The sequence below is a fragment of the Amia ocellicauda genome, chromosome 20, assembly GCF_036373705.1.
Source record: "Amia ocellicauda isolate fAmiCal2 chromosome 20, fAmiCal2.hap1, whole genome shotgun sequence".
Lineage (NCBI taxonomy): Eukaryota > Metazoa > Chordata > Actinopteri > Amiiformes > Amiidae > Amia > Amia ocellicauda.
Genome location: NC_089869.1, coordinates 4,558,022 through 4,679,917, shown reverse-complemented (window position 1 = coordinate 4,679,917; position 121,896 = coordinate 4,558,022). Strand labels below are relative to the sequence as shown.

At 39.7% G+C, this 121,896-nt stretch overlaps 8 protein-coding genes across 19 annotated transcripts; 2 read left to right on the top strand and 6 right to left on the bottom strand.

Annotated features, from left to right (window-relative positions):
- Positions 1-466: 466 nt before the first annotated feature.
- On the bottom strand, positions 467-8,132 carry as3mt (arsenite methyltransferase). 2 transcript variants are annotated; one of them, XM_066693301.1, is made up of 11 exons: positions 8,047-8,130; positions 7,214-7,253; positions 6,703-6,830; positions 6,368-6,518; positions 5,881-6,017; positions 5,614-5,683; positions 5,227-5,308; positions 4,948-5,079; positions 4,589-4,731; positions 4,210-4,335; positions 467-1,646 (listed from the first exon to the last, which is right to left on the bottom strand). In XM_066693301.1, the coding sequence occupies exons 1-11, from the start codon at positions 8,067-8,069 to the stop codon at positions 1,542-1,544; spliced, it is 1,137 nt and encodes a 378-aa protein (XP_066549398.1). In that variant the 5' UTR covers positions 8,070-8,130; the 3' UTR covers positions 467-1,541. The 2 variants fall into 2 exon arrangements, with proteins under 2 accessions (XP_066549398.1, XP_066549399.1); XM_066693302.1 differs by lacking the exon at positions 467-1,646 and adding an exon at positions 3,023-3,191 and having other exon boundaries at positions 8,047-8,132.
- Positions 8,133-8,324: 192 nt separating this feature from the next.
- borcs7 (BLOC-1 related complex subunit 7) lies at positions 8,325-13,060 on the bottom strand. Its single transcript, XM_066693306.1, has 5 exons — positions 12,929-13,060; positions 12,333-12,395; positions 11,716-11,759; positions 11,567-11,587; positions 8,325-9,388 (listed from the first exon to the last, which is right to left on the bottom strand). The coding sequence occupies exons 1-5, from the start codon at positions 13,058-13,060 to the stop codon at positions 9,337-9,339; spliced, it is 312 nt and encodes a 103-aa protein (XP_066549403.1). The 3' UTR covers positions 8,325-9,336.
- Positions 13,020-17,548, top strand: cyp17a1 (cytochrome P450, family 17, subfamily A, polypeptide 1). 2 transcript variants are annotated; one of them, XM_066693299.1, is made up of 9 exons: positions 13,020-13,091; positions 13,462-13,985; positions 14,529-14,667; positions 14,870-15,099; positions 15,205-15,291; positions 15,580-15,792; positions 15,911-16,080; positions 16,281-16,384; positions 16,554-17,548. In XM_066693299.1, the coding sequence occupies exons 2-9, from the start codon at positions 13,587-13,589 to the stop codon at positions 16,817-16,819; spliced, it is 1,608 nt and encodes a 535-aa protein (XP_066549396.1). In that variant the 5' UTR covers positions 13,020-13,091; positions 13,462-13,586; the 3' UTR covers positions 16,820-17,548. The 2 variants fall into 2 exon arrangements, with proteins under 2 accessions (XP_066549396.1, XP_066549397.1); XM_066693300.1 differs by having other exon boundaries at positions 13,034-13,146.
- A 955-nt stretch (positions 17,549-18,503) lies between these two features.
- wbp1la (WW domain binding protein 1-like a) lies at positions 18,504-43,702 on the bottom strand. 6 transcript variants are annotated; one of them, XR_010805101.1, is made up of 6 exons: positions 43,468-43,702; positions 26,307-26,409; positions 24,499-24,660; positions 20,215-24,341; positions 19,091-20,033; positions 18,504-18,628 (listed from the first exon to the last, which is right to left on the bottom strand). XR_010805101.1 is itself a non-coding variant. In XM_066693303.1 (4 exons), the coding sequence occupies exons 1-4, from the start codon at positions 43,549-43,551 to the stop codon at positions 23,626-23,628; spliced, it is 1,065 nt and encodes a 354-aa protein (XP_066549400.1). In that variant the 5' UTR covers positions 43,552-43,702; the 3' UTR covers positions 20,077-23,625. The 6 variants fall into 6 exon arrangements, 3 of the variants coding, with proteins under 3 accessions (XP_066549400.1, XP_066549401.1, XP_066549402.1); XR_010805100.1 differs by having other exon boundaries at positions 18,504-19,352; positions 20,004-20,033; XR_010805099.1 differs by having other exon boundaries at positions 18,504-20,033.
- Positions 43,703-46,046: 2,344 nt separating this feature from the next.
- Positions 46,047-53,573, bottom strand: poll (polymerase (DNA directed), lambda). 3 transcript variants are annotated; one of them, XM_066693959.1, is made up of 9 exons: positions 53,522-53,573; positions 52,846-52,994; positions 52,361-52,658; positions 51,243-51,432; positions 50,411-50,716; positions 50,127-50,300; positions 49,871-49,999; positions 47,835-48,003; positions 46,047-47,000 (listed from the first exon to the last, which is right to left on the bottom strand). In XM_066693959.1, the coding sequence occupies exons 2-9, from the start codon at positions 52,952-52,954 to the stop codon at positions 46,639-46,641; spliced, it is 1,737 nt and encodes a 578-aa protein (XP_066550056.1). In that variant the 5' UTR covers positions 52,955-52,994; positions 53,522-53,573; the 3' UTR covers positions 46,047-46,638. The 3 variants fall into 3 exon arrangements, with proteins under 3 accessions (XP_066550056.1, XP_066550058.1, XP_066550057.1); XM_066693961.1 differs by having other exon boundaries at positions 51,300-51,432; XM_066693960.1 differs by lacking the exon at positions 53,522-53,573 and adding an exon at positions 53,303-53,400.
- Positions 53,574-53,750: 177 nt separating this feature from the next.
- On the top strand, positions 53,751-58,172 carry dpcd (deleted in primary ciliary dyskinesia homolog (mouse)). The gene is made up of 6 exons (XM_066693964.1): positions 53,751-53,856; positions 54,206-54,286; positions 54,432-54,556; positions 54,818-54,951; positions 57,101-57,203; positions 57,484-58,172. Exons 1-6 carry the CDS (start codon positions 53,793-53,795, stop codon positions 57,586-57,588), a joined length of 612 nt encoding a protein of 203 aa, XP_066550061.1. The 5' UTR covers positions 53,751-53,792; the 3' UTR covers positions 57,589-58,172.
- Positions 58,173-59,142: 970 nt separating this feature from the next.
- Positions 59,143-96,393, bottom strand: fbxw4 (F-box and WD repeat domain containing 4). 2 transcript variants are annotated; one of them, XM_066693962.1, is made up of 9 exons: positions 96,018-96,393; positions 93,214-93,309; positions 92,520-92,705; positions 91,700-91,832; positions 91,404-91,498; positions 71,898-71,963; positions 62,549-62,689; positions 60,167-60,308; positions 59,143-60,044 (listed from the first exon to the last, which is right to left on the bottom strand). In XM_066693962.1, exons 1-9 carry the CDS (start codon positions 96,203-96,205, stop codon positions 59,910-59,912), a joined length of 1,182 nt encoding a protein of 393 aa, XP_066550059.1. In that variant the 5' UTR covers positions 96,206-96,393; the 3' UTR covers positions 59,143-59,909. The 2 variants fall into 2 exon arrangements, with proteins under 2 accessions (XP_066550059.1, XP_066550060.1); XM_066693963.1 differs by lacking the exon at positions 96,018-96,393 and adding an exon at positions 95,855-95,990.
- Positions 96,394-107,189: 10,796 nt separating this feature from the next.
- Positions 107,190-118,762, bottom strand: fgf8a (fibroblast growth factor 8a). 2 transcript variants are annotated; one of them, XM_066693585.1, is made up of 6 exons: positions 117,862-118,762; positions 117,715-117,751; positions 116,036-116,216; positions 111,491-111,597; positions 109,614-109,661; positions 107,190-107,559 (listed from the first exon to the last, which is right to left on the bottom strand). In XM_066693585.1, the coding sequence occupies exons 1-6, from the start codon at positions 117,891-117,893 to the stop codon at positions 107,281-107,283; spliced, it is 684 nt and encodes a 227-aa protein (XP_066549682.1). In that variant the 5' UTR covers positions 117,894-118,762; the 3' UTR covers positions 107,190-107,280. The 2 variants fall into 2 exon arrangements, with proteins under 2 accessions (XP_066549682.1, XP_066549683.1); XM_066693586.1 differs by lacking the exon at positions 109,614-109,661 and having other exon boundaries at positions 117,862-118,756.
- Positions 118,763-121,896: the final 3,134 nt, after the last annotated feature.

Sequence of the window (121,896 nt, the reverse complement as noted above, 5' to 3'; positions counted from 1 at the left end):
GGGCAGGGGCAAGTGTATGGACACAAATGATCTGTCCTTTAGCAATGCTCCAAATCTAGCTAAGCATCAGTCTTTGGGTTCATAGTATGGAAGAAAAACACTATTACTCTCTTACTCCAGCTTTGCCTTTCCAGAAGATTCCACACTGCTTAGTGCAAAACCCTGGTATGGACCACTGAACCACTGAAATGTTTTGCCTTAGAAGATGCTGCTGCAAGTATTGTGTGCTACTTCCCCCCCCTGCTGACAAATGGCAGTAGTGCAAAGTCATTCTGTAATTTGCATTGACACCACCATTCTTCTGGAAGCTGTGGTGGTTCTTTATTCACACATTTGAACCTTACGTTTTTGTGATTTGCAAGTAATCTGAATTAGATTCCCTGAATTGATGTGGGAAAATTAATTTTTAAAATGTTCAGGTTCCCTTTTTACTGGTTTTGAGACAAATGTGAGCAAAAGGAATGACTCATCTAATAAACACTTTTATTTCTTTTATATTGCTCTAACTCAGCATTGCTGGAATCCTCCTACAGAATTACTGAACCTTTGACATTGGTAAGGAAGTAATAATCCCAAGACCTTAACCGAGGGGCCACTGCTTTCTTATATATACATAAAAAAAACTGGTGTTTATCTGGGCCACAGGAGAATCATCAAACATTATTAATTTGCAATGTTCCCAAAAGGCCCATTGAATTAAAATATTCACATCAGCTGAAAACTAAAACAAAATACTTGTTGTTTTTTGACTGAAATTCTTAATTGGTATTTATTCTGGGTATACAGTTCAGTAGATGGGAATGCATCACCTCAGCCATAAGAGGTCATCCCTACACACAGCCTCAATTGCTCTGTTATATTGCATCTGACACAAAACAACATAACATCCACCAATGTTGGAAAGAATGTGTGAATACAAACCATTAAACAAAATTACTACAGCCAACAGATGGTGCTCCAGAAGTTTGTCCCTTTATAATTATACAAATAATTAATTATTTCCAGATAAGTATGGAGTATATTATTGTATACAACAAACTAGCCACCATTCATTTTCTAGTTATAACCCATAACTAGATTGAAACCATTCATTCTGAAATGTAAAACGATAGTCATTCCTAAGGAAATCAATTGACAATTTGTATTTGCATATAAGTGCTATAAGATCAAAAAATATTCGTAAGGGCATCACAATGTAATGACTGATTAACAATTAACAACAAATTAATAACATATAAATTGATACTCCTTGATCTGTGCTATTTGTATATATTTCTGTATATTTATTTCTGCAAGTGTCAGGAATTAATGCTGAAACAAAAGACTATGAGATCTCCAAGGTTGTGAGGCTCACTGCACTAGGGTTTTTCAGATGAGCCACCAGGGAGTGCTGAACTGTCTGTCTCTGGAAGGTATGTGTGAGTTGCACAGAAAGGTATCTGTGAGCTAGTCAGTATATTGACACCGAAGCACCAGATCAGTACGATCGGTCTGTGGGAATGACCTGCTTCTGCTGCTCCAACCGCTTCATTTGGATTCCCTTATTGGCAGGCCGATCCCTGAGAACCACAGCACCCTCCGGTGGTAAGTTTCATTCTGCCACTTTCCAAACGCTCGGCTACTTCATAAGGGTTCACAATGCCTTCCTGGGAGGAGGAGGACAACAAATAGTGTTAAAATAGATTTGGAACAAGACTAATCAATCATGGTTATATAATAGGCCCCACATTTATTCACACTTGTTTTTTTCTTAATAACTAAATGATGATTTAGCAATTAATGTAAAGGTATATTTCTAGTATTGTTTTTTCATATACTAGAATCAAAATGTAAAATAATGTATGACTATCATTCATATCAATAGCATAATAATAAAGTTTTGCGACATGTGAACTTATTTTCAATACAAACTGATTTGCACAATGTCTATTAGAAAATGTGTTATAAAGGTGAAGAGAGTCTGTATATATTAGGATCAGGGATTCTACAAACTGATGCATCGTGTCTCCATATAACCAAAGAGAGTGGTGGTGGAAGGGATTAATTATTGGCAAGGTAGCTCCAATGACCCTGAATGACACTAGGAGCTGTGTGAAAGCCAACACTTGAAAAGCAGATTTTCTTCCTTTTAATCTTATCTGTATCACGATTAGCTGAGCTTGAACATTCTATATGCCCAGTAAGTTTAAATTCTTTTATGGCCCTGATGAAAAGTACATTGAACTTGAAGCGACAGAAACTAAATAGCAGGCTAGGTATAGCCCTCCTTTAATCACCACAGGGAGATCACTGCCGGGTCCATCTCACATTGCACCCGCGCACATACCTGAAGTGAGTTTCCACTGATGTAATCAAAAACAAACTATGGACATGTATGGGATGCCAGACTGTGCACAAGTAATTAATTATCACACATGTCAATGTTTAACAGCTATTGTACCTTTAAAGTAAAACATTGGCAAAGTGGATTACATTTTATGCCCACACTTACAGCTGCTATAGCCAACTTTACACTTAATTAACATGCCCTTGGGTAGGAACGTGAGGGCTGTGCTATAAAGCTATAACTAAGGTTTTCAGGGGTTAATATTCAGTAACCCGAGATCATCTAGAAGGATCACAATCTGTATGTTTACATGGGAGATCTTTTCGGAATCCTTGAGCATTCCAAGTTTGAAAATTCGAAATTATTACATAACATAGAACATATTCAGAATACCCAAATAATATTAGAATATGAATATGCATGTATACGCACTGATTTTCAATAACACTGCATACACCACAGCCTGAATGAGTAATGTCCAGAGTGAATCAATCATAAATTACAAAACCCAAGTCCTGCTGGCAGCTCTTAATTTGCCAGAGGCTTCTTCTCATTACATAACTGAAAAGGACCTCTAGGGCAAATTACATTTCTGATAAACTCCCTGCACCTACAAGAGGACCATGTGCCATTTATCTAGGTTAACAGGTTAATTATATATATCAATCTAAGTTTAATAAATGAGAGTTCAAATAAAACCTGAAACATGCCTTATCTTCTTATCATCTTCCTCAAGTCCTGGCAAGGCCACATAGTGTGACAAGGTGACATAGCTTCAGTCCCAGCAGGAACATTCTCTGCTTTGGCAGTCCCTATACAAGGTTCCCAGCTCTCTCTCTCAGCTAAGGCCTGAGGGGCCCAGAGTCTGCATTCAAAAAGTAACTTAGATTTAAACATCCATTTCACCAGAGCAAGTCAGGTTATTGTTCATTGTTTTTATGAAGCTGCATTTGGCCTATGTTGGAAAGTATGCTCTACATTTTAATGGTTTGAAGAATATCTATCTAAATAAATCACAAGGTTTTATCTCAAGGACAACCAGCTGCACAGCCTTGATTGTTAGAGTCCTGACACTAAGCGAGGCACTGTCACCTTACACTGGAGTTGGGTTTGCTAAGGACGAACCATTATACTCCTTATTCGACATACTAAAATGATTAATATTTTTGTTTGTAACATTCCTTAATGTGTATTGAAATACAAAGTTGTAGTGGAGCCACTGCATTAATGTGATAAAAAATATAATAGTAGCTTTGACTACTGGTTTCTATAACATCACTCAAGGCTTTAAAGTTTTTACACAACCTTAATTTATTTTGGCTACATGTCCAGCATAATGATAGATATACATGCTTTAACTAGTACACAAGAGTGTTCAGGCTTGTGTAGCTGGGAACACTGATTGGTGTCAGCATAGATGGAAAGCATAGATGACAACTGCTATGGGGTGTCACGGAGGTTGTGAGGAATAATAGGTAATGCAAAACTTGATTTGTTTTATTAAGAACTACTAATTCTTAAAAAATCTAACAATACATATATTTTAAAACTATTGCTTAAGTATTTCATTGAGATCATATACAAAAATCTCAATTAAATATAAATGACGACATTTTATCAAATGTATAATGAACAGAACTTTTACTGACAGATAGTGTTAGTATTCTCCCAATCATTATTTATCATATCCATATTAAAGCATGTTGAGGTTTTGAAAGTTAGCACTAAAATAAAATAGACAAATGTCTGAAAGCCAATTACTCAAATACCTGTCAAACAAATTCCCCTGTCATTATCCTTCATCTTGTGTGATCACACATATACACAGATGGATCCATTAAAGAATTCATCCATTCAGCTAATAGAAACTTGATAGAACGAACCTGTGGTTGTGTGGGACAACATCCAGCAGGGGTGGTACCCATGGGCTGGAAGAGAAACTCATCTGCAAACCTGGAGCTCTTCAAAATGGCCACCATCTCCCCATCAACTACCGTCACCTGACCTTCCTGAGAGACAAACAAACAAACAAAATCAATGCATATATAAATAAATCATCAGAAATAAGAGAATATTAATATCCACTGCTTTGCATATCCTTAAGGGTCATGGAAATACACACTAGTGCAGAAATATACCAAATCGCTACAGTACATTTTGATCAGAATGCCAAGAAATGTCGAACAAGTCCACTATTGTGTCTGGATGAGAATAGTCCTACCCATCATTCAATAAAGGAAGTCACGACTCCTGTTTTCTGACCTTAAACATGTAGTTGACATCAAACTCCAGCACCTCCTCACTGCCAGTGATGTTCCCATTGTAAATGACCTGGCACCCCACTCTCGGGCAGTTCTTAGGGATCTTGAACAGGCGGTACGTTGCGGAAACAAATTTATAGTCACCTGGATTGGACAGAGGAAAGGAAACATGGCTGATATTGAATGATGCAGGCAAATGCTTGTTCAGCCTTTGTAATTATGCTATCACCAATTATGCAAACTAAGACTGTAAAGATATTATTATCATTTTAATCTGCGTAGTCTACCGATTCCCGAACTGATAAGACCCATGGAAACAGAAAGTTGCATTGCATAGCAGAGAGATCCTCTGGCACTGACCAATCAGGCTCTCCAGTTCCTTGTTGTCAACGCTGATGCGGTTGGCAGTGACCAGTCTTGGGATGCTGAAACCAACTTCTTCAGCCAGTCTTGCAAGGTCCTCCCAGCACAGAGCTCCACCCAGACACTCACCTAGCAAACAGAACAAATACAATCTAAACCAATTTAGAATAATCAGTTAATAGTAGCTCATCTTTTTATTAATCTGATTCTATACTATAAATCTTCTATAAAGCCTTTTTAATGCATTAATGTGTTACTTTTTGACACAATACTCACCCCATAATACTTTGCAAGTCTTGATTTCCTCAGGCAGCGTTTTGTTGCAGTAGACATCACTGAAATACAGCTCTCCACCATCCTGAAAACAGAGCAATGTTGAGGGACTCGTCTGATAGGCAGTAGCGGTTTCTACTTCTGATGCTTGACTTGAAAGTTGGTCAAGAGAAATTCTTTCTTTAAGGATTTATTCCTGAAACTTTGTAGACCTTAACAGACAAGCATGTTATCTCACTGCACTTCACACAATACAGCAAACGCAAACCCTCCATCATATACACCAACGCAAGCTGCCACATGCAAAGGGAAGTTACTGAACTTTGTCTGAAGTTTATCTACAACTGTATTAAAATGCGATGTGTATCCTGGTGTGATTGACGGCTCTACCTTCAGCACAGTGTAAGCTTCCCTCAGCACAGCAGCCTTATCAGGAGACAGGTTGATCACACAGTTTGATCTGGAGATCAACCAATCACACAAACAGATTAGTACCTTGCAGGGTTGTCATATCAGAAAACTGACTTCGTTCTACAGTAATTTGAGTTGCCATTATAAAGCTACAGACACAAAGAACGGGCTAAACACATTTCTAAGTCAGAAAACTAGCACACACTGCTCTCACTTTTCAGAAAGAAAGAGATTCAGTGTACTCACATGATGATATCGTAGGTATTCTCCGTCAAACCCGCCTCCCCTAGGGCTTCAATATAGCCCTCCACAAAATCCACGTTTGACTTCTTGAAGCCAAACTTTTCAGTGTGGTAATCTATATACTTTCTGGCCACAGTCAGCTGAAAAGAGACAGATGAAAGTGTATGAATGTACCAGTATCTAGTCTAAAGCGATTCCAGATAAATACCAGGGAGAAAGGCACAGGCAGTGCTGGGACTCAATCCTCTGCACAGCAAGGAAACATGTTAGTATTAACAATAAGAATATGACCCTCTTATGAGTCCTTTGCATTACATTAATCTTCTCATGTAACGAATGTAGACCGCATCTACATCCATGTCACTCTCACTAACCGTATGTCACACCTGTTATATGTTGATCATGCCCTTCAGGGACAGAGTTATCACATCTCTCTCCATAAACAGATTACAGCTCCCTCTGGTGGTTAACTGGAATGGCAGCCCTCTACCTGTTCTTTCGTCATGTCGATACCCGTGATGTGCCCATTCTCTCCCACCAGCTGACTCAACATATAGCAGTCTTGCCCGCTGCCACTGCCCAGATCCAGCACACTGCAGCCCTCCAGGCACTCTGGTACCACTAGGCCACATCCATAATACCTGCATAGGAAAGGGGAAGGTCAGTGAGGTCAGAGAGGAAATGATCCAAATGCAGGAAAGAAGGACAGGCAACAGTCCAGAACAGTGAAGGCCATTAGAGGAGGAAAGGCAGGTTTAACCTTCAGGAAATGACCTTCCCCATCATCTCCAACTAATCTCACACACACACTCACAAATACACTACTTGGCAGTGACTTCAGGGTGCACATTCTGCAAGGCCTTGCGGATGAATGCCGGGCAGGGTTTGGCTGGGGCGACGCAGGCGTTGCTCTTGAGATCCGAGGTTTTCTTCAGCTGCTTCCCGTAGTAATCCTGGGGGAGGACCAGGAGAAGCGCAATCAGGGCTTCAAGGCTGTCATTTCTACACCCCCAATCTCTATGTATTTAGACTACTCCGCCAGATAGCAACACAGCCTAACCTAGCCACACTGGGAACGGCTGACTTCTGTTCAGTGTGCCAAGTGTCCGAGTTTACTCAACCTTTGAAAAGAACCATGTCCTTTCAAAAGAATTCTGAGTGCCTTCCAAATTATTCGTAACCAAATATCTCGTTTTTTGAATGAACAAAGAACATAAGGTGAATATATCCACCCAACATTAAAACAATGCAATTCATTCTGGCACTATAGCACAGGCACATAAGAATGTAATATACATGTATAATACACATTTATCAGCCTTCAATTGTACATTACCTTTATATCCTCGTGTTTCACCCCTTGGGAACCACATTTCCTAAATAAAATAACATCATTACATACAACAAAATATATAAAACATCAATTAAAAATGCATTATATTCATTATGAAATGTTTAGGTTTTTTTAATTATTTTACAAGTAGTTTCAAGCTGTCAGTACTATAGATAACACTTGTTTTGTCCGTCTTTTAACCTGGCATTTCATTTTATAGCCTTCAAAACAGTAGATGATACCAAATGCTGGACTTTGGTAGTCTCAACTAGTCCCAACCCATTCAACCTGCATACACACCAAAGAAAGGTCCAAAGTCTGGACTTATTTAAAAGCGACGCAAGCTAGTCCAAAATATGAGGAAGACATATAAATATTATAAATTACAATAAACGCGGGTCATGTTGAAAAAATTAAGGACAGAACAATTCATTTTACAAATACGTGTCTAAAATGCAGGAAAACATGGTTTATAATGACAATGACCAAAACAGAGCGCAGGAATGTGTTTATTGTTTGTTTGATTGCGTTATTAATATTCTGCATTTTACTTGTGTATAAAACCTTTGCTGTTTAATTGGAGATTCAATTCTGGCTCAAGCTCAGCTACTTGACAGGAGAGAAAAGCATGATAGACAGACTGACTACACTAAGTAAATGGCCACGTTATAAATATAGCCTATTGTTTGAATAGTCGTTTATTAATAGCAATACTTATTGCCTCTATCTTGGTTTTAATTATATTCTAGAACAAGCCACGAAGTCAGAAATGATGCATATTTCAATAAAAATATATGATAAAAGCTGGGAATGCTTCGCTTTATACTGAAACTTACCGCATATTCATGCAATCGCTCATTTTTCTTCTCTAACCGACTTCCGGGAAAGTAACTTACCCAGAATACCTCGCGAACCATACATTCCAAGACTGTGTATTATTGTGCAGTGATTAGCTTGGTGTGTGTGTAGTGTTAAATAGATCATAATCTGTTAATCTGTATATAAATATTGTATTAAATATGGAATTAATACTCATGTAAGTTACAAATACTGGCTACTCAAGTTTAATCTTTTGCGTGTTTTTATAAATATAAAAAGACATCACAGACAAATAAAACAATCAGATTTCCACTTTATTCTTGGCCAGAAATTAACATACATTAACAAGGCTGATGTAATCTATAATCATTGCTTGGCAGATTTAATATGTCCGAAACAAAGAAAATAAATAAAAAATGTTCTGTTATTTACATTCTAAATAGTTGTCCTATTCAAAATAAAAATCAGTGGTTGGTGTCAGGTTACGCACCATTATACTCGGTTTGATTCCAACTGGGCAACTGTTACAATCTGAAATTAATCGGCAGCTACTTGGCGACACATTGTTGTTCATTGCTGATTCAATGTATTAATATTAAACCTCTCATCTTAGTTTTGAGACACAAAGAAGGCATTCTCACATTGGATGGCATCCACACAAAACATATTCTACAGTTTTGTTGGTCTTTATCTTCCAACAAAGTTTATATCCATATCCGAGCCAAGGCAGCATGTTTTTTTTTTTTTTGTTTTTTTTTTAAGACCCATATCAACTCATTGAGCAAGGTTTTAGTTTTTTAGAAATCTTTGGAATGTCCGCACATCAAGGTCTCCTACTGAACCAACCAGGTTGCTCTGCTGGCTCAAGCTACTACTTCTGAACAGCCTTGGCATTTTTCAAAATATTCCTTGTGGTTTCTGAAATATCGTTCTTGCTTTTGTAAACCCTTTGCAGCATTGGGGTGTTGAATGCCTGAACTACCACAGCAACACACATACAGCTACACGTAAAGGGCAAAGAGTTCCGAATTATTTTAGCATCCTAACATGAAACGGAAAAAAGTAACAAAATGCAGAACAGGTCTCACAGGTCATGCATATTGTGTGAAATATGAAACATTTCCGAGCTCCATGGATTAATGACATTTAGTCATAAAATCTGGAACAAAACTCAAGAAAGGTCTAAATCCAGAAACATGGTTTACTGCTCATGACAATGCTGTGTAGTCAAGAGTGGCGATTCCTGGTAGGGGCCTTCTCAAACATCCTGGCAGAACCACTAGACCAATGGCCGCTCCAGTGGATTCTTATTTCAGTAGGTGATTTAACTGGTCCTGAAGATTTCTGGAATGTTCAACACTATATATATATATAAAAAAAAATAATAATAATAAAGTAAGTGTGTGTGTCTGTGTATATATTCACATACAGTGAGGGAAAAATGTATTTGATCCCCTGCTGATTTTGTACGTTTGTCCACTGACAAAAAATGATCATTCTATAATTTTAATGGTAGGTGTATTTTAACAGTGACAAACAGAATAACAACAAAAAAATCCAGAAAAACGCATTTCAAAAAAGTTATACATTGATTTGCATGTTAATGAGGGAAATAAGTATTTGATCCCCTATCAATCGGCAAGATTTCTGGCTCCCAGGTGTCTTTTATACAGGTAACGAGCTGAGATTAGGAGCACTCTCTTAAAGGGAGTGCTCCTAATTTCAGCTCGTTACCTGTATAAAAGACACCTGTCCAAAGAAGCAATCAATCAATCAGATTCCAAACTCTCCACCATGGCCAAGACCAAAGAGCTGTCCAAGGATGTCAGGGACAAGATTGTAGACCTACACAAGGCTGGAATGGGCTACAAGACCATCGCCAAGCAGCTTGGTGAGACCATAGTCACCAAGAAAACAATTGGTAACACACTACGCCGTGAAGGACTGAAATCCTGCAGCGCCCGCAAGGTCCCCTGCTCAAGAAAGCACATGTACAGGCCCGTCTGAAGTTTGCCAATGAACATCTGAATGATTCAGAGGAGAACTGGGTGAAAGTGTTGTGGTCAGATGAGACCAAAATCGAGCTCTTTGGCATAAACTCAACTCGCCATGTTTGGAGGAGGAGGAATGACCCCAAGAACACCATCCCCACCGTCAAACATGGAGGTGGAAACATTATGCTTTGGGGGTGTTTTTCTGCTAAGGGGACAGGACAACTGCACCGCATCAAAGGGACGATGGACGGGGCTATGTACCGTCAAATCTTGGGTGAGAACCTCCTTCCCTCAGCCAGGGCATTGAAAATGGGTCGTGGATGGATATTCCAGCATGACAATGACCCAAAACACACAGCCAAGGCAACAAAGGAGTGGCTCAAGAAGAAGCACATTAAGGTCCTGGAGTGGCCTAGCCAGTCTCCAGACCTTAATCCCATAGAAAATCTGTGGAGGGAGCTGAAGGTTCGAGTTGCCAAACGTCAGCCTCGAAACCTTAATGACTTGGAGAGGATCTGCAAAGAGGAGTGGGACAAAATCCCTCCTGAGATGTGTGCAAACCTGGTGGCCAACTACAAGAAACGTCTGACCTCTGTGATTGCCAACAAGGGTTTTGCCACCAAGTACTAAGTCGAAGGGGTCAAATACTTATTTCCCTCATTAACATGCAAATCAATTTATAACTTTTTTGAAATGCGTTTTTCTGGATTTTTTTGTTGTTTATACTGTCTCTCACTGTTAAAATACACCTTCCATTAAAATGATAGACTGATCATTTCTTTGTCAGTGGGCAAATGTACAAAATCAGCAGGGGATCAAATACTTTTTTCCCTCACTGTACATACATACACACACACACACACACATACATCCTTAACAGCATTTTAGGTTTCATTCATAAAGAGGTAAGGCATTACTTTAAAAATTAATAATGTAGGTAAACATCATTACAATAGTCTTCACACATCCTTAAGAGGGTTCTCTTGTTAAGAGCAGCCCTGGATTCTAAAAGCAAAGAGTTTTTAAATAGTTAACTACCTCGTTTAACTACCAAGTAAATTGGTTTAAATGAACATTATTCTTCCTTAGATTTTTTTCAATGAACTATGTCTGAACAGTTAATCTAAAAGACATTTAAATAGCATACAATGATTCAACTAAAAAATGACATGTATTTCTTAAAACACAGGTGCAAAAAGTGATCATGTTAACAAGTAATCAAGTAACTGGACCATCATTAAGCTAGCTGTAACAAACTCCAATTGTCAGTGTTAGATTGTCTCTAATTTGCACTTTAATTGGCAATTGGTGTTTGTTACTCTTGGCTTAAAGATTTCAACAAATCATTGAGCTTAACTTATACATGAACTTTCTGAGCATAAACTGTTTTGTTTTTCTCTCACATGAGCACTTTTTGCACATTAAGACCTGATTATGTTTTTTAATGAAAGGCAGTAGGTAGTTCACAGTGGTATTGATAAAAGGCTTAATCTATCTAAATGTGATACTTTGTATGGCAAACTAAATTACGGCTTTTACTTACTTTTTCTGTATGGCTTCTTGTCTGTTTGATAGCAAAAAAGGAAAATTGTGAAAAAATAACTTATATTGACAATATCAAGATTAAATATTTAATCAAACAGAAATGCTTGAGCCATTACAAAAGCTTTGCTATGTAAAAGGCTTACTTACTGGTATTGCAAGTGGGTGGTTATAATTGACATTTTTCTTAGGCTCTGTAAAAACACAAAAACAGCAATGAAATGAGCATAGTCCTATAGTGTTGGGGATTTTACAGGTATTAATGTTATTTAATAGTCTCTAAAAATACCATATGCTACTACCACGTGTTCTGCAATTTATTACTTTCTATGAACATTTCGCCTTTTCTTAGGCTGCAAATAAGTACAATCGCTACAGAGAAAGAGGGATACTGTACCATGGACTGCATAAGCATGTCAAAGTAAGTAAGAAAAGCTACACTCAGGGAATAATTAAAGTGAAAAACACCACCAGTTAAAAAAACAAATTAAAACATGCCCAAGCAAGTCTGGTGGTGGTGTAATACACGTTCACACATGTCTGCTGCTATAGTTTTAGGTTTGTATTATTATAATTTGTCCTAGAGTTAATATGCCTCAAGTACATGGGCAAAGAACATTAACATCTGTTCAGCTTATGTGGTCTAATAAATTGACTTTAGCTGACAGATAATAATAATAGTCTTTCTATGTCAGAGTTCTGACATTTGGCACACGCGCATGCGCACACGCCCACAACCGGTAGCTCAGATGCTGCTCCCTGCTTACATCCTCCGAATGCAGTATGGCGTCCTCCTGCATCACCATATTCCGGGCTGCCTGTCCCAGGAGCTGCAAAACAGTCATTGAACCACAATCAAAAGCATATCGAGAGCTCGGGGTAACGGGGAAGAGCTAATCTAACCAGTTATAGGTCGCGATCTTGTAGTGCAGATTTCCGCAATTCTGCGCAGATTTGCAGAATCCCACCGACCCCATCGGTGGAGCAGCGCAGATCCGCGCAGTACTACGGACATCTGCGCAACGGTAGCGATATCGCCAGCATTTAGCAATACTTACATACGATAGCCAAAGACTGATATGTTCTTTGTGGCTTTTCAGTTGAACATGTTGACATGTTCGGTCAATTCTAGCAGAAGAATAAAACAAAGGAAAGACACTCGTTCACCACGATGTCAGAATCCGATGAGATAATTGTACCTTTAATAACCACTAAAACACATGTTGGTACATTGATTTAAGGTGCATTTAACAAAACACCGGTAGTGTACGACTGGAGTGTAATTCATGCTGATCAGACCAACATGGGTTTTCAATACAGTGGCTAATAGGCTATACATTACATTAAACACAAAATATTCTACCTCCTGGCTGCGGGACCCCTTCAACACTTGGCGAGTGAGGGCGATCACGTCCCCGCTGCAGGAGCTCACTTTCTCCGACAGTAAACCCTTCACAGACTGTCCGAAGCGAGGCTGAGGTTCTGGAGAAGCCATCCTGCTAAAATTGAAGAACTGAAAACAACGGGTGCGACCATTAGGACAAACCGTGCCGCTCTCACAAAAACGCGAGAATCCAGATGGTACACAGCCGCATGTCACTTTATGAAGTAGTTCAGAAGCAGTCTTTCATCTAAACTTCGCCAAATGTATTGAACAAGACATTGTATGGGAACATATTTTGTATTTTTGTTTCAAGGGGGGGTGGACACTTTTCATATACCGTTAAATTGCTAATGCATAGATATAACTAAATGCTACAATAGGTTACTTAATTTCTCATTTATAAAGCATGAGAGTTTAACATTTTAATGAACTAGTGTTTTCATGGTTTGCTCATGAATTGTTCAATACTTCGTTATACAATACGTTATCTGTTATTTGTTCTTTTGCTTTAGTTGGGAACATTCAAAGGTTGGCTCTGGTCAAGGCAATGGCATTGAAGAAAACACATAACCCTCCCCCACTTCCTTCACCTTACACGGTAATCAAGCCACACCACCCAAGAGAACTCTAACAGCTGATGAACCTCCCATGCATAAAAAGGCAAATCAACACCCATACCAGTTCAAACTGCACCTCAAATCTGCACCTCACAGCAATCACCATGGAGTTGGCCCTTTCTGCACTGGTGCTTGTGGCAGTAGTCCTCACTGTAGTGTTTGTGAAGGGAAAAATGAAGAGGGCAAGGATGTGCATCAACAGCCCCCCCAGCCTGCCTTCACTGCCCATCATCGGGAGTTTGCTGAGCCTGAGAAGTGACCTGCAGCCGCACATGCTCTTCCAGCAGCTGCAGAAGAAGTATGGCACCATCTACTCTCTGATGATGGGCTCCCACTATGTGGTCATCATCAACAACTACCAGCACGCCAAGGAGGTGCTCCTGAAGAAAGGCAAAACTTTTGCCGGGAGACCCAAAACTGTGAGTTATAAACCTCCCATATGAAGATGATACTTATTATAAAATCTTACAATCATCAAAAAGTATTATGTAAGTCTTATTCACAATAATGCTGCAATACAAATACATCTTTCAATGCATTTTATTTTACTTTTACATTTTGAGGGTTTTTTAATCAAGTCTGATCATATTAGAAAATGGCATCAGTCAGATGTTATTATTACATATGACCGACTTGGTAGTGCATTATTATACTTGTTTTTATTTTATTTAAACTTTATTCTACTGCAAATCAGTATTAATTTTGGGACAGAAGGGAAGAGAAACCAATTAGATAGACAGACATAGATATAACTACTGTACATATCTAAGAGAAAAAATAGGAATTGTTAATCCCACAGGACATGGATTTGAAGATTATTGGTTAGTTGTAGAGCTGTATGCATGTATACACTTTATTCAGTAAATAAATAAAATAAGTGAAGGCAATTAACTTTCTAACAATTACCTACTGACTGCAAGTTGTGCCAGCAATACTTAAGAACAAAGATTTTCCTCCCCAAGGTGACAACAGACATTTTGACGAGGGGAGGGAAAGACATTGCATTTGCAGACTACAGCCCCACTTGGAAGTTTCACAGGAAGATCGTGAACGCCTCGCTGTGCAGGTTCAGAGAGGGATCAGCGTCACTGGAGAAAACCAGTGAGTATATGTATTAGCTACTCCATGCCCCCATTTAAAAACCTTATCTTATTTTAAACCCTGCCTTTACATTCATGTGTCACTGTCCCTTTTCAGACCAGAAAGCATAATTCTCTATGGAACCTTGGTTTCGCCCAACAGTCATGGTGCGGTTAGAGCTGTGTATTACTGCAGACCCTTCTGAACTCCCATCCCATTCCAGTTTCTAGGGAGGCAGATGCCCTGTGCCAGACTCTTGTGGACCTGCAGGGCTGTGCAGTGGATCTGGCCCCGGAGCTGACCCGCGCGGTCACCAACGTGGTGTGCTCTCTCTGCTTCAACTCCTTCTACCAGCGTGGGGATCCCGAGTTCGAGGCCATGCTCAAATACAGCCAGGGCATTGTAGACACTGTGGCCAAGGACAGCCTGGTGGACATTTTCCCCTGGCTACAGGTATGTCTCAAAGCCAAATCAGGCTACTTTCACGTTAAAAGCAGTTGGTGTGCAGTTCTTTACCGAGCCGCGTTGTAATCTTGACCATGTCTTCACCTCCCTCAGATGTTCCCAAATGAAGACCTCAGGATTCTAAAGCAGTGTGTTGCCATCAGAGACAGCCTGCTGCAGATGAAGTTTGATGAGCACAAGGTAGAATCATAAATATTCAGCGTCTAGACAAGATTTGTAGACTAAATTTATTGTTTTTGCTCAATCAAGCAAATGTAAACTCTTCAGGATTTCCCACTCTCTGTAATTAGCACCTAGCACCTTAAAGCCTTGATTATAAATTTTGTCATTAAGTCGGGCTTTCTTTTTCAATTTAGGAGACTATTGAGCAGTGTTAGACTTGCCTTCTGCAAAGACCCTAAGGGCTTGCCATGACTTTGAATGCATGACACAGGACACTGTTTAAAAGGTGCCACGTGTCGCCCCCAGCAGGCTGATTTCCGGAAGGAGGTGCAGCCGGACCTGCTGACCGCTCTGCTGCAGGTGCGGCACAGCGCTGACAACAACAACACTGCACCCCAAGACGTGGAGCTGAGCGACGACCACCTGCTCATGACGGTGGGGGATATCTTCGGGGCAGGGGTGGAGACCACCACCACCGTGCTGAAGTGGGCCATTGCATACCTGCTCCACCACCCGCAGGTCAGTCCTGGGACACCTTTTCCCAAACTCATGTTTCTCTGCAAAAATCACAAAGTCCTCTTCTTTTTGGAAAACTGTGAGGATGTGTATGGTTCAATAGCAGCCTGGTGCTTTTCAGGTGCAGAAGAAGATCCAGGAGGAACTGGCAAGTAAGATTGGGCTAGACAGACACCCAAAGCTGAGCGACAGAGGGAGCCTGCCCTACCTGGAGGCCACCATCAGAGAGGTGCTCCGAATCCGGCCTGTGTCACCCCTTCTCATCCCCCACGTGGCCCTCGCAGACTCCAGGTACCTCCTTCGCCACACACAGGCATTCCACATCCACTGGACAACTTTAAAAACATAACAGTATGCTTCCTCCCCCCCCCCCCGCAAGTTTTATTTCTGCAGCTGGCAGCCATGCAAGAACAAAATTTAGATTGTTTATAGTCTTAAATATCCCCCTCACACCTTAGTGTGGTTGAAAACTATTTTCTTGGTTTAAATAGCATTGGCGACTACACAATTCCCAAAGGCAGTCGAGTGATCATCAATCTTTGGTCTATACATCATGATGAAAAGGAATGGAAAAACCCAGAGCTGTTTGATCCTGGTAAGAAACAAGTTTTTGTTAAGCTGCAGTTGCAGGAGCATTATTTTCATATTTTGCATGTTTTCAAATGAAGGAAACTGACAATTTGGCAGGTGCATAGCTTGTCACCACTTCTGCAGCTGCTCTGAACTTACATCCGTGACCTCCGTCTCTGGTCTTTGGCGAGCAGGGCGCTTCCTGGATGAAGAGGGGAACACCATGTCCTCGCCCAGTCCCAGCTACCTCCCGTTTGGGGCAGGGTTGCGAGTGTGCCTGGGGGAGGCTCTGGCCAGGATGGAGCTGTTCCTGTTCCTGTCCTGGGTACTCCAGCGCTTCACTCTGGAGGTGCCGGCCGGCCAGCCTCTACCCGACCTGCAGGGGAGGTTTGGGGTAGTCCTCCAGCTGAAAAAGTTCACAGTGCACGCCAGGATGAGGGATGCCTGGGTCGAAAACTGAGAGATCACGCCGGCGCTTACAAACACACGTCGGTGAGAGCACAGCAAGCACTCCACAACAATGCCAGTTTGATCCCCAGCACTGCTGCCACCAGGGGGTTTGGTCTTAATAAGCAGGGGAAGATGGGTTGGTTGAAGAGAGCAGGGTGGGGGTGCTGGGGCACAGTCCTTCTGGGCTATTGGTTTCTTTCAGATCTCTCTTGCTTCATGCAATACGTTAGATGGAATGATTCAAACCAAGGGCTTTTTGTAGGTACCAACTACTATACATACGCTTAAATGCTTGAAGTTAGAGTGGTTTTATCAGCTGAGCTTCAACTTCCTGAATTCTGACTGTAAGATAAAGCTCATTTTGGTTTTTCATTAAACTCTTTACAATGTTATTCATAAGCCATCATACATAATAAAGGTTGAAACATCCATTGGTGTACGCATTGTTAGAGGTTTTAAGGTTACCAATTTAACATTAGTAACCGAATGCTATTTTATAAAAAATACCTTTTCTGGATGCCTGAAAAATGTTTGTCTTAAATTATGGTTTAGTGATTCAGTATGCCCCTGTAAGAGAAACTATTGTGATATACCATTAACTGTAAATGAAATGTTTTTAATAATTATACATTTAAAAAACAAAAGTGTGAGTCAATGGCCTTTTAAATGTTTAACATACATTGGGAATATAAAAAATAGAAATCAGGAAATGGAACACTGAGGTGCAATTATACTGGAGGTGAGGAGGGCAGTGTGTGAAATAAGAGGTTTTATATTCAAAGAGCAAATGCAAAATTTCAAACAAATAATGGTATAGGCGAGTATAGGCATGCTTGCGTGCACAGCTCTGCACTGACAAGCGCTGGAGGGAGGACTCAACACCACAAACGGTCTGTGGTCAGTGGTCCACAAGCCACACTCAGGTTATCAGCCGGTCTGTACGTTTGTGGGGAAGGCAGGGTTTTCAGTCAGCTTTTTAAAGAGCACTGCACATTATCTCTATCAGTCCATGAGCAGCGCTATTTTTTTTATTTTTTTTTAGGGCTTGGTTTCAGTTGAGCTCTCCCAGCAGACTGCCTGTACACAGACAATCAATCCATTTGTATTTTTATAGCACCCTTTACAGGGTAGCCACAGAGTGCTTTACAGAGTGATAAACATACAGCAAAATAAAATAAAATTATACCTTGAACAGTTGAAAATTAACTATCAACAGGCACAGAGGAGAGAAAAACAAACTCCTATGGATGGCATATAGGAGAAAATAAATCTCTGAGGGTCCACGGCCAAGGTCAAGGCTTAATGGTTGCCTCCCATTCAGACAGAGTTGTTACAGCAGCAAGGAGATCAGAAAGCTCTTAAACTGTGCTGCCGGCTGTGACAGTACATTCTACCTGCAGCCCAGGATCTCTGCAGAGGAAATGCCAAACAGGCCAGAAACGTGCAGCAATTAATAGAATAGAGGCCGCCAGAAGCAAACATCAGGTAAGGAAAGAGTCAAACTTAGACAGCTCGTCGGTGTTGGCTTTAGCAGGTTGACTGGGATATTCACTTCAGTTTCTGGAACTACATTCAAATGATTTCAAAATATGCATTTTGAAAAACACATACCGAATACCGAAACACATACTAAATGTTTGGAAGGTTTTTTGCCAACAGAATAAACTACCTTAGACAGAATAAACCTCAACATGCACTATTACATTTCATTTCACACCATCTGTGTAAAATATTTATTAAACATACAACACATTTTACATTCTAAACTAACAAGAGGTTGGTTGAAGGATCATAAACCAGTCCATTTGAGCCAATAAGTCTACAAAAGTAGGAAAAAAAACAAAATTAAATCCTCCGATTGATTAAACAGTCAATATTCTATACTAAACTAAGATAGGTATGGTTAAATTTGAAAGACAGATTAAAACATTTTTTTTTACTATCAGACATTGAGCTGCAAGTAATCTTTTGATTATTAATAGTTCCTCTTATAAAAAGGCAATCATAAATATACAGTTGGCCAGAGATGCTTAAAGTAGCTGCAATGCTTTTTAAAACCACAAGATGGGGTGGCGATCTTGTATATAATAACAGATGCCAAGCATATACACAACTCAGATTTCAAACGTCAAGTTATGGACAATTATTTTTTGTGATTGATTTAAAGACATGTTTGGAGGATAACAGAGATTAATGTCAGTCTTCCTGCAAGAATTGGAGCCTAAATCAAATTTTAAATGAAAATGTAACTAATCCAGAACATTTCTACAAAATAACTTACTTTTTGGAGAGAAAGTACAAAGTTGAAGAGTGCAAATTGATTTATTTGTCATTAGAACTACAGGTTAATTCCATTCATCCAATGGTGATGTCATATCCTCAGACCTTTTTTCATAATCCATCATCTGTGAGGGAGTGGAGAGGTAGCAAAAAGGAATCCCAATGTTCCAAAAACATTACTGAAAACTGCATTGTGGTAAACAGGGTGAATGTTTAGCATTTTCCTAAAAACATTCAGAGCGCTGCAATTCTTCTCCTGTGATCTGTGACCAAAAAGTATGCAAAATGCTGTGGCTAAAGCCTTCCATGTAAAACTACTTTCACATATGATTTACTGCTGTTGGAGTTCATATGTTCAACAATATTTTCTACATTATTTTAGAATGGAAAAATACAAGGAATTTACACCATCCGGTTTCAAACATTTACGTATTATTGGGATGAGTTTTGCAAATGCGTCTCATAGTGCTTTCATCAAATGAACAACGGTCACAGCTGGGGGCCTTATGCAATAGGCCTCTGGACTCATGAACCGAGAATCAAGGCGCTGAAGTCTCCAGTGCAGACTGGGCTGTATTATCCTCAAGCTGGGTACTCTGTCCCAGCTGTATAAATTAGTTTTGGCATGTATGGGTAGTGAGGAACTTGCCTAATCTGGCAAAAACAGCTTTTGGCTATTGTGATTTTTTTTTAAAGCAGATGCAAGTTGGAAAAAACTGGCTAAAGCAGAAAATCTAAACATCCTTCATAACCTTTAATGCATCTTAAACTCAATGTTAGTATGGTGCAAAGTGTAATCCTGGTTTAAACATTTAAAAAAACAAGGACAATTATAGAATTAGTAACCCCCACACAAATGACACGTTTGAGCTAAAAACCTTTCACAAAGTCAGACTAAAACTAAAATTACTGACCTTAAGAAAAAAACATCCCCTCAGGTGCTCCTTGGTGTTGATGAATATAGGGACAGAAACAAAAACAGACATGTTGGTTTAAAGTTGTTTTAATTTACTTGACTTCCTCAGTAAATGTACATACTGGCCCTTCTAGAAAATGTTAAGAGAAATACAAAGGCATCATGTTGACATAGGGAAAAAGCTATGATTAGTGCCTGACAGATCATACCTCATTGTCTTGTATCCCTCAAGGATGGCTATCACAATGTCTAGACAGCCTAGCACAACATCAACTGTAGTTCGCCACTTCGAACAGCCATTGAAAAGAGAGAGGAAATGAAAATAATTAAGAAACAGTGCAATGTTACCCTGTCGAGGTAAAACCTAGTCAAGTCCAAAACATGACATGAAGACCATTCACCTTTCGCTTAAAAACACAAGAACATTTTTTTGGTCACAGAACATGATAAAAACAAATTAATGCTAGTTTCTCAAATATAATTGTTTTCTGTAAAGCAAGCAGCTTACTGGGTTGTACTTAAACGGATTAAATGGATGACTTGATCTTTGAACATCTTTTGTACTTTTGGAGACAAAAGCTATGGCTTATGATATTGTAGCTGAGTAATAACTTATTTTTGGTTTACATCATGAAGGTACAATAAAGCAGCTAAGGTTAGGTAAGTACAGCTAAGGTAGTATGGGGGCTGGGGGGTTTACAAAAACATTTTGAATACTATACTAAATGTGTGAAGTCAAATGTGTGATTTTTGCAACTGTAATTAAGTCTTACAGAAGTTCCACCTATAGACAGGATGTGTATAGAAGAAGCCATACTGTCGATTTGGTGTAACACTGATCTACCTCCCCTCAAGTATCCCTTGGATGCTTTTCAAAAGTTATTATTCAGGAATACAGTACCCGATAAATTGTCAAATAATCTAAGCAGAAAATAAGCTTAAAAGATATTACAAAAATGAAAATAGGTGTATAAGTGTATTTTAGGGCATCACCTGTTGAAAATGGGGGATGTTGGGACTTCTTCAGATACTTTACATCAGGTTTCAGAACTCTAGATGGGATAAATTCTATTACGTCCACTCCCCCTCACACACACCTCCTTAATCAAATATTAGTCCTAGAGTCAGAGTGCAGGTAGAGTTCAATGTGGAGTAAAAGCCAATAGGGTTAAACATTTCAACATGGTCTTCTTTAGATATTTTAATTTTTTAGGTTTGACTACATCCAACAATTCAGAAACAAATATCTTGCATTTTATGTAATATTTCTTTTAAGTGACCAACGCTGCTGGGTTGAGAATTTTGAGAATATAATGGATACATTTCAAAAGATTCTTACTTCATTGTCACACCCAGAAGCTAACAGGAAAATCAAATGTGCTTCTGATACACAGCTCAAAGTAGTCCTAGGCAACGCAAAGGAAATTCCACATCATCTCCAAATATCTAAACAGAGAAGCTTTATGATTTGAACACTGTAAGGCTAGACTGGAGAACATGGCTAACATAGCTTGTTTCATTGAGATTAACTGCCACTGTGGCCAAGTGAAGAGCTGTGTGTAAATCTCTTGATCTTTTGAGAAGTTCCAAAGATCAGAAGAGAATGGTGTTGAACAGATTTCCTATTATGACTTGATAAAATACGTTTTTTCTTGACAGGACTACCAAAATAATATATCATTGCTCTTTTTACATGGCGTGTTCATCAAGATATGAACCGACAAAAACGTAAAAATCAAACATGAGGTAGCCACAATTAACGAACAAAACAGTTAGAATAGGAAAAATAAATGATTAAATCGACTGGAATGACAACACACTCTCCATGTCATGTTTGAATTTGGCTTTAGAACAAGATGATTCATACTTTATGTAAAGTAATAGGTTAAGTTTCCATCTGCCACATTACGTACACTCCAAATTATTTTCTACTGCCAGGTGAACAACTTCTCACTATAGATAAAAACATTTTCTGCTGAACTACTGGAACGCGAACAGGTGAGATCTGAACAGTTAAGCCAGATAAAACTCTTGTACACATCTTGTAGCTTGGTTGAGAAATAGCCTCAAAGTCATTCCTCTCACCAATGAATAAAAGAAACCTGTGAAGCAATCTAGGCTTAAACTATTTTGATGCTCATTTAAAAACATCTAGCTGTTGAAGCGCCTTGTTGCTATGGTCCAGTCTAAGGCACACTGAATGGGTAGCACTTGGTCTAATCAGACTGTGGGTTGGTGGTGTTCACTGCCCACTTCTCCATGCAGACAGAGGGCTAGTAAAAAACATGCAGTAGATCAGGTGGCAGGCATACTGAATGATGATTTCAATACCAGAAAGGCTGCAGATGTGTTGACATTCTATGTGAAGTTCGCTTTAAGCAAGACTAAAACCCTTCAAAAAACTGCAATAATCACCCACAACACTTTTGTGCCTCTATTCTAAACCATTTTATAAAGCTTCATTTAAGATAATTCATATCACTGGTGAAAACGATTGAAAATAAAAAATCTATTCAAATTCCCCATTTAAAAATAATGCACCTCCGTCTTATTTTCTTTTACAAGATCAACTAAGAAAATCACATACATTAATACAAGTGTAATGGAGATAACGTTAAAGAACTCATGGGGATGTTTGTAATCCTTCATACTACCACCAATATACGAGTTGTGTAAAGCTGGAACAGCGGGATGTGTATTTATGTACTGCATTACAGTATGCCAACACCCAATATTAAGGTTACGTGTAAAGATTTCTGGCTGTGTGATTTTGTCTTGCGACATAATTAACACCCTGTATAAAACACGTGTATGCGTGAACATGTTGTCTAGATAATTCGCTCTAAATGCTTTTTGGCGTTTGGAAAAATGAATAAAATCAAATACAAACAAACCAAAAATAGTACAATGATCAAAATGATTAGGTCTTAAAAGTACAAGGCCTCACTTGCACTATATTCCACACAGCTGGACAAAGTAGGACTGGCTGCAAAATGGTTAGAAGGTTAACCCTTCTAGATTTTCAGTTACATGAAGTCTTCCAGTCCACTGTGTGCTGCTATCCAAAATATTCTAGAATATCATCTCCTCCATGTAAAGATAAACAAAGGATGTGTCTTTGCAAGAAGGACACAACCTGCTCATGGGATTTTCTCCTGGGATCTCAACTGGCATCCTAAAAAAGGCATCATAAACCCAGCCCCCTTGGCCATGTGTTCCGATACAGCCCCTCTGAGTGATGGGCTTTGCTGCTGGTCTGGGCAAACCTCAGATGGAGGCCACAAAATCCCACACTGGGGAGGTGCTAGAACACTGGGTGAGAAGCAGTCTTCCCCTTTCAGCGAGAGCAGCTTCTGCGCATCATCTCCATCAGTCCCTCAAAGTCTTTAGTTCAATAGATTGGTGGAGGCAGGAGTGGTGTCCTCCTCTTGGCAGGGAAAGCAGGCCAGCACTCCTTCCACTTAAGGCGTCATCGGGACGGAACATGGAAAGTCCAGCACTTAACGCAAACCCCAAATCACCACGCAAGTAGGCAAAACTAACCAAAAACAAATAAAAAATGAAAAGGAATCAAATGCCAGCCAGTCTTGCTTGCTTCTCCCTCAGTGTGCCAGTTGTGCTCAGGTATGGGGCTCCGTGTTGCCGTTCTGTGGGTGGGGGGCCTCCTGCTCGTTGATGGTGTGTAGCAGTAGGCAGACAGGGGGCCGGGCCAGGGGGAGCTCTCCAGGCTCCTGTGCTCTTTCAGGGCCAGCAAGGCCCTGCTCCTCATCCCCGGGAGCCTGCGGGTCGCAGGATGTGCAGCTGTCACAGAAGTCCATGGGCCCGTCCAGGCTGTCGTCCAACAGCCCGTCCAGCTCCTTCAGCTCCTCGCCCTCCCTGACCCGGCTGCACACACAAACCTCTATGCCCGAGTCGCCCGTGAAGCGCCGGTGCCGTCCTGGTGTCTTCTCCTTGTCCTCTGGGCAGCTGTCACAGCCCAAGTCCCTCAGCAGCTCCTTGCTGCAGTCTGCTTCCTTGTCTCGGCATGGAGGGTCCTCTGCAGAAGCCACCTGGTGGCCACCCTGCTCAGGATCCAGGTGGATTTTACGGTCACCTCGCTGGATGTAGCCAGCAGGGGGCTCGGGCTCCTCATGGCAGGGTTGCGGAGAAAGAACAACCGGGGTGGGGCCAGGAGGACCAGTCTGTGTGCAGGAAGGTCGTCCGTCTGGCAGCTCAGGGTTCTGAGGGCTGGCACCAGCTGGAGGGCTGGGCTGCAAGGCACTGTAAGGAGGAGGAGGTGTGGGGGGGCGGTTGACTACCTCTTCATAGGCGGGCAAGAGATAGTTTGGCAAAAACCCTGGGAAAGCGGTAAAAAAAAATAAAAAATAATATAGATATATATATATATCTATATCTATATATATATACAAAATTAGAAGTGTGCTAATGAATCTACATACATACACACACACCATTGGGAGAAACTCCTCTACAAGAGAACCTACAACACCTACTGAAGTAGAAGGGCAGGGAGGTGTAGTTGTGCGCCTCCCGGTATGCGATGAGGTTGATCTCGTGCTGCCGCTGCTGCTGCTGCAATCTGTGTTTGGTGCGTCGGTGGTGGCAGACACAACAGCAGCTCAAGATGATGATAATGGTCCAGACTAGCCAGAACCCTGACAGGAAAGGAGCAATCCACCATCAGTACATCACAACAAAAGCATCATGGCCAGAAATTACTGCAAATTGCACCTGTAATCCAATGCTGTGTGAGCACAAAGATTCCCATCATATAGGTATTATTGGGAGAAGCTTTACTGTGAGGCAGTATCTTAAGCAGCTCTTGCAAACCCGACACAAGCACTTTACATTAATTGTGACTTAAATTAAAATAAAATTGGAAGAAAATCATGGTAAGATAGCATCACTGCAGAATGATCGCTTGACTAATGTTTTTAAATTATGAAAAACAATAAGTGAAAAATAAGTGTCAAAGCAAAGGCACCATATACAAGGAAGAGGGAGGGTAGTCTGCACCTACAAGATAATAGGGCAGAGGGTGGCCGGAAACTGTAAAAATAAATTGCAGGGATGAAAAAACATGTGAGGGGAGTAAATGCACCACAGACCCTCCATCAATTCTTTCAGCAGACAGAATTAAGAGAACCAAAAGGTCACAACATCTTCAATTTGTTTATATTTAGTGCAAAACTTAATCCCAGACATTTCTGGAAGCTTCAGGGGACTGTCTGCTTTGCCTAAACAAGCTATTGGTCCCAGGCAGCTGTTTACAGGGGCTGCAGGGGTAGAGTTACGAGAGGCATATCCATCCGGGGCTAATTTATCCTTCACGATGTGAAAAACTAAATGGAGCCCTTGACTCAGCAGATACTGTACCTTAATAAACAGGGCTGGGAGATTAGACTGAGCACAAAACATGGGGTGGAGGTGGGGGAGGGGGTCAACAGCACCACAATATGCCGAGGGAATTTTGAGAGACCAGGGTGGTAACTGAAAAGAGAACCTTTATGTAGAGGCTATGCAGTTCTCTCATTGTGATGTCATACAATTTTTACAGATGAAGGGGAGCAAGAATCAGAACAAGATGCCTCAACCTAAGACAATGCACTCAGTTCTGCTTTCATATACTTAATCTCCCATTTGGACTTCTCTGAACTATCAAACGGTCTTGGCACTTCTCCAGAAAAGGACCTCGGGCCACAAAGGAAAATACACATCAGTGGTACCTCCACATGGATATACAAGGCTAATGAATTCCACATGTATTGTCTAAAATTATGTACACAATGTTTTCATAACTGAACAATGCAAAGACCAAATGGTAGCTTTTTATTAAAATACTTTTCTGAAGGCTGGCTGTCCATGCAAGACAGTGGGAGAGGGGTTATTTTGCATCTTACACAACCACTGATTTCTTCTGCTCGGTTGTTGTTTGATCTGCTAAATAGTGTGAGGATTTGAGCAAAACTAATTTCAGGAAGACTCAAAGCATCTTCCACAGAAACACTCGGGAGACTAAAACCAGCATCACACCATGTTTGCAGCCTTTTGATAAAGCATTAAGCTTTTAAGCCAGTGCTCACAAGCACAGCCTCTCATTCTGCCTAGAGAAGTCAGGTTCAGATCATTATTTTTTAGATTTCAATTTTCTGCTAGAACAAAAAACAAAAAAACAGTACAGAACACATTTGTGAATGTGACATGGTAAGAAATGTGTCAGGGAAGTGCATATGACAATCTACTTGCTCAGGAATCTGGTTTGGCAGATTGAAATTGTAGCATAAAGTTGGATGGGACTTACACCACAGCTCGTAGTAATAATTACAGCACTGAGACTCCCCACAGCAGTGTCCTGACTCGCAGCTGTAGCTCTGATTGTTCACCCCATAGCAGAGCACTTTGTTCTGAAAGAAAACATCACCACTGTTACTACTTTCCAGGATTTAAAAAAGGGAGGGTGGGAAATCAAAATCAATATCATTAAGAATGATTACACAGGAGATCATAAATGTGTGGCACTTTACTTTGTCCAGTGATGTCTTCGGGTAGATGTTGTGAACTTCATAGTCACAATTAAAACTCAAATAATGGGAATTAAAAATGTGTTGGTTTTGTTTTTTAGATTTTCTCCATCAATATTCCATGTATAATAATTAACACAAATTTACAATACAAGTTAAACCATTACAATATTAATATCCTTACAATACACACACACTATTTCCAGACTATGTCTGGATGGTAACAACCTTAACGAATCATTAGAAAGTCACTTCAGGAATACACATTCAATCTGAAAAGAATCCTCAGTGTCAATCAGGTTAAATACAGGAAGACATCAGTTGCTGAGACTTATTCACTCCAATTTGCTTGACTGTGCACCACGCTATACAAGAAAGGGGCAATCACTTTTCCAATTCCAGGCAGAGGTTGACGACTAGGCCTATTCTTTCAATCCTAGCAGGGCTCAGTAATGGGTCGATAATGTAGGACAGTGTCTCATTGATAGTGTCATGGCTAAATTGATTCTGCAGCTTCCTGCACCCTTCTCTCTTGCAGTTAATTATTCTCAGAATTGGGATCTATGCCAGGCAATGTCCAGAACCCTTCCTGTACAACAGCACAATATGGCTGGCTGCAGTCTTGCTTTCAGCACAGCTTGTCCCTTACCACCTGGACCAGGCCCCTAACACTGACCTTTGTGGGGAATGTGTTTAAGCTCAGGGTAAACTTGAATACATTCAGTTTCCATCCACATTAACATGCTTGTAAGACACTTTGAAGAACCAAGAACTTCAAATAACATTGATCTAGTCTCTGCATGTCAGTTGTTTCAAAGTAAACCTATGCATAGAAGTATTGTGATCAGTATCAAAATGCAAGATCTACTGGGACTGAGTAGTGCCTGTTTTTAAGTTCTTGAAAGTTAAACTTTTAGTAGTTCCTACCATGAGGTCTATTGTACTTTAGACTGCTAACTGCCAGTGGACATTAGTCATTACCCACCAGTGTAAGATAGATTTAATGAGAATCCTGAATCTAGTGCACTGCAGGACCTTATGAATAAACCTGAGGCATGCAGAGCTGCTAGATTACCCAACAGCAGTAAAAGCAAATCCTCAGAACATTGAGTAAATATTAGCACACATCAGGGTGTGAGTTAAGTGAATATCAACATAGGTTCATGGCAAAATAAATTAATTAGTTTGGCTTAATGCATGCCCAGTAGGGCTTTAAAGTGCTTCAGTGCTACTGGAGGTTTGTTTGCTAATGTATACATTAGTTGTAAAAACTGTACACCAACCCAGAAATGCAATCATACTTGTTCTTTTGGAATGTATCCCAGTAAGACTGCAACATTATTTGAGTGATGGAGGCTTTTTTGGAAGAAGAGTTTTTGCATGCACAAGAATATAACTCTGCTGCTAAATAGGTTGTTTTTACTAAAGCTCATTTCAAGTGCTCTGGTAAGGAGGTTTTAAGCATATGGAGTTGCATTTATTGCACAGCTTTATGGCAGGCAATAGGGTCGGGCCAATTGCACTGCAGATGTTTCAATGGTTTAGAGACACTCACTTTCACATGGATATGTATAGTGAAATAAGAAGTTATTCTATACTTTTGTAGCCTGGCTGTGGCACATATCGTTGGGCATTTGACAGATGGGTGGAGAAATATGGCAACAGCACAGTTTCTAGTGCAGCAAGAGCAGCTGGTCTCTGTGGGGCCTTCCAGACTGTTCTTTGGGGAACAACTGAAAAGAGGTTTTAAAATTTTAAACCATGCAATGATGTCCCCTGCCTTTCAAAATTGACACCAATACTTAACCACTAATGCACTACTGCATGCACCTGAATTCAATGGTTACTAACTGACAGCGGATAGAAGTGTGGCTTCTTGTTGGCTAGTTGTTTCAGTCAACCACAGAATGAAGGCATCTCAAACCAGATCCTAGCCAAATGTATATGTGGTTGATGTATTCAAACCTGATAGTTAAGGCCATTTCCTACAACATCTGCCTTTACACTCAAGGGTCCCAAAGTGCTGCCTAAAATATTTCTCCATTTGGACACTGAACCACTGAAGGACAGCCTCAGTCTGGATGGAATAAAGTGCCTGATCTGACATGCCACAACTCTCCAACAACAGGAACAACCATGGAAACCAAGTGAATACAGCAGCAACCACACTGCAAGACAAAGACCTAAGGCTTGGCAGAGAAGGGATTATTTTTCCCCTGTAGTGAACTTGTCTTGATCAATGTGTTTAGTTTATATGCAAAGAAAGGTAAGATAACCTGTTCAACCAGTGACCATGTGAATAGTGAGCAATTAAATCCCTTTCATGAGCTATGAATAAATACTTCAGATAATTTCATGATATTTAAAAAAAAAAAAAAAAAAAAAAAAAAAATGGTATCAGTAACCTTTATCACACCTCTGAAATTGTTTAAATCAGATAGTAGCAACATTCTGAATTCATTACTTAACAACTAGGAGTACAATTTTAAATCTCAGCAACAATAAGGAGAACCACTAAGGGGTATGATTCTTTTATTGACTACATATTAAAATAGGCTTCTGTTTTTTTGAACCCAGAGGGAAATCCCACCACAAAACTAATCTCTTGCTTTGTAGCTTTTTCAGGGCTTAAGTGGTAAAAAATCAAATCTAACAAGTAACAGAAAAGACCAGCACGTAGCCTTACAGAAGCTACAAATACATATTGCTTAAAGCAAATGTATTTTATAGACTGCCAAAATTCTTCTATTGCCAATAAGCCATTCACTTGTTCATGTAAACCGTTTCTTGCAATGATCGGAGTATTAAAATGCTGATACAGAGCTATCCAAATGTTGGCAATAAAAGTACAGTGTCACAAAGGTACATTTAAAATAAACAGCTTTCCGTACCATAGGCTCCTATAATACATAAAACCATACAGAGGCGCTCCCTCACACATCTACTGGTGCTCATGCTCAGTTAGAAGTCCTCTGATATTAATCAGTTAAATAAACACTCTCAGAGAAGCTCTGTTTAAGTGAAGCTGACGGCTAGACTGATGCTTCCCAGACGTCCCCTTCACAGCATGTAGGAAAACACAAAGGCAAGGCATTTATTGTGGTTATGCAATTCACTTATACAGACCACAGGCTGCGGTCTAACACTGGTGTTACCACACTGTACGGTACTTTAATTATTGCTCAAATGACCCTTTACATCCACCTACATTGCATTAAGATAAAAAAAATACATAACATGAATGTTCAACAAAGTAAATGTTTATTGGAGAAAACCTTAAATGTATTGCAAGCTGACATGGAAATGGGAATGAAAAACTGCAGAACTGTAAATCCCACATTCTAAAAAGTTAGTTTCACGTCTACCATGTTTATATTTTAAGAGGGGAAGAGTTGACTAAGCCATTAAAAATATTTTAGGATTGTCTGCTTGAATGACAAAGCATGAAAACAGCTGTGTGAAGTGTGTGCTTTAACAAACTGGAAACATACACAAGCAGGAGTAAAAGAAGCTTGTGCAAGGTTTTCATGTCAAAGTATAACAGTACATGACTGCCAGATAAGAACTGAAGAGTAGAATTAGGTTCATTATCATGCACTGTTCATTATAATTGTTAGCACATAAATGCATTTTGTGGGGAAGCACACCGTGTAATACACAGGCAGAGGACTTTGCTTTTCCTGTAATAATGAGAAGTGGAAAAGGCCTTGGTAGCGGCCATTACTTCTGTGACAGTTTGTCAGCATTCAGCATGGAACCACCTTTATGAACGTCTGCAAATGGCTTTCCCATGCTTACACAATACATTTCTTGAGCCATTGTGCTATGTGTGTATCATGTTTTCCAGGGGATTTAACCATGTTAATTCACATACCAGTTAGTGCCAAAACTAAAAATCACACAGACGAGGTATTAGGTCAACCAAAATATATTCAACAAGTAGGCCTAATATAAAAAGTAATCTGAAAAAAGCCACACTGGGCTAGGGTCCTGTAGTGCAGAGGAAGATGCTTTTACAGGGTTGGCTACAGCTGCTGACAGCTCTGTGTACAGTCATAGTGCGATTCAGGCAGATTCTGGATGTTAAATTCAGATTTCATACAAGACACATACTGAGCTCTTACTGTAGGATTCACAGACCTTGATTAACACTACTCTTGGAGTATTGGGATTGCCAATAAAATACATCAAAACCAAACCCAATATCCAAAACTATGCAAACCGAAATAAAAATTATATGCTTCCACAGAACCCAATTGTAACAAGAACTGGAGAAGAATCAAACTCAAATGGGAAATGGGCTAGGTGTAGGCTATAATTGAGCCTAATATAGCCTCTATATAGTATACAGTGAGGGAAAAAAGTATTTGATCCCCTGCTGATTTTGTACGTTTGCCCACTGACAAAGAAATGATCAGTCTATAATTTAAAGGTAGGTGTATTTTAAAAGTGAGAGACAGAATAACAACAAAAAAATCCAGAAAAACGCATTTCAAAGGGAGTGCTCCTAATATCAGCTCGTTACCTGTATAAAAGACACCTGTCCACAGAAGCAATCAATCAGATTCCAAACTCTCCACCATGGCCAAGACCAAAGAGCTGTCCAAGGATGTCAGGGACAAGATTGTAGACCTACACAAGGCTGGAATGGACTACAAGACCATCGCCAAGCAGCTTGGTGAGAAGGTGTCAACAGTTGGTGCGATTATTCGCAAATGGAAGAAACACAAAATAACTGTCAGTCTCCCTCGGTCTGGGGCTCCATGCAAGATCTCACCTCGTGGAGTTTCAATGATCATGAGAACGGTGAGGAATCAGCCCAGAACTACACGGGAGGATCTTGTTAATGATCTCAAGGCAGCTGGGACCATAGTCACCAAGAAAACAATTGGTAACACTACGCCGTGAAGGACTGAAATCCTGCAGCGCCCGCAAGGTCCCCCTGCTCAAGAAAGCACATGTACAGGCCCGTCTGAAGTTTGCCAATGAACATCTGAATGATTCAGAGGAGAACTGGGTGAAAGTGTTGTGGTCAGATGAGACCACAATCGAGCTCTTTGGCATCAACTCAACTCGCCGTGTTTGGAGGAGGAGGAATGACCCCAAGAACACCATCCCCACCGTCAAACATGGAGGTGGAAACATTATGCTTTGGGGGTGTTTTTCTGCTAAGGGGACAGGACAACTGCACCGCATCAAAGGGACGATGGACGGGGCCATGTACCATCAAATCTTGGGTGAGAACCTCCTTCCCTCAGTCAGGGCATTGAAAATGGGTCGTGGATGGGTATTCCAGCATGACAATGACCCAAAACACACAGCCAAGGCAACAAAGGAGTGGCTCAAGAAGAAGCACATTAATGTCCTGGAGTGGCCTAGCCAGTCTCCAGACCTTAATCCCATAGAAAATCTGTGGAGGGAGCTGAAGGTTCGAGTTGCCAAACGTCAGCCTCGAAACCTTAATGACTTGTGTGCAAACCTGGTGGCCAACTACAAGAAACGTCTGACCTCAGTGATTGCCAACAAGGGTTTTGCCAGCAAATACTAAGTCGAAGGGGTCAAATACTTATTTCCATCATTAACATGCAAATCAATTTATAACTTTTTTGAAATGCGTTTTTCTGGATTTTTTTTGTTTTTATTCTGTCTCTCACTGTTAAAATACACCTACCATTAAAATTATAGACTGATCAAATCTTTGTCAGTGGGCAAACGTACAAAATCAGCAGGGGATCAAATACTTTTTTCCCCCCCTCCCCCTGTACATATACACAGTATGGATTTCCTGTACCATAACAATAACAAGTAATAGTAATCATGCAACACATGAACTGTAAAAGGTATAGATTCAGGTAGATTTAGCACAGCCGGGTTTACACTCACCTAAAGGATTATTAGGAACACCTGTTCAATTTCTCATTAATGCAATTATCTAACCAACCAATCACATGGCAGTTGCTTCAATGCATTTAGGGGTGTGGTCCTGGTCAAGACAATCTCCTGAACTCCAAACTGAATGTCTGAATGGGAAAGAAAGGTGATTTAAGCAATTTTGAGCGTGGCATGGTTGTTGGTGCCAGACGGGCCGGTCTGAGTATTTCACAATCTGCTCAGTTACTGGGATTTTCACGCACAACCATTTCTAGGGTTTACAAAGAATGGTGTGAAAAGGGAAAAACATCCAGTATGCGGCAGTCCTGTGGGCGAAAATGCCTTGTTGATGCTAGAGGTCAGAGGAGAATGGGCCGACTGATTCAAGCTGATAGAACAGCAACTTTGACTGAAATAACCACTCGTTACAACCGAGGTATGCAGCAAAGCATTTGTGAAGCCACAACACGTACAACCTTGAGGCGGATGGGCTACAACAGCAGAAGACCCCACCGGGTACCACTCATCTCCACTACAAATAGGAAAAAGAGGCTACAAATTTGCACAAGCTCACCAAAATTGGACAGTTGAAGACTGGAAAAATGTTGCCTGGTCTGATGAGTCTCGATTTCTGTTGAGACATTCAGATGGTAGAGTCAGAATTTGGCGTAAACAGAATGAGAACATGGATCCATCATGCCTTGTTACCACTGTGCAGGCTGGTGGTGGTGTAATGGTGTGGGGGATGTTTTCTTGGCACACTTTAGGCCCCTTAGTGCCAATTGGGCATCGTTTAAATGCCACGGCGTACCTGAGCATTGTTTCTGACCATGTCCATCCCTTTATGACCACCATGTACCCATCCTCTGATGGCTACTTCCAGCAGGATAATGCACCATGTCACAAAGGTCGAATCATTTCAAATTGGTTTCTTGAACATGACAATGCGTTCACTGTACTAAACTGGCCCCCACAGTCACCAGATCTCAACCCAATAGAGCATCTTTGGGATGTGGTGGAACGGGAGCTTCGTGCCCTGGATGTGCAACCCACAAATCTCCATCAACTGCAAGATGCTATCCTATCAATATGGGCCAACATTTCTAAAGAATGCTTTCAGCACCTTGTTGAATCAATGCCACGTAGAATTAAGGCAGTTCTGAAGGTGAAAGGGGGTCAAACACAGTATTAGTATGGTGTTCCTAATAATCCTTTAGGTGAGTGTATAGTGGCGCATTAACATCTGCTAGACAGGGACATTTCTCCTCCAACTGTCGCGTTTCGATTCTACTTACAAGTACAGCACGTTGTTAATACAAAATAGTTATAATAGTAATAGTAATAATAATACTACAACTGTTGAAGCACTGTTGAAGCTTGCAGATCGAGTTCAGCCCGGCGACGAGAGCGGGGCTCTTGAGCATTAAAGAATCTCTTGGTTGTGTTGGTTATTGCGTGTCAGTTCTCTCTCCTCATGTCTGTGTGTTTCTGATGCACATTTATTGCCGCATCCGACACGTGTGGAAGAACCGGGAAGAACGCAAAATGTCCTAATGACGAAAAATAATGCCGTAAAGATTGAGATTTGCGACACCACAATATAAACGATAGACGTTTTTCTATCGTCACACGATATATATCGTCATATCGGACAGCCCTAGTCAGTGGGCACACGTACAAAATCAGCAGGGGATCAAATACATTTTTCCCCTCAATGTATATGTTGGCTAATATAAAATAAAGCCGATATTGGATAAATATAAATCCAGTTGGGTAACCCAATTCTATAGAAACCTAAGCCATTTTCATGAGCGGACATACAAGACTAAAAAAATAGATTGATAGTAATAGATGGTAAATGGAAATTTTACAGACCTTTGATTGCTCCATGCAACAGAACTATTCACATGGGCTGCGTTCAAAGTGGTAAATGACTGAACTCGATTTTCTCTCACAAATATGGATCTGTAATTTGCATATGTTTTCCAATGACACCGGTTTTGTTAATCTCATGGAAATAAAAACAAGTTCAGTCCAGCGAACCACTTTTGTAACCGGACTAATATCACCGATTACTTTTCCCACGCAGAGTTAATCGCGTGTTACACACAAATTAAGATATGGTACATGGCGTCATAGATATTATACAGAGCACTTCACTGTCAAAACAGATATTAAAGTACAAAGTACAGGGGACAAACTTTAAGCATTAAATGGACCTTTGTTCAAACGGAACAGAAATGAAAAGCACTTTGATTTTTTTTTTCCAGAACAGGTGAGCAATTAGTCCTTTAAGCAACAGTATTCAACCAAGTGTTTTTTATTACTACAGCTTGCAGTGTAAGCATACAAAAGAATAATGAAGTGTCTTACCGTCTCAGCAGTTCCGAGATCAACTTGAGATGAACACATGCCAATACATTTTACAATTAAAATCAAATTTACATTATAAACTGTTCTCACACTAAAAGTTAAAGGTTCTCTGATTTCAAAGGTGTGAATTGCTTATTAACATAACAGTCTGAATTAAAAGTATTTTTTTGCTTATCATATAAACATTATTGTTCATACAATGGAGGAGTGGAGAGATGCCCTGCTCAAACCCAGTCACCTGAACCACAGCATTCCTTCCACTGGTCACAGCGCCTCAGTGCCAGACAGTAACACGATACACACTTCCAGCCCTCAAATTGAAGCTGCCACAGACAACAGCCGGGGAGCACGTGTCATTCAATAGCCAGATAAAAATCAAGAAACTCAGTGACCATGTTTGGCAACATTAAATTCAGACCAAACACACACATAAAAAAAAACAAAAAACTACAAAGGAGTTTTCTGCAGGAGAATGTGCCTTATCTTAACAAAATCATCAACAACCTACTCTTCCTGTCCTACTGTACCCTGTACAAAAGTAATCTAAATTTTAGAGAGTAGTTATTGATGAATGAATTAATGAAAAATGTATTGGGTACAGATATAGGCTACATATATTTTTCCCCGTACGCAAGACTATCCAAAGAGACGAGTCGGGGATCTTGAAGGACTTTTAGCAGAGAAAAGCCACTGTGCGTACTTTGATTACCTGTCTCATTCCCAGCAGGAAAGGCATGCTGCAGCAAGGTGGCTCTCTCCAACTACAGAGATCAGACACGACGCATGGAGATGGCAGCAGCGCCCAGGCAGGAGGAGGCTGCACTGTGAGATCTGGACATCTCCTCAAAGCAGTATGACCCAGCCGTCAGTTGCAGGGCTCTATTTAAACACCCAAGCTCCTCTTAATTTAAAACCCGGGGGAAGCGTGCCAGGGAATGCTAGTAAACAGGGTCACGCAAGCCCAGTTCACACCCACCCACCCTGCAGGACACCGATGACATTCGAATGTCTGACATGGCACTGTGTCGTCAGCATATAGACCTGAGGGAGGGGTATGTGTGAATCCACTGGAACCACATCTAATAATTTCAGGGTTACCAGCGCTCGAACTGGGGGAGGAGCGAGATAAAAGTGGTAAGCCCAGTGCTTACACTAGAAGTAAGATATGAAGTCTGCTCGTAAAAAAAAAGCAACATTGCTTCAATATGACATTCTGACAGCTCAGACACAAATGCTTATTAATATCATATGATCGAGTGTGTGGCACTTAACATTCTATGTAAAAAGTATTTATATTTTTTACCATGCCAAGGAAACATCTAGCATTTTCTGGTCAATTATAAATTAGAAATTGTCAGGATTGTGAAGTTTTGAAGTCTAAAAAGAGAATGTTTGCTGCTTTAAGAAGGTAGAAAAGTGTGAGGAGGGGATGGGTGGAAATAAAGAGACTCCACCATAGGACACCTGTCCTGTGTTTTGTGTAATGCTCTGCTGGATTTTGATAAGCAACCTCTCTACTAATGTTCTTTAAAACACAGGCTCCACTGATGCTCTATTGGGAAGATTTTGCCCAGTTCAGCAAGACTGCATGGAAATTAAAAACATGGACAAATCAGTGGGGGGAAATTAAAATAAATTCTCTGTACTACCACAAAGTAATTGGTCTAATATTTGAAGGTTAGCATTGTACTGGAAGTCTAAGAATATGAAAATCATGTAGCTTGTCTCTGGCTACTGATCCAACTAACATATCAGATAAAAAAGATTGCAACAGGTGTATGACTGCGACAATTAAAAACTGTTTCTCAGAGGACTTGGCAAATACTGCTATTACTGTACAGCAAATGCATACATTTCAGCAGATCTCTTTCTCCAGTTAGTCCTTATCTGGAATATTAACACATTAACACTGTAATTAAAAGGAGTGTCAAGGTTGTCTGCCCAGATTCTTGTTACAAATATATCTGTATAACAAATGTATTTTCTGAACCTGGTCAAAAACAGAAGAAAAGCTTTCTAAACTCAGACAGAGACACACACAAATAATGAGACAAAGAGCATGCAGACAAACAAGATTCCACTGATGAAAACTGGTTCTGAGTACAATCATCCATTCTTATATTAAGACAAAGACTATGCAAGTTTTACATTACCATGAGCCTGGTGGTAAAATAAAACTAAACCTTTGCAATTTAAACGGATTTAATAAGGAACTGCTGAAAAGAATGGAGAGTGTAATAATGGTCGAAAAGTGCACTCCAGTATGCACACTCTACTAAAACAAGTTTACAGTGTTCTTGTGAACCAAGGCACAACATCACTTTATTGCATGTTAAATATGATATGTAGGGATGTACAAGAGAAATCCAGGCAGATTCTCAGAATAATTGGCTGACAGGCACCTCTACGTTCTTGGTTTCTCTTTTTTGCTGCTTGACTGCAGCCATTTTACCTTAGAAAGTCAACATGACATGCTAGATTTCAGCAAGTTTGTCTGATAGGCAAGGACTTAAGTTTTCCTTGCATGATTACCTCCAGCTACTCTTAACCAAAGTGTCATTCTATTTTTTATTATTGTAAGATATTCAAGGTGGAAATGAAGAAAACTAAGGATAGAATGTCACGGTGTTTGAACTTTAACATTAGAAAACTCAGCTGTCATTTTCAAAAGCAAACTTGTAAAGATGCAAGTATGGAGGAACCAAGTGATTCCTCAACCATTTTGTTCTCAGCATGTGCAAATGCAACTCTTTGCTCTGCTTTACAACTCAAAAGTTGTTTGATTTAAAGAAAACAGAGTGACAAGAGCTGAGTGGCAGCATTAAATCCAGTGGCAATGACAAGTACTTGTGCCAAACGTTCTAGAACTTTGCCTCTTCAAAATGTCTGAAATCAGTAAAATACGTGCAACAAGATCACAAACCCAAACAGAACATTAATACAGTAATATAGACTGTAGTATTATTGTACATGTCATTATACAGTGTCTTGCAAAATTATTCAGACCCCATGGGGTCTCATTTTGTGAAGTTTCAAAATCATGCACTTTTTTTAGACTTAATATATTTTTAAACTTCAATGCACAAACTGAAGACTAAGAGTAAGATAAGTTACAGGTAGATGTCCGCAAGAACTAAACTAAATTTTGATTCCATAAGTACTCAGACCCATCAACTCAATATTGGTGGAAGCATCTTTGGCAGCATTTTACAACCACTTTTCTAGGTATGTTTCTACCAACTTTGCACACTGTCTCTGTAATTTGTACCCATTCTTCTGGGCAGATTTGCTGAAGCTATCCATTTGCTTGGGGATCGCTTAAGTCTTTCCACAGATTCTCCATAGGATTCAAGTCAGGACTTTGACTGGCCAATTAAGGACAATCTTATTCTTAAGCCCTCAGTGTAGCGTTGGCCTAGTGCTTTGGATCATTGTCCTGCTGAAAGGTGAATTCTTGCACACGTTTTAAGTCTTTAGCAAACATGTTTCCTATAGTATTTGCCTGTACTTTGCACATTCATTTATTTCCCCCCTCCGCATTCCTAACAAGATAATCAGTCCCTGCTAAGGAGAAGCATCCACATAGCATGCTGTTGCCACCACCATGCTTTACTATAGGGATAGTGTTGACAGATGTGACGAGTTGGAACACAAAACATTAAGCTTGGCATTTAGACCAAAAAGTTCCAATTTGGTATTTTCTGACCACTACACCTTTGCCACCTAACTATGGAATCTCCCAAGTGTTTTAGCAAAAATTCTAATGGGATTCAAGGTGGGCTTTTGACACCCTACAATACAGGCCAAATTTGTGTAGTGCTTGCGATATTGCTTATTCATTCATTAACTTAATCAGTCTGTTTCTTCAAAAAAGTCTACGGACACAATCAAACAAGGCAAGAGAACAGGAAAGCAAATTCATTTTTAAGCAGGCCAAGGCTTATGTCACCCCCTTAATTAGGCTAGATCAGTGTAGCAAAACATTGTGATTTCTGTATTTTTCTTTCAAAGTAAAAAAATAAGCTTATTAGGTACTGCACAGGAAGAAGTCACTGTTCAAAAAGGAACACTGTATTGTGGTTAAAAACGTGCAAAAGTCAATGTGTTAAACAATGAAGACAAAAAAAACCCTACAACAATTACTGATTGACTATTAGGGTCAATAGATGGATGGATAGTAATACAGATGAACCCAATTAAACCTGATTAAGGTGAAGTGCTTTAGTCAGGGAATGAAAGCTAAGTCAGCTGACTGACTGCTGCTCAAAACAACAAACGGGGGTAGGGTGAGGGAGGCATGGCTACCAAAGTAAAGTTGCCTTTGAATTTGTTAATTTCTGAGTAACTCCTTCTGAGCTGTGGGGCTAATCCAGATACTTCTACCCTAGGACTCACTGCCCCCACAATGTTCACAGTGAGAGCTTGGATTTAGAAGATCCCTCAATTTAAGTGGAGTTGTAAATCACTTCTTAGCTATCCATCACATTTTACCTAATTCTGAAAGTAAAAATCTAAACATTACATATAATGTAATATAAAATTAAGTTAACCAATCTGTTCAACATGTGCCTGTAAGTGTATAAGATTAGATCTTCACTTAAGCAATTTCACTTTATTCCATACCAACTGCTGAAAGCTTCTGAACATAACACAGCCATTTGATTACAAGATGTTAGCCTAATTCTTTATCTTCCTCTATTCCTACATTGTTTGTACAATCACATTATAATCAAGCACCCGTGTAACACACAAGAACCACTTTACCCATGTATCGCATAACATGGAGATCTGCTTTTGAAATATCAGTGTTGCTCATGAATTCGATGAGTTAGCATTGTTTTTACTTCTGATAACACTAGGATATCTGGATCTGCATCATTCATCCATTTCAGTGTCAGCAAACAAAACAGCCATCTGGAACACAATCAGTTTGAGTCAAGAGGATAAACGTTTTGGGGACGGGGAGGAAAAAAAAAAAAAAAAAAACTTCTAGTTGTGGAACATGGCATTTAAATGGTGCTTAAAAGTCACTGGAGTTAAGGCTAACCCTGTTTACTGGCACATTGAAATACATTTTCAAGGCCACTGCATTGTCCCTGATGTAGATGTTTGCAACCAGGAGTATCTAATGTACTGGAACAGACCTTGGCCTCTATTCTCAGACAAATAAAATATGGTAAGGGAGATGGCAGAAATAGTTAAATATATCAGCCATAAGTCAAAGGGAATCCTCTTTTTCCACAGGAACAATCTGATTTTACCTAACAAGAAACATTTTACTGAGAAAATGCAACATTGCAATGTTTATTTTTTTCCAATGATTAGGAGGAAATTGTGAAATTTCATGATGGTGGGTAGCGATACAATTCTGCGTAAGGACTGAAGGTAGACTACCTTCGCAAAAACACAGAACAAACACGTTTGTTGCCAATGTTTTTTTCTCCCCATTGCATTTGCCTTTCAGTTTTTCTACTAGAATGTTTGAAGTAATGGATAGACTACCACATGGAAAAGACTGACAAGTGGAGAGAAGAGAGAGAGGAAGGAGAAAAAAAACATTACAGTCAGTCAGAAACGTTGCTACAAACTAGCTACTCTTTCAGAATAAAACAGGCGTTTTACTGGGAAATCCTAATGTCTGCAGTTATCGAGGTTGCCTAATTTGACAGGGTTCCCCTCAGGGATGCTTTACAGCATTGTACACTTGTGGCATGAAGTATAAATGAATCTTTGATCCACTGTATTTTGCAGGAACATTCAGAAACCCCACTGTTTATTATACATGCACAAAGACTGTTACACCTACAGTTCTTCAGTTTTAAATGAAAGTAGCCTGTAGTAGTTTATTAACCATGAATTATGGACCTGTAACAAATGAGTAAAGAACCATTTGCAGGGGCTGTTAGGTCTGAAAACATAATATGCATTCCAGTAATGCTTTGTTAATCATGAGATGATAGAAATGTCTTGGTACCTGTCCTGACTGCAAAAAATTAATCCTTTACACTGGCTAAAGGCAATACCTGCACACATTGTTGTATCACAATTTCATCTTACACAGGCTAAACTGAAAAAAAAGAGTACGAGTGATTTTAAAATATCCTAAAAATAAAAGATCTGCTATATTCTCTTACCATCCATCTTAAAAAAAAAAAAAAAATTGAAATGTACAGCAGTACATTAATGTTCATATGTGAATACAAAAAGAAAAAATGTTCAATATGGTAAATGTGAAGTTGTATTATATTGCACGCTCTAGTTGAGAAGCATTAAAAAAAGTGTGAAGGATTCAGCCCCTTGGCTACACACATCTTAACTACATGTGAACGGAAAAAGATGCAGGCGAAAAAGTGATGTTTGACATTGTAATAGGAGAACAATTTTGGAACACGGTCTGAAAGTCCATCACACATACTCGGTAGACTAAAGTGTAGTCTACTTTAAGCACACGTGACCCTCTCAGTCAGGCCTTAAGAAAGACCCATAAAAACAGCATGTTCCTTGTTGAGAAAGTGCATCACTCCTCCTCGGCAAAATACTCAAGAGATTCTGATGTGCTACAATGTATTTATTTCCCCCAAACTAAATTAAATAACCACATTTTCTACACAAATTAAAAGGCTGTAATGCTTGTACTTTACAAAATCTGATCATGTGTACTGTGCTCATACATTATTGGCATCTCAGCAAGTCAAATATTTTGCCGATTAAATCTTCATTCTGATACAGATCTTAAGGACACAAAAACAGACACAAAATAAGATAATCTATTGTGGAATGTTAAATGACGAGCAAAAAAACAAGGACATTGGAAGAGGGCAGCTTTAATCCAGCTTATGCAGCTTGTTATAATCGGTGAACCCAAATAATTCCTGCATCTTCTTACATCTAAACAGTTAAGACATGGTCTTTGGTTAACAAAGTGGGTGTTCATGTTTTTCCATCTAGAAAATCAAAACTAGCAGCAACTTATGTGGAGAGTTATTTTAGGTAAAGGGGTTGATGACTAGACAGGTTGGTTCCCAACTACTTAAACACTGCAGAAGACACCTGTTAACACAACCTGAACAAAATATTCCCGGAGGACAAATGATTCATATTCTTTTAATACGAAATGAAAATAACTCCAGTGCATTATCTTCCACTTGAAATACAAACAGGTCATTACCACCACAACAATGTAACAAAAGCAGAAACCAGTGGAGCCTTTCACCAAGAGAATCACATCATACTCTTCTGCATGCTGGATTGTCAGAGACAGCAGCTGTGATTGCACCATAGCAGGGTTTTATATTATCCTGTCATAACAACCTGAACAAACACATTTCGATCTACATAACTGGTGCACTGTTTGTTCATTGACATATTCGGGTGTCTGTGCTAAAATGGACATGGTATGTTTCATTTTAAACCGTAAGGGTATGGTTTCGTTTATTTGTATGCATTATTGAACTTCAGACTGTGACGTCAGGCTCCGTCGGTAATACGAAGTTATACTGAAGTAATTGACCTTGAACAGCGATTCAAACCTCTTTTTTTCGCGCAGCCAAGTCATCCAGGGTTCGGGTAATCTTCCGTGACAGTACTACGGCGACGGTAATAAACAAAATGCTATGAATCCGAAAGGTAAATGATACACGATGTTCTTTGCAGTCCTGGCACTGTCCGTTTATTTGTACTGCCAAACTGCAGTGCTCACGAAAGGGTCGTGAGGCGTGCAGCGCAGATGTCCGCAGCTCTGCGCAGATCTGCAGAATGCCAACGACCCCATTGGTGGAGCGGCGCAGACCTGCAGAAACCTGAACTACACCAACAAACGGTGCCCGTACATCTTAATAATACTCCCACATGTGTTACAGTGTTGGTTAGGTTAGCACGCCACGGGGCCAAACAAACAAACCAAAACTTCCTGCTTTTTCGTCAATTTTAAGGGGAGGGAGACCACAGGGACACAACTTATACAAAAAGGGAATACTGCCCTCTTACTGTAATAGCAGTATTGCCACCCTGACAGACAAAGGAATAAACAGTTGACACTACTAGTAGTATAGGGCCTTTCTTTGCTCTGTGTGGCAATATAATAACAGGGACATGGCACAAGCAACAGCTGCACATCAGCAGCCAGTCAATATGTAGCCCGTTTAGCTGGCGAGCAAATGTTTTGATCCCTCTCACAACTAATGCATGCTATCCAGTCTCCATGCCGATTTGCCATTTGTAATCACATTATTTTCTTCCCAATGCTCGCGTATACACGTCCTGGTAAAAAGACTGGTAGACAAAGTAAGCACAATCCAGTTTAAACGGCACGTTAGCCTATACATAAGTATAAAAGCGTACTGCAATTGTTGTGTATGCACAATACACACGTTTCACGTCCTGCGTCAGAAGGGAAAGCACCAGCAAACTAGCGCAAAGTATACAGAAAGAAAAGTTGCGGGTAACTTACTCAAACTACTCCAACCTCAACAATGCCTCAACAAAAAGTGATTATACAGCTACAACGTGGCGACTTTCGAGTAGCACAGATTGGATAACTGTGGCATTAAGGAGTTGTCCGCACAACAATACAAATTTGGGTACAACGGTTATATACATGTTATACGCAAGTGGGCCCCAAGCAACACAACCCCAAAAAAACAACAACCGAGACTAACTGCTCAGCAGCCCAATGCACTACAATGTTTCGGATCTTACCTCTGTGGCAGTCTTCTCTGTAGTAAGGCTGACGGGTACAGCGTGGAACAGGAGCAGGCTCATTTTAAGAAGACGACAATCCATTGCCTTTATTATCCCCTGTTTTCCCTCACTGACAACACAAACACACACATCAAGAGACAACAATACCGCACATCGAGCCTCCACACTCAACTGGCTCCCTTAGGTTAAAACGAAAAAAGGCCACCGAAAGCCCCCGCCTCCTTCTATTTCGCAATTGGGCCATTCGAGGGCAAACTTCCTAGGTCCCCGGATCTCCTTCGCTGTCATTGGCTGCGCCGGCTGTCACTCTCACGCCACGGCCTCGCTGTCAGGGTAGGTTTCGCCGTCCTGGGTGTGACTTCATAAGCGCTCGTTTGCAGAGAAGTCAGCTGATCGAGGATTTAAAGAGACAGGAAGTGTCTTGCGGGGTCGTTTTTCAATATATAATTGTTTCGGTTTCAACGTCCATCTCCGCCTTACAAAGTACACAGTACGAGCCTACCCATGAAGCCCTGTTGTCACACAATTGTTATTTCATCCTTCCATCTTGTATGTGGTCTTCCTCCATCTTTTGGCCATCTTTGGGTTGTTTTTCCTGCAATGTATCTAATTCATTGCAATTTTAACCTTTTCAGCTTCTCAATGATGTCACATATTTTTGTTTGATCTCGGTTTCCATTTATCTGTCTCTACTTGTTATTCTAAGCATGCATCTTTCCATGCTTCCTTGTGTTGTTTCCAGTTTATGTATAGTTTGTACTTTTAGTGACCATGTTTCAGAGTCACAAGTGAGCACTGGTATCTGCATTGATCAAATACTTTGCTCATCATGCAAATTGTAATGTTCTTAAATAGTGTACTATTTATTCCAAATTAACGTCATCTTCACTATTTTGTAGTTCTTTCTTTAACATCGCCATCTGCATGTATTTGCTGTCCAAGACATAACTTCTTCAATAATCTTTTCATATTCTTCAGTTTTCTTAGTTTTAACAAAATTGAACATAAGTTCATTTTGATTAATTTTCTTGCTTGCATCTGAGATTTAATGAATTTGAAGCTGCAGGTCTTCAGGTGTCAGTGCAAAGATTATCGTAAGTTGTTCATTTGTCTTGATTCCCTTTTCTTTCCATTCCAAAGTCTTGAACACTTCTTCAAGTGTTGCCACAAAAAGTTTTGGAGAGGTTGTGTCTCTGAATCAATACATTTCCATGAAAGAGAGCAGTATTACACAATGTAATTACTTAAACTCCTCATTAGAGCAGAATAACTGATAAAGCCAAATGTCAAGCTGTTTTGGAGTTCAGAGAGGAAATTTATCAAAATAACAAAAAAACATTTTTCACTTCATGCTAGAGTGGATTTCATTTTGAGGGATTGTCTACCGTAGTATCATCTAAATATGAAACTAAATTATAAAGAACTTCAAAAACACATTTTGATAGTCTTTAAAATCTAAAAGCCACAAACTTTATTTGTATAGCTTTTAGGCATTGTATGTAAGGGATGGATAAGGATTGTAAGTCAGGTTTATACCTACACATGATTTTAGATTGAGAGTTAAGTTGGGGTTGAAGTTAGACATGCATGTGGGGTCAAGATTAGGGTTTGGGTTAGGGTAGTGAAATATTTCAGAATATACAGATCAATATACAAAGGGCAATGAATTGTAAACAATCTTATTTTAAAACCATTTCAAATTAAAAAGGGCATAATTAGAAGACTGTCAACTATTTTAACAAGGTATAACTAATTTACTAACAGACCCTATCAAAAATCTTAAGGCTAGTGGTACTAAGCAAAGATAAATATATAGTTTTTAAATCAACCATTTTCTTTTCAAAATAGTCATTGTCAAGTGACACACTCAGATTATGAACCTGAGGGTCACCCATATCCCATCTGCTCACAAGCACACCACATATGTAATCAAATAGTCTAGGACATTTAGTAATGACCTTAAAGTATGATTAGTTTTGTTAAAATTGCACAAGACGCGTCTACTTTAAAACACTATCTATTTCTTATACTAATATGACGACAATAAACTCTGCAATTAATTCCTGAATGGCTATTTCATCATCGAGTACTTTAATTCAATCTCTGGACTTTAATAACTTATTTGAAGTAACCTTGATTGCCACAGAAGCATTAGTCTATATCATTCATTATCCATGTAAATACATTTGAATATGTACATTATGCCATTGTATATTACATGATTTTCATACAATTTTATCTTTTAGCTTTACTCTGGAAAAATATGAATACGCACCCAAATGTTCTTTGGTAAATCAACTTTTAGTCAAACTTCATCAAGAGTATGAACACAATTAGAGACAACGCTACATCAGTCTCTACTAAAGATGTTATTCAAATTGTTATAGTACTATAGAATGGGCCCTGTTATAATACTTTCATCCACACGATGGCGTACAATCCCTAAACAATTCTAACCCCACAAGATTGAACTCCCATTGGGAGACTAAATTAGCTGAAACACAACCCTGACAGATCTGGATAAACTGTTGGTCTTGGAAAGTCCTTTTCATAATAGAATTCAAGCAGGCATAAAATAGGATATAAAATAGTGTTTATTTACTTTACAGTGCAGTTAATATTTAAAAACAATAACATTCACATTTCATGATCATAAAAGCTTCCCCATGGAGAGGCCTCTTCCCTTTTTTAATGTAAATAAAATGCAGGTTTTGTCTAGTTTAAACCTGGTCAATTTATTGTGCATTCTCACAGGTTAAAATAGTTCAGACCTACATACATAGCTTGAGATCAGGACAGTAGATAGAAGGCAAAAACAGTTTTAAGGTTTTGATAAGAAAGCCTATTAAAAAGAGTTTCCAGTACATAAAGAATACTCCCTGCCTTCACATGCTTTGTTTATAGAGGAGCCAGTACCAATCCCAGTACAAACATATTTTCTTATAGGTTTTTCTCAGAGAATCATGATACATTTTAATTTTCCTTAAAAAAAAAAAAAAAAAAAAAAAACAATGAAAAGAAAAAAATCCCTGAATTCCTCCCCTGCAGCTCACAAATAAACCTGGTATCTAGCAGCTCTCCAAGACAAGCCAAGGAACACACCATTAAGATCCTTAAGACCAAAATAAAACCAAAGGTAAAATTGTTAGACAGCTGCGTATGGTTGTTTTACCAATCCCTCTCCTGTGGTTCCCTGTAGGGCAGGCCCAGGTGAGTGAAAATGTCTTTCTCCGTAAGCGTGGGCAGGGGCAGGCCGGTGCTGACCTTCACACTGCCTGTGCGCAGCACATCTTTGTTGAGTGAGTGCTCGGAGAGGCTCATCCCGTTGGTTTTGGCCAGGGCCCTCATGGAGCGGTTGAAATGTGCCGAGCCGGTGAAGTACATAAGAGCGCAGGCAAACTCACTGTAAGGCACCACGATGATGTCCAGCCTGCGGTGGCGGTGTCCCAGGCCTGGAAGGAGACACACCCCCAGGTATTTCTTCTGCTCCCCGTTCTCCTCATGGCTCACCAAGTCATCTGTCAGGAAGCCTTTTATCAAAAGAGGAAAACACTGTACTCACTTCCAATTCTTTACACACAGGGGTCTAGATTAATTCATACATGGCAGATCCCCAAAAATACTAAAGGACATTGACATTGTTTTCTAATCTCCCTAAACTGTCCCCATAATGACTGCAATACAAAACTCTTGCTAGGGTATATTGTCAGAAGTGTAGAATTTAAAATGAAATGGGAAGTAATGTTCAGACTATACAATGCACTAGTTAGAGCTCATCTGGATACTGTGTACAGTTCTGGGCTCCACACTTCAAGAAGGATATCGCGGCTCTAGAGGCAGTTCAGAGGAGAGCAACCAGACTTATTCCAGGTCTGAAGGGAATCTCCTACTGATAGACTAAGGAACTGAACCTTTTCACCCTGGAACAGAGGAGACTACGTGGGGACTTGATTCAAGTCTTCAAAATCATGAAAGTCATTGACCACATCAAACCAGTGGAGCTTTTCCAGATCAGCAGGGACACACGCACCCAGGGACACAAATGGAAATTGGGTTTCAAGGCATTCAAGACAGAAAACAGGAGGCACTTCTTCACACAGAGAGGCGTCACAATCTGAACCAACTCCCCAGCGATGTGGCTGAAGCGACAATTTGGGAACATTTAAAAATAGACTGGATAGGATCCTTGGATGACTGAGTTATTAATGGACACCAAACAAGCACGATGGTTCGAAAGGCCTCCTCTTGTTTGTACACTCTCTCATGTTCTAGGAAAAAAACTGGAGATAATGAAGTTGTTTTTGCTCAGTCCATCTATTTTTTTTTCTTGTTTGCTTTGGAACAACCTGGACAAGTCATCTTACCAGTTTGATGGAGACTGTGCAGTATTTTACTGAAAACTCCTTTGTGAGATTTGCCATCGGGGTGAGTGATGAGGACATCCACATCTCCACAAGAGGCCTTCCCTCGGCGGTACGAGCCACACGCCATCGCCAGTAGCCCCCCATTCAAACGCAGGGCTGCTTCCCTCACCTGTCGCCATAACACAACACAAACATTCAAAGAAGAGCAACCTCAATCACACTTCAAATGAATGGGTTCAAATAACTGAATCTTTTTAGCCTGTGGGGATTTGATTCAGGAATTCAAACTCCTGATAGAAACGATCAGAAATAAACCCAAACATCTATTTCAAGCTGTACTGGGGAACTAAGACCAAAGGACACAAAAGATCAAGTGCACGCATGACAGTCAGCTCTCATTTAAACAAGGAAAAAGGAAAAAACAAGGAAAAAATCCACCTAAATTATGTGAACTGATTCACTGGGATTAGTAAAAAAAAAAAAAGAGGCTTTGAATCAAGAAGAGGAGACATTGCAGTAAATACGAGTGAAAACGAAACTGAAGAAGTCAGTTTCAGCGCAGATTCTGTAGGGACATTCTATATGCATGTTTTTACAGCAGAAAAAAAAAAATACCCTTCCCTTTCCAATCTAAATAAAATACAGTCATTTACTGTGAGCAACTTCACGGGTGACTTTTTGATTATTTGAAATCTGAGATATTCTACTATGAGCTCGGGGATAGTGGTAATTTAGGAACAGACAATTCTGAGTTGTGTAAAGACCTCACAAAAGTCAACCTGGATTCTTTCTCCTGAAATGAGTTCATTTCAGAGACAAAAAACCAAAGATGAAACATGTATTCGCCCTTTTTTGAATAGAATATGGACATTTTCATTCAAAGGAGAAAAGATGGTTTCTTTAACCCAAAGCCTCCTTCTTCTCTCCTTAGATGCTTCCTCTCAGTCAGCCTGTATCCCAGAGCCTCTTTGAACCTTTCATCTGAGTTAAAGGAACAACAGCAAACAAATCGCATTGTTCCTTTAGACATTTTTCTTTTTCCAAAGGCTTTTATTATTACTATTATTTAGGTGCCCCTCTCATTCAAGGCAGAAAAGTCAATGGCTCCTTAGATCTTAGTTTGACAAGTTAGGAGGACACAGGCTAATCCCCTTAATCCTCCCATTCTCCCTGGCAGACCCAAAGGGAGTGAGAGATCTAGGACGAGTAATCCCATAAGAAAAACAATAGGATTAGTCCCCAACTCTCAGAGTGACAATTGGGATTGTACTGATTGACTTGCGAGGTGGGACGAGATTCTCAAACCTGCTTTTCTTGTGTGCTTTTATTGAGGGCAGGGGGAATGCCAGGGAAAGAGGGGCTGGAGGTCCCCAGGACGGGTCTGTATTCTTCAGGTCCAGGACCCATAGATGACTGACAGGACTGGGGTGGCTGCTGCTGCTATGGTTACCATAAGGAGGCGGGGCAGCTCGGTTGGACCTGTCAGTCACACTTACCCCCTCTTTCTTATTTTGATTTGAAATACAGTGCTCTAAAGGGGAACTAGATTGACAGTGTTTAGAAAGGGGCTTTCTGTGTTTTCCACTGAACAGGTATACGGGAAAAAATGAAAGGCTCCCACAGTGTTAACACAAGTAAGGGGTTTCAAACCAAGTTTCCACATCAGTTATATAAACGTCACAGCTACATTGTTATTGCTAAAGCAGGCACAGATGGCATCTGGAGGTGGACTTTGAATATTTTTTCTTTTTATATTAATTGAAGGAATTGAATTGGTACCAATTAGTCATACTTTTACACACATGTACTAAATCAAGAAAACTGTGTAAAAACTGCATAGATTTAAGACTACACACACCTATGTATACAATTAATGTATTTAAATGTGTAAGTGCTGAAAAACACTTAGTGGCCAGATAATAAGAGTGCCAGAAAGAAGAAAAATGTATTACATGAAGTCATAATCAACCAGAATCAGTCATTTGATATGTTTAGTCGATATTCGGTTTCATGCAGCGTCACTAAACTGCTCTTACCGTTTTTTCAATCTCAGCGGCCTCCTCTCTTGGCATGCGATCCTGGAAGTCCTCATAGTGTTTCAGTCCAACTGCCTGCTGACTTGACAGAGTGGCTTTGGTACGAATGTCTTCCAGAGTGCGAAATCCCTTCATATAAAGCAGATGGTTAAAAGATTAGTTAAAAGGTACAGCAATATTCTGAACATCCCAAAATCTTCATTTTAAAAGGTTAAAGAACAGAGTATATTCTAAACTCCCCCCTCCTTTCCTCTACCTGTTGGTACCACATCTGCGCAGTCTTTGCCCCAGCCCCCCAGATGTTTGTGAAGAGCTCCAGCACTGGCACACTCTCTCCAATGTGGTCCAGCTTGCGAAGGTGGCCACTCTCTAGGATCTCCTTGATCTTGTCTGCCATCCGCTTCCCAATGCCCTGGATCTTACAGGCCTCCTGCAAGCAAAAATTATGAAAGTCACCGCACCTTAAAGAACCATCATTTTGTATTATACAAGATTATATTAAGTCCTTATGGACTTGTTAAGTGTTATGCTGTGACTCACCTCATATGAAGTGACAGGCTTGTGGTAGCTCTTCAGTGCGTTGATGGCTTTGGAGTATCCCAGCGCTCTCCACTTGTCCCCCTGGTGGGTGTAGGCCTTGGCCAGAACCTCGAGCTTGTCTGTGATGTGCTGATTATGATTGTCTTTCTTGGCCTGGGAGGAGTTAGCGCAAACCCATTTCGCAGAGACAGAGGGCTGTGCTGAGCTGGATTTCCCAGGACTGGGGTACTGCCCTGAGATCAGAGCCTCCAGGTCACTCTGGGAGACACTCGTCTCTTCTGCATCACTCCCTTCATCATCACAGGTCTATTCAAATCACACCAAAATAAACAAACACAAAATATACCCTCAAACTTAATGTTCCAATGCATCTGTTGATACTCTTATTTAAAGAGTTTGAAAAAGCCATAGGATTTCGTACTTCTAGGGTCGGATTAAATCAAAACTTTGACCCACCCGCTAATAGCAAACTACAAACCTGTACTTCATAGCGGTTTGATTAGAAGAAAGTGTCCTCTAACTGAAAATGAAACCGCAACCGAGTACAGATCTGTAGTTTTGGGTGGGTCAAAGTTTTGATTTAATCCGGCCCCTAGTCTTTGCATTTGAACCATACAAAGTGTATTTTTTTATAACTAGAAATCTCATGCTGTCTATTTGGATTTTTAGAAAATGTAGTGACATGCATACACACAACATTTTAATAGGGCCATGCTGGTATTTCGTCTTAAAATGTTATTTGGGGAATATCTTTACCTCTCAGTCTTAATTTTTGTTTATGTTTAAAAAACAAAATAGTGAAAGTTTAATCAAACATCCAAAGGCAGAAAACCTGTGCTCGGAGACTAGCAGGAAGTGTGGATGGTGCTGCAGGCTCCTGTGGACAAACCGTGTGCTGAATGGTGCTCTTCTCTTTGTTCAGATCAGTATTAAACTGCGGCAGACTATCATTTGTCCCCAAAACAGGTCCATCACCAGGCTGGGAATCTGCTCTTGCACCCTCATGACTTGAATCCAGGTGCCTGAATGGAATTGTTTAAACAGAGAGCATATTTAGTGTGTGGGGGGGAAATAATCCCTTGATTTGAAACAATGTGATTCTGTTTCACTTCATTGAATATTAAATGTTAAATGTATTTTATTTAGTTTTTACTGGTGCAAAAAAAAGGACTATCTCCTACATAGAACTTTTTATGACATAATACATAATACAGTACATCACAGCTACTACAGTATATTTTACATACAATTGTACAGAATACAATAGTAGGTAATATAGATGTGTATAGTATTGTATAGATTTATTCAATTGGGTCCCCCGAATAGTTAACATTGGCTAGCTAATTACAAATATGAAAGCTAAAGCAACAGCTGAGATCTGAGATGTGGAGTGGAGCTGAAATTATATTTTAACTTCTTTTAAGTCTCCCTTACTTAAAGCACCATGTGTTATAATAATACATTAGCTAATAAGCTACGTTGGTAACGTGAATAATGACTCAAGTTGAAATCTGTCACATTTCTTAATTTCGAGTGAAGAATTTCTGAATATTAAAATCATGCCAAGTTCAATATAGATTCTCGCAGCTTCATCCATTGTTATGTTTAATCCTCCATCTAAGATCACATGTGAAGCAGACGACTATGTAGGAGAAAAAAGGTTCTATGATTTTTTCTTTTTAATGGCACCAGGATGCTTATTTTGTACGGTTGTCCTTTTGTATGAGGCTTGTTTTAATTGGTAAATACATATATTCATAATATACTTATCTATCAGTGTTAACTTGTCATTGACTGTAGATTTAGTCTAGAGAAAACTGTAAAGATTACCATTGATTTAACTGAATTTGTTGAGTTTATAAACTTTCAAACTGAAGATAACCATCCTGTGAATGTCAGTGAAGAAACAGTGCTGGTCTTTTTGTGTTCAACAGCAGTTTTAAATTGCACCTGTCAATCATGAAGAGGCTGTAGCCAGCAGTGCTGAGAAGCTTCTTTTCAGTGATGCACAGACTCAGCCAGGAGCATCTGACCAACTGAACCGCCGGGGGAAGCTTGTCAATCTTCAGCAGGCGCAAAGCACGGTGGCAGTCCATGGAGTCATCCACAATGACGTGAGTGACACTGGGAGAGAATGTGTCTCTGACCTGGCCACCATTTTGGATGATTTGTTTCTGAAAGATGGTGGTCCTGGCATTCCCAATCCCAGCTGGGATGATGTGCGCAGACACACCACTGAACCAATGACCTAAAAAAGAACAGAAATTCTATCTGGTTACCTTGTTCACAATGCACTTTTCATTTCCAACTCACTTGTGAGTTAGAGATGCTTCATGAGAAAGTGTTTCAGATATTTAAAGCAGGAATTCATATCTGCATCCCCCTGTAGTTTCAGGTGTGCGATTGTGAAGTGAAGGCTGGTTGACATGACTTACCGCTGACCATTTCCTCCTGTTTTCTTTTATTCACCGGTTCATCCTTCTTTGTAGGAGCGCCTGGCCTCTTCACTTTGGGAAATGCTTTCAAAATACCACGGGCTTCCATACATCCACCAGCCTGAGTGACGGACAGGGCCTGAAAAGAACTGGAATATGGATCAGAATTCAGTTTTTATAATATTTGACAGTGATGTTTATTTTTGGTAGATCATCGAAATCATATTTGCATAGGAATGCGTTGTTTCAGTTGCAAAACAGCAGGAATTCGCGTAAAAGTCGAGAAGGAAAAGTAAACATCCTATTAAACCAACACTATTTCTGTGAATGCTCAGTGTTGTGTTGTGGAGCATGACCGATCAGTAACATCCTCGTAACTCAGTAGTCTGATTAGATTTAAATCGGTACAATTTATTATTTGGTTAAAATGAGAAATACTGTAGCCGTAACTTCGTACCGCAATCATGCTGAAAGTGTAAACAAATATAATGTGCGCAGAACAGCTGATCTCAGCTTCCTGTGATCCACTAGATACTGGGAGTGTTCACCGCTTTCTGAGTTTAAACAAGCTATCCTTATGGAGCTTCATTATGTTTAATTATTTTTAAATATTTCGCATTCAAATAATACAACTGCATCATTTCATTGTTTAAAAAAACAAAATTACCAGCCTTACCTCGTTACACACAACTGCCTTAAAAGTTACAAGTTTAAATATCAAACCACTTCCGGGTCAACTACAACATGCATGGTCTAAACAGTAAAAACAAGTAATGGCAATTGTTATTTTAATATATACAATATAATTTTCAAAGATTTTGGTGTAATTATAGATACTCATAAGACGATCAGTAGGGTATTTGCATTAAATTGTATTTTAACAGTTTTGGTTTCCTTGACTACCGACACAGCGTTGCGGAAGTAGGGCAAGTATCGGTTTGGTCAACATGGCGGTGCAGTGCTGGCTGGACTCGCTGAAAAACGCCAAGAAAACAGCTTTATTACAGGATGGTAAATGTATTCAATGTATAATATAATTTAATTACGGCGTTGACGACACTTCATAGTCTATACTTTACGTTTTTACATATTGTATTGTATTGCTAAGCATGGGCTCATGCACATGTGCGTCAAAATGTTGGAACTTGATTCCAGCTATGCAGATTAGAAACTACAGAGACTGGAGTGATATTGTTGGCCTGTTTTGTCTGATTCAAATATATTGATTCTGGGTGCAAGTTATCTTATGAACATTCCTTCAACTTGTCTTTGCCAAGTGTCTTAAAATAAGTAATCCACAAACAGCAGTGCATTCGTGTGTGTTTTAAAATGTGAGTTTTATGTATCTGTTGTGTGGCAGGGAAAAGGAAAGTACATTATCTGTTTTTTGACGGCAAAGAATTGGCAGAAGAGTACGACACGAAGACAGACGCACTGATCGGTGAGGTTCTGTTCCAGCAGCTTCCCGCATTCTCCAGTACCGTTAAAATCGTCATACAAACATACCACGAATGTATATAAATCAGTTAATCTAATGAAATGTGCTCGCAGTCATTAGTCCTTGTGTTCTTGTTTTACTCTTGTAGTTCGAAAATGGCGTGTGAAGAATGCCCTGGGTGCGCACGGCCCATGGGAGACTGAGGTGGGGGAGACAGCACCCTGCACTGTGGCTGCTCTGGATCCTGAGCTCATAAAGGAGAACAGCTCAAATGTAAGCATGACACCTGGAGACAAACACACTCTTTTACTAGGGTATTTTCCTGGAGAAGATAAATGCATGTATTTGTACTAAAATCCTGTTACCTTGGAGTAGTTTGTACTGTATGTTTGTTCCACTTGCAATTGCAATTCTCCTGCTAACTTTATAACTCTCTGTTTCTTCTTAAATTATATCAGATGTAATGCAATCCTAATTTCAGATGTGAAATGCATGTATTTAATGCAATATATAACCATTACACTTGTGTTTCAGCCTTTGTTTATGCGCAAAGATACCAAGACTAGTTTTCAGTGGAGAATACGCAACCTCCCCTATCCCAAAGATGTCTACACCGTTTCTGTGGAACCAACTGAACGAAGCTGTATCGTCCGGACAACCAACAAAAAGTAATTAAAATATCTCCCTTTTTACCCCCATCCTTAATGAAGCCCTCCCGGCATTCACCTTTAAAACTAGGAAACGATACAAAGACCATAGTCACTAGAATGGACCATGGCAAAGTTCCTGAGCTGAATAGATTAGATGAGCCACTGTTGTAATAGCCAGAGTTATGTTCTAATGTCTGTAAGTGTAAAATGTGCAACTTGCTCAGCAGCAGTTCCTATTCAGGTAATGCAGAAATAATCAAGAAGTAATTTACAATCTCCCCCATAGATGGCACTATTGACATAGGATAAATGCATTATAGTCAAAGAACCTGTTTTTTCCACCAGATCAAAGAAAGACTGCATGTGTAATTGGCACTGGTTGGAAAAATAAAACAAGGATATGTGATACTTCCCTAGAATTCAATACGGCAGAGATAAGGTTCCCCTAGTAAGAATCAGAAATATCTGTCTTTGGACTAGATCAGGGCCCAGAAAAGGCCGAACTCTGGTGCAGGATTCTTCAAGTGTTATCCCAGCCCCACTGCGCTATTCAGTCTTGCTTTAAGAGTGCCGGGATCCCTGTGTCTTGGTGAGATTCTAACAGAGGATACAGTTTCTCCCCTGTTAAATAATTTGCTTTCACCGAAAAAGCTTGATTTCCCAGGGTTCCTGTACACAGTCTGGCTAGGGAATACAATTGTAACTCAGGCCTTTAGAAAAGATGCCAAGACAGCAGCAACCTCATCAGCAGATCGCTAATGTCCTTGAAGTGTTTTGTACATCCTGAATTTGTGCTGGCTTTCTCCTCCAGCACAACCTGCCTTCCTTAGGTTTGTGAGACTGAATTACATTTTCTAAAGGTGCTTATATTAAGCTCTGGAGTGGCCTTGTACAACAGTCCTTCTGTAACTATTATAAAGGACATTTGTAAACCTGCAGACCTCTAAAGTCTTGGTAAACATGATCAAAAGAATTCCAACTTCACACAATCCATGGCACTTTTTAAAATCGGATTTTTATCGCCATCTGTGATTGGCGTTGTGGTTTGTACAGGTGCAGGAGCGGCACGAGAAATGTCCCCTTCCCGCAGGCTGCCTTTTCATCATAACACTGAATACGAAATCTAAGGTGCACGTATGGGCACGTGCTACGTCTGCTCACTGACACTGCTTCAGGAACGACTGTACCGGGGAAAGACAAATAAATGATAATATTATGGGGGAGAGTGGGGGAAAAAAAAAAGTGCTTTACTTTGATTTATTGATGGCTTCTCAGGTGTGCCAGAAAATCCTGCAAATCCCTGCACTGAAGGCTGCCTACCACTTCAGAGATATTGCTTGGAAAACATGACTTCCTAATAACAATCAGTTTATTTAGCCCTTGGGATGCCAGTATTAGTCATGGGCTGCTCCTGCACCTCAAGTCTCCACAAAACGTTGGAGACAATTACATTGTGTTGTGCCACTTCAAGATCCAACTTCCACCACTGGGTACATTTGTACATTTGTTTTTTTACTCAGTTATGCAATCCAAGAAAACATGAGCTGTTTCCATCCCAAACCATCAGAACCGAAGCCTAGAAACCCCCAAAAACCTTTTGATATAGTAGAATGTCTTGTCTGGGGAAGCTTTCTGATTTGACTCTTGAAAAAACTGGAACAGTCACTCACAACTGGTTCAAATAAAAAAGGAAAATCGTTGTTGATATGTAATAACACTATCATCATTCCAAATGTAGATTTAGAAGTGTAAAAAATGCCTTGCACCGTGGATAGACTTCGCTTGACCTCAGTCATGATGACGTTTACCACAAAGGTCAACGGGACAGGAAATTAGCGGCCGTGTCTGTGTGAGTGGAGGGATCATAGTTAACAGTACCATCCAACAAGGAACTGGATAACACTCTGGGGGATATAGAAGATGAGCCTTGATGGGCTGAATAGCTTCCTCTGTCTTCCATCAGTTCTTGTGTAGCTTCTCTGCAGTCTCTTTTTGTGGAGAAAGACTTTGATGCTCACCCATCCTGTCTTGAGACTGATCTATAAAGGATGGTTTTCAGTTAACAATTAAGATTTGCTAAGGCATCTTTCCTAAACGTATATAGGCATGATGGGTTCACATAGTATTTACGTACTGTGAAGTTACAGTTTTGATTCCCTCTCTTCAGGTATTACAAGAAGTTCTCTATCCCAGACTTGGATCGGTGTCAGTTGCCTTTGGACAGCTCTGCCCTCAGCTTCGCCCATGCCAATAATACATTGATCATCAGTGTAAGTTGAGTGGCTTCTATTTCTAATGTGCATAGATGGGATGAGAGGGGAGCATCCAGGGCACACTGAGGGCATTATTACTTTTGTTTAAGTTTGTTTGTTAAGTTTGTTTAACTGACATAGCAATCAAATGTAGTAATGATTATAGTAATAGTAGTAATGCTTTTCCGATTGAAGAGCTTTCATTTGGAAAGCTGATGCACACAAAAAAATGGAATGATGAGTTTGGGTCAATGGCTTTTTGATATTGAGTGTGTTGTTTTTGACCCTTCACTTGAAGTACAAGAAGCCCAAGGAGATCCTGGCCATGGAGCAGGAACTGCAGACCGAGCTTAAAAAGATCAAGGTGACTTGTGATGGGGATGTGGACTGTAAAACGCAGTGAGCTGCAGTGGACACAAAGACGGTCACAGACTCCAGACATGAAGACCAACTGGACAATAACAAAGCATCTTGACACACTGGCTTCAATTCTGCATACAGAAAAGGCTTCTACATATTATACTTCAATTATCCTTGTTTTTAAGGGTGGGGGAAGGCAAATAAAGTTCATGAATAACAAATATAGGTTCTTATACTTTTGATATTTTCCAAGCACACTATAAAGTAATTGTAATGGATAAGGTTTTGGTAAGTGATATATGAGAACTTTGTATTAGTTGCCACAGGTTTAATACTGTAAGGAGACCTTCCTCTGAAAATGAATTGAGGATTTAAACTTTATTTACTTTCATTCTGCCTAGGTTTACTTTTCAGCTCTGCAGTCATTCATTGTATGCACTGCTTCTGTTTAGGGCTTTGTCTACATTGTTTTTTTTCCCCCTTTTTAGCCAGCCTAGTTTAATATGAAGTGTTACTGAATTCAAGCGTGTATAAACAGAGGCATGCAGGCTTGCACATGAAAGAAAAAAAGAAACTGAAAACCTTGTTTTAATTTCATTAAAGTCACTTTGATTATGTGTTTGAAAATGTGGCAAGTGACTAATAACGTCTGATCCCACAATGTGTCTGTCAGTGTTCAAACTGACTGAGGTGCGATCAGGCAACACGTTTCAGTGTAAACTGGAATAGCAGAGAAATCCCTGGGCTTTAACTTCTATGGAGCAAGAAATTTGTTTTCATAGGCACAGGATTAACAGATGTCAGGGCATGTGTTGGCATGTTGGCTGAGTAACAATGATGTGTAACTCCTGTTAAGTACCTGTAAACCACTGTAAAACGGGACAGTCAAATGCAGAAGAGCATTTCCAAGACAACATTCCACTTGTTAGCCCTAGAAGCAACAGATGTCAGACTCGCAGCACATGCCTCGGCCTGGCCACCCACCTCTCCACCCTTAAAGCTGGACCAAAACACATTTACATGATCTATAATGACTGAAGTCCTACAGGCATCCTACTTGTGATACTTATGTCCTCATGAAAGTAGAATATATAAATATATATATTCCTCATATATAAATACATAGTATTACAACTGACTTTGCAAGACAGTTCAAAAACTTTTCCTGTTAGTAAAATGACAATAAAAAGCCCAAACATTTGTCAAACTGAAAACATACAGGTTTTTAATAAAGAATGCATGCAAGGTTTAGATTTATCCTTTTGCAACCAAACAGCTGCAAACTGGAAGGCATACCTGAAAATGATGAACTTGTAAAATTAATTGTATCCTATGGAGAAATGAAAATGGCATTCCAAGCTAAGCCCAGACATATTTATGTATTATGGATTTCACTGTATTTGCTTATTCAAAAGGCAAAACCTCTCCTTTCTCAACTGCACACTGGGAAGTTGTGCATGTTATGAATTTATTTTTGATTCAGTGCAATATGTCTAAGGTGCATTAGAACTTTTAAAGGATATTCTCTATATACATTCATACCATATAGATTTTTCTGATGGAAACAGAAAATTATATACAAAGTGAAAGAGAACAGTTGTTTTAAAAAAAAGTAGGTTTATTGTTTAAAAGTTAGTTTTGATGTACATAATTTACTACTTCCAAAAGTGTATGTGTTTGTATATCTATTCAATATTCTCTCTCTCTCTCTCTCTCTCTCTCACACACACACACACACACACACACATTCACAATATGTGTTATTTATTCCAATACTCTAGAAAAAGATGGAAAAACAGACAGTAGTGAAGCATTGTCTTAAAGCTGGAACTCAAGTCTGGTCTTCTTTTCACGATGATCTGAGTTTGACTTGACTGCAACTGATATGGCTTCAGCAGTCTCCGTACTTCCCCCCTGCTCTCCTTCTGTCCACATCAGCAACTTAATAAAATTTGGCACAGGTAACCACAGAACAGCTTTTCACTGAAAGCCAGGGAGTGCCTGAGCAGGGGCTTAACATGATTCACCCTTCCAAACCAGCGTAGGCCATGTCACTTTTCCCCGTTCAGGCATCTCCTCCGTGTCTGTTACACCTCTGGCCACAGCTGGATGTGAAATCCACACTGAATGTTACACCTTTTAAAAGCCCTACTCGTGGTGTGGGATGCTGGTACATTCTTTATTTTTAAAATAAGCACATTGGAAAAAAAATAGGGGTATGTCTATCAAGATTGAAAACAATGTTCTGTGAAGAAGAAGCAGCACCTAATATGACTCTCCTGCAGGCATTCCATGTCCTAGGCCCAGTCTGTCACAATAGGTGGGCCGCCACACAGAGAGTGTCCTGACAGTGTCCAAGTGATGTCACTTCCTGCCCCGCAGTTCGGGGGCTTTGAAATCCAGTGCGTAGAGAGCAGAGGCCAGGGCGGCAAACAGATGGGTGGTGTTGAAGCGCAGGCAATACACTGGGCTGCTGGTCGGGGAGGACAGAGAGAAGGTCTGCAACAACACCAGGGAGAGGCATTTAGTTCCCAGTGACATATAGGACCTGGTTAAACAATCCAGGTGTTGTTCCTTCTAAATAAACTCCTATAAAGTGCAAGGCATGATGGGATTGCTACCTGTAAGCAATGGCTCTGCCGCTTGTCCCACAGCCTCACAACTCCATAGTAGGAAGAGCCACTGGCGATCATGTGGTTCCCGTCGCTCTGGACACAGTACAGGGCACTGTCGTGAGGCTCCTCCCACTCCATGACACACTTCCTGTTAGGTGAAGGGGCGAAAAAACTTTGTTCTCTGCTTTGTGGGAGGGAGAACATGACACATCTTGGAAGTGCTTCTAAACATCTTGTTGCTACAATGCAAGCTAACAAGGATTTTAACTTCATTATAAATTGACAATCAATGTCATGTTCAATGAAAAATTTCACTTGCATGAATAGCACAAAATCACTTAATTCTGCCTACTGGAGTCTTTTTGATACAGAAATATAGGTTTCTTCTTAAACACAAAGGATCAACAGCCCTTATAATACATGTATACTGTTCTCCATAGCCATCTCTCATCAGGTTGTCTGGTTCATTGCTTAAGTACACAGTAAACCGATAAACTACTCAGCTTCCACTTGAATAGTGATGCAAGCAAAAAAACAAAACTAACCAGCCTTTCTTCTGGATTGACATGGACTTGTTAACATCTGGTCTACTGACTGCACACTTAACCCTGTGTCTAGCATGTCACCTTTTCCTCAGTGAGGTTTCAGACACTGGAACCAATAGGCATTTTATGTCCCTGATGTATTTCTATTAGGCAATTGATTAGGAGAACTTAAGAGAACAAAATGTACTTCAGTTTTCAAGACTGCATACCTCCAAACTAAAATTGTCAGTTCCATTCAGATCTCAATTTCATGGAATAACTTTTTCGGTGTAAAGTGATCAATTTCCTCTCCGAGTTATCTCACTCCAGAGAATAATCTTGCATTATGTTTGTGACATTAAAATGTCGTCAGGAAAGAAAATTAAAGGATAGCAGGTAGATGTTAGCGGCTGGATATTGGAACTGAAACAGACCCTGCTCTCTCTCTCTAAGGGATGACATAGCTTTTAAAACCTGCACTCAAAACAATGGGAAGCGAGTGTCTTTTTGGAGCGAGTGGCTCTTAACTGCTAGCCGGCACCATGTAATCCCATCTCTTGTTTACGGAAAGGGGCTCTCTTGTTTTAGTGCTGGCCAGGGAGGGTGAAACGGTTAAGGGAAGTGTCCATGGGTGCACAGCCAATAGAGATCAATTCTCCATTAAGGGCTTTATTAATAACTAATGCAGTGGGACTGCCACAGAGCCGCTTGGCAGACACCAGGGCAGCAGGAGGACAAGAGAGATGTCTGGCCGGCCTGTCTCAGGGGGGACAAGCCTTACCCTGAGAGGCCAGGAGACTGGGGGCACGCTGGCTCGGCCCGCTCTCCCCACACTGCTCTATTGCTCACAGCGCTGTTTAAACATACATTTCTCTCTGTAATCACTTCGTATTCTTTCATGCGTGTGTGTGATATAGAGTTATTCCATGTTGGGCCTTCTGCTGTTGGTTAGTTTCAATGTGTGCCAATGTAGGTGGTTAGCATGGCAACTCACAGTCTAAGAGGAGACCCAGAAGGAGAAATTAGAGGGGCTCTTTAGTAATCATTTAAAAAGGTATGAAAAGTTCGTCTTAAGAGGCAGAACAATGGTTTGTCCATATAGATCAGAAAGGTGAACAAATAAATCTGCTTAAACTTTACTTTCCTGTGTGCCTTTTAAATTACAATACATGTATCTCTACACGGGGGAATGTCACTGGTTAAGAAGAGGAGAACAAATGAATTTTCCTTCTTGAACATAACAAATTGTTATTATTGTATGTGTAAAACAATAATTAAAAAAAGGTGTAGGTTGAATGTGGAAAGAAATGCGCTTAAATGTTTCCTGTCAGCCCCTATTGATTGCCCTTGAGCCCAATTCCCTCTGAATCGCCCAATTTTTATAACAACAAACCTTAGGAGGGTAAAACACTCCAGCTGAAAAACTATCTGATGATCGACCACGTATTGGCCTCCCCTGGCTTCATTGTGAATTATTGATATCTAAAGAGGGAGCATTTACCCTCCAATCTCTCCAGGGTTCTCTTTCAATCACGTCTCATTTGTGTTACTTCACTGACCTTATGTAATTGTGTGTGCACAGTGTGGATTCCCACTAAAAACATGCACTGGCCTGATGTGCATCACTCCAGCATTGTTCCCCAGCATTGGAGCCGCCACTCTGGGGCCTCCTCCGGCCAACCTGCCCGCCCACCCCATAGGACTGTTCTCTACTCCCACGCAATACGGCGAATCGAGGTGCGAATCCCAAGGTGCAATCTGTCTATAACATGCCATTTTTAATTTAAAAAACAAGTTTATTAATCACCCAAAGGAGACTTGTGGGTTTTCATTCCAGCATTAACGGCAGCAGGTGCCTCCTTACCCTGAGCTGACCCTGAGGTCCCAGTAACGGATGTAGGTGTCATAGCCACAGGAGAGCAGTGTTGACGGAGACTCAAAGACCATGTCCAGGACCCCAGCGCCCCTCCGGAAGTCAGATCCCAGGCAAAGGAGTTGTTGGCAGCTGACAGAGAGAGAAAAACAGGAGAGGATGATCACTGGCAGCCCAGTCTTTCTAGCCCCTTCAGAGGTCTCTCTCAAGTACCACTGGATTGTGTTTACAATGGATCCACATTAAGGAAGTGGTATTTTCTTCCACCTTGCTTTCTCGAGTACCTCCAAACATCTGCTCAAAACTCAGTTAATTGAAACTCTGATCCCAACCTTCCCAGTTTAGAAATTCAACTCTTTCTGCTACGAAACATTTTGAAGACTCTTAAAGATACAATTAAAGGCATTCTGGGGTTTTAAGAACACTGATGCTACTCTCCATAACATCAAAATTTGACCTGGACCATTTGAACAGCTAACAATTTTTTTTAAGAAGTTTATTAAGATTTAGTCTTAATATTCATAGAACCAGAGCATAATTGGCAACTAATTTGATCAATGAATCAGTTTTAATGAATTAGTGGTAAGAGGTAAGCTTTAAAATGCCGTCTCTCCAGGACCAGGCTGGGCCCACTCTGACACACAGTTAGGTGGCTGCTTGGTATCTTTGGACCTGTATTTTTTTTTTTTTTTTTTACTAACCTCTCATGCTATGATAAAAAGGAAAGCATTTATATAAAATTAAGAATTAATAAATCAGAATCCGATTTTTGGGATTTTAACCTGCGCTGCAGAGACACTGGGCTAACTTCCCTCACGTCTCAGTTAACTCATTACGGTCTTGACTCCCAAGGCCTTGTTGCATGGCAAATGCCTTAATTCGACGAGATAATCCCACCCCCACCACCACTCTGTTCGTCTCAGTACAACTGTAGACCACACAAAAGAGAAATCAAGTGCTAGGAGATGTTAAAATAAGTAAACACCTTTGTGTCACAGAAATCGCTCAGAAAGCTGATTAGCGGCTAACAAAATAAAGAAGCTGCGGCCCATTCCCAGATGAGAAAAGCTGGGGGCCAGGGCTCTCTCTGTAGGCAACACGCTTCTGTGATCACAGCCACGGCCAGCCTGCTGGGCTCAGCTCGCTCCCTAGCCTTCACACCAAAGAGCAGATTATGTAGAATAACAATTTCTTTGTTGCCGTTTAATTCCCTCCATGACCATGACTGTGTGTGACTTATGGGCCGTTGATACCTGGTCCCTAGCAACTATTTAGAGGAGCTGGCTGGCCCTAGCAACCGCCCCCCACACTTGTTTCTTCTACGGGCCTCAACATCGAGGGCAGACTAGTAATCCCCAACCTTCGCTCCAGGTGGGAGCTTATTGGACATGGGCTTTCTCAGCGATGGGGTCTCTGGACAAACCGTAGGCTGTTGGTGGCTTTATTGAGAAACACTTTCAGCACTCAAGTGGCTCCATCCTGAAAGGAAAAGGACCTCCTCCTTTGCCCTTGAGGGTTTAATGGCCACTGCCATTACTGGACAATCATGGGAACCTGCCTCAACCCAAGGGATCAGGTACTAGGGATTAATGGGAAATTCTCTCATCCTTAACACAAAACTTGCTAACTGTGTGACTAAAACATATCTACTGTACAAACAGAATAAAATGTATACAGTTTCAAACTTATTTCCAGATGTGATGAGCTCACAAGGCGTGGCTCTGAATGCATGTAGGAATTTGCCCATTTTCTGAGCTATGTTTTCTGAAGCACTCTGGAGATAAAATGCGCATCAGGGCCCTGTCTAGTACAACTTGGAGTTTAGGGCAGGCCATTCCCTGCTGGCTGCCCTGGCATTGCCCGTGTAGGAGCCCACCCTAACCGAGAGCAATGAGGCCGTGAGAAGCAAGTCTATGAACAGCAGGCAGCCGCACTGTGTGAGGGTGGTGTGCAAGCTCATATCTCAGCCCCTATGCCACTCTCACTCCCCTCCCTACCTTTCCTCCACTCAAGACACTCAGAGATGAAAGAAGGGAAAGCAGATAAAAGAAGAAAAAAAAAGAACATTTCTGGCTTTTAGAACTTCAAACAAAACGCACCAAAAAAGTAAGAAAAACAACAACAATAAAATGAAGCCCACACAACCGGCAGTCGCCTCGGCCGTTTCCTTGCTGATGATACTGCAGTTAAGAGGAGAAAGGCAAAACATGCTTCTTAAATCGCTGGGTCACTGATGTTGTTCCCACAGTGTGTTTTCTTTTACATTTTATATCAGGATTGACAAAGATTATACGATGCAAGATAAATAAGTAATCTTTTTAACTACCCTGCTGGGAATGGTGGCTGCCGTCTCTTCCTTCTGATACTGAGAACTTGAGCTCACTTCTACATGTGTGATCCTCTCGTTAGATTTGTAGGATTCCTTTAGGTTCCCCTTTCTCGTGCCGTATTAAAGAAAATGAACTGCATTTTTCTTAAACATAATTTAATACAAATAAAACATGACACACATATAAATGGTCAAATGAAACAAAAGTTTGATCCTACTCTTTCCAAATGTTGGAACATGTGATCCAGATTAGTTTGTTGCATGCCTGTACCCTGCAATCTTTATCACACAATGAAACTCCATTTTTCACTCTAATGTATTGTGAAAGTGTCTCCAGCAGCCTCACCAGAAGGTGTCGTATTTCAAGGGTCTCTGTTGAAAAGCTTTTAAGTTCCAGGTGTGGAAGTCTGCGAAGAGATGGCATTAGCTGTCAAAAAGCAAACATTATGCCTTCAACAGAAGCAGAGTGTTTTCTGGATTGCACACCGCACACAGGCACTTGAGACAGAAAAATACAGGAGAGGGTGATCAAGTTGACACAGGAAGGCAGGGAGAAAAGGCAAGTTGAAATGTTTCAGTCATGGTCCTGTGACCTTAACTTGGGGAAGAAAAAAAGACCAAACTCTTTTCACTTGTGACCAGCATGGAAAGCCTTTTCAGCCAAGTTAAAAAGCTGACACTAAGACCCCCCAGTTATTAAGTGGAGATGAGTGGCGATACGCACAAACACTTCAGGAACGCAAACAAATCTGAGAGGGATACTTCCATAAGACAAACCTTAATATCTCTACGATTCAACAACTAGGAACAGAAAGACATTGTGGCAAACAGCGTGACTCTAATCTGACTTCAAAGAATGAGGTGTTTTTGTTTAAAATAAGGAAACTTAAACGGGCCATTGCTCAAGTATCAATGTCATCTTTTCCTAACAGTGATAAGAAAACATGCATCACCACAAAACTGAAATGGACCAACTCCTTACAATATGACGTATTGTGCACACTGGACAGAACCCCATGGACAACACAATATTCCAAAAAGGGTCACGGCCTCTATCCAACATATAGTGTTTTCTATTATTACGATAATTTATTTTTTGTGTATTTCCCCATTTTACCCATTTATCTTAACTTGCCTTGGAAGAAGGTGAATGGATATGGCACTCCTTTACTGATAGGGGCAACCCTTTCCAATTTGTGGGGCCAAGGGGACACATTTTCTTAAGACTCTTAACCAACCCAGTCTCCAATGCTTACAACACCAAGTTCCAAACTGAAGCATCTCGCAGAAATGGCAAAATCTGACCCCTAAGAGAAGACGAATCCTTAATGCACTAAACACACTGAAAAGGTGCAGAGTGTATCACGGTCCCAGTCAGAATCCATGGCCTATTAATTCCTAAAGCTACAGATGGTTCTCTATCACTATTACTTTTCCTGGTTGGTGAATGTCTGCCTTCTTGCCCAGCCTGCTGAGAGCTGGAATTTCTGACACCCTGGGTTTCCCTTTAGCTTTACCGAACATCTGGGCCACACACACTTTAACTGAAAAGGCCTACTAGTGAATTGATGGTTTAAAAAAAAAAAAGAAGAAAAAAGGAGGACATTTTCTTTGGGTGCTGGGGCTATAGGATAGAGGTACTTTTTGTTAGAGCTCTTGTAAGGTTAAGTTTAGTGTATAAACTGACACAGGGAGGCTATGGGAAACAGTCAGTTTCTTCAAACAGCCTCAGACAGGTACATAAAGGACCCCACTGGGCTTTTCATAGTGTAAAACAAACAGAAATGGCACTGCGCCCTCTGAATTTCGACCAATTTAGCCCAGTCCCGGGGCTCTCCACTGACAAATAATAGCCTGGAATGTTTAAGGAGACAATGGGGACCTTTTAATGCCACACGCGTTCTTGTAAAAACAATTAGATTGCAATTTGTATAACATGGCGACCCCCAAATTCAGACATTTAACCCTCTTTTTTGCGGCACAGAATGCCTGGAATTCCAGCTCAGTTCAATAGGGGGGTTTGGGCTGTTTTTTTTTTTTTTTATCCCCCTCCTGTTTTGTATTTCATTCTCCATGAGCAAAGGCCTTGTGAAAAGTTGGGGGTCCCTTTCTAAAGCGCCACTTGTGTGGGAACATAATGTATGGATGTCCAGAGGTCTTAATACAACAAAAAGGAGACAAAAATAAGTATGAAAGAAAATGAAACAAATAAAAACTTTTTAAATTAAGAACTAGCCCAACAATGAAAGATGTCATTCCTGACTTTACACTCCACAATGAAGTCAAGCTCCAGGGTTGAGGTAGTTGTTGTTTTTTGTTTGCAAATCAATGATAAAAAAGGGGTCAACTGAATCCAACTAAAGGCTTTTTAACTGGAAGGCTGTATAATCAGAGCCCTTCAGCTAAGAAGAAATTGCATGTAGGCCAGACTGAATGGCCGTTTTTGTATTTCTTTTAATGGCAATGTGGCTGTCTGGATGAGCTCTCCTCCTTTTCAACGCTTTGTGTCAGTGGCAGCCCAGACAGCTCCATTGGCTACAAGTACTTCATAGCGAACTAGCCACCGACAGACATGTTTAGTAGCAACCAACTCCACTGACTTTGGAAGTGTTATCTTTCCATCAGACGATTCCTGCAAAACTAACATTGTGTGAATAGTTCTATTAACATCTCAAATTGGATGGATAACAACAACTAAATGATGAAATAAAAAATACTACCCATTTTCTATGAATGGACTCAAACGCCCTAAAAGTGGTTTACTTCCATTGAAGAGGCAGAAGATTGTTTATTCCTTTCCTTGAGTCTGATGAAGACATGACAGCTGAATTTTGTCAAAGCGCATTCGTCTTTATTCAATTAATTAAATTAGTCAGAACTTGCGTCTTGCATTTGACATATCTGCATCTTAGACACTTTTTACTTTCCTTCTGAAACTAAAATATCAAGAACATTAATCTGTATCTTCAACACTTTTAAATGGTCACCAATAGTCACCATGTTGCAGGAGAATCTAGGGACGAAATACTGCCTTTGAAATTGAAGCATGACCTTAGGTTTCAGGGGAGACTCTTTGGACAGTGTGTGCAAAGACAACAACTTGAGTAGGAAAAAAAATAAAAATAATCTTTTGTAAATGCAAATGGTGGTACTTTTTGCTTTTGTTGTGGTGAGGAAAACATTTTTCAATAGGTGTTTTGTATAGTTTTCCTTTTTTCTTTTACAGTTTCTTTTTATGCACAGCTGATAAAAAAACGATACCAAGAGTGAAATCCCCTGACACTAATGGCTTCTTGGATCTTTCTCCCTCTGTCCCTCATGATAGTTCAATTAGCTTTACAGCAGCCTGTCAGGTGGAAGGCTGAAACATGAGGGTGTGAGTGATATTAGCCTGTAGATGCCACAATATACTTTTTATATTGTCCTGAACATACAGTGTTGAAATGTTAACAGCAGCCTTTGTTAATGTGTTGATCACATTTAAGGGGTACCCATCTTCACCCTTGAAGCAGGTGAAAATGCACCAGATAAAAGAAAAGCTGAGGACCTGCTGGCTGTCTGCAGTGCCCATGAATAACACAGCTGCTCTTCGAGAAGGAACCATGGTATTTAGAAAAGGAGATCTCAGGAGTTGCCTGAAGTGTAAAACAGTATGCTTTTCACTTTAACTATAACTTTTAATCTACTTACTCAGCAGCACTATATTGGTTGATAATAATACACTAGTTTTGTATAACCAAAGGTCAGGCTTCCTTATTGTCCAATTTTACTGTTCAACACTGGTAACAGAGTTGAACATTCAGTATGTACCAGGGTTATATGTACCAGTCTAGTCAGTGTTAGAGACTAATAAGCAGATCTGATGATACCAACTTAACCGAAGTCACAAAAGTAAAAGCTGCAGGCAAAGCCGTCTGCGGTTCTGGAGCACAAACAATGGGCATAATAAAAAAAAAAAGATGTTCTCCTGTACTTGTGACTGCTACTGAACAAAAGGCATAGCCCACATATTTTTTAGACTCTTTTATCTCGTTCCAAAGACCAGACTAAAATGTTATCAAACAACGTTGGGGGGGGGGGGGGGTGAAAAAGGGTAAAAAACTGTTTGAAAATAGCTGCTGTCTCATAAACCTGCATAATAAAGTCAAGAAAAAAAACACTGGTAGCTTTTACTGTAACTTCTCATGCCCTGATTGTTATTAGACAACCTGTACTGTGGCAGCAGCAATTTCAGGTGTAAACACAACAAAGCACGGCCACATGAGGTGGAGCTTCACAGAGAGGGAGTGTAATACTCAGACTGGCAGCTTGTGGCACTGTGATCGCTGAAAACATCAGTAATGCCTTGAGAGCCGCAGCACACAGCACCGCATTTCTGATCTCCAGGCTCTTTCGCGATTGTCTTCTTTCCGTTGCTCACTTTTTTTCATGGTTTCAAACCTGAAACTAATAAACAGTGCTCCCCTCCCTCCATCACTTCGAGATATGACAGATTGGCCAGCTTTATTCCCTCTTTCAAAAACCCAATTGAGAATCGCAGTCTGCCACCCAGCACTCAGCCCCACAAGCAGGCAGTCAGCGGTGGGGATCGCTGTTGCGCGGCAACCCCAGGATCCCCAAGGCTGACTGCACCCCACCCAATGCAGACAGAGCATGGCTGATTTACCACCCCCCTCAGTCTCGTTTTTGTGTGGTTTGGTTTGGTTTGCTCCCTGCTACCTCTGTTCATGCCTTACTGAGCAGATTTTTCAGTTATTTTAATTTCATTTTCAATAATCAGTTATTTCCCCTTTGTACCTGTTTTTGCACTTTAAATCTACAGGAAGGACATCCGTGATGGCCGGACACATTAATAAAACTGTGACTTCAATCTATGCCGACTTGTTTTTCCACAGGATTTCGTAATATCTGCCCTGCGCCATAGGTACTTCGCTGAAGAGTGAGCTAAGTCGCATCATGCTGACATAATTACCTTCGATCAAACACCATGTGACGATAGTAGGTGTTGGGTACGGGTAGTCACACAGTAAGGGTAAGGGCTGGGCAGTCTGGTGGATTGTGGGGGATTGGCAGGCACAGCGCAGCCCACATAAAGAGACAGAAAGGCAACCCCCGTCCACCCCTATTTCACAGAGAATAACATGCACTCCGGCACAAAGAGCCAGAGAGCCCTGCTGCGACTGGCTGCTTTGTACTAATAACAAGGTGTACCTGATTACAGGATGGGAGCAGATAAAAGGGATACAAATTTGACATCTGTAACAAAACCTCAGGGGGAAGGAGAGGGTGCATGTGTGTGACTGTGCCAATTCATGGTGTGTTTCGGAACAGCAGATCAGGCAGCCTGGAAGGGCCAGATGAGCTACACTGGCCTGGGGATCACTGGGAAACTGAGAAAAGGTGAAAGAAAAAAAAAAAAGAAAAAAGGGAAAAAGGGAAAGAGAGCAGAAGATTGAAGTCTGCCACCTCAGAGTGTGCTTCACTAGAGAGAAGGCCATCACGGTAATGATACTTTTAGATCAGGCTGGGGACTGATATAGGATTGTGATTTGGTTGGTTTATTGTGTTTATTTCTTATAGAGAGAGCTCTGGAAGAAAGTTTAGTTAGGCTGGACCAGGAGCTAGGGTTTTATTCTGATTTCCTTTTGTTTCCACACCTGCACTGTAAAATAAAATTGCCATCTTTTGCATGGTTTCCCTGGGTGTCCGTTTCCCTAGACCGTGGCAACCCCCAATGGTGTTACAATACCAAGTGTTGCACTGAGGTGGCATTTAAACCGACATCTTTTGAGCAACATACATCTAAAACTACCCGGACACCCATGGCTAACTAAACTAACCATCTGGTTCTGCCGAGAAAACATAGCAATACATAGTTGTAAGTAGTAAATCTACAAACATGTATAATATTTAGTGAACTGAATAACTATTGGGAATATTGTAGAAATATATATAAAAAAAGCCTGTAGGCTTGGGCTGGGAGAGAAATCCTATTCAGCTGTAAGCACTGCATCCATCACCCTGTCACTCACAGCCTGCTATTGAAAGATCAAACTAAATCTTGTCTGTTCATTATCCTAATCCTCTTTTCTACAGCTTCATTTTATTTTCTCCTCCATGGCAGAGACGGACTAGGTTGGAGCTGCTGTATCCCGAGTAAAAGGTGGTCCCCCCCCCAATCATTACCTCCTCCAATTTCCTTGTCATTTTGTCCCGATTTTTTTTTCCTCTTCCCTAAGTGTTAAACATTTAATTCTACAGGTAAAGCAAAGGATTTAGACAAACTAGTCCGGCTGTATCAAGTTTAAGCCCCTTAGCTTTCATGAATGGAATTTTCATACCTGCCTTAAACCCCCCTGGACAAGATGCAGATCCCAGAAGTGAGTGGATTGGCAATTACATTAAAACCATTTATACTTGAACTAATATTTGATCCGGCTGCCCTTGACGTTTTCAATCACTTCTCTGGTGTTCAATCCTATTTTCAAAAACCTTGAAGTGCATTTACAATCCCATCTTTATGACTTTGAAATGTTGGTTGTTGTAGTAATTTATGCTGCGAAAGATTGATGAGAGGGATTTATAGCCGGTTATGAATAACTTTGAACTGGACAAATATTATTTACCAAGCTAATAAACCATTTGGATTTGTACTGTAATCACATTCTGAAAAAAATAAGAAAAACATCTGCACTCTGGGATAAAATATATATTATATTCTCTATATGTTTATGTGTAAAATAAGGTTGAGAACATTTCTTCTAATCTAATACATCAAAAGCACGTATGATAATAAGTTATAATAAACAACAATAATAAAATGTGTACACTTTATAAAGTTATTGTCTTTCTAAGATTAAAAACCTGAAACTACAATCAAATGCATGGATGTCAAATTCCACAGGAACAATACCACCAGCACCTATGTGAAAGAAGTACTTTGCAATGTTTTTTTTAGGCCTGCAGTGAAAGCACACCTTACTGAAAGTGTTGCACTTGCTGTCGAGTTACCTTTCAAGATCCCAGATCCTCAGTGGTGCCACATGTCCACAGCAGGCGGTGCCCGTCACAAAGGAGCTGTAGAGCAGAGGACAAATCTGTCAGCGTCTCAATGATCAGTGAAGACACAGAGAGGAGGAAAAATTGTTTTAATATGCTGTCCATGCTGTCCAAATTCCTGCAGCATTCATAATGTGGATCTACATATTGCAATTGAGACTGTAAGAGATGACAGTCAAAGTAGAAGTTGCCACAGCTCCTCATTTTAACAGGATCACAGACATCACAATGTGTGTATTTTGACCTCATTGCCTTTGGTTCAGAAGGTGAAACACATACACATCAATTCATGTACACAGCACATTGTATGCTAGCCCCTGCATGTCACACTTTACAATGAGTCAGTGCTAGACAGTGCACAATGCCCTGCCAATTGCACAGATGTGTGGCCAGTTTTGAGATTTTTCAAAACTTTTTCAAAAGAGGTTTTATTCCCCCAACTGTTTGGGTTCAAGAACAAGACACACACAATAGTATACTAAATAAGAAACCCAGTAACTGGAAATTATGTATAACACTTTAATAATATTCTTACTAAAATGGTAGGAGATGACTACTCACTTATTTGAAAGAATTACTTTAATCATCCTTTTATTTGACACACTGTTTAAATAAATGCTGAGTTTGAGAACTACTTGGTAAAACAACAACTGGTCATTTGAGAACTAAGTAAGATCAGGGGAAATGCTATTTCTCATTTCTTTAAGCAGTCTATAAAAAGTGAACTTAAAATAATAAAATACATAATACAAAATAATGAATTAAAGGTGGTCTTAATTGTTTTTTTAAATGTATCTGGGTATCCGGGAAAATGAAAGAATAGCTGTTAATTGTGTATTCAATTAATGCAACCGTTTCTACCACATACAAATTCTTAAAGCAATACAATCTCTTAACATCATGGCCTCAGATTAGTCTCTTACAAAAAAAAAAAAAAGTAAAGTGAGGTTTCTGGATACAGGGCTGAGAGACTGACATTCAAGCTGCTATATCTCTCCCTCAGTCCCCCACAATCTGATGTCTCCTCAGTAGGAGGACAGGGTGCAAAAACATACTCCAACCCAATTTATCCAGCCCGATTTATTCAATAGCTCTCAACAGTCTCATGCTTTTATATTTTTACTATTTTTATACAAGTTGCTGACAATTTTCCAGTCAGAATCCTAATGGATTCAATCCTCGTGTTACACACCAAGGCCATTAAACATCATAGCATCATGGAAGCTTTCAGAGTTGTCACCTAAGCTGCATATTTAACTTCACAGATCTGAAATAAGAGAAAATGAAGCATATCAATTGTAACCTGACCTGTATACTTTTTATTATCCATGTATGGATGAAAAGTTTTTGAAAAGGAAATACAAGCTATGTAATACAATACGTAAAAATAAATGTAATTTTTTACATCGTGTTCATTTTAGAGCACACCAAGTAAATTAGATTAAAGGAAGTTTTTGTTAGAAAAAATATTCAGCAATAAATCAGCTGTCTTGGTAGAAATAATACATCCATATTTATGCTCGTACTTGATAATTTATAGTATGACAGATTTAGATATTAAAAACACCGCAGTGGCAGAGTGTACAGGTCTGCAGTAAATTGAAAGCATAGACATTAATGCATCTTTAATGACCAATAAATCATTTCTACATAGTTTATTAATCCCTAATTAAGCAGAACCACCTATTTTAAGGTGCTACTGAAAGGTTTGCCTTCTTTTCCATTTTTTTTGTATTTATTTTTTTAAAATAAAAAGCATTCCGAAGATAGGTCAAATGAAAGGACTGACTAATGACTAGTGATACGAAATCACAAAGGCTGACAAAGAGTAAGCTCTTGTGTGAGGAAAAAAAAAAATCATTCATGCAGACAAATAGTTTACTCAAAAGTTAAAAAACATACCTTCGTTCTCAAGAAAAGAAAAGACAAGAAAAGAAAAGAAACAAAAACGTTCGGCGCCTCTTTGATTTGGGTGACAGGTTCAAATTAGCAGCTAGGTATGTCGAATGGGAAGGAGGAAGGGGAAGAAAGGTGGGGGGAGATACTGTTGCTTTAATCTCTTGTGTGGTTTTGACCTGCCTGTGCTGGGGATTAAGGCCTCCCCGCTGGCTCCTCTGCCAGGCTGTAGGGAGCTCCAGGCACACTGCGGAGAAACAGCCGCCCCTCCCTGTATTGTGCACAGAGGTACAAGAGTTGGCGGCGGGCTCTCACATTTACAGTGCTCAGCACCTGAGAAGCCCCCCCCCCCAGATTGTTCCCCATTAAACACTGCGCCCCTCCCTTGCTAACTGTGGCTTTCCCATCACTGTGTGGCTTTCTCTCCCCACACAGGGAACCATTCCGCTTTTATAAACACCAATGCCCTTTACCCTGTGGTGCAGTTACTGAGCTGGTCTGGAATTATCTGGAGGACCACCAACAATCACACAATCAGCCACTCATACATACGTGGACGTCCACTTACAGATGTGCGCCCATGCGTTCACACTCACACCTTCCCCTTCTGAATGGGTTATCTTGGTTGATCGAGATCATTGCTACTGCAGCTACTTGCAGTCGGTGCCAAGTAAACGCAAACAGACAAGTCACAATATTTCACAACGGATGCTTTTGCAGGTACATCATAGCGGATGATCAAAAACAGAAAGAAACAAAAACACACAAAAAAAGGCAAAATATTGTGCTGCCATCATATTTTGTATGGTAGGAAAGTGTGAATGTGAATATCAGTGTGATATTTGACGAGAGTGTAATACTAGCAGAATATATGCCAAAGCAATGTTGAATATAAAGACACAAAAAATGGTAAAAAGCCATACGTTGCCTGGAATCAAAACCTTTCTGATTAGCAGTTTAACATCTATTCTGCCTTCACCATCTCAGGAAAGTGTGTATAAAATGTAATTCCACTGTGGCCTACAGTTAATAACCAGCCCCACCCTCCACCCTCCAAAACAAAAGATAGGAAATTGAGACTAGAAACTGGTGTTAAAAATCTGCAAATGTGAAACTGAAAAGAATAGATGCTGAACCAGAAATTGAGGAAGAGAAAGAGAAGACGAGCAAAAATGAAGGAGAGCCAGTCTGAGAGAGGTAAGAGAGAGAGGGAGGCAGAGAGAGATGGAATAGGAGAGAACAATCTGCCAGCGCAGTCCGGGAGCTTTTTCATTTCATTTCATTTTCCATTGAGGGCCCAGGCGGATTGGCAGGGACAGCCATGGCAGCTGTCAGCTCGGTTAGTGGCACACCCATCAAACGCATTCAGCTCTGCCGGCCTGTGCTGGCATTTTAATTACTGTTGGGTAAACTAATTTGTCCCAATGAAGGCAACGTGCCCCAATAGAATATGCAGGCTCCCTGACCTTTGACCCATTGTGACACAAGATACAATAGGGGCAGGGGCTGGCCCGCTCTTCCCGGCCCTTATTACTCTCTATTACTTCGATTACTCATCCTTCGCTGAGTCTAATTGAAAAAGAAAAAAAATGGGTGGGGAGGGGGGGCACAGAAAAATAGAATAGCACAATTAAATCAATTTTTTTACATGGCAGTTTCAGTGGATCTGAGAAGGACCAAATGGCCTGTGAAGCAGTGATATTATAGCTGTAAAGGTCAAAGCCTCTCTCACCACCTGTTGGTACCCCCCCTCCACCACCCCTGCTCCCCCAACCCTCACCCATAAAGAGAAAAAGAGGTAAAAAAATGCTGTCTGCTTGGAGATCATTAGAACATGTCGAGGCACATTGCCGACACTGCCGTTTTGGTAACCTAATCAGTTGACATCATTATTCGAGGTACTGTGTAGCATGAAATTAGTGCCAGGGTCACACAAACTTTAATTCAGCCCCCGCTGAGAAAGGAGCTACAACAGTAACAACATTGTTAGGGCCAAACCAACACAGATTTCAACACATAACAGGTCCTGCTTTTTCCCAAGAGTGTCATTTTTTTTTCTTTTCAAAGACTGAGGAGATCTACAACAGTTAACAGCCAGCATAAACACAACAGTTTACAGCCAGAATACACCGCTTCCAATCAATCACATTACAGAAATTAACATGGTTTGCTTTTAAGAAGTGGGAAAAGGTAAGAATTTGCTTTGGAGGATGGATACTTCAACATATTTCTAAAAGTGCAAATGAGGTTTGATGCTAAAAGGTGGCCCAACTTCAAATCAAATGCCTAACTTCCTAACTAAACATTCTAGCATAAAATACATTTTTAAGTTTAAAACAGACATGCTTTATACGTGACATTGCATTTCTTCTGTAATTTGGCCCATGTTGAGCCTGTGTGCTAAAGTATCCGTTGAGATGTACACACATTAATAATAATTCATCTGTCTCAAGAACTACACTGAAGGGCAATGTTTTGGAGATGTTAGGAGAATGCCCAGCATCCCCTCTGCCCAGATACACACTGTCAAGGGAGTGAGTGATTGAGCGAGAGCGTGCCAGTGCCGAATATCCACAGTGGCACTCAGTAAGACAATACAAACCAGGGCGGATGTGACACTTGGCATGCTGCTGACATCTCTCACTGTAACACTTGATCAAAGCTCGCTTATTTAATGCATATATTTGTTGTTCTAATTAAAATCACTCAAAATTGCGACCTTGCAAAAATTGTGAGCATGCAAAATTTTACAAAAGCACAAGATATGATTATATATACGTAAACTCACATGTAAGTCCCCCCCATTTAAACTTCTTCCATTAAGTTAACATCTGACCTTCAACCATTTTAATGATGTGCCATTTATATCCTAAACTTGAACAAATGTTTTGTAATGGCACACAAAACATTTCTTTGGACTGAGCAGGACTGGACTTGTAACACAAACTGCTAAACTTCTCCAACCATGTGAACTGTGGCATGTTTGTGTGACCTGATGTCAAATACAATAAATAATCATCATCATCATCATCATCATCATCATCATCATCATCAAGGTGAAGTACATCAGTTGATTGCTTTCTGCAATATCTGAAAGAAAACTCTCCATCCTAAAACTTTGTTCAACAGATTGTACGGGCTATTTGAAGAACTGCTTTCAGTAAAGGCAAGGAGAAAACAGCCAAAGCCGAAACAAACCACCACAAAGACATTCCTGCTATTGTCCCCTTCAAACCTCCCCACTTTCAATTTTTCACCTGCTGTGCCCAAGTCTGCCCCAGTGCTGAATTTCAGGGAAACAAAGGAGTCTGTCTTCCCTATTCTGCCCGCCCCTCTCTCCACAGGGCAGCTATTACCCCATGTCGACAAGCCAACAGGGAGCAAGGCTGATAGAAAGGGAGGCGGGAAGTCACTGCCTTCACTCCCAGGTGAGACCAGGTTAAAAAGCCCCAATTAAGCCAGTCAGACCCGCTTATTGTAAGCAAATTAGGCTGTGGGGCCTTCTCCCTCCAAGAAGCCTCTTTCAGATAGAGTTTTATTCTCCCAACAAGCTGCTTATTGGGGGGGAGAGAAAAAAAAGAAAAAAAAAAAAAAAAAAAAAGAGAAAAAGGTTTTATTTTGTCTAGGTCTCTTAAAACAGGGAAAAAGCTCCCCTGAATAGGAATAATTATCTCCCCTGTCTCATTGTGGGCACAGAGAGGGGAAAGCAGGTTTACAGACAGGGTGGGGAAGGGGTGGAGGATGGAGTGATAAAGAAAGAGGCCAAGACCAACACCTGGGCAAAGTGGACTGGTGGGAAACAAGACTCCCCCTGAGGGAAAGGTTTCTTTTGAAAATTAATGATTTCAGCCTGCATGCCCAGTATTCCCATGTGAGCACAGGTACATAGCAGCTTTGTAACGGCAAAGAGCTCCACAGTCTGGGTGCTATTATATCTGTGTTGATAATAAGGGTGTCAGTTCAGAAGTGCTCACCTCCCTTTCAGATACCATCTTCTGTTTTTAACACTTGTCTTTTAAAGCTACATTTGTTATCATTGTAAAGAAAGCAAATCTGCATTCTGTCTTCAAACCAACCAATATCAGCTGCTGAAAATATGTACCTACTTCAGGGTGTGCTGAAAACAAACTGTCCTGCGTCATCATATTATTTGTGGTGAAAATAAAGTGAATAGCACACCAGTAACACACTTCACTTTAAATTCCACAGAGTGTAACTGTCAGCTATTAAACATGTATTATTCAGAAATATACCTAATATTTTTTCCAAAAAGCTGTATTTTGTTCCAGATGTTTAACATCTCGTCCTACTGCTTTTCTAATCAAGAAATTACCACATGAAAAATTACTAATCCTTTAGTTTCGGAAACCAAATCACACTACAGACAGCTCCTGCCTAGCACAGTGACTTCAGGTTTTCCAGTAATTCTTTTTGACATGTTCTTGTAAGCTTTGTAAAACAACTAGCTATAGAATACACAGGTGTAAATCTTCAGAGGAGATGAAAGTTCAAGGCTGTGCATGGTGTCAACCAGGCAGTCACAGGTTCTTTGTGATAAAACAGCTTTACATCTGTTGATTGTTTGACTGTCACTGCTTCCTTACTATGAACGTGGTGAGATGTTTGCCATGTAATCTGGGACATACCTTACATTAGTCATGGCATTGTCACAAGCTTAATTTAATGTCCCCATTCTTCACTCCTCCACGGGAGCAGGACAACTTGTACCTCCTCATTGTGCTGCTGGAGTTGTTCACATAATCTGATCTCCTTCTCCAAGACATGAAACCTGATGCGCAATGCCAGGGCGCTCTGGCTTTAATCAGCGATCAGATCTGCCAATCAAATTTAAAAACAAACCCATGAGATGAGCCAGAGAGAAAGAACAAAGCTTCTGCCAGGTCCAGAAGAGCCCACATGAGTTGCAACTGATAGATAAATAACTGACACCCATCTTGATTTCATGGGTCTCCTTTACATGCCTATCATTTTCAGTCAATAGAATTACACCAATGGGATCCATCCTTGGAATAGCTGTGGCAAGATTACACTGCCTTTGTCACAACAACAATTCTTGTCTTTCTGATTGCCCCATCATGCTGTAAAGCTATGTGACTGCACTTCAGGTAACAGTATAGTCAGTGCTCTGACATCATAGGGAAAAGTACAGGTCTGCACTAGACTTTTCCCATTAACCCACTTTATACAATAGAGAAAGTAACAAGAAACTTTATCTCCAGAAAACACCCCCAAGTGCTACTTACTAATCAAAAAGAGCGATTACTGCTGGACAAAAGATGTACAGAGTGCTTATGAGCTGACTCAACCTATAAGTACCCAATAGGATTACATTTATACACTCCTCTCCTAATAACTCATGTCCAATTGCATCTTCATACATAGTGCAGTCATGGTCAGTGCTGTGTGAAGCTGTTTCTGTAGTTGTATCAGTCTTTAAGCATCTGTAGAACAAAGGGATTTAATGGTATGTATTTGAGGTCTGTCCTGATTGCACAGCATTGCTTATGGCTGTTAAAAAGAAGCACAAAATGTGGGCAGTTTTGTGACAGGTTAATCTGCCCTTGAATTTGTAACCTTCCTTAACTTCTTTGACTTGAGAATCGCTTCCATGGTACACCACTGAATACCCCCCTCCCCTACAATCTCCAGTCCCCTCATGCAGCTAACAAACCTGAGGGTCAATCCATCATTTCCAGGGTGCACTGCCTACAGAGGAAATAGGCTTTCCTCTGTTCATTAGCACAGGCCGTTCCCAGAGCGTGCCACAGCCTGATCTGATTGAAAGAGCCAGGCTAACCTTGTTACTGGGGCTGAGGTCAGGGCAGGGCAGGGCAGCGCAGGCAGGGAGGGAGGAGCTGCTTAGACATAACGCGCTGCCTGTCTTTACCTCAGCATCAGCAACGAGTATCACTGGCAGCACACCTCAGCGACTACTACTTTCTATCATACAATTCAGATGATGTCTAAACTTAAAAACATAAGTAGAAAGATTATGAATAGCTTAAGCACTTTTAATGGAAGCTTAAAACTTCACAGACAATCTGATCGACAGATCTCTATGCATCGACCACAGAGTTTTTATAGAGATTGATCTTATATGAATGCACTTACTCATAATTTCCTCAATGGGAAAGCTTTAATGTAGAACGCTGTGTAACCTTTTATAATTCTGTCACATCCTAGAGAGCGAACAGTCAGAAAGCATAAATAAAAATAAACAAAAGACATGAAAAATAAACCATTCTCTGTGGAATTGTGGCTGTAGACTCTCATCAAAGCATTCATTTTTTGAGAAGAAGGTTTCAGAACCTGAACTAAATAATTTGCCATGCGTTTTAAAAAACAAGTACCAGAAGAGCATGGAAATGAACAGTGTTTAAACAGTGGGGATTTCTATCGCTCTAAACCACAGCTCACACAGAGACCTATTCTCAGGACAAGACTCTTAACCTGGGGAATGGTAGCTCTTAGGACACCCAACATCCTGTCACCGCATTTTATAAACAAACAACATAAATACCACGCAACAGAGCTTAACCTGTCTGTCCAGGCCAAATTCTAATATAGATCAAAAGTTGGTGAAAAGTCTGGCTACATTCCTCAAATTGTTGTTTAAAAGACTTCCATTCAGTGACTCCTGGGAAACAAGATTCCACATCCATTCTGTACAGAACAGGAGGTCTTACAAGATCGAGTGAAACGCGCCATAAAGGACACCCCATGCAACAATGCAGCGCTCACTGCAAATTTTTGTGGAGAGAACAGAAAGAGGGATAAAAAAGGACAAATGGGTGACATGCATTCCAGGAATCCACTATATGTGGAAACTAGGAGGGCAAATATGGATTTCAAAGAAAGTCTCCCTCCAATCCCCCAGACCTCCACCTCCACCCCCACCTCCACACAACAAACCCTTCAATCTAGTAGGGGATGTTAATTTGTTTCGGTTGACCCTCGCCTTTGTTGGCTGGATGTATCTAGTTTGTAAAAGCACTTTCATCTCAGCTGCTAAACATGCTTGAATTGAAAGGGTTATGATGTGTTTGTACCATCCTTGAGCAGACAATCATCGGGCCTGGGGTAGGCTCCCTGCACTTAGCAGCCCCCTCCCTCCGCCTCACACTGGAGTTCAGAGACCTTTTGGCTGTGTGTTTGTACCCGCGCTGTCCGAGGTCAGATGGACATTCCAAAAACAGCTTTTTGCTTGCCCGAGCGGAACAGCCTCTTGGCAATGTTGGGGAAAAAAAAAAAAAAAGGAGAGAAAACAATTGCCTCAAAGGAAGGCCAAAAAGTACCAGTCAAGCCGTGTTTCCAATTGGATTTTGCCACATCCTTGTCAACCCCAAGGTGACTAGAGTGTCAGAATCGTGCTTCTGTACAGCCACATGAGGGAGAGTCAAGCTTCCCTGTCACAGATCTCAAGTTGGAAAGTAACATAAGGGCTAAAAGAGATTCAAGCCAAGAATCATGTTGTTCAGTGGTCTTTGTTTTAAACCTTACACGTATCACTCAACACACACCCAGCATTTATAATATATATATATATATATATATATATATATATATACACATACATACATACATACATACACACACACACACACACACACTGATAAGAAAGCCGTCTTGATAACATAATGGCCATTCAACCTGTCCTCCAGTTCTTCAGCCAGCTGTACAACTGAAGAAGGCATGAGCATCGTCTGATCAATCAACCTGTATGCCCACTTATCCATTTTGCACACATTTCATGCCAAGCCATTCACAATCCCATGAGAGGGCAGAATTAGAGACGCTCTTAAAATCTTGGATTTCATTAGAGAGAGGAAACGCATCCGCTTTCCCTTGGAAAACAAGGTAAAATTCAGGTGCTAGTCAGAGATGTTACATGGACTTGACGGATTGTCAACCAGGGGCCATTCCTGACCAGAAGAGCATAGGTGCTTGGCATTTCATATGACAAATGATATATATCAAATCAAAGTCAAAAAAGAAGGAGGTTTCTGTGAGCCGTGTGCATCTTCCAGTTCTCAATGAAGTGAAGATGCGTTTCATAGATAGTATAAACAGTTCAATTATTTCCCTGACGAACAGGGTTGAGTGAACTAAGAAAAAAAAAAATATATATATATATATATATATTATATACATATATATAAAATTTGCAGTTGGCCACACCTGTGTACGCATTTTATAAATCTGGTTTTATGAAGCAGCCAGCAATGAAGGGGAATATCGGCCGTACTTATATGGGACACCACCTGCTGTCACGAGCTGCGCTCTCCTTCGGCTCTCAGCGAAAAGCGGCCTAAATTTAATGTGTGGGAACATACATTCTGTCCGTTATCGCTTTATTGTTGAGGCTTTCTTTCCTCTTTTTTTAAACTAATTGCATTCTTGACTCCAAAGGCACAGCCCGCTCTACAAAGCTCGAGGGAGACGGAGAAAAGAGGGGAGAGAGAGAGAGACACGCATCAAAGTTTTGCGGTTGAGTGGGGCGGAGCAATGGGGGCGATGGTGGGGGGGTATGCGAGTCCCACTCTTCGCTGATACAAAGGTCAGAGGTGATGCTCCCTCCGTTGTGAGAAAATGGCGATTCGGTGGCGGTTTATCAAACAATCATTTTCTTTTGAAAAATTCAGAGGCATTGCCCTGCAACAACTTTGTAGATGTGCTTGATGGATTTTGGACAAAACAAAACCAAAAAAAAAAAAAAAAAGAAAAAAAAATCGCGCTTTTTTTTTTTTTTTTTTGCCTCTCCTCGGGGTGGCTTCTCCCTTCAGTGCCTCAGAACCCCCTCCCTTTGGAGTGGTCAGTACAGACCCCCACCCACCGTTAGGCATTGTGCACCAGGCCCTTTGACACATAGTTAGGGCCCTTTATTGCAGAGTCCCTGCACCATCCCCCCCAAACCCTACCAGTCTAGAGCCTTGCCAAAGGTTCCAGGTGACTTCTGAAGATGAGGAGGTAAAGCATATGGTCTTACTGTATTTGCTGGATGTTTTTGTGGTGTGAAATTGTTCTAGGTAATGCAACATGAGACAACACACAATATTCACTGTTGCAGGTAAGGGAAAACTGTTTACATAACACAATAGCTAACCTTCATACTGAAAGTACTCATGTCAGGTGTTAAATACCAACAATGAAGTGCTTGCTCATTTAAGTACAGATACATTGCATTCACATATAAGCAAGTATTTTGAGTTACAGGCTAATGTGAAGCTGTGCAGATGGACAAACGGACACTGGCTAAGCCACTTTTCTTTATCTAATGAAGTAAGGATGTATAAGCTCATAAAGGAAACACAGAGAGTAATGATAATAGTAATATTATATTTTAGCTAATAAAATGAGACAGGAAATATTAGAATACCAAAACAAACAATTTCAGCATTCTAATTTGAAACTTTCAGGCGTTTCAGTAAGTATTCTATGGCAGATGGACAGCCACTATATATATTGTAGTTACAAAAAATCACTGCATGTTGCATATTCTTTAGCCAATCTAATCAGTAGACTTACAAAAATACTAAACAACAAAAAACTGTGCTACGCACCGTGATTTTGTACAATAAAAAGTTGAAAATGGATTAGGACAGAATAACGCTGATAATAAACCAGTCATTCTCTGTCAAATTGTGAGACAAGCCTAGAGACAGACAGCAGGGGGAGTCTTGCCCCACTGTGGGACTGACTCCCTGTCCACAGACTGCAGAGGGATCACAGCTGCTTCCTAAAGGCCAGTATGTTCACCTGTTTTCTCCTGTCCACTAATTTCTTATTGACTTAATATCCCATTTCTTCATTGTTAAAAATGTTTGGCTGGTGGCCTTTCCTGTCTGCCCATGTTACATTTTAACTACTCCAGATCTTGTTCAGGTTGAATCTGTAGCCAAGTCAGGAACTGAAGATGGAGAAAACTTCTCGTTTGAATAGAAAATGGTTTTATACTGATAATATTGGGAAATATGTTCTCACGATTTGTAGTTTGAACGATGCTTGAAACTATTGTGTAAAACTGAAAGATTGAAAAAGAAATGTGCAAAAGTAAAAATGTACATTTATTTCTTATAATGGCCTTATTATATTGTTCAACTTTAGATTGTAAAGATTTAAAATATAATTTCAGGGTCAAGAATGCAGCCGTTTTCAGAGTTTAGTGAAATGCCCCATACACTTTTTACATTAATAGTTGCCTCAAAAAAATAATGACACAACATGAGTTGAAAAGAGTTTTAAGATATTGTCCATACCTACCCTGTTTCCTATGTGCTGAATAAATAATTTGACTGACAATATGCCGTTATTGTAGTGTAAGGTTAATTCAACTGTATTGACTGTGTTCTGCAGAAAAGTGAGACCTCCTACAATCTACTTTGAGAATATGTTGTGCCATGCAACTACATTATCCCAGAAAAAGCAGCAAAATTATTTTCTGACTGAAACCTTCTGTTCACATTTCTGTCCATAAGTAACTTTTTGACAGTATCGACTTTTCATTTTAAAACCTATTTATTTATTTTCAATTTATATTTCAGTTTTCTGCTCTTGGGGGGGGGGGGGGGGTTACCACCCTCAAGCAGGCTGATAAGGAAAAATCAAACAAACATTTTTTTTCAATGATTTTACATACACTCCAGCAAACTACCTCCCTCCCACTGTTGTGCAAGCTGTGTATCCATAGCACCCCTCCACGAAGTGCTGCTTGTCTGCTTACAACCTACCCTGATCTATAACATACTTGGCACAAGATCATTCATCCTGCTGCAGTTATAACAGCCTTAATTTTATTATGATTTATTTTTGCCAATCTACCCTTTTCACTGTACTGTAGTACATTGGTAATGGATATGCTAGGCAACCTCCTAAAATGAATGAATGAATGACTGGAAACGTGCAAATACAAAAGCACAACTATATCTTTGCAATCTAACCACATAATTTGTGCCAGTGATTTTCAGGCATATTTATTCAAACTAAAAGCTATCCACAGTTAGTTACATTTAAAAAAACAATAGAATATTAGCTATACATAGATCAGCTGTTAAAACGAAGCTTGAACTTGGATATGTAAAAAAGGATATTGACTCTTGAAGTGCACAGTGCCAGCTAATAGTTTCATATCCTATCCCAACCCAGTTATCTCATTAAAATTATGCTCTACAGTAATCTAAAAGACTAAGTGTATCAGTTCAGTCCCATTTTTATTTAAAAACTGAAATGGTCTTTTTGGTATTTGGAGAAAAAAAAACAACAACCATTAAAATATAGATTGAGAACTCAAAATAACAAAATATAAAAAGGAAATGGATTTCCTGGAAATGGAAGATCCTAAATAGTTGCACAGATGAGTCTTCAAAGGGTGGTGTACAATAAATCATACCACTGATCCTTTGGGATTTTGGGACTGTGCCGATACTGTATTCAAAGGTTTCTTCAGCTATGATATGGACATTGACACTACAGTGACTGCTTATGTTGTGGACAGAGTTTGAAGACACTGTCTGCAACCTTTAGGTTTCCTAGGCTAGTTGGAGATAAGCTTTAAAAAGACACCTGCTGTCTTGCTAGTCTGCTTCTCTGTGTCCCCACTTTGCAGTGAATGGACACCGGTGCAATACAGCCTGGTGAAGTCCAGGATAGGATTGCTGGGCCATGCTCTCTGGGAATTAATCAGCTCTCCATTCTCAATTTATGGCCGTTTTTTGTTTTTTTCCCCTCCCTACCTCGTCTCTCCGCTCCATCACCACTGTAGCAAAAAAAGCAATTTTAACATTAACTCCACACTTCCACCCCGGGACGCGATTGCTAAATTATCTCTAGAAGCGGCTCTGATCAAAGCTGGAAAAACACAGGCACACTGCGAAGGGTAAATAACTAGACAGGAACACCCCCCACCCCCCGCCCACAGCAAAATGTGTTTTATTTTTTTAAGCAAGGGGAATAACCACCTACAACAATATATATGAAGCACCCATAATTTACTGCTATCGTAATTGTTTTTAAATGCATTAAAAAAATAAAATAAAAAAACACCACTCTGGCAAATCAGTGCTGTGGAAGTAATATATTTAACATTCACCTTTTAAAAGTATGAACTATTTCATTCCATGTGGCTCCCTATTGTGTTGACCATGAAAACAGGTCTTGGAAAATATAACATAGGGGATATTAATCTCCCTAATGGTGCTGCCAGAAACAGAACATAATACACACATTCTACCAGGGGCACTTCTATAGTGATTCTCTAATTCTCTTATTTAAAAATTAACATGATTTCTTCTGCTGGGGGATAGAAAAAGAAAAAAAAAAAAAAAAAGACGGTGATGATGACGGCACAGACCACACTACAACTAACTGGACATTATGCAGTTGAAAACACTGGGGCAATTAACAGCTGGAAATCACATCGTAACTCTCTTTATACAACTTACTGTGAAGTCAGAGGTAAAACTAAAGAGCAATGAATCCGTTACCCCTACGGTGCCACTGGTGGAGGAAGAAAAATATAAGTTTTTCATTTAGAAGATACTCTTCAGACATTTAAACACACTAATCTGCATATACTGTAAATTATTACACTGTTTGTATTATTAATATCAATAGCATAAAGAGGAGAACAACCTACAGTATAGATGTACCTATATTTCTATTCTATCAGTGGAAATTATCTTATTGCCTTTGTTTGCAGTACTATTTTTATATAACTGCTTAGTTTAGCGCACTCAATCAAGGCTCAATACAACATTCATCCCGATAAGCTCTGCCTGTGACTCAGCAGACATCGTGGAAAAGAAAAGGAAGTCAAAGAGCTTCTACAGACCCAAGATGCATATCGTCATTGAATCCATCACATTTCCCTTCCAAAAGTATCAGTTTAAATATAGTAATGTGCTCAGCCGGCACACTGTGCACACGGCGAGAGGTAAGACGTGATTGTGTAGCCAACCCTAGCCGAAACCCTGGAGATCTCCGCTCCGGATTTGATTTCTCACACTTTGCTCCATTAGAAAAAGATGGCATCTCCATATGCCCCGAATATAACACCCAGAGGCAGAGTCCTGGGCTCAAGATAAGAAAATGGGATGTAAATTAGGAGCCATTAGTAGCAATCAGGACCTTCCTGCAGATAAGAGAGTGCAGGAATCCACACACGCAGGCAGGCAGGGTGAAGCCTGACACAGCAGACAAAGGCTTCGTTCAGACAGGGGGCAGGCTCATGTGTAACAGACCCAGACTCAGAAATAATTTGGGTCAGCCTTGATGTTCTGCAGGGACACCGCCTCTTTGAAATGAGCTTGTAAATGGAGCTTAGGGACAGCCAAGCCACTATGCACTGCAAACAAGCACACGGGTGGGCGCCTGTGCTCCAGGAATCTTCTTGTTTTTCTGGTCACCACCATAAAGAATGGAACAGTTTGTTTTTTCATAATCTGCTAAAAAAACAACAACAATCCTATTGTGTTGGAATTATGCTAGATAACAAACAGAATCCATCATGAATAATAACTAAAAAGAAAAACACACACGAAAGCCAATGGTGAAGGAGTTTGTGGAAAGTGGAAAGCGCAAATCTGAATCACTGTAGGGTCGGTGCACCTGTGCGACACCGAGCTAGGCGGTGGGGAGTCAGTCTTGGCACTCAGTCAATTACATATGATACCTCACTAATGGACCTTTCACTTATAGATTCTGCTGGCTCAGTCGGAAATAAAAAGACCCAGATTTCCTTTCACCCAAAGATATCCCCCCCCACCCCGTTTTGCACCAGCAACATTGGGATTCGAGCAATAAATTCCCAGCACCTGAGTGGCTGAAATCGGTAGCAGTGTAACCCAGTGCTCCGCTCTCGCTCTCCAGCAGCGCTCTCCCCCGAACCGCGCAGCACACAGCTGCTGCTCTCCCCTCTCACTCCCAGCCCTTTAGATACCTCAAGCGTGAAGCTGCAACAATTACATTTGCAACACAAGGGGCTTTCTTTTCTTTTTTTTTCTCTCCTTCTTCTTCTTTTTCTCTTTTCCCCCCTTTTTCCACTGGGTTTCCAAATTAAAACATGCATTGTGTAATCACCCTTTTCTCTTCTCAGCCACTCCGATGACTGGGACTTCATTCCCTGCACAGCCCCCTAGACTCATTTATCCAGAGTCTAAAGATTAAAACACTATTTCTGTAAATTACTGTTTAATATTAAAAAAAAAAAAAAAAAACGTTCCGATTTATGCAGAAATGTAAAACTGCATGTTTTACACTATAATTCTGATTACATTTTTTCTAAATAAAGAGGACTCAATAAATCAAGCTGCTTTGTACTGCTGATACAGGTTTAGTTCTAATTAAATTGCTTCCAAAAACGAGTTGAATATATACAGGTTACTACAAATTCAACTGGAGTTACTATGTTACCATTTTATTCCCAAATGATATAGTTATTGTACGGTCTTGCTTTTTAATGCAATAGATTCAGCTGAATAACTGAATTCACCTTGGCGTGTGGCCTTGTTGGCTGTGCCATCATTTCCACCCTGGTCCGAGTATTATAGAACAGCTGCAGAACTGTTTAAAATTCTGATTAAACTCTGTTTTGCGATCAGCTTTAGTTTACACAAAGGTCAGAGCTAAAGCCATTCAAATCCTGTTTTCACTTGTGACCTGTATTGGAGGTAAGAGGATCAGAATGAAGAATTTCTCGCCAAAGTGCTACGTGCACCTTCATCTTCTGAACCGAAAGTAACTTCTGCTAATTTAAAACATCAGGGACGAGCTTAGGTATTATTAGCTGTAGTTAATCATATCTTAGTAATTAAGTTTGAATCAGGATTTTCAAGCTATTGCTGTTCTTTGCCAGTGTGAAGACTTCTGGTACAAAGGCAGCTGCATGTGTAGTTTGAGTACAAACGGAAGGAAAGGCCACGTGCTTAACCACACCCTCTACAACAAAACCACAACCTACAAATTTCAGTAGCACTTTTTGTCATATCATAGGATTCCAATGAGCATCAATGATGTCCTAGCTGAGGCAATAACTACACAATGAAGTGCAGAAGATGCCTTGGAGGAGGAAGGTAGCCAACCTTTCTATGGACACCAACAGCTCTAACAAATGTGGGGGAAGTCTTCAAAGCAGGAAGGGGTAGGATATTCATATACATAATCTTCAGAATGACAAATCACTGATGGGTTTCAGTCAACATAGTCATCTCTGTGTTAAGTGAGACCTTTCTTAAAACATCTTGGCTGTGGATGATGAATCTCAATTAGAGAGGGGAAGAAAAAAAAAAAAAAAAAAAAAAAAAAAAAATCGAAGATCAACGTGTTCAGAGGACTGGAACCAAACCGAAGACCGTTCCTTTTAAGCCCTTTTCCCCAAATGCCGAACCTGTTGTTCATACGCCCCTGGAGTGACAGACGCAAACCCTGAAGAGGAATGCTGCAACTTTTCCTCTTTCTTTCCCCTCTCTGCCACAGGGCCGAGAAGAGTGATTTGTTTAAAAGCGATGGGTTTATAGGTTAGCTGACACCTCCATCCCTAGGAATTTTAATTAACTTCTCCCATCGTCAATATGTTAAAAGGAGCAGTTCCATTATCTGGGGGCAGCAGTCTGTTTCAGGGCCTGCTATTTCAGCCATCAAATTGGAGAATTAATGACGTGGATAATCGTCTCTAATTCCGAAATTTGCATTGAAGAGAGGCTGAGGGGAAAGGGGCGCCTAGGCTTAATAAACCGGCTGAGCGGCTCAAAAGCGTCGGCCCTTTGCTGGACAGGTACCGTCGATGGACAATCTCAATTCAGCTTCAGAGAGGCCAAGTGTATGGGGAGTTATGATTTAGTGGTAGCTGTTTTGGAATCCAAGTCCATGAACCCTCTAAGTTTGTGTCAGGGTTGAACTGCCTTTGCGATCGTCTGTGGTGCTGGATGTCTGCTCTGTGCAACAGTGTGCGTGTGTATGTGCGTGGGGGTGTTACGAGCCTGCATGCCAGTAAGTATGTGCGTGTGTGCATGCCTGAGCAATCAAAGCCCCAGCAAATGCAGCCCCAGCTTCAGTCCAGCTGGATTTTCAGTCATGTTCATTTCCTGCATATCCTACTGTATTTTGCATCACTTCATTGAGATATCCTGTTCACTTTCTTTTTACGGGGGCATTCTCATTAAGTAAAATCATGAAGTGCCATATGCAGGTCAGAGAAGTACCAATTTGAATTAAACGATCTTTACCTAAGCACATATACTGGTTTGTGACAACAGTCTATAAATAAAAAATAGAATGTGATTCCGAGATGTATTTTTACTTGATATTTATGGAAATTGTATAACAAATAGTTTCTACATTTGATGAAGCTCTCCTTTGAGGTCTTTTCCACAACTTTTCCCTCAGTGTTAAAATGAATGAATTAATATAGAAATAAACTAGGAAAAGACTTACACATGATATCACTAAGGTCACTCAAGACATTGACCTACCTGGCAATAATTTAACGACTTATTTATTGGAAAATAAAATGTGTAAGACTGTCATATGAAAAAAATATAGAAGATACAGATACAAGATACAGTAAGGAGAACTGACAGATCTACACTGGCTTTTTGAGGGTTAAAACTCAGACGCCGAACATCAGAAGGTGTGTGTGGGGGAGGGGGGCTGGTGAATGCAGGTTCACCACTCGTTTTTTTATTCATGCTCAATTGAGAACCCTACAAGCGTTGTTTAGAGCAAGCCAAAAAGGTTAAATCAATACATGGGCTGCAGTAAATTAGACTTAATCTGTGTGTTTTACACCATAAAGGCACCCAAGAAAAATAATCAGAGGCGATTGTGTTCTCTTTGTCACTGTGTGGCAGCAGTATCACATTCACCACTACCTGCTTCAGAGAGGGGCTTACTGACCTCCCCACCAGGGATGGCCGTAAATTGAAGACTCCCTAAAACAGACTTTGCCACCTGCGTCCGTATCCAGTGACTCTGCATTTTTTGTTGTTGTTGAATTTCCTCTCTGCCTTTATACTGACATTTTCATGGTTTAAACCTTTATTCATTTGAAGGCAGGAAGTACATTATTTCTTAAGCACAGTTCGAGGGAAACTGAAGTCATTACGTGGAAATGGTTTTGTGTGTATTATGTTTAGGAGGCTCCAGCAGCACATACTATTCAAAATCAACATTGACTCCCATACTTTTGAGTTTGAGATGTACAAATCATTAATACTGAACATGTTATGCAGACAGTCACAAAACGAAAACATTATTAAAGAAGACATTTTCTTAAGAACTTCTTGGAGATTTACCTAACATTGCCAAAATTATTATTATTTTCATATACTTGCAAAATGTGGGCCAACAAATGTCAGTAAAATAAATAAATACAAATATTTCAGGCGTGGCAAACAGTAACATCTTAAGCTATAGAAGAGTTTACAGCTCCATTTACTGGAATCAACTGTAGAAGACACATAGGAACATTAGTCTTTGATTAAACTACTTAATCGAATTGGCACAGCTGCAAAAGAACTACGCAATTAAGAAAATAATATTTTCTCCTACCTTTGTGAAGGACTGATAGCTACAGACCAGACTCTGTCTAAGGTGGGGATAGTGTGCAGACACTCTCCAAGCCTGTTTGAGGAAAGCGACCAAACCTGACACAAAGACGAAAAGAGCAATAAGAAAAATAAACGGAAAGAAATCATAGCATCTTCACCTCAACTCATTTAACGATTTGTCCCATTTATTTAAAAGGTTCAGTTAAACTAGCATGGAATGTGCTTCATTCAAATTAACTGCTGGGATTGGAGTACAGATGAAGTCCAATTCGAAGGAGAGAGAGATGTCAGTCTTACCCGAGCAGTTCTGTCCCGGGAGCCGCTGACAATGATGCCTCCCTTGCTGTCGATACAGTTCACCTCCTGGTTATGAGCAGAAAACTCCACACTGAAGGAACTCCTTCTCTGGTGAAGAATGATCTTCCCATCTCTAGTGAAGACAAATTCTCATTAAAAAAGATCCTGTTACAGTGTTACAGAGCTATATTTCTCACAGGCACTTTAAAAGATCTTCTGATTTTAAAAACAGTCTTGTTTGAGGAAAGGGGAGACCTGGTATTAAATCAACCTTCCTACCAGGCAGCAATCTCATATAATTGACTGTCCCGCCATCTTGATTTTAGCGTTGTCCCAGAAACAAGAATGAAAAAACTAGCAGTGGTCAGGTGGGTTTACGCTGCGAGACTGTTCCCAGGCACAGATTAGACTCCACACGTTGGAAACATTACACAATCGCACACACCTGCCAACGGCTGGGCAGATGAGAGTACCAGATCAAGCAAATTAGCTGGAAAGCTGCCTCTGTTAATGTTATTAACACCTTGTTCTGTTACAGTTGTGTTTTACAGCATGATAGCTAAGGTTATAATAAACCCACTCAAACACAAAAGGGTTCTAGCAAGACTGAAGACTGTATCAACCCGCTCTTCAGGAAGCAGATGTAGCTGTTGAGTACTTTGGGTCAATTTACAAATTCAACAGCAGGAGGCCACGAAAACACCTCAGGAAGGGACACAATTGTAATACTACAACAAACTCCACTGAGAATGTGGCAGTTTTTCTCTGCGTTTCTTTAACAGTGTGTGTGTCAAATGAATTTCCAAGCATAAGCAAGTACCCTCCAGCACTGACAAGATGCGTGTCTGTCAGGACAAATCGGCACACGTCCTCTTGGTGTCCCGAAAACACAGCCACTGGCTTCCGCTTAAGCCCCCCTCCATCGGCCCTCAGTTGGTACACTCTGATGTCAGCCGCCTGTGACAGATACAGCACACCGCTGTCTAGCTGTATCCATGGCAACAAGCTGAAGAGGAACACCAATCACAGAATGGAAATTAAACCTACACAAGGATACACAGAGGTGGTTCTCTACATGTCCATTAAGTTTCAGTGATTATGCATTGAACACAAAATGAGCAAAAGAGCTACCCCAGTGGGGTGCATTTCACACCTTACTCATCTAATGCTGCATGGTACAAATTCAGAATAAGGGGTAGAATACCAAAAAGCAGTCAAGTGTGCTTCTAACATCGAAGGCAGGCTGAGCGCAGGATTTCTGTGAGATTCTGAACAAGGTACAATCAACTCATTTGTATCGCCCGGAGTTCCAGCTGTTCACGTCTGCTTCTACAAACTAAAATAAAAGCTGTACAGTCTAAGATGCATTCTCATTTGAAATGGCAAACGATTTCTCATCTGGCGCCCCTTTTTGCATCGTCATATTGCCCTGGAAAACTGAAGTCCACCCAGGAGAACAACCGAGTTTGTACATTGACATTGACAGTTTTACATTGCTCTAACGGGCCACTCACTTGTTCTTCCACTTTAGGACAGCGTCTCTTCTGCATTTGCCTCTACGCCAGTTCTGAGAGACCTTCACTCTGTCCTTCAGGGGGATTCTGGAAAACCTGAAATCAGACCGCACAGTAAGCCCAGGAAGTCACATTTCAAAGCACTGAAGAATTGTAAAGATATTGAAGTCCAAAAAATCGAAATCAGGTACTAGAAATGGAGGAAAAAAAAAATAAAAAAAAAAAATCAATAACTACCTAGATTTTTTTAACATATAAGAATAAAAGGTTAAGGACATATTACAGTTGTGAGTCTTGTTTCACCTCTATCCTGTAATCAATTGCCAATCTTTTTAAAGTGGGAACATTAAACCACATCCACTGCACTGCAATATCATAACCACTGCACTACAAAACAGTAGGATATAGTTTCATATTAGATCTAAGCAAAACCAATGAGGAGCATAAACTCTCTAATCGAGGAGAGTTTCGATTTTACACTGAAGAACAAGTGCTTCAATGTGCATTGTTTTCTCTCTATGTTACATACTTGTCTGCTGGTTCGCTTTAGTTTAGTTGGTGATTTGACCCCCAATACAAAACAGGTCTAATTTGTGCAACACATTAAACCTAAAAAGCATCCCCTCATTTTACAGTAATAATCACACTAAGCTGCACAATTAAAACCCCATCCTACTAAGGAAATAGTTGCACATGTAGTCAAAATATTCAAAGTTATTTATTTAATACGAATATTCTAGCTACAATATCATGTAGTCTATTGCTATTTGAAGACCTCTGCTTAGAGCTCAGTCTGAACTTGACACTCCTTTCATTTTGAGATACACAAAAGAAAGGTTTGTACATAAAGGGAATTAATTCAGTCTGTACATAAACCGAAAAGTATTACAAGACTTTGACAAACTTCCAAGTTGTAATTTTTCAAACTGAACACCAGAAAGACTAGCACACCTCTAATAAGACCTTTCATTAAAACATTAAACAATAATACCAATTAATTGTGGCAGCAAATGCACACTGTTGCTGACCACATTACAAAAGAGCTTGTGATACAAGAAGTGTCAACTTGTTTACAATTATGATTATTATATTAAAAAACGCTTCCAGAAAACATAATATCAACTTGGACATCTCATGCAGACATCACAAGGTGACACTATGGCAGGTGAAATCCCTAAACTTGCAGTGAAGCAAAGTGTGGGCCAATCACAGTGCAGAAGAGCCCTACATCTCCGCACAAACACTGCATGATCTCTGGCAATATTCGTAAAGGTTTTGGTTTTGTCAAGAGACTAGTCCCCAATCAAAACAGTTGCCCTCTCTCGCCTTTTTGTAGAAAACAAACACCTCGCATGCCTTTTAATGTATGGATCCCTTTCTCTGGTTTTAGGCACTGCCAGGAACCACCTTCTCAAAAAAATACCTGTTTTTTTTTAAACATTGCCTTGGGCCACTTCTTTCTTACTTTGTTTATGGGTCTTCTTATTTCCAAAAGGTTTCCTATCTGTTTAAATATAATGTCATAACAAAAACATAACTAAACCAAACATATGTTCTATAACGAAACACAACTGGAGATGAAGGACAGTCCTTATGTGCTCACACATAGTAAGATAGTTTTTTGTTTGAATTTACTATAAGCACTGTCCTGCAAGATTCATTTGGATTGGATTTAATCAAATGATTGGCGTTCGTGCTGCAATAGGTAACTACTACTCCAGATACTAAGCAAGTAGTCGACAACTAAAGTGTAAAACAACATGAAGGCCAAATATTGAGGGCAGACTGTACAATAGGTCCTTTCATGTGTGTGAATGAAGTCTCTAGTATTCCAAGTGCTGTTTTTTTTTTACTCATTGGTGGTGTAAGGAATCTGTCACACACCAAAAAAGGTTTAATTAAACCATTTCTATATCTACATATATGTATCAGACATACATTAATTCCCTTAATTGCCAGAGGTAACTACACTAATCTGTTTCTGCTTATTTTAATACCACTTCACTGGAGTGTAGGTCGTATTAGGGTTGAAGAATTGTTTTTAAATATGCAGAATCGTTTTATGTAAACTTCATTTTGAGATACACTCATTATTTCATTCTGTATACCATGTATATTAATACAATCAGAAGTACGGCTAAAATTGGATAGCCTACTTTATACTTCAGTAAATCCTTAAATTATGACCTTGCAACTTGATTTGAACACCATGTATCAAAATAAGCATGCAATGCAACACTTACGACATGCATCTTTGCAGACATTTTCTAGTTTCGAAGTTAATAATACCAAACACACTTCATATATCCTAATGTTTCTTTCACAATACAGTTATTATTGTATTATTATTATAATTATTAAATGATCAGTTAAATTAAGCAATCAGTGATTTAATTTAAATGTATTCTTCGAAACCAGTACCTACGTACATCAGTGCCATGTATAGCCTACTCAGTTAAAGCGATCGTTACATTTGTATTTATTTTTGCACTGATCTTTTTATAAGTGCTTCATTACTTTAAGTTCGGGCGCAAAGACAAATGCAGTATGAGATACGTCTGTGTGTTAATAGTGCTCACCCAGACACAAACACTAAACAGATACATGCAACTCGCTTTCCAATTCAAGAATTTCAACCTACGCCATCCACTCGCCGCCTTGCCTGCAGTGATGACGTACCCTGCGTTTGCTACGTAAGGGTCAGAACGTCAAAATGCCACAACGTAACCGACAGTAGGCCTGGCACGATAGCGTTTTGTCTCTGCAATTTTTTAAAAGACATGCAATCCGGCCATTCATCTTACAAGTCTGTTCCTTGTCGGTTTATTCCGGTGTTGATGCACTCTTTCGCTATCCTCCTCCAAACGGCATCCCTGCTGGTGAAATAGTAAATCTTCTTGCAAACTTGGGACAAGCTGTTCAGAGCCTTGCAGTCCAGATAGGAAAGTATGAGGTAGAGGATGTCTTCTGGTAACTGGAATAAAAATAACATTTCCAATCAGGGCCAGTACTTGTGTCCTCTCCCCACTCTTTGGCTTTCGTTTTCTCTCTCTTCTGGCGGCGTCTCTGGGCGCTTCTGTAGCGATTTTGTGTCACTTCGCCCCTGTTTTCCATGTTTTCAAAGCAGCTAGTCAGCAAGAGCTTGGGGTGGAAGCCATCATATTAACAAACACGCAAGTCACATGGCCTGCGCCCGTCAATCAAGAGGAGCTGCAATATTGAACACGGACAGACGCATGCACTCGCACCTGCTCACACATGTGCATGTTATGGTAAATGGTATATATTATGCGCGGGGTAAAACTTATAAAACCTGCATTTGAGCACTGAAATAATACAATTAGTTTAGTTAATACGTTTTACTGTTGTTATTACCATACTACTACTTCTACTACTGCTGTGCATTCGAGGTTATTGTTGTTTTTTACAATTATTATTATTATTATTATTATTATTATTATTATTAATCATAATCATAATTATAATTAAGAAGAAGAGTGCCAGTAGGGGAATATTTAATCAAGTAAATATAGTTACTAACTGCTGGCAGGGTTCTCTTTCTCTTATTTTCTGTCGCCCACAAAAGTCTGTAAAGGCTATTTGAAGCAGACTTTAAAATTGGACTGTTGCAGTTCTTTTGTGAATGAAACATACTGTTGTATAAAGAAGTTGCAATATACAATGCTTGACACTTTCACTTGATGTGGGATGGTACCTTTTGCTGTTTGGCCCACAATGATGATAATTTTCATGTGCAGGACTTTTGGGATCAGCAAGACCCACATGGAGCTCTCAGGTCTGATCATTGAATACTATACTAAGGTGAAGTCTCCAATCAGGTGACAGAGCAGGTGATCTGTTAAACCCCCCTTGTTTGAAGGCATTATCACATGACCATGTTGGTTAAAACAGTTTAACCTTTTTAATTCGAAAACTTTTTGGCTTAGGTAGGTGATTGTCTCTTGTGTGTTCTTGGAGCAAAGGGATTAGAAGCAGAACAGCACCCTCTGCTATAACAGAAGAGTGGTTTTCCATTGTGCGGGGATGAGAAAGGCAGAGTGCTGATTATGTGGGCACCTTTCCCACATCAAAGAGACGCCGTAACAGATTAAGGTGGTGGTGAGGGTACAGAAAAAGCACAGAGGTGAACAAAGAAATTAAACATTACTGTATACAAAAAACAACCTTCGACACGGGTTCTGGGACTACTTTTTTTTTTTCCAATGTTTTTGTCCTCCAAGAAAAATGCACAACCCAATATAACACATTCTATTCCTGGGTTTCTGCTAAGCAGTTTTTGCAAAGATTGGGTTCATTTTTTCATATTTTTTAATAGAAAATTGAAAACTTTTTTTCTACTGGTCATGCATCTTTACTGTGAGAGAGATAAAGCAAAATCTTTTTTTCTTATTGTTTAATCTTGGTAGATACACCTAGCAGCCCTTACAGACTGACAGGATTTAGATTCTAGTGATGTCTTTTGGAATTTAAGCTTAATACAAGCTTCCTTGAGACAATGTACGAGTAGCGTAGCATTATGAAATTACCAAAGTAATTACCCAAGTTTTCATAGTGTGTTTGTTTGCTCATATTGTAATTTATATTTTTATCCCCACCTCCAATCTAAAAACAGGTGTCTTTTACTTTAAATGTTTTCAAATAAACATATGTTTTAGCACAATGCCCCAATGTACATTTTGAGGAAAGTTGTATTAGCTGTACCTTTAAGACTGAAAGACAAAAAATATCTTGTTATAATTCATTCAACATACGTAACCTAGTCTGTGGTATAGTATTTTCCCAGTTGGAAAAAGACTCAGTGTATAACAGTGAATAAGGCACAGCGTGGTTGGCCTGATACTTTGTTATGTAATTTTACCCCAACACACATTGTGCAGACTGCATGTGGACTGCTGGTAATACCCATTTTTGGATTTGTGAATTCCACATCGAATCAGTAAGGCCCACCAAAATCTTTACCAAACGTCATGCCTGTCTCAGAAAGATGGCTTTCAATGTATGTTTCTTCAACAATATAAAATTGAATCAGAAACCAGCACCCCCCCTGCTATTATTACACCTGTACTGCGTACTGCACACATTTCATTTCAATACCTAACACGAGGGCCTCTCAGTTTGGGAGGTTTTAAATGGGGATGAGAGATTACATACTCTTTTCTGTAGACTGTCTCAACCTCGTTCACTTGATTCAATACGTTTGTCAACAGAATGAAATTGAATTCATGGTCTTTATGGGAAATGAGTGACCATTTTTACAGAAAGGGGAAATGTATGCGGAACATTTAGAAATTGTTCACTTTTAATGCTCCCTGTTACTGCTGCTCTTGTTTGTTTTATTCTCCTCTTTCCCTTGGCCTGTGCATGTGCCTTTTTTTCTGAAAGTCATGCTCTGTTGCTTACGGCAGGCATTTTTTTTGTGCTTTCTATAACCCCCCCACCCCTTCTCCCCACCAGCCTCAACCCCTCTCTCCCTCCCTCCAAGCCCCATACATCCCCAGCTGGCCTGCTCCTTCTGATGTTTTTGTGTATGACAAGCCCCTCAGCTCTCACTGATGGCTGACCCCTCCTCATGTCATTCTTCCAAATCGTCATTGTATAACATGTTTTTATATTAGTGCTACAAAGGGCCCATTTGATCAGGGGGTTATGGTATGTGATTGTAAGAAATGCAGCTAGTTGGTGGCTGCCATTGTTCCCCCAAAGCGCCGGCCTGACCTCATCTCTTTCAGCGCCGAGCCCTAACTGAGCGCTCACTATTCAGCACACAGCAGCCCTCCACAGTCTCACTCGCTGAGCACGCTCAATTCAGCGCCCTGTCACAGATATTACCTCGCAAGAATCTGGGGGTTTCTTTTTTATTAAAAAAAAAAAAAAACGAGAAAAAAATACAAAACATAAAAAAACAACCTATGTACCGTGTGAAAGAGTTTCGAAAACCTGTAATCTCCTCTCTCTCTCTCCCTGCATCACCCCCCCACCCTCACATATATGCCTCTGTGTTTTAACCTGTTTTTTGGGGTTATTATTATTGTTTTGAAGTCCAAATTAGGCCTTTTTGTTATTACAAGATAAATATTTTTCAACCGTATGCTTTGAGTATTTTTCTGTGTTGACTACGGGTTTCGGGTGTGCTGCAGGGGACAATTCTAGGGGTGGGGGGATCATTTATGAATAATACCTATAGGGGTGTTTAAAACTGTTTATAAAGTTTTCTTAGAAGACATTAAAATCAGGACACTGGAATAACTTTTAATCTGTGAAATCCAAAGTAAAGCTTCTATATATATATGTGAATATTCAAGTTCTATTAAGATATATGCATTTTACTATTTGCTTTTTAATATGAACATCTGTGCTCACCGTTTAGCCCCTTTGTGTTCTTAACTGATGCCGATGTTCAGAACAAAACCAAAGCGAACTCCTCTCAAGAAAAGCATGCTGAAGCAAGGATGGTGACCACAACGGTCCAAATATTATTAGGCCTGTGCATAAATAACTAAAAAAGGTAATTATGTATTGTTTATCAAAGCTATCAGTTTCAGCTCACTCCACATATCCCCTGTTCTTAAGAAGGGCATTTTTGTGGGCACTGAGGACATCATAAAGCTTTCAGTTCTCAATGAGAAAGAGAGAGGGGTATTACACAGCCTGCAAAAGAGGGTTTATATTAGTATATATTATTAGGTGTAAACAGGGCTTGATTTACACTTGTCTATTGTGTTCTCGGCCTCACTCACCTTCTCTTGTGGTTTTCAGTAGGTAAAATAAAATGAACGCACGTACAAGCAGGGTTAACAGACAGGCTGAACTTTCTGAGCTGCTCTCGTCTGTGCAGATGTTATCTTCAAAGAACTTTGTATTTGTTGTTTGTATATACAGTCCATAAAGATTGTTTGTGCTGTATAGACGCCTCTCTACAGCAGGTTAAAAACAAAACTCCTAGTTGTATTACTGTTATTGTTGATAATTAATATGACTAAATACTGTTTCTGCTGTGCATAATATCAGTTTTGTATCCAAGCTCCCAGTCCCAAGCTCTTATTATTATTATTGTAAGTAGTATTTGTTGTAGAAGTAACAGTTGTCGTATTTGATGATGACAAAGAAAGAAAGGCATGCAGTTTCTCCAGTTATCATTTCTCTAAATTCATGAAATCAGCCCTCTATTCCATCTGAAAATATCTGCAATTCAAACATTTATTTATCAAGGCTGTATATTAGTCCTAATCCGGATCCTCTGTAGATCTGGGGGCCAAACAAGAAGTTCTATAATTGTAATCAATTCAAGTAACTGATTTTGCAATGTTTTAATATTCTTTAGATCGATAAGATGTCCCAGGGGTATTTTAATTTTGTATGCTTTTACTTCACTGTGTATTTGTCACAGCCCCTACTTTTGTTTGTTTCAGTACTTTGTTGTTGTATTCCACATTACTGCACAGTGAGATTTGAGCCTTTCAGCATTTGTACAATAGTGGGATCTGTAACTTGTGCTGTTGTTAAGGTGTGTGTTCTTGAGATAAACCAATGCAAATCTGCAGAAAGTCAATGCATTAGCGGGTGCTCAGCTCTTTAAAAAACAAAACCTTTACACTTTATTTAGTTTTGAATCTTCATTTATGGTGGCATTCCCAGCTGAATTGACAAGACTGGAAGGAAATGAGGGGGGGTCCCGTCTTTTGATCTTCTAAATTGTGTATGTGTGTGTGTGTGAGAGGGGGGTTGCTTTGTGAGCTGGCAAACACATTTAGCTAGTAATTGTTCAGATAATTCTGACAATCAACCTTAAAAATGCATGGACAAACAAAAGTTTACAGCTCCAATTGGAAAGGTCAACAAATCCCCTAAAAAGTCCTGTATATAAACAGTTTAACTGTCTGTTTCGACCTGTTCTTTGATCAATGTTTGCACTCCAATTAGACCCTCCAGTTTTGCTGCTGTTTTTATGGCCTCTCCAACAAAACTGTTCTTCAGTAAGCTGCAGGCTTATCTTAAAACATTGTCTCTCTTTCTCTTGTTCACAATTAAGAACATAAAAGCAGCTCTATGATATGCTCAGAGAAAGTGCAGCTCTGTAAACATCACAAAAACAAGGAAGCATGGGAAGGACCACAGAGGTTATGTTATTTAACCCATCTCAACACTGAGCTGACTTGGGGCAATCAGGCGCACACAGCCTCTCTGGAGATCCCGTGTCAGGCTGGTCACCTCTTTTTCCACACACGTCCAGCCTGAGCTTTCGATGCCAATTAGAAAATGGGCTCAGCATGCCAGTAATCCCCCAGTGCTGCAGGCCAGCCAGCCAGAGTCACCACTGTGTAGTAAGATAAGGTACCCCAGCCAATTCACCTGACCCAGCCTTGGCAACTCTCCAGGATCCCAGCCCCCTGGTCCCCAGCGGTCCTCCCTGAATGGGGCTCCTCGAGCAGTGCAGGCAGAGCATGTTTGAGTTTTAGATTGCCTTTTCTTGTTTTGGTCTGAATGGCAATCCTGCCAATGAGCTCTGCACCATCTGATCTCCTCTGTACGCTCATTGTACACTGCATTTCTGCATCAGCCGGTTAAAGAACCCCTCTCTCACTCCGTCGTTGCCTGTGATAAGAGAAATTTACCCATGTGCCATGTGCCGTGTTAAAATCTGACCCCAAAGAGGCACAGAGGGAATGGGAACAAAGATATGGTGATGCAGGGAAGTACTGTATACCAGTAAAAAACAACAACAACAACAACACACAATCAAGGAAACACACTAAAGCTAATACCAAATACCCTGCATTTTAAAGGAAAAAGATAAAAAGTCTCAGCACCACATTCTCCCATAAAATGAGTGCAGTATTTACCTGTGCGCTGGGAATATGATGTTGTATGTTGTGATTATCTCATTCACAAGTCACTATGTCATATTTTCTTTAAGTCTGTTGTGTGTCATGTATGATTTGATGTTTCCTTTTTAAATCCTTGTTCTTTAGGCCTACATCGTAACAACATCTGTATAGAAATAACTATTGATTGCCAAACTTTCACAGAGAGCACAGTTTAAAGTGCAAGACTCACATAAGTCACATTTTTGCCATTATTTAATATTTTTGTAACACATTGTACAAGCTATATTCTTATTCTTATTATTCTTCGTCTTATTATTATTGCATTAAATGGAGAATGTAATTGAAAGATTCAGGAACGGTAAAGATGCAAAACTGAAATGGCGAAGCACATTAATTAAATACCCTTTAAAGCAGAAACTTTTTGACACAAAATATGGATGAGATGTCCCTTCAGGCTTTGGAGAAACACACTTTAAAGTTCTTAAAACTGTTTAGAGTTGTAAAGAATCATGATTACTCTAAGTTAGTCTTGGATTTTGTTAACTATACATTGAAGGATCAATTTAGTCTTGTATACACCCAAAGCAAATACATTTAATTACAGCTTTAAAAAAAAAAATAGCATAGCTTACAAACACATAAAGCTCCTTCAACAATAGACACATGGGTTTTAGTCACATTTTTAAATTATTATTATTTCTTTAGATAGGCAAATATCTTAGTACCTGATGCATTAATCACAGAATTGGTGTAATACATTTGTTTTCAATGAATCTCGTTCTTTTCACTGTGTTTACAAAAGTCCTAGTAACCAGACTTTGAAAACGGATTCTGTCTGAGCAGTCCCATGCTGTTTCTCAGGAGAATGTAACAGCTTCAATGAGAAAATTACAGTGGAAGTCATAAAGGAACCGAGGCAGCGAGGAGAGCAATGAAATCAGTCATTAGTATTTTACTGCGGCCCGAGATTACATTGACAGATTCCTGCAGTCTTTCAAGGTGGATCGAGCAAGGGTCCTGTAAAAATGGAGGTTTCTTGGCCAACCTGACAAAAACAAACCCACGCTTTGTCTGAGTCTACTGACACATTGAAGGATTAACTTCCACTCTCGGTAACTTTAAATGAGAAAACCCTTTTGTCGTAAGGGTTTGACAGGAGCTGATTTCAACACAGACTAAATTCACATGTTAATGCAATGGGTAGCTACAGGATGGTAGTTGGACAGATAGATGGATGTGGAACAGATGTTCTACTGAGATATGATGGCATGGGAAACGGACATGAATCATAATTACATGTACTGATCAGCTGTCGTGGTGAAGTCTAGGAACAAGCTATGTCTTTTCCATTTCTCTACTGATACCTTATGTGTTCTCCAGTTAACAAAGGTCCAAGCTGAGAAGTAAAGATGCCCAAATTTAGGGGACTGTCCTCTCTTTCTGGGAGGAAGTGGCTGCTGGAGGAACCCTGTTGGGGCACTGGCTGGATTACAAGGTGATGTATGACTCCTATGATCAAACCTCGGTCGGTATTGCCACAGTTCCTACTCCTCTGGAATGAATTGCTCCTTAGCCAATTAAGAAGTTAGTGCTTAATGGCTATAAAAGGCTGAAGCTGATGTGAGGTGGGGTGGGGGGTGAGGGGCGGATAAAAGGATGAAAGGGATTTTTTTTTGTTCCCCGTTTTCCCGAATTGCCTTACATTTGCATGGCACGACAAGCTGCTCAGAAGGTGTGACTTTTCCCACAGCCAACTCACACTCCTCCAGCTCTAATCAATGCATCAGCCTTTTACTGGCATTAATTAAACTGGAGGGAGAGGTTTCCCATTCTAGTTCTCAAGAGATATCTTTAATGGAGGGGATGTTAAAAGGTGGACAGTTTTAGCTACTACAGGGCCACATCTTTACAGTGCTGCAAGAGAAAATGTAGAAAGTGGGCCATTATATTGATGCATTACCTTGTTTTCAAGGACAGATCATCCTACTTTTAATTATAGATTGCAGAGGAGTGCTCCCCTATTGATACTGATAGTCAATACAATTTCCAGTGTTAAGAACATAAATTAAATAAGTACTGCACATAAAGGACACATCTAGCTCCCAAATCTTTGTCTGAGGTGTGCAAAGAAAGACATGAATTGTTAAAATGAATTGTAAAACCCCTGTCCATCTGAAATTATATTTATTTCCCCAAAGACAATTATGTCCCTTGTGTGCCATCCATCCAAACAGCTCCTACTGAAGGCACTTTAAAGGTATTGTGCTCATAGGCATGCAGGTATTGCTCCCGGGCAAAAGATGTGTGTTCTAAGCAGATTAAGCCCAAATTGTTTAAAGGTTAGGGATTAGAGAAAGCACCTGCCTGCTTTTGCACACAACATAACTCTGAAATTTGGCTGCAGCACTTACTACTAAAGAGTAGAGCAAACATGGCTGCCCTCCCCTGGGAGAAATCCCACAGTGATGGACAGACTCCTAGAGCTTTTCAAACAGAACAGGGATGTAGGCCCTGACTCCAGCCTACACGTCACTCTCCCCTCCCCCGGGCCAGAGAGCAACACTTACCCAGAGTTATTACAATACCTAGTGATTCCGCCTTCCTCCAGCATCACACAATCCAGAAAAGAGATTCATTTGCCCCCAAAATTAGTCCTTATTGTTTGTGAACTCGCTGTACACGGGCCTAATTCAAATGCAATCGCACGGCTATGCCCGACCGTGCGGAAACTGAAGAAACAGTGGGGCGTACTCAGAACGGTGCAGACTTCTGTAATTTGTGTGATTTCGAAGTCACAGAAGGGCAGTTCCAGCACACGGGAAATAAAACCCAGCATTTCATTTGAATTTTTAACAATCTGCCTTATTTACTCCATCAAACAGATACTGCACCGGCAATGTTGCAGACTAAATGACAGCCTTCAAGTCAGACTACCATTACCAGAAAGCACAGCTGGTGCATATGATGTCTATGTAAAGATATAATTTCAGTTCACCTATGCCATGAACACTGTCCAGCAGGTAAGTTGTTATGATTGTAATCTATTAGGTGGTTGTTATCCTAACTACATTAGATTAGTTAGGGTTAGATTGGTCTTTCTTTTGTCCAATTTGAAATAAAATATTTTCTCTCTATTGTTTTATGTTTGTTTGCTTGTTTTTTGCAATCCTATACCCTACTTACTGGACTTCACCAACTTCCTGGAATTGTATCTGGTACCAAACTGCATGAACACATCACTCAATTCCAGACTCACCTGCTGTACAACAGTCAACACTATGCATCAGACTTCCCACCCCAAAACAAACCATCCCTGACCGCCTCTCTGATCTGCTGTGGCAGCCTACATCCTGGCCAGCTCATAAACCCTGCGTCAATAAATTCACGTAGGGGGACACTCCTTCTGTAATATTACATCCTCATCTTGGAGCTCCCTGCCCGTCAATATTAGAGGCCGCTACCCTTTCCTTGTTTAACTCTAAATCAACAACCTGCTCTTGTCGTAACTGTCGTCACATAACGGCTTCGGTCTCATTGTTGCGGATTTCTTGGTCGTTGCATGGTTCAGAGATGTTAAGCTTCTTGTTAGCTTTGTGTTATTTACTTGTTCAAGCTGATTGACTGTGCTTTACAATGTAACTTGTTTCCTTAGGCAGATGTTTTATACAATGCAATTTTGTATCCTGAAAAAAAATGCATTGCAGAATAAAAATGAACAATTATCTTTTTTTGTTGTTTTTTGGTAATACCATTTATTTATTTAGTTTATTGTTTTAATCCTAAGGTATGATGGTTACACAAAAGGAAAAGCATGCCTTGGTGGCTTCCAGACTAGCACAAACAAGATATAGTGAGTTTCACCACTGGACTGGATGGCCAAAGGAGCAGGCCAGAGCCCCCGTATATGGTTCATGAAACATACAAATTGCTACTTGAGTCACCTAAAATTAATGGAAAAATCTGATTTGGGAAACTCTTGTATTTATAAAACAAAAGGGGAGATGCAGTCCCAGACATTAATCTGAGAAGGGCAGATATGAGATGGGTCTGAATGTTAGCCCTGCTTAAAATTCACAACTTATTCCAGCAGCTGATAAATAATACTCTTTATAACCCTTTCTGTGTGTAAAACTAACAGTCAGTTTGTTTTAGCAGGCGTGGGTGGTTAAAATCGATTTCTCACTCTATACGGTTAAACTTCACATGATTGTATATGGAATGTTTAAATAACAAACACAAACCCATCAAATGAAGGCACAAGAATGCTTACTTTCATTATTCTAATGCAAATTTAATACACATTTCTTAAATAAATATTTCCATCATTAAAATTATTTTGTACACAAATCCTCCAATAAAAGCCTTATATTAAAAAAAATAATAAAATAAAAATAAAAAATAAAACCAAAGGGCTTCTTACATTCCCTACATTGGGAAACAGTGTTTTTAGACCTCTAATTTACAGATATTGTTAAGCCAATGGTAGGAAGCCCAAGAGTATCAAAATGTAGCTGCCATTTTTTTTGTGTGGTTTTGAGCACATTTTTTAACACAGTGGTCTGAAAACATTGCATTTGCGCTAGTCATGCTGTCAGAGCAAGTAAGTTCATGATATGCTCTAGAGGTGACAGCTTTTGTAGTTGTGCTTGTTATTTGGAAATGGAAAAAGACTAAACCAGATTCCACTGAGGTCACTGAGAGTTTCCCAAAGAGGCGCTTCACAACAAAAGCAGCGTCTTGAGCAATAGGGCCCTAGCGCCAGGTCCATCTAGAACAATCTTCAGAAGTCCTACACAAAAATAAAACAGCGCCATCTGTCTTCAGTGCTCCCTCTCAGGTCCTCCGAGTCTCCATGAGCAGCAGATGTGGTGTAGCAACTTGTCTAAACCATCAAAAGTTAAAAACAAAGCAATGACAACGAAAAAAAACAGAACTAAAAAGTCAACACACGACTGGACCTCGACACACACACGTCCTTAGATGAATAACGTGCTTTTTCTTTTTCCCTTTACGAGTTCGTTTTTAAAAAAAGGTTTTGAGTATAAAAATAGATTATTTATTTTTTTTCTCTTTTTTTCTTATTTTTTCTGAAAAATTATAAACAACTAGTTGGTATATTAATTTGCCGTACAAAAAAAATGATGAGAAGTCTCTAAGGAGGAAGAGTCCGCCGTTTGTTCTTCTTCTCGTTGGCCCTTGTGTTCTGTCTCTTGCGGGTTTTTTACCGTTCTCCAGAATAACGGGTACGTTTAGTCCTTCTGTTGAAAGGATAGTTGATGAACTCAAAGGGCCGGTGCTGTTCGGAGGCCTGGTGGCCTTTGGGCAGACGCTTCATAAAATGCACTTCCCGCTGGTGCTGCCGCGTCTTGGAGCCCTTCCTCGGCCGGCCCTTGCGTGTAAAGGCCATGTACCAGCCTTCATACTTGGCATTCTGCAGAGCTGTGTAGTTATTTTCCAAGACGATCTCTGTGAACACGCAGTCTTTGCCTTGGCCGTTTTTCTATAAGGGGAGAGAGAAAAGCAATTGCGGAGTAAGTCTTTGTAATACAGCAACCCAAAAATAAACTGATAAATACATGATAGATACAGATAACTGTGACTGTGAGGGACTGAGGATTGACACTTTGAAGTGATGTTGGCCCATTGTTGCAGTGGATCCAAATATTCTACTGGCCCAACCAAAGGAGGCCGACTGATTATCTAATATTCTAACAGAATTCTGCTTTCTGTGTGGTGTTTGTGTGTAAGGGGGGAGCTGCGACACTGACAGGGTTGATACATTGGACTCCCAGGAGACTGGACAGACCAACTTTTGAGAATCCTGCTAATTCTAATTGTATCCTCACTAGCTGCTGTGGAGGAGGGGTGAACCCTTAGTCATAGATTCCCAACAGAAATCAATTGCAGCTCAATAGTTCTTCCTCTCCTGGGGAATTTGCAAATCCATTTAATTTTTCATACAGAAGTTAGCCTTGAATGGCTGAATGCAGCTTCCTTGTGTATATTGTAAACGAAACACAAAACAAAAATGTCACTGTACATTAAGGTTTAAGGTTTGCCGAAAAGTATTTATTTCACTGCTGACTTATTTCACTTAACCATTTATGTTACTACAGCGGTGTCTGTATTGAATCCGTGTTTTTGTTAGATTGTTTTCCCCATTACATTTTCATTTTTAGTGCAGATCAAATTTACTTTGTTTATAGCTTTTCAGAGAAAGGGTTAAACACATTTTTAATAGTCTTTAAACCTTTACAAGTTTTTGAAAGACAGTCAACCCTGATTAAATAATGGGGAGTCTGTTTGTGAACACCACATCTAAATTATTAATACACTGAACACACCCCTTTCACAGCTGTACTAATGAATGTTTCCATTTGTGAAGGAATACAATTTTAATACTTAACCATAAACACAGCTGTTGATTAGAAACCATTAACCTGTTGACAACTGATACAATAAAAGCTATAGGATATAATGAGAAAATCACTGAATTCCTCTGGTTCAGAACAGAGCACTGTAGTCCTCTGATTTCTGTCAACCTTTATAAGAATAAACCTTGTTGTCTTGTTTATTTCTGGTCTCACGCAATACCACAGTTATTGGAAAATAAGTTAAGATTGTAATATACTTTGCTTGTGGAAAATGGTATGAAAACATATCTAAACGACAAAATAACACTATCCATCCCTCACGTATCCAACCCAATGTTCCTGATGCCCACCCGAGGTGTTCCGAGAAAGAGACGGACTGTGTTTTTGGAATAATTCCTTTGTGCTTCAAGAGGCCGCTTCTGCGCAGGAGCCTGCTGTTGGCAGTACAGTGGCTCCGTATCAGCAGACTCTTCACTCTAGGTGTGTTCTCGATATACAAACATGCTTGACCCCGGCCCTGTACAATCAGCAGCCCCTTTACTCAAGTACATATCAGCTTACAGCTCCTCCGCCTCCTCACACTGCTACAGCCACAACTCACCTACTGGCCTATACCTATCACCTATAGCTCTCATGTGCGTCTCTTTGGACAATTAATAAGTCAGGAATCTGAATCCCAGAAGCCTGATGAAATTCTACATTGGAAGCCCAACCCTCCTTTATATATTTATAAATAAATATAAATAAATAAATAAATAAAATAAATAAATATGGGGATCCACAGACAAATTATATGCAGTCTTGCTATACTCTTTGACACCTGGAAGGGACTCCCCAAGGACAGTTATTAACTTAAATGTATCCCAATGCTGCGTGAGTATCAGGCTCTCTTAGGACTAATGGTTAATTTGAAATTGCTAGTCTTCCTTTTTTTTGATTTTATGATTTTGATTTACAAAACTTGTTGATTAATGAATGTACACACATTCGATTACAATCTTTCTTATCATTTGTATTTACTTTACCTTCCCTGATTCTACTTTTCTCAAACATAAAATTAAATTAATAAATTGTAATGTAAATCCAGCTGAATTCAAGGTAATTGTTGTCTGTTATGGTTTTAAATAGGCATGGATGGATGGCTCAGAATTGTCTTGCAAAAATACTATGCATTTTCTACCTTAATCCATGTGTCAGGGAGACTTTGCGTTGTACAACATGGTAATATCTGAAGGTAAAATAAAAGGTAAACCACAATAAGGACATTTCTTGTGAAAAAGGCAACATCTACAAATACAAAAATGATCAGATCAACAACATCCATCCTTTTACTGTTTCTGTACCACAGGCAGGAAGGACATAACATTATATTCTCCTGATCACACTAGCCAAACCTGTGACCCATCGCTGCTTCCATCAGCTGAATGAAGAGCGTAAACAAATCTCCTACTACTTAGCACAATGGGCTATTAAAAATAGCCCATATATAAACAGAGTGACACACAGACCACTCCGAAAGCAATCCGATACAGGCTGCGTTTCGGCAGCAGAGATGTCACATAGAATAAGATCAGGGTCCCATACAGATGGTATCACAGGCAGGGTGCTGGTGAGCTGTGGGGAGTGTTTGCATTCGAGTTTATTACTCTTCACAGCAAGAAGGAAGCACAAATCTACCCTTGGAACAAGCACGCTTGGAAAAGGAATGAGGAACGATCCAATTCCTCACACCCTGTCACCCTCAGAACAACCAATAAATGCTGACGAGGATCTACAAAACGAACTCTGGTCAGAGATCATGGAGTCGCAATTGAAGTATGGAAAAATGGTAAACGTCTGCAAATGTTACCATGTTACTTTACCTATATTTATTTTAGAAATACTCTTATTCGTTAAATGTAATAAACATTTCCTTCTCTTATTCTAGACTCTAGAATCTAGAGAATAGAGTAGAGTCCTATGAATGCCACAAAATGATCAACAGACAAATAATAATCATAATAAACGGTGATAAACTGGCCATAACATTAAATAGAATTTGCTAACAACAACAAAAAGATTAATTAACAGTTGAAAATGTAATTTCACTCGAATCTGTTTTTCTCCATATGAGTAGCTTACAAGTAATTTAATCCACCACTGTTACATTTTGCTATGATTATAATACAACCAATGACTAGCAAAAAGATTCAAGTTTTAGAAAGAAAATGCACACAATTCCACTCTGATCAAGTTATCAGGTGCCAATCAATATTGCATTGGCCCCAGAACTTTGAAGTTACTAGAGTTTTTGTCCATGGGCTGTTGATTAGGCCTTAGGACGATCGTAAAGCAAAGTTTAGAAAGCCTTATAAGACCTGTGATGGTAAGAAGTGAGGGTGTAAGCATAACTAATAGTGGAAGCTCAGTGCTTTTTCTGTACACTTCACTAAGAAAGCTCCGTTCACTGTCATGGAGAGAGTAGCATGTAATTGGACACAATAACAAAGCTATTAAAAAGTTACTTGTTTAAGACAGAAGAACAAAAGCATACATGCTCTCAAGCAAAAAGAAAGAGGCAATTACCTTGCTTTTTACAACAACTATGTAAGTTTTAACCAGTCGGACCCTAGGCTATTTGCAAAACCTGGTGCGAGTCAGGAAATGTGTCTATACTTAAAAACTTGATATTATTATGATTAAATTGTTTTCACTGCAAAACCAACCTGAAACCCACCTGACTCTTTCAATATCAAAATAAAGCGCACACCATATAAAAATCATACAATACTGCTTTACTACTTTACCATACAATTTGCCAGATCATTGGGCCAAGACATACTGTGGGATTTACCACACCTTCCAGAAATGTATTACACTTAACCATGTGTTACATTACTTCAAATGCACAAGTAACTTATACCAGAGCACCGGATTGAAAGGGAAAACACAGGTAGATGTGGGTCAAAAAACATTTTACTGAAGAAGAAAGTTTCCGAACCCAATTTCAATGGACTAAAATAAATAAATAACACAAGAAAAAAAAACAGACAACTTTTCCACTGTTTTCTCATTTACCTTGCCAATCAACTTCCCCCTCTTGTTCATACAGATGTAGAATCCCGTTTCTGCGCCTTTAATTCGAACCCGGCTTCCGAATGTGTCCGTCTCCACTATGAGTTTGGCTGCGGAAACAAAAGAAGAGGTCTTTTTAATAACAATGCTGTGTGCTTCCCTGGCCCACATAGTAGACAGACAGTGAGTGACTCTCACTCTCCCCCCACCCCCCCATTGCACTCCCCTTGGCTGAAGATTAATTAAAAGCACAGTTGCCAGCAGCTACCAATTACAATTAGGCAGGAGAGATCCATTTTTAGAACCAGGCCATTCTTGTGTCCCCTTTGTGCAGCAACTGTGTATCTGCTCACAGAGAACTTTCAATCCTCATCTCAAACACATGCTTGCTCTTTAACTATATACACGTAAAACTAAAGCACACAGAGATATATCATAATCTGTAGGGAGCATTCTTGCCTGTCTGTAATACCTGAGGATTTATGTAAGCTTAAATTCTTGTAAAATGGTAAAAACATGTGTAACACACTTCTTTGACGGCGGGGGGATCAAAAAAAAAAAGACATTGTAAAGGCCTATCCACTTCTTTAGTTTAATGTGATCTGGAAAGAGACGTTATTTTTTCTTTCCACATTATAGTGGTGTTTTGATTTTAACTTGAATAGTAACTGGGGAAAAGAAAAATAATTTAGTAGTGTTTTTGTATTGTTTGAAAGCACCACAAGAAGTATAAACACAAGGGAGCGGACTTATAAGAAAATGTTTTAAACTGGTTCGTTAACCTTTTATTAAGGTTATCGTTATACAACATGGGCTTAGCTTAAGAAGAGTGCATTTGTAATTGCGGATTCATAAACAGAATAAAAATTATAATAATGATATTAATTCATAATAAATAAGGTGGAGATTAAACATCTAATTTTAGCCAAAATAATCAAAAAGAACAATAACCACTAAAGTATTAAACAGTTAAATTAGGTAAGAGAGGTAACAATTTAAATAGAAGTAGTGCTACTCCAGATTGACAAGTATTTTAGACTTGGACCTTTATATGAAAGAGAACAACTTTAAATAATAAAATAAAATCTGAAAACCACACAACTATCTTTATACATAGTATACCTATATTTAATTAAGCAAAGGTGTTATACACCTAGTAACATATCAAGGTATTGTAATCCTTTAAAATAGTCATATTCAGACTGGTTATACATTTCCTGCAGACTGCATATATGTTGATATTTGTACATGTACATATGCTATATCTGGGAAATTGCAGTACAAAATAATTAAATTGGTATAATGTTCAATTGTGCAATCTAGATAGACTCAATTCCAAAAATAGCGAACAATGCGCATTTTAGAACTATTGCTAAATAAGACTGGATCTTAAGGAGAATTTAAAACTTTTTGCTTAATTTTTTCAGCAAGGGGTTTTATATTATGCTGATCATTTTTTAGTGGAGACATATCCTGGGTTTGATCATTGTGAACAATTCTTAATTTTTTTATGGTGGAGTGATTCACCCTTTGTTATTTGTATGACCTTCAAGACCATATCCTCCATCAATAGGAGATTCTAATCTCAGACAGAAGCCTGCCTGGTTAAATAAAGATTAAACAACGAGTGAAAATGAACTAAGCCCATTCAACACTTTAGGGAAAAAAGGTCTCTGCCCTTGCACTTTGTTTAATAAGGCCGGGAGTGAATTAAGGGAAAGACACGTCTTCTCTTCCTTTGCAGTGACAGGAATCAAGGCACAGAGGAAAGGTGGTCCGTGAGGAAGGCCGTCCCTTTGAGGGGTCAGGTGTGCATGTAATAACCTTCTCCTGACAGACCCAGACAGACGAGGGGCAGCAGTGGGGCTCTGGCCAGCGACTTCAGCCCCCTGTCATTGTGAGAACAGCAAATGACACAGAGGCCGGGGAGCAAAAATCCGTCTGAGTGCGCTTCACCTTTTTGTCTGTGCGAGTCAAGAGGAGCTATTGATTTAGTCTCAGTTTTTAATGGAGCCATTGATTGAGTTTCAAACAAAAGCAATGCAAATTCCCAATCAATGCTGCTTCAAAAAATAGAAAGAAAAAAAAAAAATAGTGTGTGTGTGCGCGTCTGTGGAGGGGGTTGGCCAACCCGATTACCTCGAGGCCTGGAATTTGCTGGCTATGTCTGTGGCTTTTCACTTTTCCTCCCTTGAAGGAGACCCACAGCCTCAAGTTGCCACTTCATTCTAAGAACACACTCTCACCTTCCTGACCATGACAAAGGATTTGGCTACATCAGACATATTCTACCATAACTTGCTATTAAAACCTCAGACCACCCATATCAACATCTGTACCATTGCTGTCCCAAAGCTTCTTTGAGAAAGCCACATATCACTCTATGAATTTAGATACTTAAAAAATATATTGTAAAAAGCGAAGGAAGAAAAACCAATCAGAATCACGAACAACACATATGAACCGTGTAAACAATGTAATACTTTAACTTCTCATTCAACGGAGGTACAATAGCTACTTTGAGTTTTTAACTTCATTAGCCAACCTAAGTCCACTCTCATTTAAAGCTACCAACTCTAGCTTTTAAGTATCAGCAATCTCTGCAGACCGAAAGACGCCAGTGTGGAGATGGACAAACTAAAGGACTTCTTTGATGATTCAGATGTTCTTTAAATATACTTCAGAGAAAAAACTAAACCTGATTCTTAAACCACTTTATATTGCAGTCAGATAACAGCATGGACAGCAGGGCAACTTTTAAAATATATTGCATTCTGTAAATTGTATAAAATGTGTCCATGAGATGATGGTCATGACTATAAAACTAATAATCCTAATATTAATAATAAACCGAATAGAGGAAAAGGGACATCCATTGGGCGGAACTTTTTAAAGCAGAATAAAGTGTAAATTTAAGTTTGAAGGGACTGACTTTTTTCAATATAAGGAAACACAAATAACAACAAAAAAAATATATATATTTTTTATTTGTGTTTGGTGCTGATTTGAAACTATTTTGCAAATATGATAATTTGCATGTTTATTATCCTGAGCGAGGGTCAGCTTTTTAATTGAATAAGTGAGAAAATGTCCCTTAATTCTATCTACGGCCGGCACGAAAATCAATCACTAGAGGCAGTAAAAGGTCTAGAAAGTATTGATTTTTACTGACTGCGGAGAGAGATCAAGCTTCAGGGGAGCACGGGAAACTAGCAGGAAAATTCAGTCCTTATTATTACCTTAGCATTATTATTATTATTATCATCAATATTAGCAATTCCAAAATAAAAATCGAAATACAGTAGAATTTAACTTTATAGTTGACAAATGCAAGTATACAGGTAATCCTAATTACATTTAAAATTAACATTATTATTATTTTCCTGCTCAACGTGAAGACGACCACACAGTTCACGGGCATCTAGGCGAATGCCAGAATTGCCCAGATTTACTGGAGTGGAAGGGCATAGATGGCAGATTTGAATTATGAAATCATATTCCTCTATCATATTGCCCCTGTGTGAGAAAGCGAGTCTGGGCAAAAGAAACGTTGACGAGATGTACTCGGCCGACGGAGCTTTCCTCGGGGTCGGGCCGCAGATGGGACTCCGTGCGTTTTTAGGAGTTCAACACAACTGTTAAACACGTCAATCTTTACTTTGCTATTGCAATTATGAGACCCACGCGCAGTGACCTCTCATTGTGATGCAGACTCATCTTTTTGTTCCAGAAGGTTACACAAATATTTAAATAATACAAGAGATGTTCGTAAAAAAAGACGGTTTAAGTTTAGAGGTTAAAATATGGCTAGACATATCTGATCCTAAACCTGGCCCGAAGAGGAGGGAAAGTTATGCAGGAAATGTTCAGGAGGTTCAAGTCAGATGAGTCCTAATGGTTCCTCCAGACATACGGGTCTCTCTGGAGAATCACCTCCAGAACCAGCTAGAATCCATTTCTCACATTTTCCGCACTCTGCGGCCTCTTTACAACTTGTAATGCTGAGAAACGGTTCATTTTTGTGTCTTTCAATTACTTTATGTTCTAATTACTACAGATATTATTTATTTGTATTTATTTTTTTAACTGTATTAGTCTAATAAACCAGACTAGTAGCCTATGCCACAACATTCAAGTTGCAAGTTACACTTGCATTATTAATTATTATTATTAGTAGTAGGGTATTATTGATATTATTATCAGTATTATTAATAACTAATACTTTAAATAATACGCTATAAAAACAATAACAAATGTTTCATTAAGTTTTTAAGAATGCAATTTTATTTCTCATATTCGTTTTAGTTGGTTGTGTGCATGTATTTTCTTTGAAATAAATATTCACTTTGGGCTGGGACGGACTCACGTTTTGATCCTGGAATGGGGCAGTGTGGTATTTTAACCAAATCTGGTGCAGCTGAATTGGCTTTCTTACATACATGCCCTCTTCGTTAAACCCCATATGGTCACACATGTATTTACTTTGAGATGCTGTGGACCAGCGGCTGCCCTCTCCCCACCATGCATTTGAAATCCAAAATTGCTTACCGTGTGCATCTCCATCTTCTGCCATGGCATTGATTTTCTTGTTCCCCAGAACTTGCACATGCTTTCCACTCGTCCGGCTGTACAGCTGGTAGGTCCGAATTAGCCTACGGCTCACCCGGTCCGTCACCTTACTTTGCTCACTCACATGCTGTGTAAAATTAGGCGAGGACTGAATGGTTACCTTTAAGAAATTAAAAAAGAGATATACAACATACCTTTATATAATTCTCTTAATTATTGCCCTTAAAATGCTATCTACACACAGTAGTCTATACAATATTGTACATGCATGTATCACACTATGCAGTACATGTATTACAGTATTGTGGTTAGTAGCTGTATGTATATGGCTTAATCATATAAATCTTCACTAAATTTAACTGCTGTATTTTAAATATCCCATTGAGTTATTTTTAAATAGTAGGCCCTATAGGTCTTGCCTGCGTAAATATTGTATTTTACAATTATCAATATTACTTTTGACAGCACAAGAAAATAATATGAAATCAAAATTGACAGTTGCTATTGTATATGGATTGTCGTTTGGACTTGATTACTTCGCATACATTAAGTGTTTTTATACGCACAAGGGAGTGTGATATGTAGAATGTATTTTAAAAACTGATAGATAACCTTGCAATGCATATGCAGGTATACTGCGCAACCCGAGGGAAAAATAGCCCTTGGACAATTAAACCTGTTACATCCAATGACATTTATAAAGATGTATTTTGAACAAATGTTCAGGGGAGATGCTCCCTTCCGCGGGAGATCTAGCTGGATCCGCAGCTAAAATCCCCTTGTCAAATTCTGGGGTCTGCTTTAAAGAAACAATGCGATGATGAATGAAGGTCTGGCCCTCGTAGTGGCCCCTATGACATTCCCCACAGATGAGTCGCTGGCACATTTATTTCTGCCCTTGCTTCTCCTTTAAAACCAGGGCCAATATGTTAGAGAAATGCCTGCCAGTTTGTGACGAGTCCAGCATGTGGCGAGACCGCTGTCCCCACTCAGTAGGACCTCCATCTGATAAATAGGAGTATTTCAGCAGTGAATGATCCCACTCCGCTCTCTTTCTACCTGGGTTGAATTCTTAACGAGTGCCTCTCAATTTTTCAGCCATACACTATTTCCATCTGTTTAAACCATCGCCTTTTAAAAAACCACATAGACGTGTTTTCAAGATGTGTGTGTAAAATTCAGAAGTAACTTATTTCAGTGACAATAATTAGGTTATATAATTCTTTTTGGTGTTGTATTATTTAGTATTTCCGCTGTATTGCGAGCATTTCGTTTTACTGGACAGAGTAGCCTACATCTTATGTAAACACGTTAGAAATCAATATCATTACCAACATGACAGTATAGGTTAATGCAAATGTCATGTGTATGTGCTGCACGAATGACAGCCCTCGTGTGCGTATATATATATATATAATGCATTCCCTTTATACACACTCACCGTGAAAGTTCATAAATCGTCTTGGATGGTTTAGGTATAGAAAAAAGTAATAACATTAAATCAAGTTGTATACTAAGGTCCCTCATTTCAATGGAAGGATACGATCAATCCATATACAATATTGTAAATAAATGAGAAATACAACATTAGCATTTTCTTAATAATAATAATAATAATAATAATAATAATAATAATAATAATAATAATAGTAACATACCTGAGCATGGAAGCATAAAGCGAGGAAGTGAAGTAATCTGCAAAATTAAAACAAACAAAAAGAAGACTGAATACCTCAATGTATCAAAATACAATATAACAAATTGAAACAATACGTCGCATTTAACTTAACAGGAAATATACTTACAGGTAGCTTAACCTTGATGGTATGAGTCTCATTTTGAAGTTGCTTTGAAATAATACGTGGTCTGATTGTCCTTGAAGATGACTTAAATAAGCCAAATTATCTTCTCTTCAAATAGTTCAAGAATCCCACTGTACCTATGGAGGAGATAGCGGTGCTTATCTGGAAAACAGCTGAAGGAGATAGAGTTCACCCCGATGGCAACTGTCCTAATCTTTATTTATTCTCTCTTCTTGCGGGGGGATAACGTGATATGTTGAGAAGCCAAAGGAAAGCAAAATAAAAGATATATCTGTGTAATAAGACAATATATCTACCAAATCAATGCCTTCCAACAGCACAGATAAATAATCCGTGCTATCAGGGTCGTCCAACGTTATACCCAGTCAAGGGCTCATTCATTGACATGAGATGTTTCTCATGCTCGAAAACAAGTGTCACTTCATGCTTTAAAATGATTTTAAAATGCAAAAAAAAAAAAAAAAAAAATCAAGCGTAGACGATATAGCCGCCAGGGATGCCTTTTGCGGTGCAAGCCGAAATGGATACAGACGAGGTTTTTAATGCAACGCCTGTGCAAGACAAGGAAATAAATACGCAAGATTGTAAAGGATCCGATGCATTTCCAAGAGTTTGCTGCATTAAGTCTGTACTACACTATCCAAATAAATATATGGTTTCAAGATTTCACATATTTTTCCAGAGCAGACAAATCCTTTGCGAGAGTCACTTCTTCAAGGCTTGTCCTGGTGATAAATGAGTTAGGATCCCGTAGTTAATGTCCTTTAGGTCAGTCAATAGTCGCCGAGTCCCGTGTAGTAATAGTAGCACTGTGTGATGTTGTCTCTATGAGCAGCAGTGTTAGACTGACTCCTTTCCCAGTCCCTATCCCCTCCTCTACTCCCATTCCCAGTCTCCAATGTCAAACCCCCTGTTCACGCCTGCACCCCCTGATTAAAACTGGTAGGAAGATCTTCTCGGAACCAGCCTCCTTTTTCTTTCACTGCAGAACAATAGCAGCCCCCCAACCCCACCCACCCACCCCCCATCTAAAAAAGAAAAAAAAAAGAAAAGAAAAAAGGAAAAAAAAAAAAAAAAACTCACCTGGATAAAGTGAACACAGACGTGTAAATAGGAGGGGCTGTAACAATATGCAACACACAATGAGACAAGTAGCCTATGCTAAAAAATAAAGTAGCCAAAGATGAGGATTTAGAAGAACGGAAAAGGTTTGCAATGGTGACATGGACACGGATGCGACGGGGGTGCCAAGGTGAAATAACCTCCAAGAGACATCAATTGAATAATAAAATATATATATATATATATATATATATATATATATATATATATATATATATCATTAGCAATACTCACTGCATAAAATTAAACCAGTATATTATACTTTGAAAAACACAATGGAACGTGTTTAGTTTTGATTTGTGTGTTTGTGCATGTATATTTAAGCTTTAATAAATAATATTTAAAAAAGCATTTGACACACAGGCACGTACCCACACATATGCTATTTTGATATATACAAAATGTGTGCTAAGGGATAATGTGCTTCAAAACTTAACTTGTTAACTCTTTGTTGGAAGTACTGAAAACCAAGGCTGTACATAGAAGGAGACTTTGAAATAGCCGACATGTGTATTGGGGTAGAACTTGCGACTTTGCCAATGAAATGTGTGAGACGTATTAAAAGGATTACAGACGTTTAAACTTTAAAAACAACAACGCTCATGCCCCACAAGAATGACACCTTCTCGACTATTTAAATGGCCTTGTTCTCGCCTCCCCCCTCCCCTTTTATGACACACTTGGTCACTGAAGCTCCAGATGACACGAGTTTGCAACACTGGGGCAACGCAGAGGGGTAGTTATCAACAACAAATTAAGACAGTGTAAAACTCAAAATCTTTGATTACAAAAAAGTTTCAATGTAGTCCAATTCCTCTAAACCAGTTACCCACCATCTTACAGTCTATGGGGGGGCAATTATACACCAGATAAAGGCTGGTCAGAAACCAGTTAATCTTGTTCTTGTCATTTTACATTTGAATTGTTACATGAACAGCCTACATAAGTTCAAGAAAAAACAAACTCAAAACGTTAATCCATAAAGAAAGAGGAACACATATATTTCCATTGACCTCCTAGTATGTTTATGGGGGGTGGGATCAACTATTGTTAATTACATTTATAACAGGCAAAATTAAAATAGGATGTTTCTTACTGATATTTCTTCCAACAGCAAAAGAGGGAAGGAAATCAAAGGTTGCTCAAAAATAATGAATAAGGGAACTTTAAAAAGGTATTCATTCACAAATACCTTTAATTTGACCAAGTCAGGAAATGTTAATTGAAAAGTGATTCATTTGATTAATAATTCTTACATATATTTAAAAATGAGATTTATTTTAATTAATTAAGTATGGAGGCGTTTGATTTCGGCATTTTATTTCTTTAAATAAAAGCTGTATATAAACAATTCGGCTACATAACTTATCAAAACGAGGAATTATTTATTTAAATCATAATAAATGAGAAATCTAGAAGATCAAATCAATATAATATATATATATATATATATATATATATATATATATATATATATATATATATATATATATACATACATACATACACACACACACACATATACACATATATACATACATACATACATACATACCATAATGTAGGATAGGTCTTAGTGATTATAAAATGTGCTTCAACGGTCTTACCTATACAGAATAAACTTCAGTATATATTTCCCAGATGTGTATACAATGCATTTACATCACATCAGAGTTCACATCATGTTTATTTATTTTTTTGTATTTCAATGAAAATGACAAACATTTTAATTAAAATGCAACATTAGATAAACAAATAAACATGCGTGCAACTTATGTTGAGTATTACATATTAAGCAAAGTATAACTCGTGAAATCCCAAACTCCACAGAGTTTGCATCGCTAAAGGCAAGGGATGCCAGTTTTAAATGAGCGCAATGGCACACAAAAGCAGACTATACCCTGCATTAAAAGCCACCGCGTTTCTTCCATCCTACCCTGCTCCTGCGTCCAGATGATTGGCAGGGCTGGAGCTGAATGTAATCGTGCGATGTGCTGCCTCTTCCTCCTTTAGTGCTGCTTGTCTTTCCTTTATCTTATCACAGCCTATTACTGCCGTTTACCATTTGCCTTCCTAAATGAGCAATCAAATGCTATCGTCCACTAACAGGAAAAATAATGCATCATCACATTATAAAAGTATAGGGACTGTGGACATGTTAACCCATCTGGACAGTGGCGATGGCACTGTGTAACCTTCCCCCTTCTAGCTGATCTTCAGCGGTTTGCAACAATCGCCCGCAATTAATTACGCCCAATCCTCTGATCCTGTGATGCAAATAGTTTTTTTGCAGGTGTTGGCGTTAATTAAACACCTATTTGCACCAAGGGCAAGCACTGAGGTCCCACCCTTGTCTTCCCACAAAAAGCACTAATGCTGGGGCTCTGAGACAAAATACAGAGCTCGGATTTCTGTTGGCACTCAGACTACTTGTCTACGTTATTACCGCAAACGCCCCACTGGTTATTTAAACATGTACAAATTGTAAATAGATTAAATGCTAAAAAGCCCGAATGTTGCACTGACTGAGATCATGGGATTGAAACGTTTACATTTCATTAACGTGACAAGTACACAAATGACATTTAATGTCGCAATGTCACGTCTCTGCAAGTTAACAGAAAGTAGACCATTTCCATTTTGAAATAGTGCTTATCCAATTAAAATGATAAATCAAAGGACTACATTAAACCAGACTTCGCATTCCCACGATATACTAGGGTATATAGGACTAAAGGTCCTGACTCTTTCATGCTTATTCACTACTTTATTAAATCTCTAATCTTTCTCTTTGCTCCATCGACATCATCTTATGTTTAGACTTTTAATTCATTTTCTACAAGAAGAATCTCTTGATTTAGCTATACCAATAATTCTCTATAATCTCAATTAAAA

Excerpts from the sequence above, each read along its gene's own strand:
- as3mt (XM_066693301.1), bottom strand. The coding sequence starts at position 8,069 with ATGAGCGATTGCATGAATATGCG. Across the intron at positions 4,336-4,588 it reads ATGTCAACTACATGTTTAAG|GAAGGTCAGGTGACGGTAGT; the intron begins GTCAGAAAACAG and ends TTTGTCTCTCAG. Across the intron at positions 1,647-4,209 it reads GTTGTCCCACACAACCACAG|GAAGGCATTGTGAACCCTTA; the intron begins GTTCGTTCTATC and ends TCCTCCTCCCAG.
- borcs7 (XM_066693306.1), bottom strand. The coding sequence starts at position 13,060 with ATGGCTTCTCCAGAACCTCAGCCTCGCTTCGGACAGTCTGTGAAGGGT. Across the intron at positions 11,760-12,332 it reads CCATACTGCATTCGGAGGAT|AGCCTAAGAAAAATGTCAAT; the intron begins GTAAGCAGGGAG and ends GTGTTTTTACAG. Across the intron at positions 9,389-11,566 it reads CAAGAAGCCATACAGAAAAA|TGTTGAACATTCCAGAAATC; the intron begins GTAAGTAAAAGC and ends ATATATATATAG.
- cyp17a1 (XM_066693299.1), top strand. The coding sequence starts at position 13,587 with ATGAACCTCCCATGCATAAAAAGGCAAATCAACACCCATACCAGTTCA. Across the intron at positions 14,668-14,869 it reads AGCGTCACTGGAGAAAACCA|TTTCTAGGGAGGCAGATGCC; the intron begins GTGAGTATATGT and ends ATCCCATTCCAG. Across the intron at positions 16,385-16,553 it reads CCCAGAGCTGTTTGATCCTG|GGCGCTTCCTGGATGAAGAG; the intron begins GTAAGAAACAAG and ends TTTGGCGAGCAG.
- wbp1la (XM_066693303.1), bottom strand. The coding sequence starts at position 43,551 with ATGGATTGTCGTCTTCTTAAAATGAGCCTGCTCCTGTTCCACGCTGTA. Across the intron at positions 24,661-26,306 it reads TTATTACTACGAGCTGTGGT|GGTTCTGGCTAGTCTGGACC; the intron begins GTAAGTCCCATC and ends CTTTCCTGTCAG. Across the intron at positions 24,342-24,498 it reads CTCCCTGCCCTTCTACTTCA|GGTTTTTGCCAAACTATCTC; the intron begins GTAGGTGTTGTA and ends CCGCTTTCCCAG.
- poll (XM_066693959.1), bottom strand. The coding sequence starts at position 52,954 with ATGGAAGCCCGTGGTATTTTGAAAGCATTTCCCAAAGTGAAGAGGCCA. Across the intron at positions 52,659-52,845 it reads ACAGGAGGAAATGGTCAGCG|GTCATTGGTTCAGTGGTGTG; the intron begins GTAAGTCATGTC and ends GTTCTTTTTTAG. Across the intron at positions 50,000-50,126 it reads CGCAGATGTGGTACCAACAG|GGATTTCGCACTCTGGAAGA; the intron begins GTAGAGGAAAGG and ends CTTTATATGAAG.
- dpcd (XM_066693964.1), top strand. The coding sequence starts at position 53,793 with ATGGCGGTGCAGTGCTGGCTGGACTCGCTGAAAAACGCCAAGAAAACA. Across the intron at positions 53,857-54,205 it reads AACAGCTTTATTACAGGATG|GGAAAAGGAAAGTACATTAT; the intron begins GTAAATGTATTC and ends GTTGTGTGGCAG. Across the intron at positions 54,952-57,100 it reads GTCCGGACAACCAACAAAAA|GTATTACAAGAAGTTCTCTA; the intron begins GTAATTAAAATA and ends CCCTCTCTTCAG.
- fbxw4 (XM_066693962.1), bottom strand. The coding sequence starts at position 96,205 with ATGTTATTTTTATTCCAGTTACCAGAAGACATCCTCTACCTCATACTT. Across the intron at positions 92,706-93,213 it reads GTCCTAAAGTGGAAGAACAA|CTTGTTGCCATGGATACAGC; the intron begins GTGAGTGGCCCG and ends GTTCCTCTTCAG. Across the intron at positions 91,833-92,519 it reads CATCTTGTCAGTGCTGGAGG|AGATGGGAAGATCATTCTTC; the intron begins GTACTTGCTTAT and ends TGTCTTCACTAG.
- fgf8a (XM_066693585.1), bottom strand. The coding sequence starts at position 117,893 with ATGAGACTCATACCATCAAGGTTAAGCTACCT. Across the intron at positions 111,598-116,035 it reads AGAAGATGGAGATGCACACG|CCAAACTCATAGTGGAGACG; the intron begins GTAAGCAATTTT and ends TTGTTTCCGCAG. Across the intron at positions 109,662-111,490 it reads GGGGGAAGTTGATTGGCAAG|ATATTACCATGTTGTACAAC; the intron begins GTAAATGAGAAA and ends TTTTACCTTCAG.